At 32.4% G+C, this 144179-nt stretch overlaps 13 protein-coding genes across 22 annotated transcripts; 7 read left to right on the forward strand and 6 right to left on the reverse strand.

Annotated features, from left to right (window-relative positions):
• Positions 1-4747: 4747 nt before the first annotated feature.
• Positions 4748-7847, reverse strand: LOC126671073 (uncharacterized). Of its 2 annotated transcripts, XR_007638913.2 has the most exons (7): positions 7340-7847; positions 7147-7247; positions 6940-7037; positions 6163-6356; positions 5609-5661; positions 4948-5078; positions 4748-4858 (listed from the first exon to the last, which is right to left on the reverse strand). XR_007638913.2 is itself a non-coding variant. In XM_050364772.2 (6 exons), exons 1-6 carry the CDS (start codon positions 7752-7754, stop codon positions 5055-5057), a joined length of 885 nt encoding a protein of 294 aa, XP_050220729.1. In that variant the 5' UTR covers positions 7755-7847; the 3' UTR covers positions 4748-5054. The 2 variants fall into 2 exon arrangements, 1 of the variants encoding a protein (XP_050220729.1); XM_050364772.2 differs by having other exon boundaries at positions 4748-5078.
• Positions 7848-8840: 993 nt separating this feature from the next.
• LOC126671218 (uncharacterized) lies at positions 8841-10683 on the forward strand. The gene is made up of 2 exons (XM_050364954.2): positions 8841-9329; positions 9505-10683. The coding sequence occupies exon 2, from the start codon at positions 9549-9551 to the stop codon at positions 10437-10439; it is 891 nt and encodes a 296-aa protein (XP_050220911.1). The 5' UTR covers positions 8841-9329; positions 9505-9548; the 3' UTR covers positions 10440-10683.
• A 27173-nt stretch (positions 10684-37856) lies between these two features.
• On the forward strand, positions 37857-39486 carry LOC126674557 (dof zinc finger protein DOF5.4). The gene has a single exon (XM_050369026.2). It carries the CDS (start codon positions 38129-38131, stop codon positions 39098-39100), a length of 972 nt encoding a protein of 323 aa, XP_050224983.1. The 5' UTR covers positions 37857-38128; the 3' UTR covers positions 39101-39486.
• A 6538-nt stretch (positions 39487-46024) lies between these two features.
• Positions 46025-49447, reverse strand: LOC126671068 (uncharacterized). 2 transcript variants are annotated; one of them, XM_056105266.1, is made up of 6 exons: positions 49372-49447; positions 48996-49068; positions 48626-48783; positions 47439-48265; positions 46567-46790; positions 46025-46379 (listed from the first exon to the last, which is right to left on the reverse strand). In XM_056105266.1, exons 3-6 carry the CDS (start codon positions 48759-48761, stop codon positions 46229-46231), a joined length of 1338 nt encoding a protein of 445 aa, XP_055961241.1. In that variant the 5' UTR covers positions 48762-48783; positions 48996-49068; positions 49372-49447; the 3' UTR covers positions 46025-46228. The 2 variants fall into 2 exon arrangements, with proteins under 2 accessions (XP_055961241.1, XP_050220725.1); XM_050364768.2 differs by lacking the exon at positions 49372-49447 and adding an exon at positions 49169-49273.
• Positions 49448-56612: 7165 nt separating this feature from the next.
• LOC126671005 (protein MICROTUBULE BINDING PROTEIN 2C) lies at positions 56613-59784 on the forward strand. Its single transcript, XM_050364695.1, has 5 exons — positions 56613-56973; positions 57076-57144; positions 57818-58174; positions 58909-59127; positions 59329-59784. Exons 1-5 carry the CDS (start codon positions 56743-56745, stop codon positions 59560-59562), a joined length of 1110 nt encoding a protein of 369 aa, XP_050220652.1. The 5' UTR covers positions 56613-56742; the 3' UTR covers positions 59563-59784.
• Positions 59785-63708: 3924 nt separating this feature from the next.
• LOC126674206 (protein BREAKING OF ASYMMETRY IN THE STOMATAL LINEAGE) lies at positions 63709-65487 on the reverse strand. Of its 2 annotated transcripts, none has more exons than XM_050368621.1 (5): positions 65192-65487; positions 64883-65100; positions 64667-64783; positions 63997-64157; positions 63709-63904 (listed from the first exon to the last, which is right to left on the reverse strand). In XM_050368621.1, exons 1-5 carry the CDS (start codon positions 65277-65279, stop codon positions 63793-63795), a joined length of 696 nt encoding a protein of 231 aa, XP_050224578.1. In that variant the 5' UTR covers positions 65280-65487; the 3' UTR covers positions 63709-63792. The 2 variants fall into 2 exon arrangements, with proteins under 2 accessions (XP_050224578.1, XP_050224577.1); XM_050368620.1 differs by having other exon boundaries at positions 64667-64786.
• A 101-nt stretch (positions 65488-65588) lies between these two features.
• LOC126674208 (dirigent protein 23-like) lies at positions 65589-67693 on the reverse strand. Of its 2 annotated transcripts, none has more exons than XM_056105169.1 (2): positions 67349-67693; positions 65589-67222 (listed from the first exon to the last, which is right to left on the reverse strand). In XM_056105169.1, exon 2 carries the CDS (start codon positions 66264-66266, stop codon positions 65736-65738), a length of 531 nt encoding a protein of 176 aa, XP_055961144.1. In that variant the 5' UTR covers positions 66267-67222; positions 67349-67693; the 3' UTR covers positions 65589-65735. The 2 variants fall into 2 exon arrangements, with proteins under 2 accessions (XP_055961144.1, XP_055961145.1); XM_056105170.1 differs by lacking the exon at positions 67349-67693 and having other exon boundaries at positions 65589-66170; positions 67153-67222.
• Positions 67694-67808: 115 nt separating this feature from the next.
• Positions 67809-71172, reverse strand: LOC126674205 (D-aminoacyl-tRNA deacylase-like). Of its 2 annotated transcripts, XM_050368618.2 has the most exons (9): positions 71013-71172; positions 70679-70862; positions 70426-70568; positions 70220-70283; positions 69983-70035; positions 69351-69406; positions 69116-69190; positions 68818-69006; positions 67809-68027 (listed from the first exon to the last, which is right to left on the reverse strand). In XM_050368618.2, the coding sequence occupies exons 1-9, from the start codon at positions 71112-71114 to the stop codon at positions 67943-67945; spliced, it is 951 nt and encodes a 316-aa protein (XP_050224575.1). In that variant the 5' UTR covers positions 71115-71172; the 3' UTR covers positions 67809-67942. The 2 variants fall into 2 exon arrangements, with proteins under 2 accessions (XP_050224575.1, XP_050224576.1); XM_050368619.2 differs by lacking the exons at positions 69351-69406; positions 70220-70283.
• Positions 71173-71764: 592 nt separating this feature from the next.
• On the forward strand, positions 71765-83850 carry LOC126673096 (uncharacterized). 5 transcript variants are annotated; one of them, XM_050367077.2, is made up of 28 exons: positions 71765-71976; positions 72050-72742; positions 72881-72989; positions 73101-73198; positions 73731-73874; positions 74436-74504; positions 74711-74833; positions 74913-75062; positions 75183-75314; positions 75397-75476; positions 75780-75874; positions 76026-76093; positions 76560-76646; positions 76725-76768; positions 77102-77209; positions 77359-77434; positions 78743-78879; positions 78982-79141; positions 79245-79424; positions 79518-79634; positions 79750-79905; positions 81218-81385; positions 81533-81642; positions 81883-82006; positions 82393-82488; positions 82576-82638; positions 82719-82839; positions 83282-83850. In XM_050367077.2, the coding sequence occupies exons 1-27, from the start codon at positions 71818-71820 to the stop codon at positions 82806-82808; spliced, it is 3636 nt and encodes a 1211-aa protein (XP_050223034.1). In that variant the 5' UTR covers positions 71765-71817; the 3' UTR covers positions 82809-82839; positions 83282-83850. The 5 variants fall into 5 exon arrangements, with proteins under 5 accessions (XP_050223034.1, XP_050223031.1, XP_050223033.1 ...); XM_050367074.2 differs by having other exon boundaries at positions 76560-76768; XM_050367076.2 differs by having other exon boundaries at positions 76560-76768; positions 82719-82813; positions 83230-83850.
• Positions 83851-84997: 1147 nt separating this feature from the next.
• On the forward strand, positions 84998-86582 carry LOC126671236 (isoaspartyl peptidase/L-asparaginase 1). Its single transcript, XM_050364987.1, has 4 exons — positions 84998-85205; positions 85415-85648; positions 85735-85821; positions 85937-86582. Exons 1-4 carry the CDS (start codon positions 85044-85046, stop codon positions 86417-86419), a joined length of 966 nt encoding a protein of 321 aa, XP_050220944.1. The 5' UTR covers positions 84998-85043; the 3' UTR covers positions 86420-86582.
• Positions 86583-90840: 4258 nt separating this feature from the next.
• On the forward strand, positions 90841-93547 carry LOC126674212 (isoaspartyl peptidase/L-asparaginase 1-like). The gene is made up of 4 exons (XM_050368627.2): positions 90841-91090; positions 91379-91612; positions 92567-92653; positions 92967-93547. The coding sequence occupies exons 1-4, from the start codon at positions 90932-90934 to the stop codon at positions 93429-93431; spliced, it is 945 nt and encodes a 314-aa protein (XP_050224584.1). The 5' UTR covers positions 90841-90931; the 3' UTR covers positions 93432-93547.
• Positions 93548-114364: 20817 nt separating this feature from the next.
• LOC126671754 (cytochrome P450 CYP736A12-like) lies at positions 114365-117416 on the reverse strand. The gene is made up of 2 exons (XM_050365557.1): positions 116680-117416; positions 114365-115412 (listed from the first exon to the last, which is right to left on the reverse strand). Exons 1-2 carry the CDS (start codon positions 117397-117399, stop codon positions 114576-114578), a joined length of 1557 nt encoding a protein of 518 aa, XP_050221514.1. The 5' UTR covers positions 117400-117416; the 3' UTR covers positions 114365-114575.
• An 18398-nt stretch (positions 117417-135814) lies between these two features.
• Positions 135815-137863, forward strand: LOC126670971 (uncharacterized). Its single transcript, XM_050364640.2, has 2 exons — positions 135815-136486; positions 136593-137863. The coding sequence occupies exon 2, from the start codon at positions 136711-136713 to the stop codon at positions 137830-137832; it is 1122 nt and encodes a 373-aa protein (XP_050220597.1). The 5' UTR covers positions 135815-136486; positions 136593-136710; the 3' UTR covers positions 137833-137863.
• Positions 137864-144179: the final 6316 nt, after the last annotated feature.

Raw genomic sequence — 144179 nt, forward strand, 5'->3', positions numbered from 1 at the left:
ATTGATCAGTCAATATATAAATTTTGATTTATAAAGGAACACACCCCATCAATTTAGACATACTATACATAATGAAAACGTCTATAAATATTGCTCTCTATTGGTTTAAAATAATCTTATAGTGCCAAATTAATACTACAAAGCAAAAAAGAATTAATCGAAGGTAGTCATTACAACCTTTTAATAAGAGGATATTAGATTATCTCCTATTATTCGAAGCGTATAACACAGCCGAATCTGTATAACACTCTCGAGCTCGAACTTGTTCTAATCCGAACTCGATTTGTCCTATTTACATTCCTAGAAAGGACACATTCCATCTATCTAGACAAATCACAAGGTCTACAAATGCTTTTTTTTTGCTAAAGTGTGAGCTAACATATATGGATTTCTATTAAAATAAAAATAAAAAGTTATACATTTCGCTCTCCATCAAGGTAAAGCAGCACTGTTCTATCAAATTAATGTCATTACAAAGCTAAAAGACGTTAGAAAATATTCATAACACAATTGAACTAAAGGAAATTAGATTAGTTCTCATTGCTACCATAAAAATATTAGTATAATTTAGTAACCGTAAATTATAGTTTAGATGATCAATTATACAAAGATACTAGTATAATTTAGTAACCGTAAATTGTAGTTTTAGATGACCAATTAGGGCACTATATATATCTAATTGGTGGACTTCCTTGAATGTTGATTCTAAAGAAGGTACGTAACCCTAATTGTACGTGCTACGTATAGAGTCCATACGTCGGTCGACATAATAATAGATGATATATTTTACTAATTTATTATTGTCGTCTAGATGCTTCAGAGCTATGTCCTTTCAATTTAAATGCTATAAGCATATACTTATAATCTATATTTTAGTATATAGATGGATATTTTTTCGATGGAGATTGATGCTGCCCCATTCAAATCTCTTTCCCTAAATTAAATCCTAACCAATGAATCTTGCAAGTGATACATTAGTAGGAATTGATCGAATTATGTATGGTTGAAATTGGTTGTGCCCTACACTAGTCTACATTATTTCAATCACTCGTCTAGCGTTGGAAACAAATGATGCATGGTGAATTGGTTGGTGATAAATGAAAGGCTAAACTCTTCTTTAAATTTTTATACTATTAGTTTTTATTATTTCAGTTGATTCTTAATAAATATTGTATATTTAATTCATCATTTAACTATTTAATTTGTATATACATGGTCATTTTAGACATGAAACTCAAGTATAATATCAACTAAAATAATGGTTTAATTTGTATATACATATTCATCAAAAAAAAAAATTATATACATGGTCATTTTAGACATGAAACTCTATCGTATAATATCAACTAAAATAATGGTGTTTTTCTAAACAAAGATCCTGTTCACAAAAAGACTATGAATATACAAAATAAATAGTTAAAAGACTATTTGAACATAAAATATTTAGCAATAATCAAATTGATGGAGACTGCCTTTTAATCTATTGATTAAACCTGCAAAATAGGGTAGATGGTCATTCAGACTGTGGTTGTCTGATTAACTATCTGTGTCAAAGTCAGCCTTGAGTTTTAGTATATATACGAATGTAATTGTATTTTTAGGCATATTTCAAACTCTTTATATAGTGGTTTGAGGGAATACCTAGTAAAGTTCAAGTAGGAAAGTGATTCCTACTTAGTAGCTTGACTGAATAGGAAATAAATTCCTGATTCATATGAAGTTTTATTTAGAAATATCTTTCTAAATAAACTTATCTTTTTTACATAGGAGTTTGTCTTCTAATAGAATTGTAATTATGCAGGGTGACATGTTAAGATATGGATTCCACTTCGGTTTTCGAGTCCTCTCGAAGTCGGTTTTTATGGACTTTAGGGCGAGTCCCTCGTTAGTCTGTAAGGTTGGCGAGTCTCGTGGACTCAAGTACCCGATGTTTCGTGGCTTCCGCCTTTAGGCGAGTCCTAGAATCTTCCAAAGGGGTAGATCTTGTACGACTCGGTTCCATTACAGTTATGCTGAATTTCGGTTTCCATCGCAAATTATATAAAAAACTAATAGTGTAAACATTTTATGATGAACTTAGCCTAAATAAAATGCGAGCAATTGTAAAAAATAGCTATTAAAATGTATTTAATTAATGTGGCATTAAGTTTTTAGGTATTAAAGTTTTATGTTCACTAAAGTTTCATTTTATTCTATGTTGATCATGAAATTTCAATATGTCTTAGTTTATGTAATGAATTTTAAAATTACAAGCAATGAATTTTTTTAGGAATTTCAAGTCCAAATGAATTTATGTGGCAACCGAATCTTGCTACGTCGCAAAGCAACACTTTTTTTTGTTACACCTAAATGATAATTTAATAACAATAAAAATTAATATCCATTATTGATGTAAGAAAAAAATATAATGCAGCAAGATTTGGTTGTTATGTAACTCAATTTTATCTGAAATCACTAGAGAATTTTCCGTTGCTAATAACTTTGAAATTCACCAACGAGTAATAGCTCAAATGGTGTAAGCGCTAAACGACATTCTACTAGGTCGTGGGTTCAATTTCTCCCACAAACGTTCTCTCTCAGCAATTATACAAAATAGAATTTAGTGATCATAAAATTTAGTGATCATAAGTAGGGGTGAGCATCGGTCGGTTCGGTTCGGTTCGGTTGGAAATTTTTCGGTTTTTTCGGTTTTCGGTTTGGAAAATTCCCAAACCGAACCGAACCGAACTTTTAGTTTGGAGGTGAAAAAACCGAACCGAATCAAACCGAAAATTTCGGTTCGGTACGGTTCGGTTCGGTTAAAACCGAATTTCACCACTTTTTATTTTTTTAAAATTTTTTATATTAAAATTAATTGAAATAATAAATAATTAGAGTATAATAAACTTCCATATATGTTTAAATAACAATTATTAACTTATATATCAACAATAATTAAGATATAAATACAAAAAACAAATAAATATAAGTATATATGTATATTATTTTTAAAAAATATATATATTTTATATTAAAGTTCGGTTAATTTGGTTTTTCGGTCGGTTCGGTTTTCAAAACACCCAAACCAAACCGAACACCGAACACCAAACTTTACCTAGAGTAGAAACCGAACCAAACCGTTTTCACCGAAAAACCGAACCAAACATCAAAATTCGGTTCGGTTCGGTTCGGTTTTTCGGTTTGGTTCGGTTCTTGCTCACCCCTAATCATAAGAACCTACCCTTTGTTTCTCATACACAAAATTTCAAAATTCAATAATATCCATTTAATGAATTCCGTGAACCTTAGGATAAAAACAAAGGAAATGGCAGTTCTTCTACTTTATATCACAGTATTTCCAATGTAAAATCCAAAATGTGCATGTCTTATATGAAATAAATAAATTAGATGTACTTCGTTGGCAATTTGAAGTTTTGGTTTTTGAAATAAATACAAGAGCTGTGGGGTTATAAACTTTAATCTTGAACTCTTATCAGTGAAACAGAGTGCGGTACTTAATTTACCATGTGATTGATTTTCTCATACACCCAAATCAATTTTTGTCGGTGTGTAGGAAAATAGACAAAGATTTGGAGATATTAGATATGGTAAATTGTACAATTAGAATAAAACTGTAATAATTTTTTTACAACTTAGGAACCTTATCAGGATTCAGGGACCATGCCTGCCATAGGCAGTGTTTAATAACTTTAAATCTCATTAAATGAACTTCAACAGTTATTAAATATGCAAGTAAATGAGTTTCCCAGAACACCTATATGTGGCATTTTTCATCCCTTGAAATTGAATCAGATTAATAAGGCACCCACTCGGCATAATTCGCTAGAATGTGCAGTGTCCCACAAATTTAATCCGGTATCAAAAATATATTACTCCCTACAATCAATAATATTTGTCGGTTTAGAGAAATTCTTTTCGTCCATAATACTCGTTGCTTTGGAATATCAAAAGAGCACATACGTGAAATAGTCCAAAGCGACAAGTATCATGAACCGGAGGAAGTATTCAAATCTAATATTGCTTCTGCTATAAAATATTTGTTTATTATTTTATCTACTCTATCAATGAATAAAAGTATTAATTATTCATTGAGTTGTGATAAATAGATAAAATAATTTTATTTTGAAAATAAATAAAATAACAGTTAGCACCCATATTAAGATGTGCAGTCAGCACTCCGAGATGTGCATTCGATAAAAATCAAATCAAATTGAAATAAAGTATCGAAAGGTTTTACATATTTGTCACATAAGTTAGCTTGGACTAACAATCAAAAAGACCATCAAATTCAAAAATTGGAGTTGGTTTTAGTTCAAAAACTCAGTCAGAAACATAATTTGTGTTTATTTTGTAGATAGCAACTTAACCAATATGGGGAAGCTTCTCCATAAATAAGCAACCCTTCCTCATCTGCTAACTAACAAAAATGGAATTTAGACCTCCCAACTAATTTTGTAAATGAGATGACCGTGCAACCCATTCCAAAAGCATGTTTCAACTACATTTCTAAGGCTCATTCAATTCTCATCCAAAATCTGTTCAAATGAGCCTAAAGTACTACAATTTGACCCAACCTTAGCTAATTTATATTTAAAGAATATGTTCAAATACTGGAATACTTACGGATACGCTCTTGCAGTTATTGTGCTTTAGAAATGGTATATAATTCAGAGTCTTAGATTGAAACTTTATCATCCAAGTCGAATTAGTAGCGTATATCAACACAACTTTATGAGAATCTAAGAGTAATGTATAAAAGTTTGTTGGTTATATTATATCTATTTACACTTGAACAAGAACGTGAAAAAGGTAAACCTGTGAGCCTGATGGTAGTGGGAAACTACCAGCCATCTATACACTGCAATAAATGAGAATTACACCCAAAATAAAGATATAAATATTCTTTACAGAGTATGAAAATGATTAAATGAATTACAATAGTCATACCTAAGAAGAATGTTTCGATTGAGTTGATTATTTGATCTTCCAAATGCAGCATTTCCTCTTCTAAAATAAGTAGCAGAGTTCAAGATGTTGCAGCCCGCCTACATATTCTATAGCTTCTCGTTCTCATCATCCTAAATGTTATTCAAGTTACAGAAAAGAAACATAAGAATAGCAATAGTAGAAAACTCGGTCTATCAAAAGAAACACGGGCATCAGATATTCCATTTCTTACTCCAGCTATGTCTCTTTTTAAATCCCATTTTCCCTTTTATTCCTACATGTGACTTAATTCTCTTTCTTTCCACTTTTTCAAAATAGACTGTGGTTTGTGATATAAATTAATGCCCGCTATGTTCTCCTCAGGCAAGGAAAAGGCTCGTAAGTCCAAACAGGGAGCCTCTTCTTCCTTTACCTCAGTAGACGCATGGATGGAGAATCCCCTACCAGCCATTGGTTTTTTTATTAGTTATGAAATTTTCTTGCGGACTCTGATTAATATATTTCTACAAATATTTTACAACATTGAAGTTCCAAAAAAGTTGCATAAAACTCCTACGAATTGACTACAACAGGCACATATCCATATCACACCATTCTGAGGGCATAGGATAGTCCAGAATTCATAGAAAACACACGAACAGAAGTATCAAGTTCTACGTACCGAACTATTCACCATCTTGTCAAAATCACGATCAAAGTTCCCATTAGCATCATCTGTAGGACCAAATAGATCATTAGAATATCCCAAGTTACCAGATAAGCACCATCAACTATGCGTCTTCTAGACTTCTACCAGATGGTGCATATTTACCAAACTTAATAAGATATGAAACTAAACGTTTACCTGGAATCTCTTAAATGTATGACAAGATTAGCAAACAAGAATTGCAAAAAATAGACTTCCAATTTTCTCACTCCTTTAAGATTCATTGATGAAATTTACTTATTTGTTTTCCATGAAAATTACTACAGTATTTAAAAGGAAACTAAGTGAATAATTGGATTCTTTTAGAAATCATTTAAACAGCACTGATTTTAGGTCAATGGCTGAGGCACAAAATTATAGAAAAGACCTGCAATCTTTGCTAAAAATTGATTCAAAATGCGGAATTTTGAAAGTAGGCATGCAGTTGAAGTTAAAAACAGCATAAGGAAAACAGCAATCAACCATTTTACTAAGCACAAACACAATTCAGTAAATAGAAGATGATGTACCTCGACCATCGTCACTGTCTCCACCCAGTAGAAATACGTCCAAGTCTTGCTCAGCTGATATTTTACTTTGCTGGCTCGACTTTTTCGTTTGGGAATTAGAAGTTACTGTGGCTTCAGTAAGTTCCTCTACTTTGTCATCTTTTACTTGCTCCACAGAATTCTGCATTGCCTCCTCCACGTACCGCTTCTCATAGCTAAAACGAATAATAGGATAAGTAATTGCATTGTGTAGCAAAGACACCTCCTAGATAAAAGAAGTACTGGATAAATGAAGAAATATTACACAATCCAGACCACATATAAAAAGTTATAGCAAGCAACATTTACAATTTTAAACATCATTTTCGAGTAGCATAGCAAATCATGATGCTTTGAATTCAAAGTTCAAACATATAGTAATTAAATTTCAAACAGATAATCAGCACAGTGCTGCGCTTTAACTACTCTGCTGTGAGAATATCTAATGTATAATTGCAACAAACTCAGATTTACCGCAGCGTTGATTACTATGAGGCTAAACAGGAAACAAGAATAATTTGGGTCTTACAAAAATACATGCATACTCTTAATTCCCATTCAAGAGCTTTCCATTAATGAACACCGTGTTTTTGTTAAGAAAACATGTACGGGCGCACACCTAGGCTACTGCATTCACTTCAAAATATGACATAATCACACTGCTTTGAAGTTGATTAGCATTCAACTACATGTGTTACTCCATTTAAATAACTCTAAATATAAATGTGCATTGAATTGAAGACAAAATGTAACACTTACGGCGCAACATGACTGTTCACCAGAATAAAATAAATCCTCCAGAATTTTCTTTCTTTCATAATTCGAGGACACAATTCATATCTTAACTTCGATATTTCCTGCAATCACATTATATCTATACAAATCAAAATTACATCCTATAATTTTAAAACAAACAAACAAACAAACAGAGTTCTTAAAATATACTTAAATAAAAATAAAAATAACCTTGACAGTTGATAAAACAAGATTAGCATGCTTTTCTTGCCATTCCGTAAGATCTTGCCTCACATTTGACACTGCTTCCACATTGCTCATCTCCGAATCATCTGCATTATTAATAATAAAAAGCCTAGTCAACGATTCAGTCTCTCCGTCCATTCCGATAATAATAAAAATAATTGATAAAAATTTAAAAAACCTTGCAGTGGAAAATCTTGAAAAGTAGTAAAATTAATATCCTTAACAAACTCTCTCAACTCCTCCGTTATACCGAACCTCTCCGCCTCCGCCTCCTCATCCTCGAGCTTCGGTTCGGCAGCATTATTAGGCTCGGCTCGCGGCGTGATTCCTTCGGCTAGAGACTTGATCTGATCGGCTCCTTTTACGGCGTGAGTTTTGATCTTGATAGAAGCCTCGGCTGCGATTTCTTTGGAGCGCTTGGCGGTTTCCGATACAATGTCGGAGAGCTTGGAGGAACCGATTGTGATGTCTTTAGAGCGTTTGGCGGTTTCTGAAACGAGGTCGGAGAGTTTAGAAGAGGAGGAAATTGTGAGTTCTTGTGATCGCTTTGCCGCTTCTTCGGCGAAATTTCGGGCTTTTTGCCAGAAATCCATTGTTGAAATTTGAAGAAACTGGGACAATAAGGTTATGGATGTCTGTTAAACGTCGCCAGTGACTGAAGAAGAGGAATGCATACGTGGCGAAGCTGACAAGGGAGGAAGGTTAACTTTTGTTAGGCAAACAGTATAAAAAAGCCCTGTAGTTTTCTGAAAAATATAGATCAGTCCTTAAATATTTTTGAGCACACAAAACCCTCATAATTTCTAAATTGAACATAAATCATCTAAAATGTTAAAAATCAGACAAATAAATTTTTTCTGTTAAATAAGACTGTTGACAGAGTCAAATTTGTTAGGAAGAAATTCAAAAAAAAAAACTAATATTTTTGATATTTTCAAATTACTCCTTTAAATATTTTTTATTGAACAAAACTTTTAATCAAGGATTCAATTGATATTTTTCTTCTTTAATTAATTTAAACAAAAAAATACCAGCGGCCGCCATTCTTATAAAAAATTTCGCCGGAGACACCGAGCTTCGTTTGAGACGAAGTTCATCGTCTGAGAAATTTTAACATTTTAAAATATTTTTAAAAATAAATTTTAAAAGACGGTAAATGATGTCATTCTTATTTCATTATTAAATTTTTTTAATAAATAATTTACACTCAGAAGATCATAACAAATCACAATTTATATTTTATTAAAAAAATCAAGTTAAATACATTGGTAGTCATCAAATTATTAAATTATTTTAAAACAAACACTAAATTTAATTCTTTTTAAAGTTATCAAATTTTTATTTTTATTTTAACAAGATTTTTTTGATTTAATTTTTTCGATGTGTCCATCCGAAACAGACTATTTAAAAAAATATTACGTAAACAATTCAATTATACGCCATAAAAATGAGTGTTTATTTTTAAATAAAATATATATTTTAGTAAAATTTGTAGATGTGATAAATATATCAACTTAGATGTCCACATAGGCAAAATAACATTTGAAAATTCTTTATAAAATATAAACTAAAATTTAGCTACTATTTTTTTACTGTGGTAGAATCTAGTTATGTTAGTGGTTAGTAGTTAAACTTTCATTTTTAATTCGGCCTTAAACACTGGCTCTACTAAGACTCGAAACTAAAATTTCAGGAATGTACTGGAACGTATTAGTCATTTGGGCTAGGCCTCACTGGCCTAAAATTTAGTTACTTAAAAGACACAATTTGAAGTTTAGTACACTTTTTAAAATAATTTTAAAAGTATAATTTTATAAAGCATTTGACCCCAAATTATCATTATTTTTCATCTTGTCGTTCTTATCTTATCACACGTGGACTTAAGACACGTTATCTTTATTGTTTTTGCAAGTGATTTGCTCAGCAGGTAGAGATGAAAGAATGAAACTATAAATTTTTTTAAAGAAACTTCATAAATTTTTAAAGAAACTGTCTTTTTCTGTGTCCCATGATGTTACCCAGAGTCAAAGAATAAAGCTTTCTCATGTTTTTCTGCTTTCAATAGAAAACCAATTTCTTTTTCCAACTTCATAAGAAAACAAGGCAGCAAACAGAAGGAGGATCAACATTTCTAATTTGGGAAACTGTTGCTGTTCATCTCTTACAAGGTTCATATCTCCACTTTGCTTCTCATTAGTAATTCAGGTTGCTGTTTATCAATTTCTGATGCTGTTTGTGAACTTATTTTGGTTGGTTTTTGCTGTTTTTTTTAATTGTTTTCTTGATGTATGTTGTTTAATTGGATGATACTGAAATTGAATTTGTTTTTGAGATTTTCTTCAGGTTTTGAGTTGTAGGAATTTGTGTGAATGTAATTAGTACTCAGTATGAATTCAAAACGACAGAGACGCCCAAATGTGAGATTAGGAGAAGTAGGGGATGTTCCGGCAGCTTTTGCCTGTGGATTCTCTCATAAAACTAAGCAAAATTTAGCTCACAGAAATGATGTGCTGAATCCTATTGAGAATGAACACAATCAAATTGCTATGCAAGATGCTCCAGAGTTTCTAGTGTTGGCTCCTAGTCTATCTCCGAGTCCGAGGGTTTCAGCTGACTCGGATCAGAATCGAGAAAATAATGATCCGAATTCTTCAAAATCGGCATTTGAATTGATGAGTTCTGATGAAATTGATATGAGCAAGTTGAACTTTGGCAGTATAACCAGAAAATGTAGGGTCATGAAGCGCCGGGGGCCTAGCATTAAAGGGGTGGATACTAATATGGTTAGCAGTGTTTGGAGTTCTAAAGTTAGCCCGCGTTTTAGTAGTGAAGACGGAAGGGACTGCTCTGTAATGGAGTTTGCAAAGTTTAATAATTCGGATGAATGCGATGATTATTGCCCTCCTACTGTCTTTAAGGACTTGTCGGATCATGAGACACAAGCTACAAGCAAAGAGATTTGCGAGATGGATGAACATGCTTATGACACGAGACAAGGATGGGATAGTAACGATCATCTGCAGGAGGAAATTTGGCATGATCTTGAGTTGGATAAGATAAATTCAGCGAGTTTCGATGTGAATACTGTCACGAGATGGTTGGAGGATCAAGGATTTGGAAAATATGCTGAAATATTTAGGATGCATGAAGTGGATCAAGAAGCTTTGCCTCTTCTTACTCTTGAAGATCTCAAAGAGATGGGTCTATTCGCTGTTGGTTCTCGTAGAAAGCTTTACAATGCAATTGAGCAACTAAGGAGCGGAGGTCTTTCGACTTGAGACCCTCTTTGACTGACGATGAAGGTAATCTTTTTCCTTTATCTCGCTGGCTGTTTTGTGTAGGAAAACTTCACAGGTGTATACGTAACTCTGTTTTTTTGGACTGCTGACATGGCTCCTCTTTTTCACTATAACTGTTAATGAGATAAACTGTCTAGTTCATACTTCATACTTTGTGTTCCCTACTTTCTAATAGACTTTGCTTATGTTCTATATGAATTTGAACTTGCACTATTCCGAATAATTAAGGTCAATTTCAGCTGTAGCCATTCAGTTTTAACTGAAATTCATCTTGGTCACTGACCAGCAATTTGTATCAGTAGAATCTCTCAACTTTGATTTACTTTTTAAAGTTTGTTTTTATTGTTGGTTAAGTGAGACTCAGAGCCTTCTTTTGACTTTAGAATTGTATTTTTATTCATTATCCGGTAGACTTCGTACGGATATGGATATCCTAAGGTTGAGTGACCTCTGATACAAATTGCAACATATTTGAGTTTGTTACTTCTGCAACAAAGTATTATTGGAGTGAAGTTAAGCCATCTTCTTGATAGATGCAAGGTATGCAATGTTGTCAAGCTAACCATATTGGATAACTTTAGATTCTAAACTTCAATTTGTAGTCAAAGATCAATAGATTGGCACCGAGAAAGTTTATTCATTATGTGATATAAAAGCAAAGAGATTTGCGGATAGGAAGCCGCTAGTTTTTGATAGCGATTTAGTCAACTATCCATATGAAACATGTGAATTGATGACTGAAATATGTTCATGATGCCCTGGTTCCAAAAATCTTCATCAATGAGAAGAACCATAACTGTTCATCTGCATTAGAGGTCTTATCTGAAAATCAAGCTGTAGTGATTGGACTGTTCAATGCACATTTCTCCAGTTAATCTACTTCTTGTTTTGCAACTGTGTGTAGTTGCCGTTCAAGGCATTTTCGTGTTCGTGTTGGACCATTTTGCTATCTTGTAAATTTGCTCTATGGTTGATACAGGTCTGAAATTATACTTTATTCGCATGACTAAACCATTTTGCAGCTTGGATAATGTAATGAAAATCTGGATTTAGTATGTTTGTCTAGAATTGTTCATGGGCCGGACTTGGTCAGGTTTAGGTTGTGTCCAACCGGTTCCTACTCTTTTTATATGTAAGATCAAATCCGGTCCAAAATCAGTTCACGCTGATATTTTCGGACCTAGGTTCAAAGTTTAGCTCTATATAAAAGTTCAAGTCCATCCATAAAAATGCAGATCTAACGAGAGGCTGACATTGATAGTAAAATTAAGAGTTTAAATCCATTCAAGTTGGGCGGGCTTGGGTGGATATCCAGGCCCTGCACAAGTCTAAGCATTCGCAATTATATTCTCAAAGCTTGCATGGAAAATCAGCAGTGGTATCAATGTTTGTTATTGGATCAGATAGTAATAATCATTATTTCATCCCATTTTTGATCCAACAACAAATTATTGATTTAACCGAATAACTAAATAAATAATTAAATTAAGGCTGGTTCTTACATTTTATTCGAGTCCAGTTAAACACACAATTAATTTCTTAATGTTGAGTTAATCAACTAACCGCATAATTGGGATGGTAATTTAATGCTGTAATCATCTTGCAAATGGACCTTGAATTGAAATAAGCATTGATACTGAATTAAATTGGTGTAGATAACAGTTCTAATCATATTGAACATGCTAATTAGTTGGCAAGGTCCACATCCCTTCCTGTGCATGTGCACACATTGATGTTTAAACATTTTGAGACTCTGGTCGTGATTATGAACTAGATGTATGTCCTTGATTGTATCATTTTTAATTCGATGAGAACGATATTTCCCAGTTGATTAATCTGGTTTGTGCTATGTGGATACTTATCTTGCACGAAACCTTTTCGAGTCTTATGTTTTGATATTTCGTTTATATTTGCGAAACCTTTCCGAAACTCCAAAATTATATTTATACTTCTATAAAAAAATGTCGCTTCATGTATTTATTTTATGTTTTCTTTTATTTCGGTGTCTATGTTTCCGTACCTGGTTACGTTATTTTTTTTATGGCGGTATGTTATTCGACTGTAGCTAGCTGGCTGTATTAGGAATTATCCCTCTGGCTGTGTTTGTCATTCATTCAAGTAGTTGATGCTTTGAAGATCAAAATATGAGTACAGTACTTATGATTCCAACAAATTACGCGTGTTTACGGACTCATTTTCTTAGAGATTACGCTTGCTCGAGCATATTAATTGCACTACTTAACACCATTAATTCAACTTAGTTGCAAAGCAAATGCTTGTAATTTAATTGGAAACTTCTTCACCAAATAATGTTGCTCTTTACAATTGATCTAATTAAGTTCCAAATTTGGGATGTATTTATGTCATGAAGTGAATCGTTAGGTATGCCAGCCAATTTATAGTATTTGACAAGAGAGGGATAAGACTAGCTGACTAGTTAACTTTTTTCCTTATGTAAAAATGCCTTGCAAGGCATACGAGAATCTTTGAATGAATTGATGATAAGCTATGAATTGCGGGGGATGTGCATCGGTTTCCATTTGTTTTTGAAGGGACATGGAACTAGACATGGAACTAAATTAAAGATGTAAAATTTAGTTTAATTCGGTTTGGTTTTAAGAAATTTTAATTTTAATTTTAAAAAATAAATAAATTAGTCTCGGAATGGTTTCGAACTGGTAACAATAAATCAGTCGTAGATTCAATTTGAGTCCTCTTAGACTAACATATTATTACTTATTAATAATAAAAGATTTTTATACCTTAACAAACAATTAATCTTTTCTTTTAGTTCTGTCATGATACCATGATCTCTTAAACTTGATAGTAGAAAGATTACATTTGAGCTCTAGATGCTCTTAAGGGATATAAGACACAAAACAAAATCAAAAAATATTAAGGATATTTTGGTTCAATACTCTTGTCCTTAGATGACTAGGACAAGCCACTTGATCCAATTTTAGGCAGGACCCATATGCAACAATTATGATCCATCATTATCAAGTAATTTAAGGAGAATCAACAATGACTAATCATGATTAAACTATAAATTAGTAATTTAACTATAAATTAGTTAATTAACTATTAAAAACAGTGTTTAATTAAGCTTGTATTTTAAAGTTAGATGAGAGTGACATGACTTTAGTGTGTTTGAAAGGAGTTGTTGGGACTTATTTGTATATAAGTTGAATAATATCAACAAGATGTGACTCCAAAATCTTAAGGAGTTCTCTATTTTCCATTAAACATCTAAAGCTTACAAGAGGAAAACAACAAAATGTGTCTTGTTCATCATGTGGTGGGGATTTGAATTATATTGTTACAGATTTAAATTCCTGAATTTGTTGAATTTTATTAATTATTTAATTATGATATTTAATTCAAATTTCTGATCAATTAGCATCTTATGATTGATAAATAAATAAATAATTGATCTAGTGGTGCCAGAAAACTAAATTATTTCATTATTAGAAAACTTATTCAAATCTTTTAAAAGTTATAAATAAACAAATTTACCGAAAATCTATCCAATTTGACATAATTGAATTAGTAGTGCCTATGTGACACTGAGGAATTTATATAGCAATTGTTTTGAAAAAAAAATTATCAATTGAAATGTCACATGGTTTGGTTAAATTAATTTTGAAAAAACAAAATAAATTTTAAAAGATTTAATAGATTTTTAACAAATTGATTAAAATGGATAAAATTATAACTTTTGAAAAATTTGAATTGATTTTTAGAAAGTAAAAAAACTTTGGCATTTTAACACCACCATAACTATATAATTTTGGTATTAATTGTACATAATGTGCAAATTTAGGGATGATATTTAAATTTATGAAAATTTGATTTATAAATAAGCTTACTAAAAGCCATTTTAAGTCTATTTTTGAAAAAGAAATTGTTGTTATTATAGATGTTCTTTCCTTGTCTTGCACACAAACAGAAGACACGTGTAGACATATAGTATTTGAATGGTGTTTTCTTTATTAAGTACAAATAATGAATGATCAAGCATTTGTTGTTCTGATTCGACCCTACAGAAATTTCAGTGTTCGTGGCTGCTTCTTGGGTTTTGCTAGAAAGGGCTTTTGTCTTAGAGGTTTGTTTTGGATTAATGGTGGAAAAGAAATAGAATCGTTTTGATTTTTTTTCATTAATTTCGCTAAACAAAAAAAATTATAAATTTATTTTAATTTATTATTTTATTGTAAATTTAATCGATTTTTTCTAATTGATTTAATTATTTAAATTTTTAATTGACTTTTTATACACTATTTTTATATTATAAAAATATCATATTTATACTATATATACTCTATGTTTACACTAAAAAAACACAATAAATATACTATAAATATACTAAAAACCATAAAAATAAAATAAAAAACACCATAAAAATTCTATAAAAAAAATAAATCAATAAAAAGTAAAAAAAAGATATTTGTAAAATTTTAAAAAATATTTTTAGTAAAAAAAAGATAAAAACTGTAACTACTGTGAAAATAATATAAAATTATAAATAATCTAAAATAATATTTCCTCTTATATAAATTATTTATTTATATATGTATTTTTATAATTGATTTTATATTAAAAAAGGCCAAATAACCAAAAAGGCCAAACCTTTTATAAAAGTTTTACAAAAGTCCAAACCTTTCAATTTTATCCAATTTGTCCCAAAATGCATGATTTCGTTTCAATTTTGTCCAATTATGTAATTTTGCTCTATGACGCCTACGTGGCGCTGATGTGGCAATGCCACACATCAGCGCCACATACGAAAAATTGTGTAGTTGGACAAAATTGAAACGAAATCATGTGTTTCAGGACAAATTGGATAAAATTGAAAGGTTTTGACTTTTATGAAAATTTTACGAAAGATTTGGCCTTTTTTGGTCATTTGGCCTACAAAAAATAAATAACTAATGATAATATTTTTGCACTTCATTAAATAAATAATTTATATGATTTATTATCTCATATTTTAACATTTCAACAATAATTTAAAATTTATTTTTAATTATTTTTATTTTTATATTAATTAAATTGTTAAAAATTTTAATTTTGAGATACAGATGAAACATTAAAAAACGAAAATATGGTATAATTGAAATTTTCTTAGATCATGGTATAAATGAAAAAAATTATAAGGTGGGTGGTTTTTAAGTAATTAGGCCATTTATTTTTAAAATCAAAATTTATCTCAAAATGTTAGTCTCACCGTCACCGACCGCCGGCCGGCCACCAAAAAACTCATTTTCTCCATTAATGAAAAAGATTTCATATCAGTCTTCTCTTGGAGAAAACAGATATCTGTTTTCTCCATTAATGGAAAAGAGAAGCTTGGTTCTCCATTAACATAGAAGACATGATGTCTTCTCCATTTATAAGAGAAGACGAGCTCGTCTTCTCCAAGTTGATGAATTCTCCGTTCATGGAAAAGACGAGTTCGTCTTGTCCATGAATGGAGAGGACAACAATGGAGAAGACCGAGCTTGTCTTCTCCATGAACGGAAAGGACATCAAGTCTTCTCCATTCATAGAGAATACATTCTCAGATTTGTCTTCTCTATTATATTTTTTTGTCATGTGATTATGTTAGAAATTTTTTATTTGAGCTTGGTTTGGTCATCATGAGTTTGCTTAAATGAGTGGGCGTTGCCATATCATTAATTTGCTGACTTGGCAATGATGTGCATGCTAAGCTGGAAAAAATCTGGTTAGATTCAAAAAATTGCTATAAAAAGTGCTGAATATGTTAAAATTGGTTAATGTTGCCAATTTTAAAAGATTTGCCTATAACTGATAAAATCTGCGAACTTTTGTTATCATAATAGGATTAACTCTTTTTTTTAATGGGGTAAACTTGCGTTTCCAGGATAGTAGAAGGAGTTGAAAATTATGCTAAAAATTCAGAAGTTGATCATAAAAATTGAGATGACAAACCTAACTGGTAAACAGTGAGGCACAATTTCATTTCCTTTTAAATTCATTCGTTATTTCCTCAGAAATCTACAATTGGCCATTGTTCTTGGAAATTTTAAGAGTTAATAATACTAATAATAACAATAATAAAAAATGTGCCAGATTAATTGAATTTTAAAAGTTCCAGAAATTACCTATCAATGTGGCTCTCTCATGTCCCCAAAGAAATGGGACCACTAATTCTCCAACTAATTTAAAAACCAAAACCATTTATAATTCATTTATTTCCTTTTCTATATTACCAAAGTTTAAAAATATTTCAATGGCAGATAGTAAGTCAAATTCAAAATTATGCACAAATAACTCAAACAAAAACATCATTAGCTCTCATGTAGTCATGTGCTCAATTCCACCAACAAGTTTATGGGTGCATGATCCAATATGAATAACATTATTATAATTAGTATAAGGTTTCTTGATTTAGCTTTATATACATGTGTCATCTCATCTCATGCAGTATTAAGTTTATTTGATAAAATTCATTTTCCTTGAATAGTTGGGACAAGTGAGCAACACATCAGTTACCAGATTAAACCAATTTGCATCTTAAAATGATTTAAATTATTTTAAACTATTTTGAGTCAAGTTGAGTCAACAATTCCATTGATCTTGACAGCACATAATCCTCAGTTATTTGGTCCAATTATTTATGGACTTTTTAACTCAATTATTTAATGGCTAATTGTTGAGTATTTCTTGTTAATATGTGACTTTCTTTTGACTAATTAAAAAAACACATAATGATGATACCTATAAAGAAAAATATGGAGAATTCTAAACTGCATATTTAAATTTTTTAAATGGCGCTCTAATTATATTGTTTTTTCATTGAAAATAAAATAAAAAAAATAAAAATATAGTAATTGATACCATTTATCTAATTAGATATGCACAACAAACACGTCCATACTATAATAAAATGCTAATAAGATAATTTAGCACAAAGTCTTAAAATATGATTTCAACATAGTTCTATATTTTTATGCGGTATAAAAATGCTCTCAAGGAGTTGCATATTCTTCTAGAGGAAGAGGAAGTCTTTTGGAAGCAACGGGTGAAGAAGTTTTGGTTGAAAGAAGGGGACTCCAACACAAAATATTTTCATAACTCAGCTTCAAGAAGGAAGCGCAATAACAGAATTTTGAGGCTTAAAAACGATGAGGGCATTTGGAAAAGTGACGAGCAGGCCATTTCTGATGTTATAAAGGGGTACTTCATTAACCTCTTTACTGCTCCTAACTCCATCTTTCCTGCTGATGATGTGGTTGTTCAGTGCAAGGTAACGAATGAGCATAACGCTGACTTATTAAGGGAAGTTTCTTTGGAGGAAGTTAAGGAAGCGGTTTTCAGTATGCACAACGACAAATCTCCGGGTCCCGATGGACTGAACCCGACTTTTTTCAAACATCATTGGTCTTTGGTGGGAGAGGATCTTCTGGCTATGTGCCGCAATTTTTTTCGCAGTGGCAAATTGGAGGAGGGTTTAAACGATACGATTATTAGTCTTATTCCTAAAAAGAAAGATCCCGAGACTGTTGCGGATTTGCGTCCTATTTCTCTTTGCAATGTTTTGTATAAAATTATTGCTAAAGTCCTTGTTAACAGAATGAAGTTTCTCATGCCTTTGATTATTTCCGAAAATCAAAGTGCCTTTGTCGAAAATAGGCTTATCACTGATAATTTTTTGATTGCTTTTGAAATAGGGCACTACCTGAAGCGTAAGTCTAAAGGCAAGGTTGGTTTCGCTGCCCTCAAAATCGATATGAGCAAGGCTTTTGACAGAGTCGAATGGGTTTTTGTGGAGACTATGATGCTCAGATTGGGTTTTTCGAAAGATTGGGTGAATCTTATCCTGGAGTGCATTTCGACCGTGAAATATACTAGCGTTGGCGATACCTTCGACGATGATCCTATTATTCCTATTCGTGGCCTTCGGCAAGGGGACCCCCTTTCTCCCTTTTTATTCATTATCTGTGCTGAAGGCTTAAGTTGCTTGTTGTCAGAGAAGGAGCGTTCAGGGGATATTCATGGTGTTTCAATTTGTAGGGGTGCTCCTGCGATTACACACCTTTTTTTTGCGGACGACAGTTATCTATTCTTTCAAGCTTCAGATGTGGAGGCAGAAAAGGTGAAATCTACCCTTAGCTTATTTGAGTCTATGTCTGGACAAAAGGTAAACTTTCTTAAGACCAATATCATATTTAGCAATAATGTGGATTTGGATTCTAGAAGCAGACTATGTGATTTACTGTCTGTTGTGGAGGTTAGCGACCAAGGTAAATACCTCGGCTTGCCGTCTTTGGTTGGGAAGAATAAACGACAGATTTTTAATTTTATTCGCGACCGTGTCTGGAATAAAATTAAAGGGTGGAACTCTAAAATTCTCTCCCGAGGTGGTAAAGAAATCCTCATTAAAACGGTGGCTCAATCTCTTCCCAACTACATCATGAATGTTTTTCTTATTCCTCTAGACATCTGTGGTGATATCGAGAGGCTTATGAACGCCTTTTGGTGGGGTAGAAATAGCGAGGCGAAGAAAGGGATTTGCTGGGCGAGGTGGGATAGATTATGTTGGCCTAAAAAATATGGTGGTCTTGGTTTCAGAAACGTTCATGACTTTAACATCGCCATGTTAGCTAAGCAAGCTTGGAGATTACTTAGTAATGGAGACTCCCTTATGGCTAAAGTATTTAAAGCTAAATACTTTCCTAAGTCTAATTTCTTGAAAGCTAAACTTGGTAGTAATCCTAGTTACGTTTGGAGAAGCATCATGGCGGCGCAAGAAGTGATAATTAAAGGTGCTCGGGTCAAAATTGGTGACGGCAAAGATACAGAAGTGTGGGGAGATCCTTGGCTGTTGAACAACAATTCTGGTATTATTTCTTCTCCGGCCAGGCCTGGCCTCGAGGGCTGTAAAGTGTGGCAATTATTCAGAGAAGAGAGCAAGGAGTGGGATGTCGACATCGTGAAGGATATTTTTGACGCATCGGAACATTCTCATATTCTGTCAGTTCCCATTAGTGTGCGTAATATCAAGGATGGCTGGTTGTGGGCTCTCGACAACAAGCATCATTTTTCAGTCAAGAGTACCTATCGTAGTTTAAGAGGAGAGTGCTTCCCGGTTTCTCAGTCTCACCGGTGGGATAGCTGGAACAGACTTTGGAATCTTGCAATTCCAGCGCATATAAAGAATTTCTTATGGAGAATGTGCTCTAATTTCCTCCCAACAACGGTTTCGCTAGCTTCGAAACACGTCTTTGTGGACCAAACTTGCAGGAGCTGTAACTCCTTTTGTGAATCTTCAGAGCACTTGTTCATTGAGTGCGCGTTCGCTAGAAAGTGTTGGGCTGAAGCTAAATTGCCTACCTGCCATGTCTCTTGCATTTCTATCCTTGATTGGTGCGGGTGGTGGCTGAAAGAGTTAGGAAAGGTTGAGTGTGAGTTGTTGGCTGTCATTTGCTGGAGAATTTGGCAAAATAGAAACAACCTGGTTTGGAACAGTAAAGGCATTCCTGAATCTGAAGTTGTGATTTCTGCAAGTCAACAGCTCCTAGTTTGGCAGGGTGCCAGAGGGTTGATTAGAGGAGGAGATAACTTGTCGTTGAGCCCAGATGATGGGGCTACCTCGTGGAGAAATCCGGCAGCGGGATGGATTAAAGCTAATGTTGACGGTGCTATCTTCTCAGCTGAGCAGTGTGCTGCGTCTGGCTGTGTGGTTCGGAACGAGTTGGGTCAGATTCTTTGTGCCAAACAGGTGAATTTTCTAGGAGTTTATAATCCTAGAACAGTGGAGTTGATGGCCATTAGAGAAGCCTTATCTTGGCTTAAAGACTATGATAGACTGATCATTGAATCCGACGCACTGGATGTTATCTCTGATATTAGAAATCAGAATTCCAAGGCGGGTGACGTTCTTTTAGACGATTGTATCTCTTTAGCAAAGCAGTTTTCTAATTTAATTTTTGTTTTTGTAAGGCGATCTGCGAACCAGGCTGCGCATTTGTTAGCGCGCAATGCCCGTTCTATGTCAGGTCATCGGGTTTGGTTGTCAAACTTTCCCGAATTTCTTACATCCGTGTAACTGCTTTGCATTTTTCTTATTGAAGTTGAGTTGATTTTCAAAAAAAAAACATAGTTCTATATTTAATGCTAAATTTAACATATATTATATTTTGTGATAAATTTAACGTCAATTATACAAAATTTTAACATCCAAAAATTCACAATTAATTACAATTTCTCAACTATAATTTATTTTTTTATATTATTTATTTAAATTTAGTTTTAATTTATTTTATCATTTTAAATTTTGTGCTCCTTTTTTATTTTTATGATCTTAATTTATTACTTTTTTAATAATAAACTACATGCCACAATATTAAAATCTTATTTTTATACAACACACTGATTCTTTTAATGATTGTTAATAAGGAGCCCTATATTAGATAAGAAAAAAAATTACATTGAAAAAATACAAAATATATGATTGAAAAAAAATTATAAAACATATAATTGAAAAAAATTAAAACAATAATAATTTAATAAATAATTATTATATTAAATATCAAAACATTTTTACTTTGGAGATAAAATTATAATTCTATTCTAAATACAACATTTCATTATTATTTTCATGCTAAATATAGCATAAGAAATAGCACTGTATTGTGGATACTCTAAAATGTACATATATTATGTTGCGATTCTAATTCTTAAACTTTTTTGTTGCTTTAGATTTACAGAATTGAACTTTCTGGTGTTGTTAGAAACAATAAACACCTCATTTTTCTGATCTTTTTATCTCACCTCTTCCTCAATTCGAAGGTGAGTAATCAAACTTTCTAGTGAGAATTTTTTTGTTATGTGCTTAAAAGAATTCTTAAAATCCTTCCATGAAGGAGGCTGTTTGTTAATCAAAACAGTAATTTGAAATTGTTCATCAATATTTCTTAGATAATCTCATGAGTGATTTTCTGCATCTCATGGGACTGTGCCTCGACAAATTTTTCATTTGTCATATGATATTTGAGGTAGCGGTTGACATCATACTTTTTTGTTCCAGCCTTCTTGGTGTTATATTTTTTCTGCAGCGCCTCCCAAATCTCCTTCTCCATCTTTTCATTATTATAATAGTCATATAGATCATCATAGAATTCATAATGAAAATCATGATGAAATTCTTACACATGTATTGGTCATTTATTTGTTGCAATTCGGCATTATGTTTGTCCCTTTCTTCATCAACAACAGACTCCAACAACAAGCATATCACTAGTGAAATAAGGAAAAATTCAGTTTTTTTTCCTCTAACGCTTGAAGTGAAAATCCTCAGAATGGAAGGGGTTGTTAGCATCAAAAGCATCACCATTCAGACCGGCAACATCAACGGACTCTATGACAGACTTAACATGTTTTAAAATTGTTGAAACAAATTGGTAGAAAGAACCAAACTGATGTCACCAGCTAAGTCGCGTACTAGGTCATTTCCTTAAGACGTTTTGCGGGTTTACCTCTTTGATCTAAGCAGTTTGAATACCACGTCATCGTCAGGATAAAACAACCAAACTCTGTTAACCAATAGATAACACTGAATCAGTCTATTACACTCTTTCAAACTATTCCTCAATTTTCTTTTTTCAATCTTTATAAAATGGTTGTGTAAAATGTAATGTCTAATGAGGAAGACAAAAACTTTATTTATAGTGAAATGAAATTAAAACATAAATTATAAAATTTAATGTTATAATTGAATTACATGGAAAAGCATGGTCTTTATTGAAGAGTTACAGGAGTTACAAAGACTGAAGAGTTTTATAATACAAAAGGATTAAGTTGAGAAAAATAAATAGTGCCCGATCAAATCAAACCAACCCAAACCTAGCCCAACAGGGCAGACGCGCGTGTGCGTGTGGTTAATCGAGAAGGATTTAACTCATCACTTGACAAATCTGATACCCTTTGGAGCTGTTGACAATTTACTGCAAGTGTACAATGTCAACTTATAATATGGAAATGTGATGTCTTGATATCATACCCACAGAGAAGTCTATCACTATCCACCAAATTACAATACTCTGTCTATTTAGCAGTTGATGATTAAAAAAATTACTACTAAACTCCAGAATTAACAAAATCTGAAACTAAAAACTTATGAGATGGGAAATCAGGGATAATTAACTATCCTTATATTATCAATTAGGGATCATTAACTATTCTTGTAAGTCACTCTCGTATAATTATAAACCTAACTAATTAATCAATTGGCATTTATTGAGAAAACTCTAAGAATATATATTTATTAATTCATTCTCGCGTAATTAACTCATGCGTTATTGATTATATTGCTCTATTTGAATTTAGCTCTCTAAAGTCAAAATTAAAACACATGGCAATGAATAAATGGACCAAATAAATTCAAGCATAAATAATAATAATCAATACACAATTTGAACAAAAACTCAATAACCTAATTCAATTAAATAAATAAAATTTCAAATTAATAATTCCCAAGAATGAGTTTAACTTCTCGTGATCAAAGAAAATACAATAATAATAAAGACAGAATTCATAGTTTATAAGTACAAACAATAATTGAATATTGCAGTGTTTTCATCGCTTAATTTCGTCTTCAATCTCAGTGTGCAATCTCAAAAAAATAGGGTAATATAATAACTAAAAGGAGCTGTCTCTCTCTCTCTCTCTTTCTAAAATTTCCTCTCCATTCTCTCTAAACAACTTTCTCTCTACTTCATCTCTTACAGGGTGCGAGGAGGTGATTTACCGATTTCAATAGAAAATCACCCCTAGGGGTGAGCATAAACCAAACCAAACCGAGAAACCGGACCGGACCGAACCGAAATTGACTTTGGTGCTCGGTTGTTTGGTGATTCGGGACTGGTTTGGTTTGAAAATAAGGGAAGTATGGAGTTTGGTTTATGATTTGGTTTGAGGGTTTGTATAACCGAACCGACCGAAAAACCGATTAAACCGAGAAGCCAAAACTACGTCGTTTTAATTTCTCCCTAATCTGCCCTAAAACGACACCGCCTACCCCTGCATATATAAACCACCTTATAATTTTCCCTAACCCTAAAATCATTTACCCTCTCTTTTCAGATTCACTCGCAGCCTCTCTCTCTCGAACTTTCCTCTGAAAACCCTAACCCTAAATCATATTTTCTCTCTGATTCTCTCAGTTTCTCACTGATTCTCTCAGTTTCTCACCCTAATACAGTCTTCGTTTAGCCATAATTTGTGTATTCATCAACTGTTCTGTGCTTTTAATCGAAGAAAATGAAAAGTTTGAACCTTCGATTCGATCCTAAACGAGATTAAACTAATCTCTGAAAGTCTCAGTATCTCACTGAGTTTGTTAAAGATTATGTGAGTATATGATCGATTATCCTCTGTCATAGAGGTTTAGTTTCAATATTTATGTTTTAGGTTTTGATTTCTGCCATATTTGATTATTTTTTTTCCTTTTCATGTGCAAAACGTGGGATTCATGCAATTATCAGGTAATACATCTCTATTTTTTAGTTTGTTCTTGTTCTTATATGGTTGTTTGTTCTGATTTTGTGATTATCTCTGTAACTGATATGATTTATTTCTTTCCTCCATGTTCTGAACTGGGGATTTCTGGAAACTCCTTCGGATTTGGCTTTGATTTTATAAGAACAGGTAATTATATTTTAGGGTTTTTATTTGTGAACTAGTTACTAGTTACTTATTTCTTTGTCTTGATTTAATCTAATGAATTTTGTCTTTTGCTTTGTCTTCATGGCATGTCTGGCTGTCTGCAAAAAATGAAAAGATTCACTCACTAAGTGAATGAGTGAATCTTTTGTGGTGGAAGCCCTTCACTGTTGGATTCGTGGCCCCAAATCTGAGACTCAGTGACTTGAATCACTTGATCTAATACCTAATTTGCTTACCTATTGCTTGGATTGCATCTGCTGCTGGGTATGTGCATTCCTTCTAATGTATTTAATTAGTAGTTATAATTGTATGGTGGATTGGTTTAATGGTTTGTATTCTATGATTTTCTGTGTGTTTGTTGGTTTGTACTTTGTATGATCTTAGCCTGTCATGTTTAAAACATACAAAATGAAAGTGGTTTGGAAGCTATTAAGTGATGCCTCATGCCTCTGTATTGGTTCAATGTTATATTTTGGTCAATTGTTGTCTTCTGTGCCTAAATAAAAGTGATTTTTCAAGAATGAAATGTTTAAAACTTAAAATGAAAAAGTGGTTTGCTATTTATCTAAGTGAATAAGTGGTTGCTTGATGCCTCTGTATTGATTGAATGTGGTTCTTTGCTCACACAGATGTCAAACCTTGACCAACAGCAAGTTGCTCTTGTTGATGTTGAGGGGGTTGATGGCTCATCTCCTGAGTTACCCCCTTCAACTCAGCAGGAGCAACCTGTTGCTGCTGCTGAGGGCTCATCTGAGCCTTCTCAGCAGCAACAAGAAGATGCTAATCCTGCTGCTACTGGAGGTAAACCAGTTGATAAAAAACGTAAGCAAATTCCTGTTAGATCTAAAGTTTGGGAGCATTTTGAGCGCATAGTTGATGAATATGGCAAATTACTTATGGCTAAATGCTTGTATTGTGCAAAAATATATAATTTTGACACTAAAGTGAATGGGACTTCCACACTTAGAGCCCACATTCTTGCATGTCTTAAGAACCCTCATAGTAAAGGTACCAGACAGACCTTGTTAACTCTACAACCTGTTTCTGCTAGTCATGATGAAACTGAGGGGAAGGGAAATTTGGGGGTTTGGAAATTTAATCAAGATGACATTAGGAAAGCATTGTCTTATATGCTCATTGTAGATGAGTTGCCTTTTAAGCATGTAGAAGGTATGGGGTTTAAGAGATTTATGAGTGTTGCATGCCCAAGGTTTCACATTCCTTCTAGATGGACTGTTAATAGGGACTGCTACCAAATGTTTCTTGATGAAAGGTTGAAGTTGAAAAATATTTTGAAAAATGGGAGTCAAAGAGTTAGTATCACAACAGACACATGGACTAGTATTCAACGTGTTAATTATATGTGTGTTACCTGCCATTGGATAGATAATGATTGGATTCTTCATAAAAGAATCATTAATCTTGTACTTGTTTGTGGGCATAAAGGGGACTACATAAGTAAAACACTTGAAAATTGCTTGCTTGGTTGGGGTCTTAAGAATGTTTTCATAGTAACTATGGATAATGCTGGTAATAATAACACTGCTATTGCTGCATTTAAGAAAAAAATGATTTCTTGGGGCACTGATGTTTGTAAATGTGAATATTTGCATATGAGGTGTATAGCACATGTGATCAATTTGGTTGTGTCTGATGGTCTGAAAGAAATGCATGATTCTGTTAAAAAAGTTAGAGATTGTATACGTTACATTAGGAACAGTCCATCTAGACTTAAGAAATTTAAAGACCTTGCTGCTGCTGATGATAAACTTGGCACCAAAAAGTCCTTGTGTCTTGATGTTGCAACTAGGTGGAACTCCACTTATCTTATGCTTGACACTGCTTGCTTGTTTCAATCTGTTTTTGAGAGTTATGAAGAATCTGATGAGAGTTTTAGGTCTGATATGGCTGAATGCATTCCTACTTTTGTTGATTGGGAAAATGTGAAGAAGTTTGCTACTTGCTTGTCATATTTCTATGTCACAACTTTGAGAATATCTGGGTCTTTGTATGTCACATCTAACATGCATTTTCAAGAGATTGTTGACCTTTCTATCATGTTAGATGAAATGCTTAATAGTGAGGACCATCAGATTATTCTAATGAGCAGAAAAATGAGGGAGAAATTTAACAAATATTGGGGTGATCCCCAGAAGATGAATAATCTGATTTTTTTTGCACATGTTTTTGATCCTACCAGTAAAATGAAACATTTGTTGTTTGCTTTGAAAGCTCTATTTGGTCCTGAGCAAGGTCTTAAGTTATTTGACACTGTGAATGATAAGCTGACAATCCTGTTTGCTGAGTATGAAAAGGCTTATGTACATGGTGGTTCATCTGCTTATGTTAGTCTTAGTCAGTCTTCAGAGGCTGTTTCTGCTCAAACACCAATCCTGCCACCACCTGCAAAAAGACATATGTCCCTTATGAAGGCCAAATTTGATGAGCAGAACAAGGGTAGTGATTCTGGTAGTAGGAAATCTGAGCTGGAATTGTACCTGAGTGAGGCTGCGGTTGAGAATGATGATGATTTCAATATTTTGAAGTGGTGGAAGCTAAACTCAGGGAGATTTCCAATCCTTTCGAGGATGTCTCGAGATATTCTTGCTGTCCCTATCTCTACTGTTGCATCTGAATCAGCATTTAGTACTTCTGGAAGATTACTAGACTGCTTTAGGAGTTCTTTAACTCTAAGATTGGTGGAAGCATTGGTGTGCACTCAGGATTGGCTTAGAGCAGAAGCTTGCCCTTTGGTGATTGAAGAGTGCCTCGAAGAATTGGAACCCTTTGAGCAAGGTTATGTCCTTAAACTAACTTTTATTTATTATTTGATTTGTAATTTCTTTTATATTTAGAACTATCTAATAGTTTATGTTCTTGTGTTGTTGGTTCTTAATGCAGGGTTGCCCAACTAAGAAGTTGGACTCTTGCTCATTTTTGCTTTTGTGGCAACTTGGTGTGGAAGCCAATTTTGCTGTTGTTGCCTAATGCTGCCTGTTGCCTAAAGCCTGATGCTGCTTGTTGCCTTGGTTGTCCCTGAAAAGTGGTGGAAGCACTTAACAAGGTTTTGAAAATTGCTTTACTGTTTTGCTTTACTGTCTATTTTAAACTTGTCTATTTGAAAGAGTTTCTCTCAAATTGCTTCATAAGCTTTCTGTTTTGGTTATAACTTATAACCTATGAATCTTCTATTACTTTTAAATTGCTTCAAAGCTTTCTGTTTTGGTTATAACTTATAACCTATGAATCTTCTATTACTTTCAAATTGCTTCAAAGCAATCTGTTTTGGTTATAAGTTATAACCAATGATTCTTTTATTGCTTTCAGATTGCTTCTTAAACTTTCTATTTTGGTTATAACTTATAACCTATGAATCTTTTATTGCTTTGAAATTGCTTTACTGTTTGGTTTTGGGCTATGACGAAGCTTCCACCACTTCAAAAATCTGATAGTATATAAGGCCTTGACATATTTGCATGATGAGGCTTTAATTTAGCCACCATGTGGATTACATCGCCTTATAAAGATGTGAAAACCTTATTCTGAGCCCCTGTTTTTAAAAAAAACATTTCATTTTTCTCTGATTTTAAAGTGTAAATACTTCTTTTTCAGTATAAAATATACTCTTTTCAAGTTTTTCAATTAGTTTTAATTGCCTCAATTCAGGAAATGTTCTTGTTCTGAATTCTGTGATTCTTCATTCCTGAGCTCCTGTTCTGCTTGGGTGCTGGAAATGGCTATTTTTGAATGCTATAGGCCGGCAGTGTGCATAATATACTGCATAGTTCAATTATATTTTTTGATAACTTTCACATATAATTTAATTTTGGATGAATGTAATCTATATAGTTCATTAGTTTTTGCTACTTAAGTTATTTTTGGATGAATGTAATATTTAGCTGTTCATTATTATTTTTGCTACTTCAGCAGTTAATTGGATGAATGTAATATTTAGCTGCTTAGTTTTTACCTTTTGCTAATTCAGTTAAGAGTAGACTTATGAGTTTGTGAATTGTGATGTTATTTTTCATTATTCAATTTTGAACTATTGTTAATTATGTTTCATTATTCAATGTAAATGAATTTTTTTGAAATGAATGAATTTTTCCTTGTATTTTTTAAGGCTTTATTGAATGTGGCCCAAGAAATTAAATGGGCTTTTTAAATGGCCCAAACCGTTTTAAATAACCGATACCGAACCGAACCGACCGAAATTTTCGGTTAAAAAATATTTCGGTGTCTGGTGAAAAAACAAACGGTCCGGTGTCTAAATTAACTAACTTCGGTATGACCGGTTTTGAAGATTCTGGAACCGAACCGGACCGAACCGACCGATGCTCACCCCTAATCACCCCCCTTCGTCCATAAAAATTTAATATTTTATAAACTTAAGCTCTATTTTAATAAATTTACTCGTTTGATAGTTTTTCCGATATGGATTTTAGTGTTTTTTTGCTTGAAAATTTAAGTTTTTATGTTTTTGTAGAGTGTTTTCTTAAATCTCTCAAGAATCTCTAGTGATTGTTCAAACTTCATAATCAATTTCTTGTAGATCTAAGATTTTTGGATGGATATTATTCTATCTTTTTAGAATTTCATTGAAGATGAGGATCGGAAATACTAAGTTTCAACGGATCAAGCGGATTGACGGTTAAATTGGAAGGACAAATCGAAGACCCGCTCCAACGGAACTTCGCTCTTAAGTTCTCGTCTGGTCCTTTTATGCGGAATCGATGTCTAGATTTGCCTAATTTCGATTTATTTTTTGCTTGTATCTTGGGTGGTTTATTAGTATTTTAGATCAATATTGAAAGATCATATATTAACTTTGTTATATGACTTTTCAATTGTAATTTTCTCTTCATCAATGGATTCTATTTTTTAAAAAACAAATAACTAATCTGAGCTAAAAGTAGAATTTAGGTCTAACAATGAATGATCAATCCTTCCTTTGATGTTAAGTGTGTGTGTGTGTGTCTATATATATATATATATATATATATATATATATATATATATATATATATATATATATATATATATGTGTGTGTGTGTGTGCGCGCGCGCGCGCGCGCGTGTGTGCGTGCGCGCGCGTGCGTGCGCGCGTGTACGTGTGTGTGTGTCTTTTAGCTTAAAGAAGGATTTTGGCTCGTATCCATGTGTAGTCTCAAAATTTTCCTCAATTTTAAGTGAATTCGGATGATGAGCAAGATTTAAAAAACCTTTTATGCTTTTTTGGTGTGGTGCGTTCCCACACTTTAAGTTGTGCGTTCGTACACCTCTTATTTTAGCTACTAGAACCAATAAAGCTTGCACATGGTGCAATTTCGGGTGTGCTTCCGTACATAAGATAGTGTTCATCCAGAGACCCTTTCCTTGTTGTGCTCACACAATATTTTCCACAACACAGCTATCAACTTCAAAACTTCATAATTTGATGTAGACAACTCGGAATGAGTTGGTTCTTGATTCTTTGAAAAATTTAGAATGTCTACTTTATTTCTCGTAAAGAATAGAAATTCATAAAAAGTTTTTAAGTACTTCAAAATCTTCAATTAATACAGTAGAGTCAATTTTACAAGTAGACACCTGTGCTTTGGGCGTTTATTTTCATTGGATATGCACTATATTCTAATATACTTCAATTTTGATTTTAAAGGCTTTCAAATGGCTTAAAGATCATTAAACAACGTTGACATGGTACTTGAAATATTCAAATACAAAAATAAATATAAAGAAGTTCAAAACAAACACTATATGCACGATTATGACTCAAAATACACATAAAAGGAAATAGAATAGAAAAGAGAGAGTGAACAAGGATTGGAATGAGCACATGAAAGGTGGGGTAGAATGAGGGATGGGGTCCAAAAACTGAGAGGATGCCTCCACTCCAACCGACTGGGCCTAAGTAACTTAGCCCTAATTTGTTGATGGCCATGGATTGTGACCTCCACTCACCAATACAATTATACAATATATTACCATTTCCCCCGATTCTTATAATTTAATTAAAAATATTTAATTTTATTTAAAACATGTTATGGTTTTTTAATCTATTTAAAAATAAATAAATTGTGTTATAAATAAATTGATCCGCTTATGCTTAAACTAATTTATATGATATCTAACTTTGTTGAATTTTATATTGTATCTTATTATTTAATCATTTTATATTTAAATTTGTCAGGTATACATGTTAATTGAATTTATACATATAAAGATGTATTACAAAATAATCTTTGTTTTTTTAATAAATTAGAATATGAGAATTTTTATTATTTCCTAAAAATGCATTATTTTCTTAAAAATGCATTTTAGTTACAAAAATAATTTAAATGATATAACTATATTTGGTCTTTCTTTAATCATATATGAAGCTCATTTTTAGATGCCTACAATTTATTGGAGTACATAAGTCAAATTCATTTGAATAGATGTTAATGGGGGCTTAAATTTGATCTAGCATGCACATTTTAAAATGGATGTTTGTTTCAATTATTTGTATACCAAATGTGAAATGTTCGACTCTCAATAATTAGTTTGCAGAATTGATAGATTAATGTAATCAACAGTTATTACTATTTTAAAATATTATTTATAATTGATTAAATTTTATTAAAAATTTAAATAAAAATTTTCAAACTAAAATTTATTATTTTTACAATTTATAATATCATTTAAACTATTTTAAAATATTATTCATAAATTATCTAAAAGTAAAATTGCTTGACTATAAGAGCTATAATTTAATTACTCATTAAATTAAATATTTACTATAATTTTTTTTCTTTTTTATTTAAATTTAATGTGTTTCATTTTATTTATATTATAATGAAAAACATACTAAAAATAATATATTTTCATTTAATATATTAATATTAATTTTTGTTTAAATCTTTTCAAACAAGTATTATATTTATGCTTTCTAGTACCACACCATCATTATATAAAACTTGGAAATCTAATGAAAAAATATAGTTGGAGAGAGAGGATGTGGACAAATACCAGAAGACCTAATTTTGGAGCCCCAAAGGCTGTCCCATGTGCATGTGAGCATGTTCCCATCAATTTGTCTCCAATCAAAATCATGTTCTCTAATTTCATTTGCTTTCTGATATTTTTTTTTTTTGATTTTTTAGGAATAATATTAACCCTTAAAATGTAAAAAAATTTCGTATTCAAAAATCTTAATTTTTGTTTGAATTCGAAATTGCGTTCGTACATTACATTAACAATCAATTGCTTTCAAAAAGAAAAACAATCAATTGGCAGTGTCATGCAATCCTTATCAATGATATTTTATAATTACTTTTCTTTTCATTTTTTCTTAAAAAGTTGAAAATATTTTTTAGTATCCTTTCCAAGGTGATGCTCATGCTTATCGAAATATAAAAAATATTAACATTTTTATTGAAAATCGTAATTTAGTTAATTAAATTTGATCACAACTGGAATTCAAAATTTTGCAGTTGGGGAGGTTCAATCCAACTATAAGAAATTCATATTATTTGTAATGTTGACATGAAATTCTTATTATGAAAACATAGACTTATGAATAATTTTACGCAAATTAAAAATATATATTTTGTAGTAATGTAAGTTTTTATTAATATTTTTTATTAATAATAAGTATTTAAAAAAAATTAAAAATATAAAATGTTTATATAATACAAATTTGAAAAAAAAATAAGAATGTAGTATAGAATTAACAAATAGATGATTGAATTATTAAGAAAATTACTTATATTTGTAAACTCAGAAAAAATAATAATAAGCTTTTAAGTAGGGTTTTTTTTTATATTTGCAAACTCAGAAAAAAAAGTAGGGTTTTTTTATATGTATATTTTAAACGATTTAAGTGCGCGTTTTAAAATTTACAACCGGCAATTTCATCTTTTTTTTCTATTAATGATCAAATGAAAACTCCATCTTTTATTTCTTAGCATTTTATGGTCCAACGTCATAATTCACTTGTTTTGTTCATTAAATTCTTTTATCAAAACTGCATCATTTGATAAAAAAAACATTTTAGATTAAAATTTTCAAAAAGTAATATAGGTGTCAATTTTCAAATATCATATTAAATCGCTAAACTGATAAACAATTAAACTTTTAGTTACAAATAAGTAAATAACATTTTGAAATATCTAGGGAGTTTAGTAACCGATTATGTTTGTATCTAATTCCATCGCCGATCTATCGTCGGCAGATTTCTTCCATATCGACGGAAATTTTGTCTCTAAATGACAGTTTTCTAGCTGTGTTTAAGCTTATAATCTCCATTTTTTTTGAACGAAAGGGCCAACGATCCTTATAAATCATACCTTAAATGGAGGTTTTTGTTTAATTTAACTTGGAAATGGTAGTTTATATGATAGCTATCGCATAACAATATAGTCAATGGACGGTTAATAATAGTGATAACAACTTTGGGATGTAGTGCTACGATTCAAGTGGTCACTTATCATGAACAGTCAATGGACGGCCGACTTGCCTTCGATATAGGTTTTAGGTGGCCCAAAATAGCTCTTTGTTTGAAATCTATCATGTACTAATAATTATGCACGAGACACAGAGATGGCGATGGAGATAGGCTACACATACTATGCACATCTATGGGTGAAAAATTGGGGGATTCAAGTTAAAATCGATTAATTTAATAATTTAGTAACTATTTTATAAATATTTACAAAATATATATTTCAACGCTCTCATATTTGCAAGGATATAATATGCATTTTTAGATTTTAATGGACAAAAAAAGAGTATGCATTACACTTACTAATAGTTGAAATATGCAAGTGTATGAAGGTCATAAGTAATAAATGATTAAGTATAGATATTGTTTTTTAAATATTAACTAAATAACTATCTATTACTTTATTTTCGTTTATCTAAAGTTTAGAAATTCAAATAAATATTGTAATAAAAATGATATTGTAATAAAATTAATATTGTGATTAAATAATGTGAATATGAATATGCAATAATAATTAATTGACTCTAATAATGATCTAATCAAGAATTAATACTTTATTGATTGATTGGCAATTATATTTACTATTATTTCTTAAGATCCAAGCCACCCTAAAGTATTAATCATGCTTTCTCGAATTATTAACCAACAAAATCCTAACTCAACCTATTAGAACAAATTAGTTCACTTTCGTACAATTAATTTATCAAACAACTACTCTAATTAGAATTATGAAGAAAACTCTCAACATGTAATTAAACATTAAGCTGATGTTTAGAGGTCTATTAAACTATCATCGCTTAACATATAATCTTAACACAATTCATAATCATGGCGATCAAGTATAATTAAACATTACGAACAATAAACATCACAAAAGCAAATTAATAAACTAATTAAACATTGTAGAATTAAGCTTAATATAAAGTTTAATTGCTTATGTAAATGATAAAAACAAGAAAGAAGCAAGCCTCTCGAGCTTGATCATCTGTCGTCGATTTCGTGCTTCGGTTCTGTCATTCTTCTCGTGTTTGACAAATGAAATATGCAGAATGCTCTATGCTAAATTGCTAATGCAGGAATTATCCAAGGAAAATATGCCCATGTCAATCTCTACCTATATGAAGTTTTGTGATAATCACTATTATTAAGGAGATAAATGTTCGAGGTGGTGGCTAAGTGGGTGCATATACTGCCAAAATCATGCTATATCTATTTAAATTAGGAGCAAATATTTTGACATTTACATATCACGCAATTTATAATTTTGCCTTTCATGTAAAAAATTAAATAAAATCTAAAAATGTTATTGTCCTTTCTACTACAATAATTCCTACTCTTCGCCCCCCACCTCGAACTTAATGTACGAGACAACTATAGCATAGAAAAAACTCCGGACAAAGAAAAATATCCCCTTAAATTTTTAACCTCCTTACAAATGGAGCTCCCAAAGTACAGGTATCATCTGCTTAATATAACATGCCCACCTTCGAAGGAAAAATGGGCCTCCCGGCCTGAACTGCCATTTCTTTTTCTTGGTCAAAAAATATTTCTACTCATAATAAGCACTCTTTCTTACTTGCTACAAAAAAAAAGAGTATATTTTTTATTACGTTTTTGCGTCGGTTGGTCAACTAAGTTAAAAAGACTTAACTAAAAAAATTAAATTTAAATTGAGTTCTTAAGTTTATTTTTAACATAATTATAAATAAAAATTATATTTTTATAAAATATAATAGTTTAATGAATCCATTATATACTCTTTTTATTTTACAAATCAAAAAATTATCTTTTAAAAAATTAATAAATTAATAAATTATTCATAAAAAAAATGAATAAATTAAATTCATTAAATTACTAAATATCATAAAATAAATCATTAAACTTTAAAAATTAAAATTAAATTAGATAAATTAATTAATTCATTTTATTTAATTGACTAACATAAAAAAATGACTTAAATATTAATAAAAATAAAAGTGAAAAATATTATTTAATTTTTAAATTAAGAAAATAAAACTATAAATTATGATATATTAAAAATATAGCAATTTGCTCTGAAATTAGTTATCATCTTTGAAGCAGTGATAGTGGTGGACAAATGGATCTTCTCTATTCCATTGACTAAACTATTGCATCCTTGCCGATTTTATATTACTGTTTTCAAGAGCTGCAAAGCTGAAATGTAAATGTGTTCGGACTCTAAATAAGTCGACACTTATAAGTGGGGTTGGACCAAATTTGACATTCATGATGCAATACTTGTGCCCAATTTTGAACTAGTCATTGTATTTGAAATATTTTTGAGCAAATTACTATAAAACCCCTCACATTTGATATAATTCACACTTTAATCCCTCCTGTTTGAAAATTAAACTATGTGGCCTCTCATTTTTACTTCTGTCAACATTTTAGTCCCTCCATCCATTTTTAGTGTTAGTTAACGAAGTCAAGGGACCTATAGGTAAATTAATTATCAAATCTGAGGGACGAAATCGTTGACAAAAACAAAAGTGAGGGTGAAATAGTTGAAAAAAACAAAAGTGGGGGACTATATAATTTCATTGACTTCGTTGACTAATATCTAAAATGGATGGGAGGACTAAATCGTTGATAAAACCAAAAGTGAAAGACTATATAGTTCAATTTTCAAAAAAGAAGGACTAAACTGTGAATTATGTCAAATATGAGGGGTGTCATAATAATTTTCTCAATATTTTTTCATACCATTAAATTTTATAAAATGTCACTTTATTTTGAAATACAACCATTAAGTTTAAAATCGAATACACTTGGATAACTTTTATCCTGAATTTCTAAATTCATCAAATTTTTAATTAAAATCATTTTATTTTAATTTGTCATAGTAAAATCTTTGACTTTTAAATGGTATAATAAAAAAAATTATCATCAATTTAATAGCTTCTTTACCAACAAATACATACGTAAAATGCCTACAACACAATTGTATGGGTAGGGATGAGTAGAAAACAATTGACAACGATAAATCGGCCTGAATTATAAGTCTGGTTATATTTGATTTGATTTGATATGATAAAAATAATAATTTTTTAGTTTGATTTGGTTTTCGACATAGAATAATATTATTAGTTTAAATTGAACTGACCAGTTTTTCAGTTTAAAAATTTGAACTTTTTTAAATTTTGATTCGGTTTCATTTTAAAAATATAAATGTTTTGGTTTGATTCAGTTTGACAGAATGTACATCTGTAGATATAACTGCGTACAGTAAAAACTGATATGATAAACGAAAGCCGTTAATACAAAAAAAGTAAATTTCAACAATACTGAAAATAATCATTTATTAATATTGCCGGGATGTTATTTTGTCATTGATGTGCATTTCTATTATTTGTCGTTTTAATTTCAAAATCAACTATATTCTAGGCCTTCTTATTAATATCTTCCGACAAAAGGTTTGTGAAAATGGACGGGAAAAGTTATTAAAATTATAATTACATATTAAAATTAAAAAAAATAATGAAAAAAAGACAAAGAAATATAAGGATTGTAGATGAAAATCACCCATTAAAATTGATCTAAATTAATAAATGTAATTAATTTAAAATATCCATATGTTTTTAATTGATAGTTATTTAAAAATAAATAAATGTTTGATTATATTGCTAATTAATGTAGAATCAAAATGCATTAAAAATCACAATTTAAAATTGATTAACAAATTAATATAAGAACTAAATTTGAATCATTATTAGAACGATAAATCATTAACAGGAATAGCATATATTCAAAGACTGACATCTTTTTCGAACACTTTTATCTTCATATTCAATGTGAGATGAAGTAATTTATGCTCGACTCAAAGATAATCATTTTGATTACAATTAGTCATTTTAAAAAAATACATTAATAAATTCTTTTATTTTTCTAAAAATTTCTTTGAAGCAAAATGTAATTTTCTAAATAAATAAATGTTTTTGTTTTTTTTTTTGGTCGGAAAACCGCATTTCATTTTCCTTCTATCTATATCTATATAAGTTTTACTAATTTTATATTTATATAATTGAGAGGACTAATAGAGTTCTCTCATTGATTCTCATCAAATAGAGTATTCTCATTAGTTCTCGTTTTTTTCAAATCATTTATTTACATTATATTTTTCTCAAAAATTCGTAACATTACTATTAAGTACTCCAATATTAATAAGATAAAAAAAAATCAAATTATTTTAAAGCCTTTCATGCTTTTTATAATTCACAGTTTGGTGTCCATTGTTTGAAAATCAAACAATTTGATACTTCAGCTTTAATTTTGTAGACTGTAAGGCTTTTTTTGTTAAATATAGGTACCAAAACGTTAACTAAATAGAATGTGAGATATCAAGTCATTTAAAAATAAAGTACCAAATTGTTAACATAATTAAAATTGAGGTATCAAATCATTTACTTAATTGAAATTGAGGTATCAAATTGTTTGAAAGCAATTTTAATTATTAATGGAACTGAAAAAATGACCTTATACTTTAAAAAATTAAAACTGACATGCTAAATCGTTTGATTTTTAAATAAAAAAATACTCCCTCCGTTCTACTAAGATAGGCCATTTGGACAAACACGGGAATTAAGAAAAAAAATAGTTAGATTAGTTAAAATTAGTTTTTTTTTTCATTTTTAGCTTTACATAATTTTTTAAATAAATAAGTAATATATTGATGACTAATTTTTATATTGGTGTATTTGCATTGGTATTAAAAATCGACATTTACTCCATATTGAAACATGGAGAAATTAATTAAGTTGAAGATAACAATATATATTTATTAGGGGTAACTAATACCTTTATTTTTAAATTTACTAACCAAAAATAGAAAGTGGCCTATAATTTAGGACGCCAAAATAGAAAGGTGGCTTTGTGGGACGGAGGGAGTATTAAACTGTAAATTATAACTAACATAATGGATTTTAGAATAATTTACTCTAAAAAAATAAGCATTTTATGATATTTGAGGACTCACCTATTCAGAAGTGAAACGTGGCAGCTTCTCAACCAAATGTACTGACACCGATTCAAGCAATGAGCAGATAAATCGGGGGTGGCCGACAAGCAGACTACCTGATTTTTGTGGACAGCAACTCCCCCTCTTTCTTCCCCGTCCACGTGTTCCTCATTCAACGGCTCGATCTTATCCCCCGACTCGTACGGTCCAACATCCCCATGCTCTCTAAATCCCAATCCACGCCCCCATATCACGCCTCCTTCCCTCCATCTTCTCATGTCTAATTTCGAGTTTCTACATCTCCAAGGACATTCTTCGTAAATTCAACCACTATCCAGGGGTAGTTTGGGCATTTTAGCCACTTAAAAAAATTAGGCTACTAGAAGATTTTGAAGGGGATATTTGTCAGAGTACAGAATCCTCTTCTTCTCTCTTGCTTTCATACTCTTATCATCTTCTTAAACACGCTTCTGTCAGACATTTTCACAAACACATAGCCGACACCAGAATTTCATATCAGAAATGCAAGATATACACTCTCTTGGAGGCGGTGGTCGGTTATTCGGCGGCGGAGGAGGTGACCGGAGACTAAGGCCACACCATAACCTAAACCACCAAGCAATGAAGTGTCCTAGGTGCGACTCACTCAACACAAAATTCTGCTACTACAACAATTACAATCTCTCGCAGCCACGTCACTTCTGTAAGAGCTGCCGTCGCTACTGGACTAAAGGCGGCGTCCTCCGTAACGTCCCAGTCGGCGGTGGTTGCCGTAAAACAAAACGTTCCAAGCCAAAACAACAAAACGCTACCGCAACAGACACCACCTCCGCCGCCGTCACAACTTCTAATACTACTCCATCTGAAGCTCAACAGCAAGAGAACGAGAGAAAATCGTCGAACTCGCACTCGAGTAGCGAAAGCTCGAGCTTAACGGCGACAAATATTACAACCGCTGCAAATTTAGAAGCAGTATCAGCTCATTCATCAAGCTCGGCTTCCAATACAGTAATGAACGGGCTTGACGAGTCAAAACTGTTCGTCCATCCGAACATGAACACGAGTTTTTCGAGCGGTTTATTAGAGCAAGCATCAGACTGTGGAATATTCTCAGAGATTGGAAATTTCACTAATTTAATCACTTCAACATCTGATCATCATCATGATCAGTTACAGTTCGGATTTAATAACATGATGAGCCACCATCAGAGTCAGAATCTGATGCAGCAGCAAGGTAGTGGAGAGGATATGAAGATGCAGGAGATGAGGATGATGGATGATGATCAGACGGTGCATGTTGAGTTATCAGGTTTGCAGAATAGATCAGGGAATGGAGATGGATTTGGAGCGTTGGATTGGCAAGGGAGTAACGGTGGAGATCAGAGTTTGTTTGATCTTACGAGTGGTTCTGTTGTTGATCAGAATAATTACTGGAGCCAGAGCCAGTGGAGTACTGTTCATGATCAGGATCAACCTGGTTTATATCTCCCGTAATATTCATCTTCTTTTGTTTTTTTTTTTATTCCTGAACTTTTTTAAAAGAGGAATTAATTAGAAGTTTAATAAGAAAAAAACTCTCTTAATTAACTAAATGGATTTAAAAAGAAAATTAAGAGAAAAATTATGAAAGAAATATATAGTATAACGACTTGTTTTCTCATTTATGTAAATTTTTAATTCTTAATATTTGGGGTTTAATTTGTTTGGGTTTGAAGTTTGATATTTTCATGTTTGATCATGTGCAACTAACTTGCATGTTAGTTCTTTGATTTTCTAATTTTTTTTTGAGGAAAATAGGAGAAGTTTCTGATGTATTATTATCCGAAATTTGAACTAAATCAAAATATATAGAGAAGAAATTAGAGTTTTTGTTTGCTTAATTTCTATCTATTTCTAGGTTTCGAATTTTACGGTCAATTTAGACTGATTTAACGTAATATATTTCTAATACTAACAACTAACATAGATTAATTTTTTTTTGAAAAAAAATCGTAAATTTTTAAATATTTTACTAATTTAAACCAAGTTTATAGTTTTTTATTTAGCTACCGAAAACCTAGAACACTTGCTTAAGAGCGTGCCACATCACGAAGATAATGATGCATGTACTGTAGGGGCCTACGTGTGTTCTGTAGAGTGGCATGCGGCCATGCGTGATTATGAATCCACGTGGCGGTTGTGGTGGGGGCCTTAGTGTCAATGTGGGATTACCTAGAGTTACGTTCATTGGGACAGTGAGAGTCGGTTTGTCCTGAGGGGTGGTTTGATGCGAAAAATGATGCTGACGTGTGTGTGAGAATTGTTTGTGGGACCAGGATTAGGTGGTAACTGAGTGCGTAGGGGACCGAGTGAGCATGTGCAGAAGTGGGTCTGCCGTACGAGTCACGCATTTGGTGGATATTTAAAAGAAAAGTTTGATACTCTAGAGTAGACTTAGTCTGACATGTCATCTGTAGACTGAACTAAAGACATTATAAAATACTTTCTCTGTCTTAATAAAGTTATTAATTTTACTTTTATCACACAGTTTAAAAAAAAAAATTATTATTAATGAATTTTATAAAATTTATCTTATTTTTCTTGTTCCTATTTAATATGGAATCTACTTACAATTTACTTTAAATTTACTCATTAGTGTATTTTTAATAGGGATGATATAAGAAAATTGAGTGTAAAAATTAATGATTTTTTAAAAGCGAACAAGAGTTTTGGGACTAAATTTTTTTTAAAGTGGACAATTCTATTGGGACGGAGGGAATATCATTTAAATATTACTATTAAAATATATAGAAGAATAACAAATGAAATTATATTATTATTATTATTTAATGACGTATTATAATATTATTCGCCTAGTTTACAAATAATGTGGTAGATTGAGTATTTAATTTTTTTTCTATTGATATAAAGTTATTACACACCTACATTTTATAGTATTGAAATTATTCAAAAGTGGAAATAAATAAAAATAATTATTTAGATAAATTGTACACATCCTTCTCTGTTTTTAATTTAAAATAAATTATAAATATTCAATTATCATTTAAGTAAATAAATAAAAGATAAATTAAAAAAAATTAATCCTTTTATTTGTTATAGAAAAATTTATTAATTTGAGACGGAAAGTTATTGTTTTAAGATGCCTAATCTTAGAACAAATAGAATATTTATTCAAAAAAAATAGAAAAATTATAATTTAATGATATAAATAAATTGTTTAAATTTGACATTTTTAAATTCAAAATTTTAATATAACTAAAGAAGGCTTAACATTAAAAAATATTTCATCATTTCAATTATTTTCATTATAACACAAACTTTCAAAATCGTAAATTTTACTGTAATTTCAAATTTTCAGTTTTTATTCTATTTGTTTTTTAGATTTAGATTTTTTTTACTTCTAAAAAAATTTCAAATATACTCCTGATATATAACACGTTGTCTGAATAATCCCATGATATTTTAAAAGTATCAATATGTAAGATATATTTAAACTTTTTTTAAGTGGAAAGACTATAATTTAAAAAGATGGGTACAATCAAAAGTAAAAATTATAAAGTAAGATAAAATTATAAAATTGACGATTTTAAAAGTTTAGAGTATAAAAAAGGTAAAATATTTTGGATTATTAAACTTTCGAAAAAATTACAGTGATTATTGAATCTTTGACTTATCTATTTTTGCAATTTGTTGATCAAAGTTTATTGCCTTGTTTTAATGCAGATGAGAATAAGTAGTTGCCCATAATTGAATGAAAATTTATGGGTTTTGTGTATGTTGTTCAGTGTGTACATCATGACTAAACTAATAGGTGTTCCAGTTTGGAAGTCATTATTGGTACGGTGTTTAGAATGCAAATATAGTTGTTTTTCTCATGAGCATTCTGTGGAGGTTAAGTGGAAGTCGGTAGTTGTAGGGTTTCGGATGACTTTCGGATAGAAGTGGTCCATTGTTTTTGAAAATTTGGTACTCAATTTTGAAGTGGGCCTTTTGAACTATGAACTATGTCTATCCTGCTTTGATATTCAAGATTTTTGAGCTCTCGTATCTTCTTGACTAAGAACTCGATGTGCATATATCTGTACGTAGGGTGTACATTCGGACCGGACCTGTTCATGAGTTGTCTGTCCAGACTCGTCCGCTTCATGTCGAGCTTGAACAATGTTTTTCAAATCCGGCCCTAAAACTCGTTTTTTTATGGACGGAGTTAAACTTTAATATTGTTGGCCTTGCTTAAATTCGGTCCGAACCCGTATAAAATTTATGTTTGAGCCAAATTTTAATAGTGAATTTTAAATCCTGAACCAGACTCGGCCCGAGTTTAGACTTGTATTTAAAAAGCCAAGCATGTCCTTATCCGGCCAATGAAGATATCTAATTCGGACCGATTGGTTTGGTTCAGTTTGATAATAAAAAAAATCAAAATTGATTTATTTATTTTAAAATAAAAGTTAAATTGAAATGACGTATAAAATTTAGTTTGATTCGGCTCGATTGCTGTTTTAATCAAAATACAAACAGAAATTTCTGTTTCAAAATTGTAAAAGTTAAATATAAAACAAAAACAAAAAATGTGAAGATATAAAATTTAAAAATCGTCTAAATGAAATTATATATATGTATTATAATTTTTTTTATAAAACTTTACTATACACTTTAAAGTTATATTATATATACGTAGTTTGGTTTTTCAAAACTGAAAATCAAATTAAAATATATTTTTGAAAATGTATAACAAGTGAGCCAAATTGAATATTTTCCATTTTGCTAGATTTCTGTTTTTTTTTGTGTGGTGCACCTTATTTATGCGCATGTTGCTTGATTTTTATTTGGAAGTAAATTTTTTTATATAATTAGGAATTTTAAATTTTTAAACTATAAATTTATAATATATTCAATAAAAAAATTATGTTTAAGTGGTACATATACACTGAGCGGAACAGTTCATTCTATTTTGAATTGAATGATTAGTTCTTGATTCTCATTCAAAAAATTTGTAACTACATATCAATGAAGCAATTTGATTTTTCAACTATATGAAAAACTTTCAAGAATGTTTAAACTTACTCCAAAATGGACGTGTTCTCCTCAATTTCACACGTCAATGTCAAATTTTCTTGACTTCATTGTGATAAATTTAATCACTCAATAAACTAAATTTTATCAAACTTTGTCAACTCGTTACCGTTTAACGAAGATTTTTCAAATTCATAAACTTTACATCCATAGATCTTGAATTTAAGCAATTTGATTTTTCAAATTCATAAAGTTTGAACAGTTCATTCTATATGAAAATTTATTTTATAAATTTGTAATATGTTTATAATAGAATTGTCACTAGTATTTAAGCAAAAATTCTTAAAATACACATTAGATATCAACCCAAATTGAATCTGGATAATAATCCCAAATGAAAACTAAACGTTAAAAAATCGGGTTAATTATGTTTTGCGACCAAACCTACCAACCGAACATTTAGATAAATAAAGCTGTTGATCGAGTTATTTTTTGGCCCGAATTTTGGGGGGGGGGGGGGGGATCTGATTGTGGCTTAAATATGAGCCACTTTCATAATCACTCAATACACATACAAAACAATGCCTAACCGATTATTATAAATGACAATGTGTTATTGGAATATAAATAACTAATTAACTAGTATGCAAAAGATCGTAAAACAAAAACAATTATGATGTTAACCACCTTCAAGTAGGAGCATACAAGTCTTTGTTTTACAAGCTGGTTATCTGATGAAACTCGGAGGAGATGAAGAAGCTTAGAATAATTTTTTAGGTTAATTCATAAAAAAATCACGAACTTTATGTGGAGTTTCATTTTAATCATGACTTTTAAAAATTGTCATTTAAAGGCACAAACTTTCATTTTATTTCAAATCTATCATAAAAGTAAAATTCTGTGTATTTTATTTGACTAAAAATTCCTAATCCTAAATACTCTAACTGAAATATAATAAGATTTGATGTTATTTAATAACATGGGTCTTTAATTAATTGTTTAGTGAAGAATTTAGTTAATAAAAATACACTGAAATGATAAATTTGAAACAATATGAAAGTTCGTGTCTTTAAATGACAACTTTTAAAGATCATGATTAAAATGAAACTTCGTGTAAAGTTCGTGATTTTTGTAGAAATTAACCCTAGTTTTTTTTAGAAACCAAATGACCATCGATCTTGATGTGCTTTGTCCGTTCATATCACACTAGGTTTTGAGCTATATACAGGGCATACTGATTATCACACAACAACGGGGTAGGCTAAGGATAAGTGATACCAAGATCATGAAACAAATTAGTGTATGTTAGATTCAATCTTAAAACCAATTATTGTTAAGTGAAGATGTTCAACCAATATTTAAATACTTGTCTATTTACAAACACAAACAATGTGGAATACTCTCACTTCAACACTTCGCCCTCACTTGTAGTGTTTCCGGGCAGAGTAACCAATCATTCCTCACGCATTATATGTGGGCCGGGTCAAATTCAAATTGTGTGAATGAACAAGACTTTAATATCATGTTAGATTCCATCTTAAAAGCAATTGGTATTAAGTGAAAATGCTCAACCAATATTTAAATACTTTTTCATTCACACATACAATCAATATGAAATACTCCCATTTCAAGAGAGTAAACATAGTATCTCAAATGTAATGATAGTACTCAATCCCATTTCAAGAGAGTAAACATAGTATCTCAATGTAATGATAGTACTCAGTCCCACTTCAAGAGAGTAAACATAATATCTCAATGTAATGATAGTACTTAGTCTCATAGGAGCTCCTAAAAACAACAACTTGTTTCTTATACTTCTAAAAAATCCATAGATGAACCAACAAAAATACAATATCCTGTGACTAAACACCTAATATCTAAGCATGACACCCAATCTGAATAAGAAAAACCCTTAATGACTAGTGTAGTATGATGTAGCATAAATTTACATATCATTTTAGGTATCTTGACAGGAGGAACTTGAGCGGATCACTTCGAAGCCGGAATTCAATCGGAAGCTCGTGTCAACGAATTTGAGAAAGTTATACTTCAAAACTACAAAAACCTATGAAGAATCAGCAAATGTATCCTTTTTCGATTCTCAGATGCTTATTATTAATACTAGATCATTTGATGATCCTAAATGTTTAGGTTGATGTGATTAACATCAAATTGTATATATATTTCAATTTTGAACTTGAAATTGATAAAAATCAGCAAAATTCAATTTGTTTTGGATAAGTATAGCTAATTTCTCTTTTATAAATTTCCATTCTCCTACAAATTTGATGATACAACGACTAGTAACAGTCATAGGCTAAAATAAGAGAGGCATTATTAGATGGTCCAAAGAATAGGGTAGCCATGTAGCCATGGAGATGGCCAGGATGTGACCTGCTGAGGAGGATAGTGCCCTATCACATTCCAATTGCCTCAAATGACCCACCCAACTCAAACTGTTGTGTGACCACACCACGGGCTTGTGTTCTGCTTTGCCTTGGCAACTCCAAGTGACGATGGGTCATGGACCGTCACTAGAACAATACTTGTATTATTTTGCCATAAGATATGCTGGTCCTTTATTAGATTCATGGTCCTAGTTATATATTAGCCCTTAATTTTTTGGGCAACTGATTTTGATGTTGCATTTCCTCAACTTGGTCTTTTTTGTCTACGTTAGCTTAAACCGAATTAACTAATTTAACAGATTATTAGGTGAATTAATAAAAATTAGTAGTATTATGCATATTTTTATAGGTTTAATCGAATTAACTAAATAATCTAATCGGTTCGTCTTACATTAATCAGTTTAATGTTCATCTTATTTTATATACACAATTTATACACCTTACCTCATATACTGATTTAGACAATAAAATGATTTTCAGACTCTGTATTTTGAATCCTTATGATGTTACTTGTTTTGCAGGTTGTTCTTCAACAGATTTGAGTTATCTTTCTGTTAATTCTGACTCCAATTGGCAATCTCCCGCACAGTGGAACGGTCAGAAGGATCCAAACATATATTCTTTGGAAACCACTATGATACTAAAGTCCCATGGGTTTTCTAAAACTGAAATAAGTGAATAATGTATGCTTAAAGTTTAGTGCTTAGAAATGTAACCTTTCATCATTGCTCTGTCTGATAATTATAGTCCTTAGATGAGATAACGCTACGGTTTTGAGTCATACAGGTTCAATGTATTTCTCGATGTGGGGAACCCATGATCAGCGGCGGAACTGCCCTTAGACTAGGATAGGCTCTAGCTCGGACTGAGATCAATTTTTTTATAAAAAAAATAAATTAGAGTAGTATTTGTACTGTATTTAAGACCAGAAAAAGGTTATTTTAAAATGGTGTTTTTTTGGTCATCTAACAAACAATTAAACGTTTACACATGATCAACACAAAGCAATCAGGCTGAAGAAGCTATAAAAGCCTTTTAATGCAAAAATATTATTAAAAAAAGGCTCATTAGTGCAAAATTATATATATCTCCAGTTCTCTGCACTATATCTACAAACTCCACGCTCCAAATGAGGGGAAGAACAATAATTAATTAATTAATTAAAAGGCATTAGAAAAATGAAAAATTATTTAAATTTTCACTCCTCTTTGACGGTTTTACAGCAAGCCAGAACTCGCCACCGCGATTGCCTTCGCACTCGTTTCTTGTTAACAATTGGCGTCGGCTGCCATTGTTTCCGATCAGCATTCACCATTGCTGCAGGGCTTCCAGTCCATTCTGCAACCATTCTGCACATGTTCAACCAACCAAAATAAGTGATCGAGTCCAAAAAAAACTTCAAAAGAATTGAACGAGGAGCCGTATGAGGTGAAAATCTCATGTACGGTTTGTAGAGTGACAGTAAGGGTGACTTATCTGTCAACTTTTCAAACTTGATTTCAAGAATGATTAATAATTAAATGGAATAATTTTTACATTGGGAAAGCGAAAGAATACGCGCTGGCTGTGCTGCTACTTGATTTGAGGCTAATCGGCCCAGAATGAGGATCATCAGCTTCGATTGAACTGGAGTCTCCGTCGTGATCCCGCCTGTTTAAGCTTTGGCTCCTACTTTTTGACCTTTCCGGTGACCGGGAATTTTCAGGTTTATCAGTTTCAAGAACCTGGTCAGAGTCTTCCGCTGGTTCCTTGCTTGGAATCTGTAAGTTCTAAACTAATTAGAAATCAGGCCGCTAAGTGCTATGAGCTAGTTCTAAGTAGCCATTAAGAACGCTGCCGTTTTGATTTTTGGCTAAATGTAAAAGTAAATCAGAATCATATAGCTAATTCAAGAGAAATGTGGTGATTTTTATTTACAAATACTCTTTGTTCATATCTAGGGAAAATTAATATGATTACAAGAAGATTAATTGCAAAATAAATCATAAACTTTTACGTGTTTTGTAACTAAAACACAAATTTTACATATTAACGATTTTTAATAATTTGAAACACCGCATTTCGATACAAAAGATATTGTATATATGTCAAAATATTGTATATTTTAGTGTCTACATCAACAAATTTTTCATCAGAAAATTGGGTCGGTCTTTTTTTATTGAAAAAAAATTTATAGTTTGTGTATAATATCGCCATGATTTAAATTTTGTAATGTAATTTTAAAATATGCTAAAATTGATGATTTATTTTATATTTAAGCCTTAAACTACTTCTTTTCTTAAAAATTATAGTTTCTTTGTACTTAAATACGTAATTATTTAATACCTAAAATTTAAGAGGACCAGCTACTTTTAAAAATTAAAGAGAAATAATAATTAATTATGATAGATGGATTAATGATCTCTTACCTCTTTATAAGCTTGATGATAGCTCCTCAAAATCTTATCAGCAGGATTATCAATCCAATCGTCATCTCCACCATCAAAATCATCTTCATCATCCATTGTTAACCTCTTGTAACCATTCTGTAAAAGCTCATCTTCAGAATTATCAGAATCACTTCCATCAAAATCTCCATCATTTCCATTTATCAACATTTCAGACTGATCTTTATATTCGTATTTAATCAAATGAACTGTATCATCATGATCAATCATCAAAAGATCTTCAACCGCGTCTTCAAAATCTTCTTCGTCTTCAATCGACGAAAATCTTCTCGAAATCCGTTGTTCATTGTTCTGAGCCTCTAATTCTAATTCGTTTGCTATACAGGATAGTCTGGCTAGGGTTTCCGTAGTCGAATCGCTGCTTTCGGAATCATCGTTGTCGTTGTCTAGCATTGATGATAAAATATTAGTACTGTCTAACTCGGAATCCTGATGAGAAGTTGACTCGGATTCCATGAAAATGTCCTTGAATAGATTATAATTGCTGTCTTGGAAAAATGCAACCATTTCTGGCATGTTAAAATCTTCTGCTAGGTCTCTTTTCAGATAAACTTTTCTTCTAGCTCTGCTTCCTTCTGATTCTTGTAATGGATTGTCAGGATTCGGAAAAAGATTAGATTCTGTTTTGTTCTTGACGATTCGATCCTGGTTTTTGTTTCTGTTGAGTTTAAAACTAGTTCTTTCTTTCTCTCGGAATCCTTTCGACTCGTGGGCGTTGTCAATGAACTCGAACGACTTGTAAACAGGCATATCGTGTAGGTTTAAATGTTCGTACAAGGAATCTGAGTCTGTGATCATTGGTTTTTCATTCTCGTTAGAAACCAAAAGATAACAAATAGTTCAAATAGTATAAGCGCTAATCATAATTCTTTACAATTGTTCGAAATTATGAATTTTCTGTTTTTATTTTTTTTACAATTCGAATCAGAAGATTAGAATCCTCTAAAGTGGATTCAAAATCCATCTTACACAAACATTAGCGGTGATTGATCGGATTTCCAATGGACGATTCAAATTGCAAAATTTAAAATTTATGGTGAAATTGCAAAATATGTTATAGTTCATAATTTAATTGTCTAATTACAAATAAAAATCAGTCAAATGCTTAAACATGATAAATTAAAAGAGTGGATATGAAAAGATCTTACCTTTAAATTCATCATCTTTTTCATCAGCATAAATCATATTCAATTCTCTAATGAACCGGAACATTTTTGGTGTTTCAAAATTTGCTTGATTATCATAAGTCAATTTGCTGTATTTCATCCTTCTGGCATCTAACATTAATTAATTCGAAGACATGGTCCTGAACCCAAAAATTAAATAAATAAATTACATTTTGGTAGAATTACAAATGCAGGAATATTTAATGAATTATCATCAAATTAATAGTTTAAGATTAAAAAAAACAAAAATAGCAAACATACGGCCAATTTTTTAAAAAATTGCAGCCTGGTATTGTAATATGGAAATGCTTAACAAAATTAAGAAAATGAGTCGAGAAATCAGAAAACGCACCCGAGCTTCGGAAGTTCCATGTCTATTTGTTCTTTACTTTGGCACCGACCAGCAAACTGCAGATAACAAAAACCTTGCAATGAAAGCAACAGCAGATGTTAGTAGAAGGGCTTAATCTATATAATCATAAAATATATAATCAAAAGATGAAGCAATAATTTAAAAATAATTACCATGAACTTTATAAAAACATTAAAAAATGAAAAGAAAATTAATGAGAAGATGGAATAAAAAAGGAAATTGCGGCAAAATTAGTATGACAGGAAAATGATAAAAGAATGGTATATCTATATAAGAATTAGCTGTAAAAACAATAAAATCAAGAATTAAAAAAAAAAAAAAATTGAAAATGTCAAAGTGTATTATAGGGGCCAACCATTATAGGATTAGGGACATCCAATTATTTTGTCAAAAACAGTTTTTAGCTTATCTGTATATCAATGGATTTTATATTTAATCAACAATTCATTGAAACATATTCAATCTTCTTCTACCCAATTAAAACTGTCCATTACTTCAATAACCTTTTTGCCTTTTCACTCCTTGCATTTCTTAATGGTAAAATCACATATAAAAAATATAGGCTTAATCATTTAAAATTGTCCTGTTTTTTTTATTTTCTTTTATGTCCCAAATTTATAAAATTGTTAATTTTATCTCATTTTTCAATTGTATCCATTTATTTAAAAAAAATGTTTAAATATACTCTTCTTTTTATTTCATGTCGTTCCAATATATATTTCTACCATCAAAAATTCCAAACATGAAGGATATATTTGATTTTTTTTTTAACTCAAATATAAATAAATGGCCACGATTGAATCACAAAATAAAAAATGAATTAAAATTGACAAAAAATCTGGATATAAATAAAAAAATGCATGTGAAAAAATATTTTTTAATAATTAAATCAAAAATAAAATTGGTGATAATATATATTCTTATTCTTCTCTAAAAATAAAATAACACTAAATGTCTCTTTGGAATTCTTGTTTAAGAAAGAATATTATGATGGATAATATTGGTGGTTACCAACTCAGAGGGGGATACTATAATATAATCTTTTTGTTAGTACTAACCTAATATACAAATATTCAATTAATATTCTTCATAAGCACATCAAAACATTAAAATTTTGGAATCAATTTTCCTTTTAAACTTACATTGTTAAATAATGCAAACAATCATATAATCATATATTATGCCAAATATTATTACACTATAAAATTTACAGAAAAAATTAAAGGGTCACGAACGGACCATTTAAATATCAACGTCTTAAAAAAGTTAATTATATATAACTAACCCCATAATAACTTGTCTTCGGCCTTAACTTCGACATTCTTTTTTTCTTGAATAACAACTTGTCCCTTTTTAATGTGAAAGCTCGGATCTCCCTTTGTTGATCTCATTTCCATAATTCTCTTGGCTCGGCGATACCTCCATACCAAAAGATGTTTGCAACACCTCTCATCCTCCTGAGGTTAGTTCACTATTAATTTTATTCAAAATCTAAACCAATCTGTATTGTAAGAGGACAATTTTTGGTATTATTCTCTAGTTATTATTGTGAGTTGTAACACCATATTCAATATGCCTCCAAGCATTATAGTGAGCCGCAACATGGTACTCTATAAGCCTTGAGTTATTATTTTGATCTGCAGCACCGTACTCCATATACCTTGAGTTACAATTGTAAGTTGCAGCACGATACTCCATATGCCTCCAAGCATTGTTGTGAGTTGCAGCACCGTACTCCATACCAAGTCGATTGATTGGCTACGTTTAATCGTCCACCTCTCCCTACGAGTCGATCCACGTTCTTGTTGGTAATCTCAGTCATGTGTTATCGAGTCATGACTCTTGAAACAATTATCGATGGCACTTATCATGTTTTCAATGTCCGACTAAATTTCTCTTTAAATGGTCTTTGCTTCGTCTATTAAGATCTTTAAGGCCCTATTCAATTGATCTCCTGTACCTCTGATCGTCTTTCAAGTCACCGATTTTTGTGCTAACCATGAACTAATTCTTAAGTGGAGTCGCCAAAAAGTATTTGCGTGGAAAATACTTCAAATCTCGTATGTTTTAATTTATAGGTAGGTTGCATTTAGGTCTGATACTTTAATCGGTTCACCTAAATTCAGTTCAAAAAAGTCACGAGGTGTAATTTAGAAGTCACATCTAGGCACAAGTTAATCTGATAACTTAAAGTTCAGGCATGATTTACTCGCAAGTAGATACTAATATGGAAACCTAGAGGTTCAAGCGGGACTTATGTCAAAGATAAAAGTATTAATTCGGAGGTTAAAATATCCAAGCATAATTAACATATATTAATCCGAAAATTAAGATAAAAAAGCCTGAATTTTATTTATTTGATAAATGATGTGTCCTTTGTTGATAAAAAAATCAGTATTTTATAGAGGCACCCTTCAAATAGAAAAATTATTCTAATGAAAATAAAACTCTATAAATAAGAGACAAATAATTAAAAATCTTAATCTACTTGACTACTGGCCAATAAGCCCAGTTTGGTTTATAGTTTTGTCTAGTACTATTATTTTAGATCAGGTTAAACAGTATTATCCCTTAATTGGATTTTAATATGGAATCTTCTCCAAAAATAATTATGCCCGAACTTCATATTAAAAGAAACAAATTTAGTCTTTGAAATTTGGGTTAATTCTATGAAATCGCGGACTTTATATGAAATCTCATTTTAATCACTACATTTAAAAGTTGACATTTAAAGGCACGATTTTTTATTTTGTTTCAAATCTATCACCTAAGTAAAATTCGATATATTATTTCTGAATAAAAATTACCAATTCTACATACTTTAATTAAAAGATAATAATATTTGGTGTTGATTTATAATTTGGATCTTTCATTAATGGTTTAGTGAAGAATCTAATAAAACACAAATACACTGAAATGATAGATTTGAAAGGAAAAAAAATCATGGTTTTATATGTTAACTTTTAAAGGTTGCGATTAAAATAAAATTTCATTTAAAGGTCGTAATATTTTGTGAAATTAACCCTTAACATTTTCCATCAGCAGTACTGATTAGTCTCGAAAAAGTTTTATTTTGATTTAGTACATTTTAAAGATGCTTAATAGTAAGTAAATAAAAATATGAAATAAGACAATAAATATTAGGAACACGTGCATCACAACATTGATCGATTAAGAATATGAGATAATAAAAAAGTGCTTTTCACTCTCTCTCTAAAAAAAAATTTCTCTCCCTTCTCTCTAAACAACTTCCTCTCTACTTCATCTCTTAAAGGGTGGGAGGAGGTGATTTTCCGATCTCAATCGGAAATCGCCTCCTCTCCGCCCATAAAAGTTTAATCTTTTATAAACTTAAGCCTTATTTCAATAAATTTATCCGTTTAATAGCTTTTTCGGTATGGATTTTAGTGTTTTTTTTTGCTTGAAAGTTTATGTTTTTATGTTTTTATGGTGTGTGTTTTTAGATCTATCAAGAATCTCAAGTGATTGTTCAAGCTTCATAGTCAAATTTTTGTAGATCTAAAATTTTTGGATGGGTATTGTTCTAACTTTTTAGAACTTCATTGAAGATGAGGATCGGAAATACTTAGCTTCAACGGATCAAGCGGTTTGCCGGTCAAATCGGAAGGACAAATCAAAGACCCGCTCCAACGGAACTTCACTCTTAAGTTCTTGTTCGGTCCTTTTATGCGAAATCGATGTTTAGATTTGCTTAATTTCGATTTATTTTTTGCTTGTATCTTGGGTTTTTTGTTAGTATTTTAGATCAAAATTGAAAGATCATATATTAACTTTGTTATATGACTTTCCAATGTAATTTACTCTTCATCAATGAATTCTATCTTTGGTAAAAAAAAAAAAGATTAGGAATATGAGCTTCGAGGGACGTATTTTTTTGTCTAAGATATAGATATATAGATAGATAAACGAAATATAAATACAAATTAATGAATTAATATTCATGATACAAAAAATAGCTAAATCTTGCCTTGGCTTCTTGCGCCAAGAGACGCGCCTCCCTATTGAGAGTCCTTCTAATATGCTTAAAAGAAGTGGAGCTAAAAAAGTTCTAAAGTGCTAAAGAGATGCGCCTCAGTTGATTGCCGATGAACAACAGCCCAAATTAATCGCCTGTAAAATTAGAATGGCATCGCCTTCCAATCTAACTGATCTCTAATTCATATTAATATACCAATTCATAACTTCACCGGGAGCTAAAAATTCTAGGATCACCGGCTCCCAAATGTACCTAAAAATTGCCGAGAACTTTCCTAAGATTTGACTTCGAGTGGTGATTGTTATAGCGAAAAGGATGCGCAATTTGGATTTGTCTTACAAACATTTCCCTACTTTGTTAAGATAATTTTACCCACATTAAATTTAAAAATCAGAATAGCATGCCTTTCGGTGTATCACCAGAATATAATCAAGAGTTAGGATGCAAGGTTTCCACAGTTCCGGTTACTGAATAAATCACATACTATTTAATTAGTTTTTTTCATAAAGAAATTCAATCAAACAAAAATTACAGCTCGCTCACAATAAATAAAAATAAAATAAGATAAATATCATCGAAAACATCATTTTATTAGCTATAGAATATTACAGATCGTCATACAAATTAAACTGCACAAAACATCAATTATCGGACACTGAACTTTTATAACACGGCTTAGGAACATTTCGGATATAAAATATATTACGGACACGGTTACCGAACTCTAGATTTTTTATACTTCGATAACTAGTTTATGTTTTGATAAAAAAAATTTCATTACAATAAAAATTGCTCATTCATTTAATATGAAGTTTTACTTATGTAGCAAAAAAATCCAATAGTATTGATCCTTCATTTATCGTGTTTTTTCAATATATGATCCTTCACCCGTCGTTCTTTTCAATGAATAAACCTATGTACATCGATTTTTTTAGTAGTTGATTCTCCATATGTTAATTTTTTATGGTTGATTCTCCGTACATCGTTTTTTATATATAATTTCACTAACGTTCTTACGTGTCAAAAGTTGGATTAAAAAATCATTACTTTGCCACATAAACAAAACTTCACCTGAAATGAATGAGTTACGCCTTGTTGTAATGAAAATAAAAATCAATCTACCAAAATACCGGCTATAAAAATATAAAAAAACCTACAGTTCGGTACCGTAAAATATTTAACGCGTACATTCTGCTAGATATACACGAAGAGCATCAGGTGGACATGGATATGGTTGAGCGTTTGGATCTAAAACGCAACCACAGTGCATACGAACGTTGCAACGGAAACAAAAGTAGTGCCAAGTATTGCAAACGCGCCGACACAACGAACAACTGCTGTTCGATATTGATTTCACCAATAATAAAACGCAAGATGGGTGTTGTGGGTGGCCGGCGTACTGAGGCCATACTAAGCCACGCCCGGAGTAGATGTTTCTACTTTGATACATACTGGTTGCTTATTTCTGTATGGATTATTGGTGTTGATTCAATGTGATTTAGTTGTATTATATAGGCATAAAAGTAAACTATAACCAAACCGGTGACCATAATAGGTCTTTTTTTAATGTTGGCTTAATTACTTAAAAACCACTCACCTTGAACTTTTTTTTCGTTTATACCCTGACCTAGGAAAAAGTTCATTTATACCCTGACGTATGTATATATGTTTCACCTCTACCCCGAGACATTAAATTAACCTCTTTTCATTAAGAAAAAAGTTTAAAATAGTTCTTCATTTTTGACCTAAGCTAATTAGAGATTAATTAGAAATGAATTTTTCTCTAAATGAAGGACTATTTTGAACTTTTTTTAAAATGAAAAGAGGTTAATTTAGTGCCTCGGGGGTAGAGGTGAAACATAAACACATACGTCAGGGTATAAATGAACTTTTTCCTAGGTCATGGTATAAACGAAAAAAAAGTTCAAGGTGGGTGGTTTTTAAGTAATTAAGCCTTTAATGTTTTCACTTATTTTACTTGTTATATCTCTGATTAAGCAAGGATTAATATAATCAAGAGTATTGACTCCCTTTTTTTGTTGATATGAAGTCTTTAAAAATAACAATATACTCTAAATATTAAGTGATTAAGAAAATAAAGAAAATGAAAAACTTAAAAAATTTACAAGTAGAAATATATAACATAATTTAAATAAATAAAATATAAATAAATAAAAAATTTGTTTATACAAATCTGTAAATAAATATTAAGATATTTTCACATTTTCTTTTGATTTTTAATCTTATGAGATCGTTGTATAGTTTTATAGTTAGTTTTGTAAATTTATCTTTTACAATATACTAAAATCAATAATTATTTTGTAGTTCATGTAAGCAAATTATTTTGATGCAAATACAATAATTAGTAAGATCTATAACACAAATAAATTCAACTATAATTACATATCTTGATTACTGCATTTTTAACCTTAATGAATAGAAACAATACAATTTTTAGGCAGAAACCTTTGTTGTATAACCAATCGACGGATTTCTCACGTCTCTTCTTTCAACTTTTCTTACTTCCTTAACGATTAAAAAACTACCGTAATTTTGAATCGTACATGTCGTACATTTTTATTCTTTTAGCAGTTTTTATGAAGGGAGAAGTGAGAGGATTTGAGACTCTAATTCTAATTTATTAACCCAACAATTATCACATTAGGATCGTACTATTAGAATAAACCTTAAGTTGCATTGGTCATATATTGATTTAAGGGCTAATCACATATAAAATCACTAACTTTATACGAAATGTCAAAAATAATACGACTTAAAACGTGTCAATACAGGGCATCAGATTTTAATTCTTTTCAAAACCAACATGGGTACATTTTTAGATAAAATTTCACTGACTTGGATACTCGATGAGAGTGCCATATGTCATATCACGTCACATCAGCAAAAACACCATTAAAAATTGCTAATGTTAAAAAGATAATTAGGGACCTAAAATCTTTATCCTATGTGTTTCCTATGTTGTATTCCAACTTAAGGTAACAGTCTTGATTGGAGAGTGCAGCCATACGGTAAACAGTCCATCCACCTAGGAAATAAAAAAGACGAACAATAAAAGTACACGGGCTAGAAACAGTCAAATATAGAAAATAAGGAGTGCTTTAAGAAATTTTTTATAATTTAAGGGCTTTAGAATGGGTTAATCCATTTTTACATGTTTGTATGTTGCGAGAAAAAGAAAAAAAATCAATATCCAAAATCAAAAAGTCAAATGTTGTTAAAAGGCCAAACCTTTTATAAAAATTTCACAAAAGTCCCGACCTTTCAATTTTGTCGATTTTGACCAAAAATTGATTATTTGATTTCACAAAAGTCATGACTTTTCAATTTTGTCGATTTTGACCAAAAATGGATTATTTGGTTTCACAAAAGTCATGACCTTTCAATATTTGGCATGCCACATAGGCGTCACATAGGCTTCACATAGACAAATTGAAATCAAATTAAGAGTTGGCCACAATTGAAACCAAATAATTTGTTTTTGGCCAAAATCGACAAAATTGAAAAGTCAGGACTTTGGTGAAATTTTTGTGAAAGGTTTGGCTTTTTTAAGACATTTGGCCAAATCAAAATGGAGTAAAAAAGGAGGAAAAGAAACAAGAAATTCAAAATTAAGTCTTTGCCGAAAAAAGCCGTCTACTCCCTCTTTTAAACACTCACTTAACTCTCTAATTTTCTTTTCATTTCCTTCAAAATTCAATCAAAAATAGAATGTATAAACCTAATCATCGTCAACGACAACACCAAAATTTGGTCGTAGAAAATCCAAATTTCAGAGACTCCAACTCATGGCTTTCCGGCGACGACATTATCAACAACAACAACAACAACTCTTCCCCGACGACACTTCGACAAACTCAGTCGAATTCTACATCTGGAAATATGGATCCTGTCCTCTACAACAGCATCGTTGAGATAGTCCCTCTCGTCGAGTCCCTCATCGTAATCTCTCACTTGTCCCCGCTTTAAAATATTTTTACTTTTATTTTGATAATTTGTACGGACCATTATATTAATTCAAGTTTAATTTTTTTTTATTTGTAGCATCGGAAAGACAACAGTTCATTTACTCGGCGTGGTTCTGTGATTTATACGAAGACTCCTTCTAGAAAGGTTTTGTTTTTTTTATTTCATTTTTAATTTTGTGTTTAATATTTGCTTTACTATTTTTTGTATTATTTGTTTGTGGTTTGCAAATTGTTTAATTTCTAGCAACATTTTGTATGATTGATGACGAAATGCGCCATCTTTGAAGTTGTTCTTGAATCCATTGTAGGAAACAAGTTGAAATTGAAATTAGGGGTTGCTTGTAGAAGAGTTTGAACTTTGACCTCATTTTTAAAAATGTTTTAGGCCCCTAGATTGGATATTTGTATCATAAGTTAGATTTCTAGAGTTTAGAAGTACAATCCCGAGTTGTGTTTATGACGTTAGATCGTTGAAAATGAAATGTGCTTTAAATTAGGACTTAAGAGTGATGGGTGTTGAAAATGGTTTGACATTGACATTTCTGTTTATCGTATATTGGTTGATGATGTTTCTGATAAGCTGATTCTAATGTTTAACTGCATATTACCATCGTATTGATTTATGATGATTATGCATATTGGTGTTATTATATCTCATGGTGTTGCTTTAATCTTTTTTATTATGTAATCAACTATTACTACCGTTGTGCATTTCTGATTTTCTGATCTCAGGATGATCTATATCTTCTGCACGCTTACTTGCTATCAATCGATTTTTGTTTTAGTATTTTCTGATTTTGATATTTTTATCATTGAAGTTGAATGATCCTAAAGGGAGGAATGCATCTCAGTCTATCCCGGCAAAAAAGAAGAGAGAACGTGGAGACAAGGACCATAATAAGGATGGAGGTAATAATCAAGATTCTGACAACTTCTCAATCTTTTCCTCGAGGTCTTTGACTTCTGAAAAGGACTTAGAAGAGCTAGTCACATTGAGGGAACAATTGGAGGATTTGCAAATGAAGTTAGCAGAGAAAGATGAACTTCTGAAATCTGCAGAGATTTCAAAGAATCAGATGAACACTGTTCATGGAAAACTCGATGAGCTGAAACACCAGGCTTTAGAAAAGGATTCCGTAATCAAGTCTACTCAATTACAACTTTCTGATGCTAAGGTATTTATCTACTCCTTTACATGCATTGCTTATTTTAGGCTTTAGCTTGAACCTTTGGTCATTCGTAATAATGACGTCTTCCTCTTGCAATTTCAATGATACAACTTGATCCACTTGCCCTGATATGGACCATGATGATGGCTTTAGCTTGAAGATCTATTTGTAGCCTAGGGGCAGAATTAGTTAGGATAACTAACTAAAAGTGGAACAAAACATAGAAAATCTTTTTCCACTGTGCTACAAGAATTTCAACATGCTGTTTTTGTTATGAGTCAAACATGGAGCTCGAGAATATTAATATTCTTTGATTTTAAATTAAATATTCATAATTTTAGAAAATAAAATTAGCATGAATAAACGTATCTATGGTATCTTTTTTCTTTTTTCTTTACCTAGTTTGTTGTCAGTTTGAACAAGTCACTATTAATTGCGATTTCACTTTATTCATCAGTGGCGGTTATTTGCAGTGTAAATTTTAATTTGTAAAAACAGTGCCTTAATTTAATGTTTATCATTATTTTTTATTGTTCCATTCTTTAGAGAATATTAGATCCTTTGACTGTTTTTATCATTCAGATATTGTCCAAGTTATCTTTTCCTAGAAATAAGGTTCAAATAGAGCCACATTCCTAAAATAAAATCTGTTGGAAATCTCTCTTTGTTCTTTCCCCACCACAAAAATCCCTCTATTTGGAAGTCATTTCATTTGTTATTAATAGCTGTAATTTATACAGATTAAGCTTGCGGACAAGCAAGCTTCCCTAGAAAAGTTACAATGGGAAGCAACACAATCCAATTTAAAAGTGGACAAGCTCCAGGAAGAGCTAGAATCTATACAAGGAGACATTTCATCAATGATGGCGTTATTTGAAGAATTAACAAACAATGAATCGATGAAAACTTTGGAAGACTATGATGTCAAACCGCATTATTTAGATTATCTTCCTGATATTGTAAGCTCATAGTCCCTTTTAATTTTGCAAATTCATTATGTTTTCTGTTTTCTTCGTTTTCTTTTTTTTTTTTAAACCAAACTGTCGGTTTGGTTCAGTTATTCAGTTTATAGCATTATGTGGTTAAAACTTCGATGGCTATATAAGTCACACTTGTTGGTTGCATGTGCAAATGAAATATTTATATTTGTTATTCTTTAGGACTATATGGACGACGGGGAAATGCAGAAAATGGAAGAAGCGAGACAAGCTTATGTTGCTGCTATTGCTACCGTAAAGGAAAAGCAAGATGAAGAATCCATTGCTGCTGCAGCCAGGGCAAGACTCCATCTTCATTCTTTTGTTTTGAGACCTGACAGTAAAAATGCTGGCAATGATAATGATATTCAGAGCGGTGCGGTTTCACCAGTTTCATATAGAGCATATGCACATTAGGTCCAACATGTATTATGATTAATAGGCTTCACATTTACTGTAACATATTCTTTTTACTACTCATCTTTTTTTTTTAAATACTGGTTGACCATTGGCCTGCCTATGAATCTTGTTGTCTGATGTTTATATACTTCTATGTTTTCGTTTGAGATATACTTCTAATTTAATGATCTGTAGTTCTGTACTCCGCCTGATTAATGCATGGCCTCGTTAACATTTTTATGTCGAGCTGTAATCTATTCCGAGTCGAAACTTCGTGAAGATTAATTTTGATTCGATTTTAAAATTGAAAATTTTAAACTTGATTTAGACTCATTTATTTTAGGAGGTTGAACTTGGTAAAATAATTGAAAATCAAGCTTGACTCGGGTCTATTCAATTTGATTTTTGTATAAATATTTTAAAATCACCCTTTTTACATAAAAGTTAAGATATTTTTGTAAATGCATATATTTATAAAGAATACCAAAAAAAAATATTTGGGAATTTGTGTAGATCTTGATCATTGAACTTCATATGTCAATTAACTCGAATTTAAAAATATTTTTCAAGTTAATCTCAAATAATTCGACTCATGCATATTCATCTCCTTCCTGCCCTTGATTGATATTTCTTGGTATACCAATAGTTCAAATGGTGTATGCATTAGATAATATTCTGCTAAAGCGTTGGATCAAAGCCCCCCAAACGTCAAGAGTTCATGAACTCGTCAAGAATGGCACTCAATTATATTATACTATACATGAAACCTAAGGAACAAACGACATCAAGGACAAACGGCAAAAAAATAAAAGCAAAATGAACAAACGGCAAAAATAATGAAAGCAAAATGGATATGGTGCACATTTAAAATGGTTGGAAACGACATAGAAATAAGCCATAAAGTCAACATTTCTTTTTCTTTGTCAAAGCTAATAACGGCAAAAAAATAAAAGCAAAATGAACAAACGGCAAAAATAATGAAAGCAAAATGGATATGGTGCACATTTAAAATGGTTGGAAACGACATAGAAATAAGCCATAAAGTCAACATTTCTTTTTCTTTGTCAAAGCTAATGCCTAATAAGCCAAAAAAGAGTGGGAAAGTTAATGTTTTAACTTTTTTAATATAATAAAAGTTACACTTCAGTCTTTAAAATTTATTTTTCAACAAATTAATTATTTTTGGAAAATTTAAAAAAAATTGTAATTTTTGTTTTATGAAATAATATTTTATACAATTTATTTTATTAATTAGGAAAGAAAAAAATACAATAGTGACTATAATTATATTTTAATTATGAAAGTATATATATTTTATTTTGAATTTTATAAAAAAAATTGTTATATATAGATGAATTATGTGTATTTGTAATTTAAAGATATATAGTGTAATAAAATGAATTAAAACTTCATATATGTAAAATTTTAAAAATTAAAAATGATAAAGTGGCTTTATAATTTAAATTTTTTTCTTCACAGTAAAATATAATTATTAACTTAGATATATAAAAAATAAATCAATTTATATGCTACAACTTAAATATAAATATTTTTTTTCTATTGCTAATAGTTTGTCTTATATTACATAAAAAAATTAAATACAATAAAAAATTTGGCTGCTTCGTAACATAAAAACGTTTATAATAAAAGTATCAACATCATTATATAAGTACTACTTAAATTATTTTAAAATAATAATATTTTTTATCCCAAAAAATATATTTTTAATTTTTATATTTAGTAATTTATTTATTTTTTGGAATATAATTATTAAATTTGATCTAGAATTATTTTGGACGAAATTCTTTTAAATTTAAATATTTAATGTAAATAAATAATTTTAAACATGATAACTTTAAATTAAACTTATAATATATATGAATATTCTTAATTTATTTTATATTTTGAACTTTGATAAAATAAATGTTTACTTATATTTATTTTCTTAATAAAATTTCTATTAAGGTACATAATTATAGATTAATTAAGTGATACAATTTATAAAATTAATGTTGTTTAATTATTAAAAAAACTGGAATGCTTTTTATTTTAAATAACATATTGTCCGATTTTGATTATTTAATCGATGATCAAAATTAGAAATTAAAAGCAACGGTTTACCATTTTGGGAATGTCGTGGTCAGACTTCGCATATATATTTATTTTAAAAACTTAGAAGTTGAGGTAATATAAATAAAACAAAATAAAAAAGTAAAGCGAGATTGAAAACAAATATTTGTTCCCACAATGAATTTAAAATTATAATTGAATTTAACTTTACTTTTATTTTTTTATTGGTGTGACGACTTTTTTTTATATAATTTTCATCATGATTCATTATATTTTTCTATCATAAATCTTTTAATTTTAAGTAATTAAATTGTTAAATAGATAAATTATTATATATACTTTATCTACTTTTTTGTTTAGATAATTAATAATATTTTATATATTAAATTAGTTAAGATTAAAAATAACTAGATTATATTAATATTGATATTTTCATAATATGATAAAACATTACTTCCTCCGTTTAAAAGTAATAGTATAATTTTTTTTATGTGATAAAATATTTCTACATCACCATTATTTTTTAAATGGTGTTAAAGAAAACAATCTTTTGCGTTTTTTTATTTTAAGCATAAATTACAATTTGTCTCATCATTTAGCACAACCTTTCTAAACTTTTTATTTTATAGTTTGATATGTATTTTATGCTTTACTTTTTGTAAAATAACATCGTTTTTTGTTGTGTGGATGACCGAAACAAAGTCGTTTTAGACATTTATACTATATATGCCACATAATAAAAAGTTGTGCTATTAGATAAAGATATTTTGTAATTTATGTTTAAATAAAAAAGTGAAAAACACCATATTATATAGTAACATTAATCCATAAAAATATTATTAAATTTATAATAATAATAATAATATAAATTTTAATAAACCGCGGCATCGCGCGGATAATATGCTAGTATGCCATGATCGGAGGGAGTAAATATTTACTTCGAAAGAAAACAACCGGGGCTCAATCTATGGTCCAGCGCTAGAGGACAAAGCTAATAAGATAAACATTTAACTTTTAGAAAAATATGTTTGTAGGTTACAAAACAACTATTACGGGATCCAAATAAAAAGCAATAAAACAAATGTTCCACATTGACTTGCTCCTCATTTATTTATTTATACTAGTTTCGCATTACGTGCTACGCACGTGGCTCGTAACGTAACTCGTCAATGAATATATTAGTAAATTTATTATGATTATATCAATTTTTTATTTCTAATTAATATTAAATTAGTTAAGAATTTTTGTAAAAGTAAATATAATATATTCGGTTATTAATTTTTTTTCATACTGAATCTATTTTTCTTTTGGTTTTATAATAACCATAATTAAATAATTAACTTAATTTGATTAATAATATTTTTAAAAATAATAAAATAGAAATTTAAATAATATTATATTGACCAAATACAGTATTTTAATTCTTAGTTCAATCAAACTAAAAGATAGGTATTCCTACTAATTTGGAGACAATTTAGTTATTTTTTACATACTAAAAACTAAATTGGAGATAATTTAACTACCTATTCTAATTAGGACTTTAATACAATAGTGATTAATTAAATAACTATAGTTAATAACTATAAAACCTTTATTTATTAGTGAACTGAAAAGGATTATTCAGTAAATTTGTCTGTCCCCCCCTCCCATCCGTACTTTTATATATAGTATAATATAATATAATAGTATATATATATAGATAACTAATAGGCTATTTTTTTCTTTTTCCATCGTCACATATATAACTAATTAAACCTAAAATTATTCTTTTAATATTCAACTGTTTAATATAGAGCAATTAAATATGCATAAATTTAATAAAATAAAATAATGGATAATATAAACCAAATAAATTATATTTAAATCTAAATTTAAAATATAATATCATTATTTATATAATAAATTTATTATTTTAATTTAGTATAAATAAATTTTAAAATATAATGTTCAAACGTGTAGCCTATTTTTACTTTAACCAATTCATCAGTTAACAAGTCATTTTTGTCTTATTCAGCTATCACAATACTTGCCTCTCATTGTGTTGGACCGTCTAGTGCTGGACCGTAAATTCTGAATATCGTGATACTTTGTGAATTGAAATGAATAATTATGAAATTGTTATTGTTAATAAATGGCAAGTGAATAACAATATGTTCAACCCAATTTCCTGGACAATTATCAGAATCTACAGCACTGAAATCGAGCGCAAGACACCTTATTATGCTTCCTTGTGCAGATTCTCTCTGTTCTTGGCATTTGTACTGGACTACCCATCAGCTCCCAATGCAATCTGCACACAAAATAAAACACACTACGAGGTTCAGTACTTGAGTTTGAGCTCAACAAGACAAGCTTTTCTTTTTTAATAAACTTTAGACTTACGCAGGAAAGGAAAATGATCCTGTGCTGCTCTCTGATTGGTTAGAATCTGTCGATTCTACGGATAAAGCCCTGCAATTTTCGGTTTCTTCTAGTTGGTAGCTTCTTGTCCTGGTAACAGATGGTGATTTTATATCCAGGTTGTTGCATTGTTCTTCCTCACCCTAAAAAGCAATGAGCTAAAACTTTTCATTTTTTGAGTAAATTAGCTCGAACTAGGATTCACACCTGATCGAACCGATCGAAAAACCAAACCATATCGAATCGAAGATGATTGATCCTGTTTACTTATTATATGTTTTTTTAAAAAATTGATTCATTTTCTTCAGAAGATATATAAGCACATAAAATTACATAGTAAGCGAGCGAGTTAATTTTTTTACGGGTACTAACTATAGGCTTTTCACATTTCGGTTATGCTCGTCTTATATTTAATATTTTGATAACCCTCTTTTCTTAGTGAATTTAGGGGAATTATCGCTTACGTGGTCAACAGAAAATTAGGCGACACCCAATTATTTCGTTACCACATAAGCAATTATTAGCAGAATTACCATAGTAACCTTCCGTTTTTAGAAAAATGAAAATTGTCAAAATGAAAGAACAGTAACCAAATTGTAAAAAACTATAGTCACCTATCAAGAATATAGAGAAGTGGAGAAATTTTGAGTACCTCTTCAACAAGATTAATCCCTTCCCCATTTTTCAAGCAAGAATCAATTCCATATGCAATTGACCTTTTTCCATTGCTGCCATCTCTAACTGTTTCTACAACTTCACCATAATTAAGCTGCTTTTCAACACAAAATAACAAATATCATAAAACCAATCATTATTTTAACTCATTTGCTAAAAAAAAAACAAAATAAATTCAGAAAATTTTACTCACCTTTCTATTAACAGATCTTGAATTTTTATTAGCAGAATCCGACTTGTAATCTTTAACAACATCAAATGCACCATCTTCTCTGAAGCAAAAAACTATAAATTCCTCATCTTGAAAATGAACTGAATCATGTTTTTCTTTTCTGCTTTTATTTTGCGTTGATAATTTTTTGTTTTCATAAACCATGTTCTTGATTGGTAGCTGTTGAGGCTGTTCATTATCTGCAAGAATCATCAACAAAATTTGAACGATCATAAATAAAATTAGCGAATTATTTTATTCTTGATTCTTATAGTTAATTTTATTATGTACCTAGAGGAAACCTGCATGCCAAGAAACAAGAAATCCAATCTTTAATTCTCCATCTAATCAATTTTGTAATTGGCCAATTTGTGGACATTTTTGTTTAATTTTCTTTTCAAGAAATTATAGTAAAAGGTGAGAAATTAAGTAGTGAGAGAATGGAGAAAATTACTAGGAGAGGGAAATGAACATTTTGAATTTGAAAAAAAAAATTTAAGAATGCTTAAATAAGGGAGTTACAGTATCAACCCATGACTGCTTAATAAATCAGTTATGATTCTATACATGGTAAAGGAAAAATAATTACCTTCTTTAGTAATTGTAATTAATTATGTTTTCTAAATTGTTTTGGAGAGGGGAAAAATGTTGAATGTTTGATTTATTGGTATTTTATGAGCCAAGGAAATAAAATGAAAAATCAAATGCTTTATTATTATACGACATCTCGACTATAACTCGGAATTAGTCGGAATTTGAATACCATAATTCTACATATGAAAAACTCGAAAATGAAAAATTGAATAGTATATATATGATTGAAAATGATTCTAACTTAATAATGTAATAAAGTCACGTTGTATCCAATAATTGCATCCATTTGATCCATTGAATGCGTCTTTGCAAAGCAATATCCCTGAGCTAACCGGAATATTCCCGTGCCACCAATGACTGGCATTTCTCTCACCTCACTCATTACTGGATTCCGGCCAACTACGCTAAATGTGCTACCATTGTAACGGCCGGTAATGAACACATACGTTAGTGTCATGAGAAGACTAAACTCATCTTTTTGTGAAGACATAGCATATATCCCTTGTGCACGCCCTACGACGGTAGAATTGGGTTCTGGTGAGACCGTGAGCGGATTGTCTATCACAAAAATGGATCCGAACGAAGCTGCAATTGGGTCTGGGCTCGTGAAGTTGGTCCGTCCTGCGACCCGGACAGCAGTTGGATTCGGTCCACCAACAATATCATGCATGTAAAACTGTATGTTGGTGATCTTGGATTTCAATGCCTCGGTATAGCTCGAGGAAAATACCATAAGTGCAAAGAGAAGCATAATCTTGCTATCTAGTGCCATGGTTAATGCAAGCAAGAAGTGAATTGAGTTTGTTCTAGTTGTGAGAGTATTTAGAGAAGGGGTAGTTCCACAAATATATAGAGCAGTATTTTAAAAATTGAACTGCGGCTGGACCGATGTGGCCATTGGTTAGCAGTTCAACCGGTTTGACCGCCGCCTTAACCAATTAAATAAAAGAGAATATATTTATAAACTATATATCATATGTGCATATATTTCTAGAGTAGGTTAACATTTTTAAAATTTAAACATATATATAGAATTTTAACAAGCAAATAGATTGAGAAAATAGTAAAAATTTAACTAACAAATACAGAACCAGATAGTTGTTGCAGTTCAATTATTTCAATGAATTTTTCAATTTTTGTAATTTTTCCCAGTTCAAAGAGGTTGAACTAAAAATCCAAATTTTGGGGAAGAACTGAACTGGACTGATAGAACCTAAATCGGTTGAACCGGCTGGTTCTTTAAACACTGATATAATAGAGGGTAAGTTTCTTGGGTGGTACATAATCTTTGCAAGATTTTCAAAGGGAAGAAAATTTGTTTTCCCTCAAATACGTTTTTGATTTTTCGGAAACTAAATTTCCACATTCTAACATATTTTTTTCCATCCACATGTTAACAGTTCAATGTTTGAATGTTCATTATGTTGAAGAATCGAACGTAATGCATGCTTCAATATTAGAATAACATAAATGAGAATATTTTTATATTGACTGTGGACAGCAGAAGATTGTTGACTACGGTTTTTATAAGACTATAAGAAAGGATGCTCCTTCTCTGCTATTTTGTCTACATTTCATACTACAAAAGTCTGGAAATAAAAAAGGATGGAAAATATCTAGAAAATTACCAAGTCAATGCAGAATTGTATTTAACTCACCTGTTTTGGACAAAAGCTGTAGAAGTGACATCATGCATTTACGGTCCTAAACGGTTGCAGAATCGGTATTCTGGAGACAAAAACAATTTTAAATACGCATATGATTTACGGAAACATGACAATCAATTGTTCAGTTCATTCAACTGTAGAAAAAGAACAAAAAAAGTATCTCATGCACACTCTTAGATAAGCTCACCTTCAAGGTTCGGCTAAGGCAGTACAGCGTCAGTTTATATTATCTGATAAATCAGCATATCCGTTGGACTATTGAGAATCAACTGCAAAACAGCTTTGAGGAACATAATGCTACTCTAGCCTAGAATCATACTGTTCAACTATATGTTGCATGCAAACAGAGATATTGAAATGGAGAAGTGCTAAAACGGGGAGCAACAAAACAACATTTTTTAAACAAATAGGTAATAAATATAAATTTTCACAGTTTCAGAAGTGTTTCTAAAGATGGAATACCGAAACGTAAGAATCGAGAAGTTTTTCTACAACATAGCCATTCAAGATGCAAATTTACAAAAACATATCATTCATTATTGAAATAGGGGTTTGGTAAGAAAAATAGTAACACTGTTGCACTTCATTCCCCATTCTAAGGAAATTTAATTATTTAATATCTTTGGAATTAAGTAACTAGAATTAGGGAACAACACAAATTAAGTTTGGCTTCCATTAGAAATGAAATAGAATAATTGTCAATTCATTTTGGAATGAAATAGTTATGGACAAGATTGACAAAAGAATTATTTTAAAAACTATACCAACTTTTCTACCAAGATCAAAAGTCACCAGGTTTGCCAATCTTTATGTTCTGCTCCACCAAGAAACTTGTAACTGCATTCCTCTGCCAACTTTTGAAACTCCTGCATTCACAAATAGCATTAGCAAGATGGCGTGTTCTGCAAACAAGAAAAAAGACTACAAACCTTTCGAGTGAAACAAGTAGTATAGTTTTTGAGAACAGGAAACATAAACAAAATGCAACTCCTTGACATCCAATAGAATCGGTTCAAAGAAAGAAGAACACCACCTTTCTCAAATATATTTTGTACCACAACACAATGCATCTTTAATGTACTTCAACCCTAACTTGCATGGTTTGTCGACTGATTATTGTCACATGCACTGCTGTTTATTCCAAGAAACTAAATTGTTTGATATACATGTCTTCGTTTCGCAAAGGCAGGGAATTTGAAGGGGGGAAGTTCTACTGAATTTATGCTAGCCTAGAACTAAAGAAGGATAAATTTTTTGACATGTCGGATTGAACCCCAATTTTTACAGAAATGTTTAGTCAGAAAAGTAGTTCCTACCAAAGAAAATGTTATATACATATTGTTTCATCTTCTAAACTGATGCATCATGGGGGCTTCATTATAAGAAACAAATTGTCGTACCTTTAGATCCCTTTGATTGGTTTCTAAATTGATTTAAGTTCACTGCACATATATATGTATTTTTGTGGTTATGCAGATTTCACAAAAGGATGGGTGTTAGCTTTTGGTTTTCAAAACAAAAGGCATATGGTTCTTTTCTAAGTGGCGATTTTTGATGCCCAAAATACACTTTAAAAAACATAAAACATATTGATTCTAGAGTGAATTTTCAGATTGTGTAAAGCTAATAATGAAAGAAATTAATTCAATGACTAACTTGTGATCAAGATGTGCTATAACTTCTCCTCCTGGAAAAGCCAGCTTGGTAGCTTCAAATGCAACTTTGATCGCTTCCTTCCATGTCATTTTCACAGCATCAGCCTTTGTTAGCGCTTTTAATTGGGCAGGATCTTCCATCAGCAAGGAATATCCAGATAGCAGATGGCCGACCCAAACACCATCTTTCCTGAACAAGTAAAATTTAAATTAAAAGCAAAAAAAATGGCATTTGAATTAACCAAGAAAGTAACAACTCAAGACAGCTTGAATGGCTGATTTCAAAAGTGGAAACTTACAGAACAACATCCATATGCCGTGGCACATAATGGCCACCACCTATTCCTAAAAGGATTTTATTTTTGCTGTCATTCCTGCATACATTACAGCCAAAATAAGAAATGCATCTATGTTAGTTATTATTAAAATCATTATTTCTTTGCGTTGTAAGATAGAAAAGGGCTAAGTTTAATGAAATGCGACAAATATATTCTCCATGTCAAGCAGTTGCTACGGTAAATTTTAGCTATGTACCTAATCCAGTCTCCCACGGCAGTTCCTTCTCCAAGACCTAATCCTTGCCAGACTAACTTCAAAAACCACATGAATAATTTTGTTACACAACTAGCAGCATGGCTCTACCATTGATGAACTTTGAACATGATATTTGTTACATTCCGACTTATATGCATAGAGCAAAAAGCAATGTATTAACCACAGAGAAAAGGGCACAGCTTTCGAAATAAGATGCAAAGAAGTGTTAATTTATCAGGAAAGCAATGTCTTAAAAGTATGAAAAATTAGATGAATAAGCTTAGAGCAGTCAAATAAAGCCGTTCAGCCAACTGTAGGTGAATGTACAGTTGTAATAAGAAGTCACAGTCCAAGGATACTTGTATTTCTGGTTATGCACAATGTGCAGACTACCGTTATGAATACAGTGATGACTAGTTGCAATTACTTTACTTTTTATTTGTGCATAAAGTACCATAGATCCCAAAATTCAAACACTAAAACTGTTCATATTGTACAGACAATCCACTAGGTTCATCCTTGTCTTAAGCTTCTTACTCAACTACGTTTTTCCCACCTTTCATAATCGTTAAAGCAGTCAAACAAGCTATGAATTTTAGTAATTTTACAGCTAGAAACAGATAAATACAAACCAAAGCAATGGCCTGTGCAGCATCCTGCCTCCTCCAGTACTCCTCTGTACTACCTAGAGATATCATAACACAATAATTAATAACCTACACCAGCACAATCATGTCAATCAATATCCAAAAGGAAATGAAATTGAAGGTAGAAACATCAAAATTTTGTTAATTGATCATCCTCTTGAGGGGAAAATGTAACAGTATTTCGACGAGGCAACTTTAAAAAATTGCTAATTAGAAGGTTACCAATCTCTACAAACATGGTTGGTGAATTAGTAACTGGTCCATGATGAGTAGCTTCCAATGTAACCTAGCATATCATAAACCATATCAAAAGAAGCCAGTATGTTTCATTTAGTTCAATTCCAAAACATGTTATGCCATTTCCTAACTGCATCACATGCATTAAAAATAACAAAAGCGCAAAATGCATGTCAACAAGAAATCACCACCTCGAATTCCGGAGAGAGATTATGTGACGCAGCAATGCATCTTAATAGTCTTAACCACGGCCCAATTCTAGGATTCGGAGGTGCTGCCCATCTAGGCTTTCCACCAGCAACCAGAACCTCGCCTTCGGTTACATGCGGAGTACCTGAACCCGCCAAAGCAACAACTAAGATCAATCTTAACAATCATATCATTAGATTAATCACATTCATCAATTATATATAAGTTGATGTATAAGTGTATTAATATTATTACCAATAGGATGGATAGTGAGAGCAGGCCGATTCGAAGCGGCGACATGCTTACTGAGAAAGATGATCTCATCCACAGACTCACCAGTTGCCTCCTCCCATCTTTTATCTAAATCATCTTCTTTCACTAATTTGGTTTCTAATTTTATTAGCCTCACATTCTTATTTACGAAACTCTGTGCATCCTCCTGCAATAATCACAATACCCACCAACCAAAATTTGATAAAGTTTAATTCTTGACAACTTTATTGATCAGAATTTAATCTTTTCTTTCTAATAAATCAAACAAATTTAATTTACAATAAACAAACTCAAATTAATGGGTTGGTTGACTGACCTGCCAGGTAGGACCAGGGTGCCAGCCTGGCATGGCTAAGAGGGCCGATGCCGGTCCGATGGAGGCCGGGTCCACGGCGGTCGCCACCACCAGAGTCACCATTTTCTTCAGCTTCTCTGCACTCCGCAGAGTGGCTGAATTAAAATTATAAACAAAGAGTCAATTAGGCCCTTGAATTTATATCTTGGAGTCAAACAATGAAACAAATCATTTTTAATTTATATAAATTTAAATTCCCAAATTTGTAGTTCAAAATCAAATAGATCACTATAGTTATTAGCTCCCTAATTTTGTGTCTAGTGGATCAAATAAATTTATGTCTCACGTATAACATGTTAAAATGGGATTGAGATTTTCTCAAGTTCAATGAACTTGACGGGGTCATGTTCATAATATACACCGTTCATTGTAAAATGAACGATGTAGATTAATTTGATTAAAATTATACCTTTTTGATTTATACTGTTCATCAATGAAAGGTGTAGATTGCAAATATGACCTCCTCAATTTCATTTTGAATTTGAAGGAATCCCAATCCGTTGAAATGACTTACTTGATTTCGAAACACAAATTTTTAAATATAATGACAAAAACAGTTAAAAATAAATAAATTTGACTCGATGCATGAGTCTGAGGACCGGAGTGACCTTTTATTCATTTAAAACAAGAAAAAGGAGGACACGTGCGTGAAGAGAGTCACACGTGACTGAGAGATTACAGTTTCCGCGCCAAAGAGAAAAAAGCCTATAAAAAAGAAACCAAAAATTCGCTTCGTTTCGTCGCCTTTGCTCACACTGACCGAGAAATGGAGAAAGAGGAGAGAAAAATCGAAGTCCGTACTCTATCCGGCGAATCAACGACGGTATCTATGGCGACAAGCGGAAGCATTAGCGACCTCAAGCTTCTACTAACACTCATATTCCCTCCCGCCTCTTCTTCTCCTAATTTCCACCTCTTCTTCAAGGTAACCCTTAATTGAATTGAATCGAATTTAAATTAAACTCATTTAACCTAAATTTCGCTAAATTTATGTATAGGGAGTTAAATTAAGCGTGCAGACTCGCATTGCCACTCTTACTGTTGATCCTGGTGAATTTTTAGTGTTAATTCCATTTATTAAGAAAGATCGCCCTAATATGATGCCTGATTATTTTTCATCCAATTTACCGAAAGAAATGTCAAGCACAAGCGCTAGCTATTCCGATTCGGTTTATTCCGATATGATGCAAGAATTCTCGTCTTTTTTAAATGAACCAAGCGAGTTAAGTGCGCCTGATGATACTAGTTTCGTAACACATAAAAGAAAAAGGGATAAGGAAGAAGAAGAAAAAGAAGAAAGAGGAAAAGCCCCATTTACGTTCTTATGGAGTGTGATGCAGTCTTCTAGTAGGAATATTATGGAGGATTCGCATTGTGAGAAGTTTGTTGAGGTTTTGAGTTCTTTGAATTGCTTGAGTAGTCCGCGTTCCAGGACTTGCGTGTTGTTAGGTAGTCAGAAAAATGGTGATATGGAATTGCGAGGAGAAAATGAGGTTTTGTGCTTGTGTCCGTCTTGGTTGAAAAGAATTATGCAGGCATTTGCTTTCTTGAATATTTGTTCTGCTTTTTTACATATGAAGAAGGAGGGGATTACCTCATCTAGGTTGAAGGAGGTACTTAAGAAGCTTAGTGGATTTGGATGTGGAGTAGGATTTGAGGATATTGAGCATATTTCTATTATTTGTCCCAAGGTAGTGTGTTGTTTTTTTTCCTTGCGGAACACTTTCTATCGTAAACTAAATTTGTTACTTAGGATAGCACCGTAAGCTGTTTCCTTTTACTTCAAGTATGTTTGAGATCACGGTGTAAGTACATTTTCTCTATCTCAGGTTGTGTCCTTCAGTGACAGTGATGCAAAGCTTCTTAGTTCTGCTGATGCGCTTGTTATTATCAATTCTGAAATGGAAGAACGAGATGATTTTGTAAAATCCACAAATGGTATATGGAAATATATGCTCTTTTTGCTTTTTATATTTTAGTTCCATTACTGCTCTTAAATTTTTATTGGATTTCAAATAAATTGAAAGAGTAGGATTTCCTATTTCACAGGACAAAAAGCCATACCTTTATCCAAGATATTTAACATGATGAAAAAACGGGAAAGTTCTTTTAAAACTCACTTGTCGGAAGCTGCTAAATTTCTAGTGGTATGCTTGTTTGATATTGACATTTTCTCGTACTCAGACATACACTTCACAATTTTTATTATTTATCATGAAAGGAAGTAAATTATTAACCCATTAGCAACATGTATCATTTTATTTCTTAATGAATGGAAGTAAATTGTTAAGCCATTATCGACTACATGTGCATTTGGATGATTGTAATGTTCCACAACTTTCTGTTTGTTTCTTGCATTTCGTTAAATTTTGCGTTATAATTATAATGTTCATTACTTCTTTCTTAAATGGAAACTTGCATTTGAAATAAGTGCTTACCATCGAAGCTGCTAAGCATTTTAGAGGTCATTTTACCTTCTACGTGGCAACAACAAAATCAAGGTTTTGAGCTTGTATTTAATAATGGAACACTAAGGTTGGGAAGCTTTTTGGAATCAGTAAATTTTCAGCATGATGAATGATATGGTGTCACTGAAAAATTTAATTTTTTCTGAGTACTACTTAAATATGTGTGATTATTTGGATGCACAGAAATTGATACTTCTCTTTTATCATATAGAGAAAAAGTAAAAAAGCAACTGAAACGCTCTTTTCCTTGGAAGATTTACTTAACTTTGTGAAGGGAGTCGATGTTCCTGAAAAGGAAAATGAAGCAAATTGGGGAAATGGAAGACGGTCCTGCCATCAGCGCTCATGTTGTCATGTGGGTTATATCAACATATTTACCTTTTAACTGATACTAGTGTAATTAGTGTGTGTCTCTAAAAGTGAATATATCATGTCCTTGCAACATTTAAATGAGATGTAAACTATGTTATAACTAGCTGGTTTTGTGACAATGATCTGATATTTTAGTGTTTAACTGTCATCTAGAATTTAATTCAGAGACACGTAGCTTTTTTGTTTTGTTTTTATTGACATAAATAAAGAAAAAATGTTTAGTTGCTTTTCTGGGCTAATATGGTATCCTGAATTATAATTTCTCTCTTTTGCTATGGGTGATCATTAAAATGAAAGGTTAGCTAGTTGCTCGACATTATAGGTGTTAGAATGGTTTCTTAATATTGCAATCCTTTTGTTCCTAATGCAATCTGGTGTTAGTAGTATTTTTCATAATTCATAATTGGAGTGTTTTTGGTCATACAGAGTCTTACCAGAGTACTTTATTGAATCTTTAACTAAGTAATAAAATGCGGTATTTCCTAACCTTTCAAGTGAAAAACTACTGCTCTGTACTCAGCTGACTTCTTCTCATGAAAAGCAGGAAACTAATCAATTGCTGCCAGTGGAAATGGTTCAACATCTTAGAGAGGGCCCTGGATCAAATGGACATGTAAGTTGTGAGTTGGTATATGAGTTACAGGCCTAGAAATTGGAATGTATTCTTCTCACTAGATTCAGGAATATGATAGCCTGACTGAGAAAAGGGCTCTAACATGATTATGCAAGTCATGACTGGATTGAATAGGTGACAGATTTTGAAATATCTTCAATGAAGTATCAGGTTAGAGTTAAAACCTTCAAGATCATTTGGTGCAGATGGTACACCTTGAAGACATTGATGCTAGAAATGCCATTTTCACAGAAATACCACATGAGCTTTCTGATAACACAAAGTTGGCCCTGAGATGTATGGGGATCACTAAATTATATAGCCACCAGGCATGATGCTTTTGCTTCAGAAAAGTCTTTCGATACCACTATTTTTCTGAATATGTTGTAACTCGTGCTATATTCGCAGGCAGAGTCTATCATGGCCTCCCTTGCTGGAAAGAATGTCGTAGTTTCAACAATGACATCTAGTGGGAAGTCCCTTTGCTATAATGTCCCTGTTCTGGAAGTATTGTCCCAAAACTTGTCATCATGTGCTTTATATTTGTTTCCAACTAAGGTGCAGATTTTTAAGCTCTTATATGCTTTGGGTTATCTATCCCTGAAAATCAGTTGCAACCTGTTATTTTGCTTATATTTCATTTATATTATATGTATATATATATATATTTTCAAATAGGCTTTGGCTCAAGATCAACTTAGGGTGTTGTTGACTATGACAAAAGAATTTGATACAAACATAAGTATTGGCATATATGATGGTGATACTTCTCAAACGCAAAGGTCATGGCTGCGTGATAATGCTAGACTGGTAACTTAGTAGGGTATAGCTTTCTTAAATATATCAATGAAAGAAAAACTTGAGCTTACAATTTTCATACTTTGGCTGGCAGCTGATCACAAATCCAGATATGTTACACATGTCAATTTTACCATTTCATAGACAATTCAGTCAACTTTTATCAAATCTAAGGTAATTTTTGTTTTCTTTTGTATGATTGCTGTTCCTTCATAGATTAAATATAGTGTAATATACTAGAGTCAAAGTCCAATTAATTCATGGTTAACAAGTCAAGGTGAGAATTTTATATAATGTGATGGATTTGTAATATTTACTAATATATAATAAGGTATTTTGATAATTTTGCATTTAATTAACACTAATCAACAACCCAAAAGAGAAAATTTTCTATCCTTTTGATATTGTTTGGAATTTAGTTCCTGCTTATGTTAATAATATGCTGAATTATCAAGAGGTTCGCTCTATTTATATTAGGTTTGTGGTGATTGATGAAGCTCACTATTACAAAGGAGCATTTGGATGCCATACTGCTCTAATCCTGAGAAGACTCCGCAGAATCTGCTCTCATGGTAGTTGGGCTTCCCCTTGTTATTAAACAAATTAGAAGTTGGTCCTTTCTTTTACTTTTTTTTTTTCAGCCATATTGATGGCCCCTCCCCTTGGACATGGAAAATACATATTATTGTTATTGATCAAGGTGCATTCTGATTTCAAATGCAGTATATGGCAGTGACCCTTTATTTGTATTCTCAACTGCGACGTCTGCCAATCCCCGTGAGCATTGTATGGTGAGATGACAGACTGGTCAAATATTAGAATTGTATTCATGCTAATCAATATTCTATGTTACCCTCTTTGATGTGCTGATAGATAACTTAAATTCTTTTAGTTGTTCCATTTTCCTTTTGATTTCGTCTCTTCTTTTAATGAAAGCTCTTCATAGTTGTATGCAGATGACCATGTATTCTATTTTGGAAAGCTATTAGATTCATTATTTGTGGTTTAAGTATTAAATTGGCTGGTTTTCCTATGTGGGAACTTAGTTATATTGACCAAAGCTTTGTTGTCTGCTTTATGTGGCTTACCTCATCAGTTTGCATGTTAGTTTGAAGGCCATCATGCTCAACATACCCTTCAGGGTTTTTAAGGAGAATATCTTCATTCTTTTCATGTATTCTTCAGAAATTTCATATATGAAATTCTTCTCCCAACTATCTTTATGAATCTATTAATTGTTAACTGGTTGATGCTCAGGAACTCGCAAATCTTTCAACATTGGAGCTCATTGACAATGATGGAAGTCCCTCTGCAAGAAAATTATTTGCTTTGTGGAATCCTAGCGTATGTGTATTGCTACTACCTTTAAAAGTACATCAAGAATTAATTAAGTTAATACTCGCTAAATCTGATGCATTACAGATCTCGAATAAAGATGCTATTGACTCTGCGAACAACAATACAAGGTGGTAGTTTGCTGTATCTATATGCATTTAAAATTTTGCAATTGTTTTTTCCCCCGTTGTCGACATGATGTTAGAGACAACTTTACCTACTGGTTCTCTTTTTCTAATGACCGGTTTGAGTTAAAAGATGATATTGTAGAAGAAAATGAACTGTAATTTATTGCATTAATTATGATTTAGGATTTTAGCTTCATGCATATGCTACTGATCTTAAAGTTTTGTTAAAGCATATGGTTTTGTCTCATGTGCAATTACAAATATAATTTTTTTTTTGTGTGGATAAAAGAATGTGGATTGGAAGTATAATATCTAATGCTCTGTGTATTTTTCCAGCCCAATTTTGGAAGTTTCTTACTTATTTGCAGAAATGGTTCAGCACGGACTTCGTTGCATAGCTTTTTGCAAGTCACGCAAACTCACCGAGCTTGTTTTGTCCTATACGTATGTCCCATTGATTTCATGAACCTGTAATCAAATCTTAAAGCATCTATTTTGTTCAGACACGTCTTATTGGGCTTTATTGTTTTTTGTTTTACGTCTACACATCAGATTTTGCAAAATGAATTTTCTATGTTTTATGACTTTGATAGGAGGGAGATACTTCAGAAGTCATCCCCCCATCTTGTAGATTTAATATGTGCTTATCGTGGTGGCTATACTTCTGAGGTCAGTATGATTATTTCACCTTTTCTCTCTAACATATGTTTATGGCTGCAGTGATGGTATATTTACATTCTCTTGAATAAAGTTGTTTTTCTTATTCTTTGTGGCCAAACCAACATTTGGGCAGAATTTTGTGTTCTCTTGAATGAAATTCAGGTTACATCACAGTATGTGTTGATAATATCTTATCAGCCACTTAAATAGCAGGAATTGTAAAGTGATGCCATATAGTATGGTAGCTGTAGTGACTTTTAAATGACCCCAAATGTTGGTCTTATAAATTTGAAACTGTTATTTATATTCTTATATCCATTTATCCTTAAACTGCTTGATATCATCATCATAAGTTGTGCTATTTTTTCACTTTAAGACCTTAAGTCCCCGCGCTTCTTGCAATTATTTTGAATCATTATTGCTATTATGCTAGCTATAACATCGACGTCTATATCTGCTGTCTATAAAACCAAAAAGCATGGAGAGGGTCTACCTTCTGTGACTGTTTCACCGCTCATAAGTCTTACTATCTACAGTTACCATAGTTTCCAATTTAAAGTTTGTTTCAATTCTATGAAATTTTCCTTCTTCAATCCTGATAGTTTACAATCATATGCCAAACAAATCCTGTTGCCAGTGTTAAATGTTGCCTTCAGAATGAGCTCCTGAATAAATTAATAAATTTGAAAAGCTTCAGATAATTATGTTTGGTTATTACAAGAGAAAGGAAGTCTATGAAAAATTGGTTACTGTTTTTCAAGAATATTCTTTTTCTTTTGAGTAAGAGGTTTGAGATGCAATAGCTAAAATATGGATTCATTTTCTATGAGACTGGAAATCTCAGTGGTTTTGTGCATCACTTATGCAATAAGCATAAATGCTTAACAAATTCTAACTTGTATTTTGAGGAGATGAAGTTAATTATCTTCGAAATCTGGAATCTTCTCGATGAGACTTTCTTTCAGTATTGGGCATTCAACTGTAAGAGTGCTTCTAATGTTGTTACCAACCTCATTTGTTGATGTGAAATTGCCCTTTTCAATCCCAGTTTCCTTTTAGTTGTCTTGTTTAAATACTGCATGAACCCAACTATTGCAGTCGGCCATGTGGTTGAACCATGACTTTTGCAAGATCGAAAGCGTTGGCAATAATACCACCAATACTCAACTTGTACATTTCAGACGTTGGTCTCAGTTGTTATTCCCTGTTTTAGTGGTTTACCTTTATTTGCTTTTGACTCATCAACTGATAATATGTATTTTTTTCCGGAGAAAATGAGCTCACTGTGTTTGTTATTATTGGATATTGATAATGCAGGAACGAAGAAAAATAGAGAGGGATTTCTTTAATGGGACACTTTGTGGTATTGCTGCTACAAATGCCCTTGAGTTGGGAATAGATGTTGGCCACATTGATGCAACATTGCATTTAGGCTTCCCTGGTAGTATTGCTAGGTAAACTGCTCAATATCTTATGCTTTTGTCAGGAAAATGAAATGCTGAGCTCAATTTGTTTATATTGGTGATGTTTCTCTTTTTATTTTCTCTTCCACTCAGCCTGTGGCAACAAGCTGGAAGGTCTGGAAGAAGAGAAAAGGCATCTCTTGCTGTGTATGTTGCTTTTGAAAGCCCCCTTGACCAGTATTTTATGAGATTTCCCAAGAAACTCTTCGATAGTCCAATTGAATGTTGCCATGTTGATGCTCTAAATGAGCAGGTGTGTAGATTTCCGTAGGACAACAATTTTCCCTTGAGTTCTAGTAAGGTTCTAGTAACTTGTTAATTCTGTGATAATTTATTTTAATGCTCTACTCTTGTAGGTGGTTGAGCAGCATTTGGTCTGTGCTGCTCTTGAGCATCCATTGAGTTTTCTTCATGATGAGAGATATTTCGGCTCTAGTTTGAGCAAGTTGGTAATGTCCCTTAAAAATAGAGGATATCTGAGCTGTGATCCCTCACGTGAATCTTCTGCTAGAATATGGAGCTACATCGGGCGTGAGGTGTGGAATGTATTTGCAGATATTAGGCATAAATGTCAATGTTTCCCTTTTCTTATTTTTATCTCTTTTTTTCTTTATTATTTATATTTTTAGAGAACACCTTCACATGAAATCAGTATTCGAGCAATTGAGGCTGTAAGGTACAGGGTAATAGACGTTAAACGGAATGAAGTCCTGGAAGAGATAGAAGAAAGCAAGGCTTTTTTTCAGGTTGCAAACTTGTAGCTCTCCTTTATATAGCATACATCATTCTTCTTACACTTATAAGCAATGCGGATTTATCTCTTAATTCATTCATTCACACCTTTTTTAATGTTACCTTTAGGTATATGAAGGTGCAGTCTATATGCACCAAGGGAATACCTATCTGGTTGAGAATTTGAGTATAGCGGAGAAGACTGCTTTGTGCCGAAGAGCGGATCTGAAATATTACACAAAAGTTCGTGATTATACAGATATTCATGTTCTTGGTGGTGGTGTTGTAAGTCTCACTTTTCAGCTATTTTCTTTTTGTTATTATTCCATATCTTCAAATATAAACTTTTTGACTAAGGTGATACTTTCCCACTGGCTTATTCTGTTCAAACTGATTGGACCTAAAGTCTATAGGGATAGGGAGAACAGGGGCTGCATCATCTTCTCATATGCATGTGCATATTTCCTTTAGTTCCTTTCGTTTTTAGTCAGTTGCGAGGTTCAGAAAAGCTTTATAGGGTGTTCAATCCTGAAGTGTGCACAAGTCCTAGGGGTGTTCAAATTCAGTTTGGTTGGGTTATGAGCTTATAACCACCCAAACTGAATTTCTAATATTATCTTGGGTTATAACCCAAATAATTTGGGTTATGTTAGTTTAGTTATTCAAAACCAACATGGGTTATATGGGTTATTTAACGTACTTTTCTTTGCTTTTTATCACTTTAGATGAAAAATCTAAAACCCAAATTTCAATCTGACTCTTTTTTAAATAATAAAAAAAAATATTTTTCCAGGAAAAAAATATTTTCAGAAAAAATTTAAATTTTTTTTAAAAAAAAAAAATTCCAGAATAAATATATTTTGATAAAAAAAATAATTGTTTTTTTAATTTCCCAGAAATTTTTTTTAAGCAAAAAGAATATTGTTCAAAAAAAAAATTTCCAAAAAAATATTAAATTTTTTTTTTTTTGAAAAAACTTGGTGAATCAATCAACAAATGCATATGCACTTTAAATAATATATAACCTAAACAAACCCAAATAAACCAAGAAACTCTTTTAGTTGGGTTATAAAATTTCAATAACCCAATGGTTTATTAAAATGAATATAGTGGTTTGGGTTGGTTTCACATGGTTGGTTTGGGTGGGTTACGTAAATTTTGTACACCCCTATGCACAACACGATACTCAAAGTGAGCTTTTAGCTGGGGTTGAGAGTCTTGAGGAGCATTACCAGTAATGCTTGTTTGAGCCAATTGCACAAGTAAATTTAAATTTGTAATGCTTGCAATAGATGTAGGGTTTGATGGAATTACCTTATAATCTCTCTATGGTGTTAGTTCTTGACATCGGAACTGTACTTATTGCATTCCTGGTTTCTTGTTCAACTTTATTTTGGTAAGAAAAAGGACTTTTTGGTTAAGGACTGAATAAAAATTGCACAAACGAATTGAATTCCCTCATAAGCAACATGATATTCAGAATTATTGCAACATGCGCTTACTGGAATCTGTAAGCATTTTGCACTTGCACCTGGCAACCTGTATATTGGATAGTGCAATATGTGGCTGACAAACTGTTTTTCCTGCATTTGATTAGGCCTATCCAGTAAGGATTATCAAGAAACAGCCATTGAAAACAACAGCTCAAGCAAGTTCTTGCAAAGTGACAACTACTTGGTTTGGCTTCTATTGCATAGAGAGAAGGACTAAAAAAATTCTGGATAAACATGATCTTTCGCTGCCTAAGTACACGTATGAATCACAGGTGCATTTACAGGTTTTACTGCTTCATTTCTTACTTCTGACATTTCATGACATAGTTGTTTCTAATGGTGCAAATATGATTTATTTATTCATTCACTTAATTTTTTTTTTTTTACTTTATCTATGTTGTATATATTATTGCATACAGGCAGTTTGGATTCCAGTTCCTCAATCAGTAAAAATCTCGGTGCAGAAATGTTTCCCATTCCGTGAGGGTCTGCATGCTGCATCTCATGCTATTCTTAAAGTAGCGCATTTGTAAGTCTTTTATGATTAATATTTTTAGAATGAAGCTATGCTCTGTAGTTTTTTTGTGTCAGTGGATGCATGATGCTGAAATTGTTTTATAAGAAGTTTTTTTGGCAATGTAAATTCTGAATAGTATACTTAACATTTCATTGAAGTATCATATCCTTGGTTGAAACTGTTAAGTCATACTAATTATATTGCTCTCAAGTGGCTGTGGTCTTGACTGATTTCTGATGCTTTGATATCCAGGTATGTAAGATGCAACTCTTCTGACTTGGCTCCGGAGTGCCCAAACCCTCACGACACCCGCTATTTTCCTGAAAGAATTCTAATATATGATCAGCATCCTGGCGGGATTGGCCTCTCAGTGCAGGTGACTGACGCTTTAAAAATTATCTGTATGCTTAAAGAATGCAAGGCTTCAACTAATTTTCAGAATTCGTAATTAGTGTCAGTTTTTGTGGGAATTGAGCCCGTGAAAATAAAGCCCCAGGCTGTGGATTTTATTCACGTGCTGATTTGAGTTGCTGCAAGTTTGGCTTTAAAGAATTAGCATCATGTTCTATTCTGGCTATTTTACCCTTAATTTCTAGAATTTTAGCTTGAGATTTTCCTTTTGCTTCACTGTCCATGGAATATGAGAACATTATAAATTATTGAAGAGGAGACTGCTTTCTGTATATAACTTGCTAAGCAATAGAGATGATTGTTGCATCTTCCTCTTGGTCCTAATTCCTTTATATTTTGTATGTGCAACAGATTCAACCCTATTTCACAGAGCTCCTGAATGCTGCTTTGCAACTTCTCACATCATGCCACTGCTCTGGAATTACCGGCTGTCCGCATTGTGCTCAAGTATGGCTAGCAGCTTCTTTTTTCTTTTGCTATTATGTTCAATTTCAAAGTGAGAGGACATTCAATGTTTACTTATTTATATTGCAGAGTATGGTTTGTCACGAGTACAATGAGGTGTTGCACAAGAATGCAGCCATTATGATCATTAAGGTTTTTCAGAAAATGACAGAACTTAAAACGCCTTTGCTATTTTCATATTTGCAACAGCCATTGATCCATTTGTTCTGCAGGGTGTCTTGGAGGCAGAGGATTCTTACTTCACAGAAATCAATGACTTATCTGAGAGCAATACAGGGGAATGTTCTAAACCCTCCAATTGATCAATGTTATACTTAGTACTTCGTCGCCAGGGTAAGGGTTGTCATGTTATAATTTTTGAAAGGTGGCATAGAAGCTTTCTTTCATCATTTCTTCATGGATTATTGGATTGGATATGCTGGTTCCTTAACTTTATTGTAGTTTCTTTGCGTGAGCGACTTTTGCAAATTTGAATTATTAATTGGTTGTCGAATTGGTTTCTAATACACCAAAGATCCATTGCTGATTGGGAAAGACATTGAATTTATTTTCAACTCGTTGAAGCATTTTGTGCTTGCGAATGTTACACAAAAATTTCTCTAGTCATACATTTCAGCATTTTGTTTTGTTTTTGAAACTACTTATGAAACTCCGAAACTCTATTTACATAACGTTTCTCATAAAAAATGACGTTTTCACTATTCCTATTTTGTTCCATTTCAGCAATTCCATTTTCGTGCAACTGGCTGCTAACTATGCCTTTCATTGTCTTCAGGTATCCATCCTAAGCCTTTCCTCATCGTGGGGGCCGACCCTTCTCGCCGGAGAAAATTTAACAAAATACAGATATAGGGGTGATTTTTATCTGGTAGGGGCGGACCTACAAGTGATAGGGGCGTTTTTTTTCTTTTAGGGCTGCCCCTACAAGTGCTAGTTGCGTTGTTTACTGTGTTTGATATTTCTTAATTGCCAAATGCGAAAATTTCGACCCTCCTTAGTTGGCATCCTAGTTTCGCCCCTGTTCCACATTCGCTATGCCCAAGGAATGCGGAAAATTCAATCGAGTGTATTTCCAGAAGTGAACATAGAGATATTGGCTATTTGGGATTTGCAATGCCTCTTGATGGAAAATCCTTAACAGATGCTTATGCTATGTTGGCGTGCTCATTAAGGTGTTCTCAAGTTCTTGAAGCATAGATGCTATTCTTTGGCATACAGAAGCACGTGAAGATGTTATTTTTCTTTTATTTTTTATTCTCATTGTGTGAGATATTTGTAGCATTTAATGTTATTCTTATTAGTACATTGCATTAATAATTATTTAAGTAATTATTTTAAACAAAATATTTTTTTTTCTTGAAATTGGGTCTATGATATACTGCATAATCTCGAAACTCTTGACGAATTATGATAAAAAGAAATTATATAGATTTGGCCTAGTTTGTATAAATTGTTACCAACTACATAGATTATAGTAAAATATATTATCCATTATAATATATAGCATATTATAAATTATACAACTTGCTATTCAGTCTGACAGATATGTTTAACAAATTTCTGGGAAAAAAATTCCAAACGAAAAGAACGGAGATGATGCTATTGCAGTTACGCATGTTTGTCAGATTAGACCATATTGTTTGTGCCTTAAGTTTTAGCCAAAAGAGAAGAATCGAAGCAATTAAAGCTGTTAAAAATAAATAAAATTGATGTAGTAACAAAGCTAGCGGTAAGATTATTATATATGGTTTTTTTAGTGTTATTTTATTTTTAGCTTAATTTGTATATTTTATTTTTACCGCATGAAAGTGATAATAACTTATCCAATGATGAAAATCGAATAAAGCATGCCATACTTTGAAAAAAAAAAAACAAAGTAAACAAATTCCACTGTATACATATTTAAACTAATCAATATTAAACGTATAATTTTTATAATTTTTTTATTTAAGCTATATCAGGCTGCAAACATAAAAATGTGTTTCTACTAATTTGACGAGATGTCTGACAAAGACAAAATAAACTTTTATTAAGAAAGATAAAATAAAAACTTTTGATACTTAATCAAAATAGAAATAAAAATATAAAACTATTACAAAAATAAATGTATCTTGATCAACTGATTTTATTTTTATTGTTGAAATGTTTTGATCTAGTCTTTGATATTGAACTCCGTATCTAAAGGTATAGCTAATTTAGATTTTATTAAGATTGAAAAAAATAACGGTAAAAAAATACTATATAAAAATATTATTAGTTATTTATTTTTATTGTTGATGGTAAAAATTATTTTCTTTTTAAACAAGTCCAAAAATAATTTTCATAAAAAAAATTCAACTAAAAATAACTAAAATATTACTCTAAAATAATATAAAATCTTAAGAGATTATACAAAATTTCTCTTATAAAATTTAGAGAACACTATTAAAAATAAAAATAAAGCACTAAAAAAAATTGTTTGTTGTTACATATAAAAACAGAAAGTCCTTAGTTCCCTCCAATACTCAATTATAACAGCAGGTAGTAGAACAGAGAAAATGGGGTGGGCAATCGCTCTACACGGTGGTGCCGGTGACATACCACTCAACCTACCACCAGAGCGCCGCCTTCCTCGCGAGGCTGCACTCCGCCACTGCCTCGAGATCGGCGTAGCTGCTCTCAAAGCTCAAAAACATCCACTTGACGTTGTCGAACTCGTGGTAGGTGACATCGTTTCATCATCAACAAATGCTCTTAAATTTCATCATACGCATTCAATTAAGACTAAAATCATTAGGGTTGATCTGCTGATTATCAAAAGCAAGTTTATTTCCTTAAATTTGACAAAGATCACTTACTTTTGTTGAAGTCCTTGTGATTCCTGTCTAGTTTTGAAGGATTTGTAGCTAATTTTTCTGTGTGTGTACAGGTGCGTGAACTAGAGAATCACCCAAACTTTAATGCGGGTAAAGGATCGGTTTTGACCTCGGCGGGGACGGTGGAGATGGAAGCTTGTATTATGGATGGCAAAACTAAAAAATGTGGAGCTGTGTCTGGTCTCACAACTGTTGTGAATGCAATTTCTTTAGCACGGTTAGTCATGGAGAAGACTCCTCATATCTATCTTGCATTTGATGGAGCTGAGGCTTTTGCTAGGGAACAAGTGAGCAGCAGTCTTACTCAGTTCGAAAAAAAAAACTTACTTGATAATCCCAATTATTTCTTACATCTAACTGTCTTTGTTATCAGGGTGTTGAGACAATTGATGCAAGTCAATTTGTAACTGCAGAGAACATTGAGAGACTGAAGCAGGCAAAAGAAGCTAACAGAGTTCAGGTATGATTCATTGTTGGGGATGTACAGTGTTTGGTTCTGAATGTGCACATACTGATTTTGAACTTTCAGTTTCGGTTTTTCATTTTTGTTTGTTTTCGTTCTGCTAAATGTACAGATTGACTACACACAACCTGTTCGAAACAATGAGGAAGTCCAAATTCCAATTGCTGATGGGGACAGCCAAATTGGAACTGTTGGATGTGTGGCTGTTGATAATAATGGGAACTTAGCATCTGCTACTTCGACTGGTGGATTGGTGAACAAAATGGTGGGTAGGATTGGGGACACGCCTATAATCGGTGCAGGAACATATGCCAACAGTCTCTGTGCAGTTTCTGCTACAGGCAAAGGGGAATCTATAATACGCGGTACAGTGGCTAGGGATGTGGCTGCTCTCATGGAGTTCAAAGGTCTTTCGCTTAAGGAAGCAGCAGCTTATGTCGTGGAGGAGTGTGTTCCTGTAGCAACAGTCGGATTGGTTGCTGTGTCGGCAACTGGAGAAGTCACAATGCCATTTAATACAACTGGAATGTTTCGAGCTTGTGCTACGGAAGATGGTTATTCAGAAATTGCAATATGGCCTCCTCTGCGAGATTGATTGATATTGGTAAATTCAACTGCTTTAATTTATTATTAAAGCATGTACCCTAGCTGAAAAATGAGTGATGAATTATGTTAGAGTGCTATGAACTCTATTGCTTTCTGTTTTTTAAATTATGAAACTTAAATTCAAATATCAATCTTCCTAGGATTAAGGAAAATTCTTGCCTAAACCGGGTTTACGGTGGATCACTTTCACATGAGTGAACTCCACCATTCAAGGATATTGGAGTTTTTATGAGAAGGTTCCATGAAGATCCAGTTTAAGGGACCCATTTCAAACGATCAAATAGCAAATAGTTTAAGATAACAAAAACATTGCTGAAAACTCAGTTCCCATGCCTACCTGACAAGTTGGCCATCATTTCTAATGACCCTTGATTTGTAGGAGGGTGATACAAAAGTATAGGTTAGTTTGTTCTTATTCCATCTCTTCACTATTTCCTAATCTGTTTCATTCACTTCCTTTCTTAACCTGTATCAATTTTTTCTATTGTGCTGTATCCTTGTAGGGCTGGCCAGGGGCCGGTATAGGCTCGGACATAGTCTAAATCAGCCTGAAACTGTGATCGAACCGGCTTGAAACAGTGGGGGAATCAGTTTCGGGCTGATTCCCCATTTTATAGAACTGTAAACGCCCAACACTCGGACTGCCTATGCTCAACCTCACCAAACCCAAAGCATTTAATACCACAACCGGTGGTTCTAGTGGGCTGGTTAGAGTTATTCGTGTAAAATAACCAATTCACTCAAAAGCTCAAGTCGTTAGGTAAGGCTCCAATAATAATATTACCTTAACACCCTCTGCATGCTAATGTCCATCGAATTTGAAGCGTGAACAAACAAGCACACAAGACTAAACTTACCTTGTGCTCAATGTTTTTAATTAACCAATACAAATTGTCAAGAATTAAACTCTAGACCTTATCATTATAGAAGCTTTGTTACTGTGTCAAATTATCAATTCACCTAAAAGGTCAAGTTACGGGGCGAGACTTCAACAATAGTATTATCTTAAAAAGTCGTAATTCCTGCAGTATCCTTCATCTGATGCATGATTCTCAATACTACTAAATTTTCAAAACCACTCGTGCACCATATTCGCTTCTCAATCTGTTTGAGCTTTTGATTAGCAGTTGAGTTAGAGATATGATCAAACATATTAACAATATCTTAAATTTGAATTTGCAAACCCCCTAATCAAAACCTGCATCACAAACACTGCTTAACTAATATGATGCTTTAATTTAAATCATCACTGCACAATTTCCCAAATTTAATACTATCATAAATTATGCAACTTTCAGACCAATCTATGAGTCTTTAGATATGTTATCCATCAGATATATATCATATGATAAATTCTACAAGTTGTCTAACATATTGTTTTTAAAAAGCAAGTTGTCTAGAGAATCAAAACAAATCCAAACAAACAAATGTAGCCATGGGGATGATGCTATTACCGATATGTCATTTTGCCATATGAGTTATGTGTTGTAACCAATAAAACAAAACAACCCAACCAATTTTTTTAAAAAAACATTACTAATTATTTTATTTTATCAAAATGTTTTCGCCACTTCAAAATTATTTTAATTTAGAAAAATTCATTAGATTTTCGAATTTGAATATTCATATAACTAATTTTTATATATATATATATATATATATATATATACACACACGAATATAAAAACAAATTATTTATTCTTATGTAGTTTTTTTTTATAATTGGTTATCATTATGTAGTTTAAATTTAATGCACATTTGATCAACATATAAAAAATATATTCACGAAATTGACATCATATAGAGATAATAAAATCACATAAAAATAATTTACTAATTTTACATTAGTTTGTCTTTTACACAACTCTTTCTTATCTTATTAATTTGACTTTTTGTTTTTTTAATAATTTTATACTGTTAAATGTCTAATTAATTTTTTAATATCCATAATTTTTTTTAATGTAAACTAATTTTACATTAGTCTATATTTGCCTTAAAAATGATAAACTCTTACTTAATTAGACGAATATAGTATGGTTGAATATAAATATCCGAAAAAATTCAATAAATGAAAATACTAATTATATTGTTCTTTTTTTTATGAAATATGAAACCGCCATATAAATTACATAAAAGAAAAAAAGCAATGTTAAATAGACTCTGAAACTTCTCTCTATCAAAAATATTAAAAGCCTTCATTTACAGCAGAGTTAATTAATTATTTTTTGAATAAATCAACATGCTATAGATGATCACGAATTTTTCAATAGTTAATTTGCTGGCTAATGCTTTAATTAGAAACACATCAATTAATCTTTTTTTTTAGCAACCTAACTATCATTTGGACTGATTTGATACCAGCTGTTAATTAACTTAAAATTGAAAATCAAAGGATTTGTTTTTTGTTTTTTTTAAATTAGAGCACTAGCGACTGCCCAATGTTCGTTTTATGTGTATACTTATATATTTGAATTAATTGTGCTAAAATGTTAATTTCTTTTGACTTTTTATAAATTAATCCAAAATATTTAAAGTTTGTTTATCATAATTTGATAACTTTGTTAAAATTCTATTAAATTTTTCTAATAAATATAGTTATCTCAATATTTCTTGTTAAATTTCTATACTAACTCCTTAGTGAGCAAAATTAATTTTTCATAATTGTAAAGTTTGACTCCTAATCCAATAAAAGTTAAAAATAACGTTGAAATCTAATATAAAATTCTGTAACTTTCGGTGGTTGAAGGAAAAAAAAGTTAAAAATGAATATAAAAAAATAAGACGAAAACATATTATATCAAGACGAAAAATTGATAAATTAAATTGATTTGTTTTAGATAAAATTGAATTGAAATTGTTAATTTGATACAAATTTATAAATTTTAAATATTTTTAATAAATTTATAAAAAGTTAAAATTATTTGAAAATTCATGGCACCATTATATTACGGCCTTATACTTTTGTCTATTATAATGGGTAGAAGTGTCTTCATAGTACACTATTTAATGAATTTTTCTTATTTAATCTGAAATTGTATGACCTCTTTCATATGAGAATAAACAAAGAGATGCCAGAATCCATCAATGAGAATTTATTTTGAGTTCAGAAAAACTCCTTCGAATTTTGAAATTTTCAAGCTTTTCCCACAGACGGCGCCAATTGATGGATTCTGGCATCTCGACGGCATTAATCCTGCAAAACAGTGTGGATGATTAATCGGACGGTTTGTCCGATTAGCTCTCCGATGCTTAAGTCAGTTTAGGCTTAAGGGAGAATAATTGTATTTGTGAATAATGTTCTGTGTTTAGGCATACCTCAAACTCCTTTTATAGTAGATGGTATACCTTTTAGAGTTGTAGTAGGAAAGTGATTCCTATTTTGTAGGGACTGCCCTTATTAGGAGTGTACTTCCTTATTCAGACAAGAGTCCTATTTAGAAAGATATTCCTAAATAGTCTCGTTTTCCTAAGTTGGAGGCTATCTTTCTAAGTTGGAATTTGTATCCAAATAGGACAGATACTCCGAATATGCGTAGATCTTGGTGATCTTATCTGAATCCCGGGGTCGACGTGCTTTGTCCGAGTCCTCAGGGATTCGGTCTTTATGATGTCGAATGATGTATTCCAGTCCAAGCGGATCCGGTGAATTCAGCCGCTGGTTTATCTTGATTCGGCCCTTTGGGCGGGAGTCTGGTGTCGTCTGCAAATAGATCTCCTGCGACTCGGCTTCATTATAAGTAAAATAGGATTCGGTATCCATCAATTATTAAACTATATAAATTAGTTTTATAAGACCGAATAAAGTAAAAACTAATAAATTTTTCTTATTTAATCTGAAATTGTATGACCTCTCTCATATATTATTAAACTATGTAAATCAGTTTTATAAGACCGAATAAAGTAAGAACTAATGAATATTTCTTATTTAATCTGAAATTGTATGACCTTTTTCATATATTATTAAACTATCTAAATTAGTTCTATAAGACCGAATAAAGTAAGAACTACATTTAATTAAAAAGGTTTAATTTGATAGGTTGATATTTTATATTCCTTCCGTCCCAAAAGAATAGTTAATTTTTTTTTTCTAAATATTTGTCTACGTATTCCTAATTGATTATAATTTAGAGTGTTAATTTTTTCTATATTGTCATTATTTAAAGATTACAATATAACGATATTAGCTTGAAAAATAAATTAGTCATAGTAATATAGGTATGATAAGAAAAATAAAAATAAAATTGATAACTAGTGGACTATATATTATTTTTGGGCGGAAGGAAGAATAATTTTTATATAAGTTAATTTCATAATTACAAAATTAAGAATTTAATGTAAGATGATGAAAGTGAAATCGGCCACAGCCAATAAATTCTCATACTTTTTTGCTAAATTAAATTCTCATACTTGTTCATTATATAAACAGAGAAAGCCCTTCATAGTTCCCACCAAATCTTACTAAGTTCCAAATAACAGTAGGTGGTTTCTACAACTAGAGAAAATGGGGTGGGCAATCGCACTACACGGTGGAGCCGGAGTCCCAGTCAATCTTCCGCCGGAGCGCCGCCTTCCTCGTGAGGCTGCACTCCGCCACTGCCTCGAGATCGGTGTAGCCGCCCTCGAAGCTCAAAAACACCCACTTGACGTTGTGGAACTTGTAGTATGTGGATGTCATTTTGAAAGTTTTCTTGAAATTATATAATATATAAAAATAAAGTTTCTTGATTTCTTTTGCTTTCATAAGGATCTTTGATTTTTGATTTGTAGCTAATTTTTCTTTGAACGACTATTATATGCAACGGTTATGTCACGTCATTTTTTATAACAAGTCAATGGGAATATTTGTTGAATTTTTATTGGTAAATAACGTAACATTGCTAACTTATTATTTCTTTGTTTCACGAATGAATGACGGGTCACGCCAATTATTATTTTTGCTTTTTTATAGGTTCGTGAACTAGAGAATGACCCGAACTTTAATGCCGGTAAAGGATCCGTTTTGACCTCGGCGGGGACGGTGGAGATGGAAGCTAGTATTATGGATGGCAAAACTAAAAAATGTGGAGCTGTTTCTGGTGTGACGACCGTTGTGAATGCAATTTCTTTAGCACGATTGGTGATGGAAAAAACTCCTCATGTCTATCTTGCGTGTGATGGAGCTGAGGCTTTTGCTAGGGAACAGGTGACTAACTATCTTTCATCCCACGATATTAGTAAAATGTTATCCGGTGCATATTATTTGAGCTATAGCTTATTATCACATTATCGTAATTCTGATGAACTTTTGCAAATTTTGCATTTTTTTTTGTATTCCAACTATATCCCTATGTTTGGACCTCGAAAATTACATTTCCTGTATTCTTGATATTACTTTTTAATTAATACTACTTCCATCTCAAGAAAAAAATAGTACTATAAAGTTTAGTTCACAAGAATTCAAAATTTATTATTAAATATGTTATTCTTTATTAACTTTTCATTAGAGGCGAGCAGAATTCAGTACTAACCGTTTTAACGGACCAAACGGATGATTTTCGGTCGGATTTCCGGTTCGATTAAAATTTAGGTCATTTTGGTTTCAGTTTTATTTTTTAGTTTTTCGATCGGTTTTGGTTTTGACTTTAGAAAATCAAAATTAACCGAACTGATCGAATAACCAAATATTTGAATTTTCTAATTATATTTTATATTAAGTTCACTGTTTGGTTCGGTTTTGATTTTTTCAATGGTCCGTTCGGTTTCGGTTAAAGAATAACTTCAGTCGGTATTAGTTTCGAGCTGGAAGGTTTTCGACTTGGTCGGTTTGGAGGATTATGGTTTGGTTTTAACTGAATCGACCAAATGCTCAACCTACTTTCCATTGTATCTCTAATTTCTGTATTCTTACCTAGTTTCATATGGAGTATATTGTTTTAATCATTATATTATTATATGTTGTTACATGTCATTCCTGCACGAGTCATAAATCAATTGATTTATCAAGTTTCTGCTGGGTTAACTTTCTTCTTGGTTTTTAATAATATAATTACAAGACCCGAGAGACAACTATAGATTATGTGATTAATAATTTAAGTTTTAAGTATTCTTAAATTCACAACTTCAGTCAATTTTCTGGTGTGTCTTAATTTGTTATCAGGGTGTTGAGACAGTTGATCCAAGTCAATTTGTAACTGTAGAAAACATTGAGAGGCTGAAGCAGGCAAAACAAGCCAACAAAGTCCAGGTATGATTCATGGATTATATATTTTTGCAGTTGTTAAATTATAAACTTTTTACGTAAACAATCCGTCAGCTATATAGACAATTTTTGACGAAATTTATTGGATAACCTTCTGCTGTTGGAAAAATAAAAATACGGTTATTAAAATAATACAAATGAAACATCAATAACTATTCTGTAATAAGTGTACAGTTCAGTGGTGCAATTTTTTTTATTCAATATGATTCATTGTTCCAATATTTTTTCTCTAAAATGTGCACAAACTGATATTTTGTACAATTATTTACCATGCTCTATCTGCTATATATATCCACAGCTTGACTATACACAACCCAAAACCCCAATTCCAACTGCTGACGATCAGGACGGCCAAACTGGAACTGTTGGATGTGTGGCTGTTGATAGGAACGGGAACCTGGCGTCTGCTACGTCGACTGGCGGATTAGTGAACAAAATGGTGGGTAGGATCGGTGACTCGCCTATAATAGGTGCAGGAACATATGCAAATAGTCTATGTGCAGTTTCAGCTACAGGCGTAGGGGAGTCTATAATACGCGCTACAGTAGCTCGGGATGTGGCTGCCCTGATGGAGTACAAAGGCCTTTCGCTTAAGGAAGCAGCAGCTTATGTTGTCGAGGAGTGTGTTCCGACAGCAACAGTCGGATTGGTCGCTGTGTCGGCTACTGGAGAAGTCACAATGCCGTTTAATACAGTTGGAATGTTTCGAGCTTGCGCTACTGAAGATGGTTATTCAGAAATTGCAATATGGCCTACTGTGTAGGATTGGTATGTGCATAATAAAATTGGTATTGGTTACTATTAAAATTGTATTTTCCATGATATAAACTGAAAATGAGGGCAGCGCAAATCAATGCACAATATCCATTGATTCTTGAATCTTTCTAGGTCAATTAAGTTGTCAACCATCATCTTGCCATAAGTTATTGATCGCGATTGAATTACTCGGTAATGGATATCCATTAAATTGATAGGAAGATGTTATTAAACCCATCTTCTTGACAGTACTATGTGACGTGATAATTTTTAATTTGTTCAATTTCTTTCTAAAAGCATATACTCAAAATCAGTGTTTTAAAACCGAATTGGTGAGGCCGCCGGTTCTCGGTTCAACTAACTGAACCGGTTTAATAAATTTAAAAAAATTTAAAAAAATTCTGGTTCGCCGGTTTTTACCGATTCAACCTCTGATTCACCAGTTTAAGATCCGGTTTTTACCAATTCAACCTCCGGTTCATCGGTTCAACACCCAATTTTTACCGGTTTGATCCGGTTCAATCCGCTCCAACCTGGCTCAACCAAAAAAATTTATTTTTTAAAGTTTTAGAACGGACCACTGGCCGGTTCTTAGTTTAACCGGTTCGACCGGTCGGTCTGGTAAGGTTTTTAAAACACTCCTCAAAATAACTAATTAAATTTAGAGTTAATGTCACCATATAGCACAACCTTTTGTGTTTTTTTTCTTAGATTTAAGTACAAATTAAAGTTTCTCATCCATTAGCACAACATTTCCAAAAAAATTTATCCTATAGCATGATATACATTTTATGGTTTGTTTTTTTTTTTTGTTAAAAGGACGTCGCTATATTTGATTGTACTGACGAATAAAACGACGTCGTTTTAGATATTTATGTTATATATGTCACATATATAATGAAATATTGTGCTATTAGTTGAGACGTTTTATAATTTGTGCTTAAATCGAATAAAATGCTAAAAGTTGTGCTACCAAGTGACATTAATCCTTCGAATGTTTTTTTTCCTTTTGCATCAAGGCTTTACTTGGAGGGGATAAGGACTTAAATAGCAATTTTCCCCCTCAACTTATAAGTAATGAGAAATTAATATATAAATTAATTTTGTGAGTAAATTAGTCACGAACTTGGTGATTATGGATAATTAACCCCATTTTGATAAATTAGCTTACAAATTGAGGGGCAAATTGCCAATTTAAGGGATAATTAGCTTGCAAGTTGAGGAGGCAAATAATCAAAATGGGGTTAATTTTAGAAAAAATTACGTTGAGGTCCTTGAGATATATCATAATCAACAATTTGGTATTTCTTATTTCAAAGTCTACTTAATGGTCTCTCAGTTTTAATTCCTTTAACTAGAGACTCTTCCGTTAATTTGAGAGATTACATCGTTCAACATAACTAAAACTGAAGTACAAAATCGTTTAAAAATGAGGTAACAAATTGATTAATAAAATTAAAAGTGAGGGACCAAACTGTTCACGAAATTAAAGGTGGGGTACCAAATCGTTTGAAAGTAAAAGTCGAAACTAACAGAGGGGCCTAACAGTTAACGGAATTGAAATTGAGGGACCATTAAGTAGACTTTTGAAACAAGAGGTATTAAACTGTTAATTATGATATACCTTAGGGACCGTAAAGTAATTTGCTCTTAATTTTAAGGGGTAATGTCAAAACAAATTTCAACTTTATACATATTCTCATTTTAATCACGCCGTTTAAAAATCATTATTTTCATACACCAACTATTATTTTTTTCTCAAATTCATACACAGTTCAAAAATCCGATAAAAATTACTGACGTGTCACCAAATACACCCAAAAAAGATCGTTGACGGAAACAAAAATAAAAGATTAAATTGTTTGATTTTCAAAGAAGATGGACAAAAGTTTGAATTATGAAATATGTGGGAGATTTTAGAGTAAATTTCTTTTTTAAAAACTATTTTAAATTATTTGCGTTTTAGCAAATATTTTTGAAAATTATTTTTAGAAACTGTTTGTTATTTTTTAAGAAATGTTGGAAATTATTTTCGAAACTGTATTTATAAAATGGTGAAAAATATTTGTAAAAACCACTAAAGATTATTCTTTAAAACTATTTAAGATTAAAAAAGCTTTTTTAACATGGCTTTTACACACTGATGTACAATTTTTTTAAATGTTGAAAAGTATTCTAGAAACTGATGAAAATATTTTTAACAATCACAAAAAATTATATTTTAAAAGCCGTTTGAAATTATTTTAGATACTATTTTAAAAAAAAGTTTCTAGAAATAACTATAGATTATTTTTGGAATTGTTGAAAACATTTTTAGAAATGTTTGAATTTATTTTATAAAATTATTGAGAATTAAATTTAAAAAAGCATTTAAAATATTATTAATGACTGTTGCACTTTTAAAAATCCTTTTTAAAAAAAAAATTATTTTTATAAATAGTTATCAAATGTGTTTTTAAAAACAGTTTGAAATTATTTTATAGTAAAACACGTTGGAATGAGATCTAGCTAGAGTATGAAATAAATGCGCAAGAATGAAATCTAAACTTTGATGGGTACTAAAATAGGATTTCCAAATTATAAAATGAGAATTGATAACGTATGGATAATATACGATCAGAGGGGCGAAGCAACCTCGACAAAATGAGAGGACACTAAGTCCAACTAATCGAGCTTTTAGATATGCCAGATCGGTAACCGAGATACCATTGGACGAGATACACAAACATGTACCTTACAGAGATCCTAAATTCCGAGATACCAATATCGAACTATGAATAAACTGTACCTAGCATCACCATGATGATAACATGACTTACTCTCCGGCGTTCGCACCTGAATCCCGAGATGCAAGTACCGAGATATAACGCGGGACCTACTTAATAGGGTAACACCGAGATTCCGAGATACAAAATACCAGGATATAACACGGACTTACGTAACAGGGGGAAAAGAACCACGAGACATGGTCTATATAAGTCAAACTATGGGGAAACCCTAAGGTACTTCTTTCTACTCACTCAATATTACTCTTTCTTTTCTTCTTCTTTCCCCTACTACAAAGTTTGACTTGAGCGTCGGAGCGAACGCCCGGAGACCCCCCTCCGGCGTTCTTTCTGACCTCTGTTTATTGGTGTTTGCAGGCTTTAGCGGATCAGATCCATTTTGGTGATTTATCACTTGGCGCCGTCTGTGGGAAATCGATTTGATTCCCTTTTTTGGTCACTGTCAAGAGAAACGGATCATCGACTCAGAAACGGATCTAAATGGCTAAGAGGTGTATTGAAATGGAGGGAATGATTCAAGCTTGTTTCTGAAAAAATGATAAACATGATCTATCAGAGATCTTTTTCGATCATGGTATCATTGGTGAGCAGATATTCATCTTGTTCTCAATCCTCCATTCTTCGGTGGCGGCAGTTGACGAAACAACAGCCACAAAGAAAGTTAGAAAAATTTCAGAAAGAATTCTAAAGGAGCACTTGAGAGACCTGGGTGGTGCTAATTTCCACATCAGCTATGCTTAGGAAAGAGATCTGGAATGCCGTTAATGGGTATCGCTGGAAAAGGGAAGGTCCGACAATGGGTGTTACCTGACATGAAAACATGTCTCTGATTTCAACTTCAACATCGAATAAGCTAAGTCTTCGTTTCTTGAACATTTTCTCTCCGTGAACTATGAAAAAAAAATATATCTAATGGATCTAAGGTTTTTGACATGAAAACAAAGACGAAGGCCCTGTTTCCTCGCTAGTGACATCTTCGCCAACAATAAATCGAAACAAGGAACTCCCACCGATATAATCGCGTGCGAAGATGGAAATCCCTAAAGTCGTGATTCAATGCATAAATGAGGAGAAAGATTTCGACATTCTGTTGGGTTTTGCTCAACTGGAGTAGAGTCAACTGGGAGCTCGATGATGCATGTTAAAAAAATTTGACACCGTTGATCGACCATGAGGGATCTAGCAACCTGTATTTCAAAGGTTAGCTTTTTCTACTTGGGTTATTTATTGGCACTTGTGGAAAATTTAGTGAAATTAAAGGAATCCAGTGTGGAGAATTGTGAGGAGTGGGCAACGTCCCTTATTATGCGACATGTTTGTGAGATTTAGAATAGTGCAATTCACTTGTTCGATGAAATGTCTCAAAGAAAAATAAATAGTACAATCAGCATCACAATGCCTACAGAGCTCCTGAGAGAAAAAGAACAATCAAGTACGAGGAGGTCGATGCAGGAATCAGAGAACCGGAGCAATTCGATAATGAACCGAGAAGATCCTAGGTCACCTGGGAGTCCTTGAATGGCGGCAGTTGTCCCAAAGTTACTGCTCTGTGTACTTGTCATAGCTAAAAACTTAAAAGAAAAAGCGAGGAATCGAGCCAAAGAAGACGAGGGACATGGCGACATGGATTACACTGCACACAAACTGAGAATTGAAATACAACATTTCAAACAATTTTGCAGGTGTTATTAATCATCATAGAGAGAGCCCGGAATGAACACCTCAATCAAACGATGGAAAGCACAAAAGATGAGTATTTAATCTCTTCTTTTGCAATTCGATTTCAATGGAAGATATAGATTTAACGATTTACACTACCACCATTTGGCGTACACTTTGAAATTATCTTTATCATTGCTAGACTGTGCCTTTAAGATATATACAAGTCCAATATTTGAACAGTGATCAGTAGAGAAATAATGCTCTCATCTTTAATCTGTGAACGAAAATCTTTGTGTTTTCTATAGTTGTACTCGCCTGATTGTTCTAATTTTGCATTGAAAACTCCGACAAAACTCTATCTAGTTCTATATGAGCTAATAACTATCTGCATATATTCCTTTTTGTCAGTTTTATCTCAACTGTCTTTGGCCTCAAAAGAAGCATCAAGTTCATTAGACATCTTGAATATGGCGGGTCAAACAATCTGGTACATGTTCGCTAATCGTTTCAAAAAGAAAGCGAACATCCTACGCAAAACAATGGAAATACTCACTTACGTGCATAGCAAAAAGCGACCAAGGTCTAACTCGCGGCACCTGATCTCCGGCAAAAAAGAATCTGAGCTATAGTCTTTAAACATGAAAATCAATTGATGGCACAGAGGTTTGCAAGTCGGGGGTCGAATCAGACCCTTTCATCCCTAGCCCATCTTGATCTGCAATGGTACCTGAGATAAGGGAATTTTCATTAAAAGAAAAATTGAGGAATACTTCAAAGGCGGAAATCAGTAGAAGAGACTCAAGCTCCTTTGATCAGTCATTTTCACTAGAGCCCAAGCTGCTCCTCAGAAGGATAAATGAAAAATAGCTGAAAATTGTTCTTGCTAATGGAAAAACAGCTTCTGTACATGTTTTATTTTCCTAAGATTTAATAACAGTGGACCTTGGAATGGAAGTTTACCCGAGTTACAAGCGTCGATGGGAATACATGTTTCGCTGTTTTGTTTACAAGATCTTTGAGAGCACATATGAAGAGCAACTGATTAAGAGGGCTAAGTAAGGAAAATAAAACGTTTGCAGGCATATACGTCCATGGGGTTACAAGGCTTGATTTTTCATGATCCTTCGGTAAGCCAATTGTGCATGTGTGCCTTCAAATTTCAGGTTTTACTATTCTACTTGCCCATGTGTTAACTTAGGCAAGAAAGGTTTAGCAGAATGGATCGCAAATTGGTTGATCAGTTAAATAGTCGGTGATGACATTTAGAGACAAGGATCGGTCAATTGAATTATTTGGCCACTAGCCAACCAAATTGTTATCATGTTGTGGTTGTACTTTACTAGTGTTGTGGTGAATCTATCGTGGAACTGGAACTATACTGAAATTCTAAGGCTAGCATATAACTAGAGCTACATCCGGAAAAGGTGGTAAAAAGCAACAAGCTCAGAAGAAACACAAAGGTATGTTTCCTTAGATTGTAATTGCTGCAAGGTTTTTAACATTTGAGAATGACTTTTAAGAGATGCCTACAAGGTTTTGGATTAAAATCCACAATGGAAACAATGAAATTCTGCTTGTGGCCTAATCTCTCATGCCAAAATGTTTTAAACTTGACTTTGATTATGCAATGACTGAATAATCTCTTTGCAACAACTATAAATTTAACATTTTAGGAATCATCCTAGCATTGGCTCTTACATTCAGTTGTTGGTACCTGTGGCTTGATTTTTGTTTGACATGCTAGAGTAATGCAAGTATGTTTTACTTCAATGCACTCAGAAATCAGAATTATGTTTTACGCCAATACAAACATGTCTTAGAACATGTGCTCAATCGAGCTACTCAATGCATGCAACATGTCACCGATTCGCTGTTTTGTCGGCATATTCTGGGTTATTTCGTGGCTATTAAAGTGATTTTGAAGTAAAAGTTTCTCAAGACCTTTGATGATTGTTAAAAGAAATTTCAGGGCTTCGAGTGAAAAATGATGAAATCCTCAAACAGTATGGGACTTGTCTTTGATTTTCAGAATAGATTAAGTTTTGAAAGTCAAGGCTTAGATTTCCATTTTCAATCAAAAACAATAAACATGAAACTTGAATATAAAAGAAACTTGGAGTGAAACACTTGGCTCATAAATGCTACTTGGCATCTAAATCAGGGACCCGACTATTACAAAAGGTAAAATGATTCCAAGTATGATTTAACTCTGACTCTATGTATTAATTGTCAAGCTGTTGTTTTTTTCTCATAATACACTAAGATGTTTGGTGACGAGTAGAGAGCTTGGCCTGTTGAAAAATCAGGTGTCCATGTTGCCGTCACAACAATTCAAGAGCATGAATTTATACTTATGTGCATTTGAATTTCCATGCTGTGATTGCTAGCCATAACTGATAGTGCAAGTTTGAAAAAAAAGTCTCAGATTTCCACGAGGTTCGTAACTGATAAATGAGAAATTGAAGAGTCCCAGGTTATAGATTTGTGCATTTACACCTTCTGGCTCTATCTTTGAAACATTTGTGGAAGGACGAAACAACGCTTAGAGGTCAATTAAGAACTCCACGTGGCCTAGTTATACCTTGAATTTTTGCATGAATTTTGTTTAGATTTTCAAAAACGATAACTGTTGGGAAATTATCCATGCCATGAAACTACATCTTTTACTCTCCCATGACATCATCGAATGTGATAGAGCACATGTATGTTCATTTCCCAAATTGTTACATAGTCAAATGATTGTCCACGTTTGAACATGGGAAAGTTGCTCTGATTATAAAGGGTATAGCAAATTCGAAAATTATTAAAATATAATGTTGTATCAATCTTACTTGCCATGCGGATTGATTCTGAGTACATTGTTCAAAAAATTGTAACTACAAATGATTTAAATGGTACATGATTAGAATAATACTATGAATATTTGCTTTGACTTAACTCTTCTACAGCGTATAATCACAAGGGCGAAGTAACATCTATATAAGATCAAGACCTCGGTATAAAGGTACGGCATGAGAGTAAGACCAAGACCTAAGGGTACGGCATCGATATAAGACCAAGACCTCGGGCGACGGGCTATGTGCCAATATACGGCCTATGCGCCAATATTACGGCCTATGTGCCAAATCCACGGGCTATGTGCCAAATCCACGGGCTATGTGCCATCCACGGGCTATGTGCCAAATCCACGGGCTATGTGCCATCCACGGGCTATGTGCCAAATCCACGGGCTATGTGCCAAATCCACGGGCTATGTGCCATCCACGGACTATGTGCCAAATTCACGGGCTATGTGCCAAATTCACGGGTTATGTGCCAAATCCACGGACTATGCGCCAATCCACGGGCTAAGCTAAACAAACAAGAAAAATTGATAGAACAAACGAACAAAGTCAAATAAAAGGGCAAAATAAACCAGCAAACCGACTACATCACCGAGAACTAGATACCGCGATAATGCCGAGATAAGATCAACACGGACATAAATGCCCGATACACAGGAGGGGGACTAGTGGCAACGTATCATCATAGGGGCGAAGCAACCTCGACAAGATGAAAGGTCACTAAATCCAACAAACACAACTCCGAGAAAACGAGAAAAAATTGTCAAAAATGAAAAAACAAAGTGACCCGGTTGTATCACCGAGGGAGAGGGGGCATTATAACTAGAAAACTGATCATTAGCAGAGGAACCAGACATTGTTAGCCTTGAATCTTGAAAGAAACTTTGTTAACAATTGAAGCTGAGAGATGGGCTTAATGCCGAGATACAATGTAACTCCGAGATACAATGTAACTTTGAGATACAATGTAACTCCGAGATACAATGTAACGCCGAGCTACCGGCTTATGCCGACATACAACACAACGCTGAGATACAAGGTAACAGCGAGATACAACGTAGCGCCAAGATACAATGTAACTCCGAGATACAATGTAACGTCTAGCTACCGGCTTAATGCCGAGATACAATGTAACTCTGAGATACCAGAGTAACACTGAGACACAGGTTTGATGCCAAGATACAAAGAAATGCTGAGACACTGGCTTAACGCCACCACGAGTGAGACCCCGAGCTACCGATTTAACGCCTTGATACAAGGTCACACCGAGCTACCGGCTTAACGCCGAAATCCGAGTATAATACCTAGACGCCAACATAGCGCCGAGCTACGAACTTAACACCGAGATACATATTAAACGTTGAGCTAACAGCTCCACGCTTAGATATTGGCATAACCTCAACAATGGCAACACGGACATAAATATCCGATACACAGGAGGGGGACTAGTGATAACATATAGATAATATACGATCAGAGGGGCGAAGCAACCTCGACAAAATGAGAGGACACTAAGTCCAGCTAACCGAGCTTTTAGATATGCCAGATCGGTAACCGAGATACCATTAGACGAGATACACAAACATGTAACTTACAGAGATCCTAAATTCTGAGATACCAATATCGAACTATGAATAAACTGTACCTAGCATCACCATGATGATAACATGACTTACTCTCTGGCGTTCGCACCTAAATCCCGAGATGCAAGTACCAAGATATAACGCGGGACCTACTTAATAGGGTAACACCGAGATTCCGAGAAACAAAATTCCAGGATATAACACGGACTTACGTAACAGGGGAAAAAGAACCACGAGACATGGTCTATATAAGTCACACTATGGGGAAACCCAAGGTACTTCTTTCTACTCACTCAATATTACTCTTTCTTTTCTTCTTCTTTCCCCTACTACAAAGTTTGACTTGAGCGTCGGAGCGAACGCCCGGAGACCCTCCTCCGGCGTTCTTTCTGACCTCTGTTTATTGGTGTTTGCAGGCTTTAGCGGATCAGATCCATTTTGGTGATTTATCAATTATGACTAGAAACAGGGCGGTGCTGGATATGAGATATCGCTCGGTAAGACCCTGGTTTCTAAGAATTGTGCTGCGAACGTTTTCAGGAAAGGAATGCGATATTTTGATATTTCAATTATGTTACTTAAGAAAGATTTCTGAAAACGTATTATATATAATAATATGTTTTATTCGCTAATAACTTATAGTGGTTTTAGGCTTGCTACGGGTTCCGGAGCTACCACTCCCGTTCTCTAGCGCCGGTCACGGCTCAATAATTTGGGTCGTGACAATTGTGGTATCAGAGCAGTTGGTCCAGTTACCTCTGCTAATATGTGTTTTGTCGGTTAACTGACCTAGGAACTACTGCAGCCATAGAGTTGAGTCTGTCTGATCCAAGTCTTTTACGTTGTTTGCTTTGTGATACGTGAAATTGACTAGTTTATGAAACACTTGTTTGTTTCATCGTGACACGCTTAGGCGAGGTACATATGCGTGTTTTGTTTTCGATAAGATATGCTTTCATGATGAGATTGATTTGTGTAAGTTGAATAAGATACATCGGTTGGCTTCGCTATCGATGTCAAGCAGATAACGTGAGAAAGGTTATAGGATTCGATCGATCGAAATTTCAGAAAGAGTGAGAAGAAAGTATGAAAAGTTACAGAAGTTAAAGGATTTGTCAGGTACAGAGTTTGAAGGTCTAGAGAACTTACAAAACTTGAAGTTTATAACTTTTAAAAGTTATTTGTTTAATAATTTTGAAAGCATAATTGTGCCTAGACCCGATATAGAAATACATGATTGCCGCGACATTGCTAGAAATGCATCACTACATACATCAATACATGCATTAATAGGACATGCATCATATGCATTATGTTCAGAAAAGGAGGTGAGATGTGGCAACTCTTTGGGGATGAGAGACGTCATCACCCTAGTGCACAATTTTGCTAAGATTTAAATGAAAGTTTCAAATGAGTCGTTTTATTTCAAAGAAGTTTTGTTTTTATGTAAGTATACCTAGACCAGAACTCTGTCACAGAAGTGAAGTGCTCGCGAGCAAGCTGTGATCAAGGTTATGAGACGAATGAATATGTATAATTGAAAGACATAGGATTTGTGCCTCTAGTTATTGAACTTAGCCTTGATTGAACAAACTAGTACACAATTAGAATAGTATATGTGTTCGGATAATAATTTATATCCGATTAATAATGTATAGAGCATGTATGATATGTTTTGATACTCATGATGTTTGATCAAGTCCATGTGAGTGGAATGCTCGCAAGACTTAAGATGCGATACGTAATCAAGAAAATCTAGGGGACACTGATTTTCTTGAATCCGGTCAACATAGATGTTTATAGTTGCGATAGTAATATGCGTTTAACATATACAATGCGAGTATATGTTTTGGCAATTGGCTAGTCTATGACGAGTCAGAACTCTCAGAAGACTTCCAATAAGAGACGTAATCATAGAAGGCTTAAAGGAAGGAGACGTCCTTAGAGTTCAACAAACGTGGACATCAATTAGACATGATGATTAGTAAAGATTACATTTCAGTATTCCTTTATATAATCGCTATACTAGGAACGAAGAATTGCGCGAACACGTGCTGTTGTACAGCAAGTATGTGAGACGTGAGAGGAAGGTCGAGGTGACGAAGGCGAGTGCAACCTAGTCCAAGTGGCCGGCAAAGGCCAGAAATGTGATGAAGGTCAATGGGAATGTACAGGCATCGGGAGTGCCGTAGTAACTCAACGTCATTATAAATCAGTTAGCCGTAAATGCGACTGATATAAGGAATTGTGTGTCAATGATAAGACGATTGAATACAAAGACAAGAATTAACATGAAAAAAGGAGCACCTATAGAGATTTAATGTTAGTATACTTAAGTTAAGACTAAAAGAGTTTATTGGATCAAGCGGTATGTTAGATCCTCTAAGAAAAGTAAAGTAAGATGTTCGTGTACATCGAGCGAAGGAAAGACAAATAGTATTGTTGATCAAGATGTCGATGAAAGGTTCAACCTATGATTAGTTCCGACATGCAATTAGAGCGGTGAAAGACCGAATAACATGAACTAAGTTTGTGACCCGATTTGGGAAATTCTTTCGACTATTAGTTCCGGTTAAAGATAATCGGGAAAGATCAAGGTACTTAGATCAAGAGATAAACAACAAGAACTGCAATCGGCGGATTGAGAGATGAAACTTCCACCTCAAGGTATTGATTATGAAGCGAAATAATAGGTTGAAAAAGGTACAAATGCAATGGATGCTTGTGAAGTGCTAAACCTTAAACTTCAAGTTAGATCAAATAAAGAATAGTGAGATCAATATAAGAGATTAATTATGATCCTTAAAGGATTAAGATGTGTTAGATACGATCAAACTTGTTTGATATATTTCCAGAAGAAGATCCTAGGGAAGAGGACTTCAAGGAAGAAGAATTATTAGACGAGTCCGATGTCGAGAAGTACCGAAGCGAGTATTTCTGGTCCAATGTACGGAAATGTCACAATTTGAGGAAGAATGCAGAGATAGCCAACGGTTGGGCATAAGTGACTCTAGATTAGATAATGCGCTCCTTATTACAAGGAACACTACCTGTGGGACAGTACTCCACTGACTTTCTATGTATGGCCAAGGAAGTGCCAAAGATACATGACGTGTATGATAAAGTATAAGGATGCAAAAGTAGATTATGAATAATAAGAAATCGGTTAAAGTAATCAGAGTTAAGGAAAGTACGGATAACCTGCATATGTCGCAAGGAACTTAATAAGAGTTATTGAGAAATGAAAAAGAGGAAGTCACGTGGAAAGATGATGAGAGGATCAAATGGATGAAATTCTATGTAGTTGTCAACGCATAGAAACAAAAAGAAATAAAGATGATAGAGTCATATGAATGAATTCACTGACAGTTAAGATATCAGTAAGGGTACAATAGGACGATAGATAAGTAATGGAGAATGCACTACGTCGATAATTCAGATAAAAGAATTGTGACCCATTATTTAATTGGTAACCGACGTTCAGAGTGCCGAAACAAGGAATATCAGGAATACGAGATGCGATAGAAGTGATACCCGCATATGATCGGCTTTACAGACGGCCATGTTAATATATATACGATTGAGAATGCACTACATCGAGAGATTCAGATGAAGAAGGCCACAACTCTCAATTAATGATTGATGTTGTGGATACTAAAAGCAAGTAATACACGATATATAAGATACGTTGGAGAGGAAAGTAAAGAATGTAAGGGAAGATAATCAAGAAACACGATAAGAGCATGAGTAGAGAATGCAAGAAGAATACCATAGGATCATAGCATCTAGACTATTAATCCTATTGGTTAACAAAGGACAAGAAGTCAAAGAAAGTTACGGAGAAGTACGTCTGCAGTATGAAGTATGAACAAAAGTAGGAATAACAAGTGAAGTAACAAGATCATGAATAGTAATGAGAAGTAAGCTTAACGCTACATGATAGTAAAGGGAAATGATTTGAAAGCTAAGAGCTAATTAAGATTAAGAATTGGAAGGAAGGAATAGATAAGAAAGAGTTAAATTATGTTGAATAAAAAGATTAAATATGGAGCAAGTAACGATGTCATTAGAGGACATTCTGATGCAAGTATACAATTAGAAAAGGATTAAGATCCTCATTTAGGGATTATAAGCAAAGAAAGCTTACCAAAGCATTGGTCATACGCTGTCTTATTAAAATAAGAATTCAGCGACCTATATGATAATCCTATCTGGTTGAAAACCAGATTGATGAAACAGATCGATGTGGGATAAGAAGAGACGAGGAATTTCAAAGAAGTATACGTCATGCTTAAAGGTAATAGATCAGTGGATATGCAAACGAATAGAGAGATATATGAAATATCAAGATACAAGAAGAAGGTTAAGTAAGCTTTACAAGGAAAGTAAACAAAGACCTTATAAGGATACGTCATAAGAATTCACCTCATGGATAATCACGATAAGCGGTGATAACAAAGGAAATTTCGTACGAAAAGTGAAGTGACGAGGCCAAAGAGGATAACGAGTAATGGGATGAAGATCCCAGTGCAATGATAAACAAAGATCAAACCGTGATGACGGCCATATGGAAGAGATTACAAGAGTAAAGAATTAAGAACGGCGAATCGTAGATACATATGAATACGACTAATGTCGTTATAAAAGGGAGATGTTGAATGACAAAGAGTATAGTTAGGGGTGAGCATCGGTCGGTTCGGTTCGGTTCGGTTGGAAATTTTTCGGTTTTTTCGGTTTTCGGTTTGGAAAATTCCCAAACCGAACCGAACCGAACTTTTAGTTTGGAGGTGAAAAAACCGAACCGAATCAAACCGAAAATTTCGGTTCGGTACGGTTCGGTTCGGTTAAAACCGAATTTCACCACTTTTTATTTTTTTAAAATTTTTTATATTAAAATTAATTGAAATAATAAATAATTAGAGTATAATAAACTTCCGTATATGTTTAAATAACAATTATTAACTTATATATCAACAATAATTAAGATATAAATACAAAAAACAAATAAATATAAGTATATATGTATATTATTTTTAAAAAATATATATATTTTATATTAAAGTTCGGTTAATTCGGTTTTTCGGTCGGTTCGGTTTTCAAAACACCCAAACCAAACCGAACACCGAACACCAAACTTTACCTAGAGTAGAAACCGAACCAAACCGTTTTCACCGAAAAACCGAACCAAACATCAAAATTCGGTTCGGTTCGGTTCGGTTTTTCGGTTTGGTTCGGTTCTTGCTCACCCCTAAGTATAGTATTGAATGTCAAACAAAGGACAAACACAAGGATTATGTTGTAGAATAAAGAAGAAAAGATCAAAGATAAGGTTGTCAGTGATAACTGACGTTAAAATGTAAGAAGTACAGAAATTGAAATGATGATTTCATGTGTCGACCGGTGTTGTAAGATGAACACGGTATCCCTACTAAGTTCTAGATGTAAAAGAGATTAAGGTAAGAAGAGAATAAGAAAATTCGAGGACGAATTTTTATAAGGGGGGAAGAATGTAATACCCCAAAATGTTTAATTATCCAATTGGACCATGTGTCCAGTTTCGAGTCGCCAGAGTGGCAATATCGGAAAGTCTTCCGATAAAAGTAAGGTAAAATAAGTTTTAGTAGATCAGTTTTGAAAGAGATTATAGCAAAGAATTTGACATTATATTTCAGTTCTAAAGTTGGACTTGGAATTAGAAAGGAAGAATGCTAAGAAAGTTGCAAGATAAAGCACAGGGACTAAAGTGGTAATTTAGCCATATAAATTCCGAAGGGAAATTATTTCGCCAAGGTCCGCGAAATGTTTTATAGAATATGTGGTAAAAGTTTCAGGTCAATCGGAGACCTTTTAAAATTTGGACGCGGATGTGTTTTGGGCTAAATTGCAACTTTTGAAAAGTTCAAGGGCCAAAACGTAAATTAGCCAAGTAAGTCTCGAGAATAGCAATTCTAAGATTATTGACGGAAAATAATAATTTTGGGTTAGTATTATTTATTTGAATATAAATAATACATAAGTAATTAAGTTAAAAGGATAATTTAACCGTTAGGTTAAATTAGAAAGTTTAAAAGAGAATTGGTTTGAGTTAAAGAAATGAAGGATCAAAGTGGCTAATTAGCCATGATATATTAAGGAAACCAAATTGATGGATACACCACCAGAATTGTACACAAGACCCACACAGGTGGCGTTGGTCACTGACTCAGAGACAAGCCCGAAGTCACTGACTCAGAGACAAGTCCGAAGTCACTGACTCAGTACGCAGTGTTACCAGAAGACAAGATAACGCCCTTATCCCGTGAAATCAGGGATAAGGACGGATTTTACCTAATCTTAACAAGAAGATGAACTCAAATCAGTAACAAGACTCATACTACAATGCAATGACTATCTATTATATATTAATGGACTTAAGTCAGGTAAAAGACACTTTTTATTACTCATATTCACTCTAAACTCTTATCGATTCAGTCCATCTGACTTAGGCATCGGAGGGTGTTCGAGCCAACACCGGCTCGAATCCTTCTAACCTATCTTTTCTGTGTAGATTGAAGATCACACTCAGACCGGCCACATCAAGACCGGATCCAGCATCACCGGAACCATCACAAATGAATTAAGAAAGGAAGAAGAAGGGGCATAAGGTTACAGAAGAAGGAAAAATGGCGATCGATACGTTCCGCCGCCGTTTCGCCGTTTCTCGCTTCTTTATATCGATTCGTTCAGAATTCGATTCTCTATCATTGCTAAGCTTCAAATCGAGGTAAGCTTGACGTTTTTATTATGAGAATTGATAAATAAGGGTTATTTCGTTTTAACGAATTAAACAAATCGTAATCGCGTTTCTATTGACGTTTTTGATGAAATTTGAAGTGGTTATTAATGGAAATCATGTTAGAATCGACTTTGGACGTTTAAGCACGTGGAAATGGCCCGGGGAGTGAACCCCGGGGCTGCACGTCGGGTTCGTGCAGCACACGTTCGTGCAGCATGAACGTGCAGCACACGATCGTGCAGCGTACTGCACGAACGTGCAGCACAAGATCGCCGAGTGAGGATTCCTGATTTGGGCTTTCTGGGCCCTGACGCGACGGAGAAACTCGATTTCAAACAATTTCAAGTCGTGTAATCAATCGTGATTCGATTGAATATCAAAACGTAAACTAGGACGTTTAAAAGAGAAGTGTGATTAAGAGATTATCAAAGTTAAGAATCGTATTTGAAATACGATTATGTTAACCTAAGTTAATAACTTAGGATTTTGATACTAAGTCAACGTTTATGAATTAAACGTACAGATTATTCGGATAAGTAACTGACTTATTGACGAGCTACTAGACGGACGAGCTACAATAACTAATGGATCAAATGATGCATGGGGCTCGTGTTCATGGGATCTTTATAATGTTATTATTTGGATAGCGGTCACGGTGAGTGGCAAATTTACTTTCGCATATTATTAGTATAAAAGTTACTTTCATATATATGTATATTGTTTATACGCATCGCATTACATATGATTGATTGAGATGTTATATGTTTTATTAAAATTTATATACGAGAACTAATATGTGATCCGAAGAAACTAGCTACCTATTGGGTGTCAATAGACTGTGTGATCACTAGTATTGAGTCAGTCTAGTATGTTTGCAATTCAGAAATGTCATAATACAGCTGGGAGCTGATAATGATTATGAAATTTACGTGACTGGGCCATCAGCGAGTTGAACTCGCAATTGATATTTACGATTGGGTTTTTGATACGAGTGAGTACTCGGCTACGGTGTAGTCCGGAGTCCCCGTATCTAGTGGCTGGGCCACCAGCGAGTTGGACTCGCGATTGATATTTACGATTGGGTTGAATGATATATGATTATCCAAGAGATGTGTCGCATGTTAGAATATTAGTTTCGTACGGATCAAATACCTGTTTATATATTTTATATTATTGTGTTCTTGAAATGCGATGTTATATTTTTATATTGATATCGTTAGTAACTTGCAAGCTCACTCAGTATTTCCCAAAATACTGACCCCCTCACAGTGTTTCCTTTCAGGTGACCGGAGTCGGATCAGACAGACCATCTCCTTTGTGTCGGCAGCCTTTTGGCTTACACAAAGTGCGAGTTTTTATAGAGCTGCAGTAGTCAGTAGGTGTCAGTATAAGGTTTATGATTTGATTTCAAACGGTATTTGAAAAGTAAACTCTGATATAATTTTATAAATAAGTTGTTTATAAAGATGACGTTTTATCCGTTTGAATTTTATACCAATTGCCCTGAGAGGAATTGGTTATGATTATGACTAAAAACAGGGCGGTGCTGGATATGAGATATCGCTCGGTAAGACCCTGGTTTCTAAAAATTGTGCTGCGAAAGTTTTCAGGAAAGGAATGCGATATTTTGATATTTGAATTATGTTACTTAAGAAAGAAATCTGAAAACGTATTATATATAATAGGGTTAATTACATATAAAATCACTAACTTTACACAAAATTGTAAAAATAACACGACCTTTGAAACGTGGCAATTCAGGGCACCACCTTTTATTTCTTTTCAAAAACAACATGAGCACATTTTTAGTGGCATTTTTGCTGACGTGGCATAACACGTGGCACTCCTATTGGGAGTCCAAGTCAGCAAAATTTTATATAAAAACGTGCCCATGTTGTTTTTGTAAATAAATGAAAGGTGATGCCCTGAATTGACACGTTTTAAAGGTCGTGTTATTTTTGAGAATTCGTGTAAATGTGGTGATTTTATATGTAATTAACCCTATATAATAATATGTTTTATTCGCGAAAATTTATAGTGGTTTTAGGCTTACTACGGGTTCCGGAGCTACCACTCCCGTTCTCTAGCGCCGGTCACGGCTCAATAATTTGGGTCGTGACATTAATATCCGTGTTTTGACTGTTTTATATTTTCAATGTAAAAACTTAAACTATATTATTACATAAAAATGATTTATCAAGATATTTAATACTATTTTTCATGTACTGAGCGTATTTGTTTTTTCCAAAATATAATTTTAGATCATAACTCAACAACCAAAAGACATAATCAAAGGTATAAAATAAAATATGTAATTTTTTTTTAATATGTGTGAAAATAAAAATTAAATAAATAAAATAGGACAAAAAAATAATAATAATTTTGACCATTTTTAAAAATTCATTGAAAATGCTCTAATCTGTTTTCTCCTTTGTTTTCCGGCCACCATCTTCGAAGACCATTACTCTAGCAGCCTAAATTATTGACATTTATTGCCCTTTTAATTATCGACATTTATTGCACTTTCTATTAATTATTGACATTGAGTCGAGCTTCTATTGTTCTTTTGCTTGCCATTCCTGACATCATAATTTGAAGAAATTTTAGATAAATCGAGTATATCACGTCATTTGTATATTAAACTAATAATATTATAATATTTTAGTAAAATAATAGTAAAATTACTCTTAAATTTCAATAATTATTATAATTTTATTATTATTTTAATAAAATATTATAATACTCCCTCCGTCCCACTCTAATTGACAAAATATGGAGTTTTTGGTGTCCCATTCTAATTGACAAAACTAACATAACTATAATTTTATTTTTTAATTTTCCATCTTTACCCTCATTTAAAACCATGTCTTTTATGGAAAATGGTGAGTATCTAATGAAAATTTGACTAATATATACTAATAGCATTAATTAGCTCCATTATCAATAGAAGGGTATATAAATAATTTTCTATGTCATTTATTAACTTGTCTTGGTTATTGAAATATAGTTATTTTGTCAATTAGAGTGGAACGGAGGGAGTATAATTAACTTAATGTACGGATGGCGTAGCAGATTCAATCTATTTAAAAGAATTTCCAAATTAAGTACTTATAATAAAAATTGTATCTTTAAGACATAAGACTAGGTTGTTGATTTTTGCAATCTGTAATACTATTCAATCCACTAATTTTTCTAAAAAAAAGCCTACTTTATTTTTCTAAAAAAAGTTTATTTTATAGTAACACTTCACCGTGACAGAAGAAATTGGAGAAAAATTGGAACATACATTTTTTTAAAAGAAATTAGACAAATAAAAAAATTATCACGTTAGTTATTATAACAATATCTATATCTATACTATATATAAAAGCACGGATGGGGGGGACATGCAAATTTACTGAATAATCCTTTTCAGTTTACTACTAAATAAAGGTTTTATAGTCATTAACTAATTAGTTATTTAATTAATCACTATTGTAATTAAAGTTCTAATTAGAATAGGTAGCTAAATTATCTCCAATTTAATTTTTAGTATGTAAAAAATAATTAAATAGTCTTCAAATTAGTAGGAATGTCTATCTTTTAGTTTGATTGAACTACAAAATTAAAATATTGTATTTGATCAATATTTTTAAAAATATTATTAATAAAATAAAATTAATTATTTTTAAAGTAATCACATCGTTATCCTAATTTAGATAAATTAAAATTCGACTATGTTATGTGATCAAACTAAAAGTTTGCTAACCTAATAATATGAAGGTGCTTAACTATTTTTTCGATAATAATTTCAACGAAAAAAGAGAATGGCTATTCATGTTCGTAATATTGGCTCTAAGAATTAATGATTTTTTCTTTTATGAATTATTATAATTATTAGTTAATCTATGATCTATCCATAAATAAAACTAAGAATATTCTTTGCCAAACTTGCATGCACATGGCTCTAACAAAATAATTATTTAACTTATATACGTATTAAAAATAACTCTATTAATAAATAAATATTATATACTATTAGTGTATTTTTATATTTTATAGTACGTGTTTCATAATCGAATAAAAACCCTCATTAATTTAATATCAATTATGCAGAAATTCATTTAAAAATTATACTAAATTTAAATTGTAAATAAATGTTATTAACTTTAATTAAATTTAAACAATAATTAAATTAAAATATTAAATTTATTTAATCTAAAAATTATATTTAATTTTAAATAAAATATATTGGTATAATTATGATGAATTTAATTAATATAATAAATTGACAAGTTATATTACGAGCCACGTGCGTAGCACGTAATGCGAAACTAGTTATATATAAAAGCACATATGTGGGAACAATCACATTTATGATAATATCCTCAATAATAGTTAAATTTTATTGGTATAATTGGTATTATCATCTCCTATAATATTGCAATGTTCTTTTAATAAATAAATTTTGTATTGATTTCAAAAAGTAATATAATTGGTATTTGATTGGAAAAGAAATTTGATTTTAATAGAATTAGTAAAACTAATCCGATTAAAAAATTTAAAAAATAATACTATAATATTAGAATCCTAATTATAGTAAAATAGCACCACATATTATACGGACTGAAATATTGTAATTACTAATTAGCATAAGCAAAACAAGTGGGACTGTTTGGTTGGAATGCAAATTGGCTAAACCAAAATATTTTATTTTTTATCAATTGAAATTATAATTTTATTTGTCTGTTTATCGTTTTAAAATAATCAAATTCTTTTAAAAACTCTAATATCATAATGTAATTACCATTGTACTATTTTTTTTTTTGAGGAAAACTAATATTTTAATATGTTGGCCAAATTGATGATATTATTCAACGTATTAAATACAAATTAAAAACTGAATTGATATTATACCAATTTTTGTAGTTTAAAAACATATTGTAAGTTTTTATAGGAGTTATTAATCATCGAATTATTTCATACTTATATTTAAATTGACAAATGTATAAAAGTTTTAGTACAAATAATTATTATTTATTATTTCTATATTAATTAGAAATCTTAGATATCTTTTCACCCACAAAAAATAGACAATATTGATTAATTAATATATAAACTACGAGTCACGTGCGTAGCACGTAGTACGAAACTAGTATATTAAAATAAATGGGTCTGTTAAATTATATTTTTCTTAATTATATTACTCATTTTACATTTTCCCTCCTTCTATTTATCCCAGCAGCACTAGTTCAACTTTATTTTTTAAATTCAACACATTATGTTTACCATATTCTTTTTGAAATAAAAAATTGATAATTGAAGGGACACGTCCCAAAATTAGTTAATTTCTCCTGTTTTTCTTAGTGATCGAATTACACAATTTTTTTTGTATAGAAGTGATGAATGCTTCTTCCTTTCTTTGCACAGGGAATTATTATAAACGTATAACATGTACAAATTCTTTAATAACCAAACAACACAACTTAATTATAGTTCATGATCAATCTATCTTAACACTTATCATTTAACATTTAATCTATAAGTTGGCATTGCAAATATATGAGTAGCTCTGGGCAACGTGAGTCCATATTTCTCAGTCATATCTACTTCACTCGGCAACACACCAACTGGAAGCTTCCAGTTAAAGCAATGAGCTAGTTGCGCAATGACAAGCCGTATATTCTTTAACCCTAAATTAATCCCCGGGCAGCTTCTCCGGCCAGAACCAAACGGTATTAACTTAAAATGATGACCGCGAAGATCTACACATTCGTCCTCGAATCTTTCCGGATAAAATTCTAACGCATTATCGGACCATACATTACTATCTCGTCCTATCGCCCAAGCATTTACAAGAACTCTTGAACGACTCGGTATATGATACCCATTAACCGTAATATCCTCTACGCATTTTCTCGGAATCAAAGGCAATGTCGGATAAAGCCGTAGGCTTTCTTTAATCACCATTTCTAAGTAAGTTAGCTTAGGCAAATCTTCTTCTTCAACCATTCGATCTAACCCGATTGCAGATTCCAACTCTTCTTGAAGGCGTTTCATTACTCTCGGATGCCTTAAGATTTCCGAAAATGTCCATTCGATTGAAGAAGCTGATGTTTCGAAGCCACCTACGATTATGTCTTGTATTATAGCCTTAATGCATGTTCGATCAATAACGTAGGATTGGTCGTCGTTGGAATTAATTATTGGCGATGAATTATTCATTATTGCAAGTAAGACATCAATAAAATCTTTTTGCTCTTTTGTCTTCCATCGATCATCTTTTTCATGGCTATCAATAATGTTTTCTAGAACTCGGTCCATGCCTTTCCTGTATGCCTTTGTTCTTCGTGTTAATCCCTGTGAAATGTGGAATATCTCATCAAATCAATATTAAATTAAACATGATTGATTACGTATATACCGGTTCATTAATTAATGAACTGTTGGTCCAATAATAGATAATTCAACGTTCATTAATGGAGTGCAATATATACATAAATTGAAAACCAGTTTATTGATGGATTTGTCTATGGTGCTCTTGTTGAGATACAAACCATAAATGCATAACCACTTCAATTACTGTTTTCTTTTGTTTGTCCATTTTTAACAAAACACATTAAAAAAGTCATTAAAATTTTATATAAATTTAAAATAACTAAATATCCTTATATTGATATACTAAAGTCCATATTTAATAAATATTATCTCTACTCCACTAACAAAAATGAAGGATAACAATAAAAAAAAAGATAAAATTTGTCATTAAAACTTGTAATGCACAAATATTTTGAAATAAAAAAACTTTAGAAAAGGACAAAAAAAAAAAAGAGAACAGAGGAGTATTAATAATAGGTCTACTAAAGGTAAGGTAGCAGAATTTTATTACTTCCTCGGTCGTCTTTGAAAAGAGACACATCTTATTTTTATATAATTTTTTAAATATTCATATTATATATTAATTGTCATTTTATTTTTTTAATAATTAGAAAGGGAAAACGTTTATGGGAGAATTGATGAACACACGACCTTAACATGCAGTTTGTTGTTGAGCGCTTATACTTTTTGAGTCAGAACTTGTTGGTAATTGTTATTTTATATATAAATAAAAAATAGTGAATAAAAATAAAATATAAATTTTAAAAAATATTTATTTAATTTTATGAAAATTTATATACAATAATATTATAAAAAAAACTCCTAAATAAAGAGTAATTTATTAAAAATATTTTAAATTATTACACTATATTTTATTTTTATTAATTTAACTATAATTGTGAATATATAAATTTATTTTGCATAACCAAAATTTAAGTCATAACAGTAAAATCTTTGGCCACCGAACGCCAAAATTCTTAGTTTCAATCACTATAATGACAATAACGTCACTACTTCAATGTTTTTCTTTTGTCTACAAAATCACATGCCTCGTCAACTATGCTAATGGCAGGACCTAATGCTTTTCATTCTTCAATTAATTTTATTTATTTTTGATAATTAGAAAAAGAGAACGTTTGTGGAAGGAATCGAACTCACGACCTAACAGTTTACTGCCAGCGCTTGTATTATTTGAACTAATTAATTCAATTATAGCAAAAAACAACGAAAACCAAAATGAAAATCATACCTGAAGATCAAGTGCACCAATATAAGGAACATAATCTGCAATATTAATAGCTCCGACCAATTCCAAAGACTCTTTAATGAGATGCCTTAAATTAGAGTCATCATCATTACAAGGTTGTCCGAATATCATCCTGCAAATCAAGTTCAAACTAAAATCACCAACTCTGCCACTAACATCCACCACCTCCTTCAACTCCGCCGCCTTCTTTATTTTCGCCACCATTAATTCAACTTCTTGTTTTCTCAAAGGTGCGAATGACTCAATTTTTGATGAACTTAGAAGCTGTAATGTACAAACTTTTCTAACGTTTCTCCAATACGGACCATAATCGTCGAAAATCATGCCTCGAGAACCATACGACAAGAAATCGGAGATTAAAACTTTCGGGCGGTTGGCGAAAGCAGCGTCGTGTGTTTTCAAGAAAAGCTCGGCGGATTCAGCTGATGAAACCACGACAGTTTCGACGAACCCTAATTTCAAGAACATGATCGGACCGTATTGTTTGGCTAGATGGTAAAGACTTTGATGTGGGAGTATGCCTAGTAACTGGAGGTTTCCGATGAGCGGTAATGGTCGGGGACCTGGAGGTAATATTTTCAGTTCATTTTTATGGTGTTTAGGTGGCTTTGGGGGAAATAGAGTCATGCAATAAAGAAGGAAAATAAATGGCAAAAGAGAAGGAAGTATGGGCAAGAGTATGGTTATTATTGCAATAGCCATTTTTGCTTTTATGTGTAATAAAATTAAATTTGGTTAGGGTTGGAGGATGGGTATTTATAATAGTTATTGATGGTATAGATATCGTTTGGAAAATAATTTAAATTTCATATGTTATGTATTATAAATTGTATCGACAAGTCAAAAAAATAAAGATTAATCATTGAACATTATCCAATTAGTTTTTTTTAAAAGTTTCTTGTTTATGACCGAAACTTTTATAGTCATTATTTTTGACCGTTTTTAAATTTTAAATTTAAAATGAAGTGAAAGAATTTTAAATTTGTCTTCTATATTTGAATTTTTTATTGTTATAGATAAATTGAAAAAATATAAAGTATCTGTAAAAAAAACAATATAAAACAATATAAATGATATTTTTAAACTTTTATACGTTCTAATTTGAATAATAGCTAAAACTGAAATTTAAAATAAAAGAAATAAAATTAACGATTATAAAAATTTAGATCATAAACGAACACAAAATAAAGATAGAATATCCTTCTGCAATCTTATTCTTCAAAAGTAATATAGGAAGGGAAATAGATTAATTTACACATCCAACACGCATAGTGATAATTAAAGTCTTTTTAAAAATATTAAATAAATTAGTTATTTTTTATTTGTTAAATCTGTACTAACTCAAAAAGAAGTTATTGTGCTTTAAAAAAAAAACAAGCTAGCTTATAAAGACTGATCTTTAATAAATTAAAGGATCAAACTAGTGTTATAAGCTATAATAAACGAGTTTGAAACACGATGAGAAAATTTAAAGTAATTATCTTTTAAATTTCTTTTTGGATAAATAATTATCTTTTAAATTCTTTTATCTTTTATCAAGAGTAAATCATTTTGTATACTTTGACATAAAAGTAAGATATATAAATAAAGTTTAGTGCATAATCGAAACAGTACGACATGACTTAGAGTAGTTCGACTAGTAGTTTTTTTTGATGAATAGTTCGACTAGTAGTTTACTTTGACTTTTCGTAAAATTCTCCAGTTGGCATCATTTACATCTAGGGCTGCCAAGTTTTTACATACAGGACCCGTTTATACTACACAATACGAAATTAAGCGGGTTCGGATTAAATTTATGTGAATTCGGTCATAATAAATCAACTCGTTTATAACACGGTTAAATAGGTTAAATCCGCCTAATCCATTTAAAACACGTTAAGATATATTTAAGCCTATTTATTAATTAAATGATTATGTGTGACCATATATATATATTTCCTTTTGAGTTAATTCCTAAAAAAATCACGAACTTTACACGAAGTTTCATTTTAATCATGAACTTTAAAAGTTGTCATTTAAAGGCACGAACTTTCATTTTATTTCAAATCTATCGCCAAAGTAAAATCCGGTGTATTTTATCGAACTAAAAATTCCTAATCCTATATACTCTAACTAAAAGATAATAAGATTTAATGTCGATTTATAATTTGGGTCTTTCATTAATGGTTTATCGAAGAATTTAGTCAACAAAAATACATTGAAATGATAGATTTGAAACAAAATGAAAGTTCGTGCCTTTAAATGGCAACTTTTAAAGGTCATGATTAAAATGAAACTTCGTGTAAAGTTCGTGATTTTTTTAGGAATTAACCCTTTCCTTTTAATGCATATAACTTACCAATTGTTGCTTTTTTAATTAAATTTTATGATTATTTGAAGGTTTGTTATTTTATTATACTTATTTAATTAAAAAATATGTTAAATAGGTTAAACAAGTCAGTAATAAACGTGTTAAATAAGTTGAATATCTGATATGTTATAACTTGTTATAATAAACAGGTTACACAGTTCGACACGTTGTTAAAGATAATCCCACATTGCTTAGAAGAACAAATATAAATGAGTTTATAAGTGTAAAGGTTCAACCACCTATTAACTAGTTCTAGTTATTAGGTCATGATTGAACCTAAAAACTTTCATAAGCATGTGGGTGAATTGTCACATTCTCACTAATTTATAATCAATTACTCCTACTAATATTTTTAATACACGTGTTAAACCGTTTAATAAATGGGTCGTGTTCGGGTTTGACATTTTAACAAGTATTTTCTAAATTAGTACATGATACATTTATAAGCCGATGATACGAATTGTCAGCCCTATTTACATCTCTATTTCTACAAAACGCTATATAGTCATACATAAACTAAACCTATAATCCGAGTTTATTTTTTAATACGTTAATAGGCTGAAAAACTACCAATATTTATTTTTTCTTTAATAGCACCCCGACCTTATAAAAAGGACAATTTTACCTTATTTTGTATTTTTGACTTTCAATAGCACCCCGACCTTATAAAACGGTCAATTTTACCCTATTTCGTATTTTTAACTTTCATTATCACCCTAAATCATCAAATTGAACTCTTTCATTTAGGACTTATTTGAATTTTTGTTTAAGTTAAATAACTTGTTTGAATTTGTCCAAGTAAAAAAAAGTATGATATAACCTTTAAATTTAGTTGTTTTGAATATTTTTATTCTTATAGTAATAAAATTATTTATTTATTTAAGGTCCGATTGAAAATTAAAAATACAAGATAGAATAAAATTGACTATTTTATAAGGTTGGAGTGCTATTAAAAAAATAAAGGTTAATAGTTTTTCAGTTTATTAGTTTTTTTTAATATCTGCAATTATTCATACAGTTTCTCTCACTAAATATTTGTAGCACTCCCTTAAAATATAGTAAAATAAAATTTCCTTACAATATTTGCGAATATCTATATGCATTTAGAAAGAAATGACAATATTTGAAGTTCCATCTAAAGAGAAGTAATGATATAATAACTCCTATTAATTAACTGTCTTTTTTATAGTGTTTGTGAAAGAGAGATTTTTAGGTAGACTCAGTCTACCACGTCAATCGTAAACTAGCCTATTATATTATGACACGTCATTAAAATAATGGCACTATCGTAATATTGTTTATTACTTATATACACTTTTGAATTGTAATATTACGATAGTGCCATTATTTTAATGACGTGTCATAATATGATAGGTTTAGTCTACGGATGACGTGGTGGACTGAGTCTACCTAAGAATTTTTCTCGTAGAAAATATACAAAATTAAGACTGGCTCTCTTTATCCTAATCCATACAGAATAGTCGAGTTAAAAATCAATAGATAGCCTTTGGAAGGACTGTTTATCTCCTGCGTTATTTGTGTCATGTCAATATTTATAACAAGTTAATAAGTATTTGTAATAGAAAATTTTTTAATTATCACCTAATTATTTTATTATTAATTTTTCTACATGACTAACACATTATTTATTTGTTCCACGAATGACACGGCGCAACAAACAATTGTCCTTAATAGTGTGTCACGTAGTGGCAGAATAACTTTTACGGTTAAAAATTCTCAAATATGGCTAACTTTTTAAAACTGTTTGAAAATATTGTATTCTTATTTGTGTATAGTTCATTTGTAAATTTCTATTCCTAAATTTTTTCATCAAATATCTAAAATTTTAAGACTAAACTATTTTTGTGGCTTGACTTGCTCACCAAAATAGAATTCTTATCAAAGCTTCTAGTAAAATGAAAATTTTCTATTTTTAGCATAACAAAGCACTAAGCGGGTCATCAAGATGCTTAGAGCTAGATCCATTGAGGATATATCCAACACTATTGTACTCTTATATTAATTAATTTATTTTAGTCCGAGTAGAAATATAAATATTTTTACACAAATATGATTTTAGAGATGAAAGCTATAATTTATCAACTTTGAATATTAATAAAAATATTATAACAAAAATAAAAAGCATAGTCTAAACTGACTTATACTTGAGTCTTTAGGTTTACAAAGAGAATAAAAAATCTAACCTTATGTCAATGCATGACAATAACATGTCGAACAATCCCACCTTCCAAGTGCTATCTTTACCTTTACGTATGTTCTAATGCATATACTTCTAAGTGCTGTGTTTACCTATTGGTAGAAATTCTGAGAAGAAGCAGTCCACCCCGTCCTTTTAGTGATTTCGACTTCTTCAAAATTAGAAAAACACTATATTTGTAATGATGTTATTAAGAAAAGTTATAGAAAATTTAAAAGTTGAGGCAACTGAGGTGCGGAGTAAGGTGTGCAAATATTTTTTGAAAAAACAAACCGGATCGAAAATTTCGTTTAATTCGGTTCATGTTCAGTTTGGTTTCGGTTTATGTATTAAAAACCTTGAACCGAACAGACCGAAATTATATTAAATACTTTATATTTATTACGGAATCTTATAGTAGCATATGGTACAAGGCCTTAAAAATCTCTTTTAAGGTCCCAGTTTCCATTCCCTTCCTTCTCATACTTTGCTTTTTTCTCTGTATTTCCTATTTAACTTAAAAAAGGATAGGCAATTACAAGTGTTGGGTTTAAACCTAGATCATTTTTACTACTTCAACATGCTGCTTCACTGTGTTAATTGTAATAACTTAATGAAAAATTTATGTCAATTGCCGACCGAACATAGCCAAAATATTTCATTCGGTTATGCTCGGTTTGGTTTTAAATCAGCCAGAAAATTGACTGGTTTTGATTTTTTGATCAGTTCAATTCCACTATGCTAAAAAAGATAATTGTAATAACTTAACGAATTTAATTTATATTGGTTAAATACCTAACATAACAAAAAAATTATGTTGCTTTGGTTCGGCTGAGTTTAATTCATAAAATAAATTTAGCACTTAAATCAAGTTTTATTTTTTATAATCAATTTATATTTTAAAAATTAAACTGATGAAAAGTGAATATATTGAAAAAATAATACATAAAATTGAATAGTAGAGAGAGTACAGTTGCTGATTAAGAGTTGATTATAATGATAATTATTTTTAGAAAAATTCATAATCCAATTACAGAATTCTTTTTACTCACAGGAATTTTATTTGCAAACGAATTTCGCTGTTTGGAATGAAAAACTATAAACTATAGAATTAAAATAAATTCTGCATATTTATGTTTGAAATGAATTTTAAAATTCAATTTTTTTTAATCTATTACTAAATTAACCTTACAACCATTTCAGTAAACAATAAAAATTAACTAAAATAAATTTATTATATGCTAAAAATAACTAACTATATTTGCTCTATAATATAAATTTAGTATATACTATATTACATAAAAACAATTAAAATTAATAATATTAAAAATTAACATATATATAAAGTAATGTATTTTTAATAATAACAAGTATAACATAAAATACTAAATTACTAGCATAAATTGTTAATTTAAATAATTACTAAAATATATAATTTATATTTTAAATTTCAAAAAATTAAAACATAACAACATAAACCACAAAATTAGTATTTATGGAAAATACCGTGGGCACGCTTTAACAAAAGAGATCTTCTGTTTTTTTTTTTCAAAAAATTTCCGAAACACCAATTTTTATAAATTCAAAATATAACAATATAAATCACCAAATTAAGCATAAGCTACTAACTTAAACAAAGATCAAAATACATAACTTGTTCTTCAAGTTTTACAAATCCAAAATATAACATATACTTTGTTAGAAGTATATGCTATATCAACAAATTTGCCATACACATTATTGAATATATTCATAAGCAACAAAATAACAACTAATATAAAAAATTTAAACTATTCAAAAATTACACAAATATAATTAAAATTAAATACAGAATATATAACAAGAAAAAAATAAAAAAATTACCCACTAGTTTATTTAATTAATTATAAAAATCTGAAAAATATTAATAAACTAATTGAAATAGTTAATTAAAAAAAATAAAGATAAGTTGATAAAACTAAACTTTTTGGTTTGAGATTTGTTGTAGTAGGTATTATAATGATTGATTGTGTAATATGGAGTAGAGAATTTAAAAAAAAAAATGAGAAGGAAAATTGAAATCAAAGTGGAAAAAAATAAAATGAGAAGAAAATTGAATGAAAATGGAAAGAAATAAAATGAGAAGATAAATTGAAATGAAAGTGACAGCAAATAATGTCAAAAGAAAAAAGAAAATCTTTAAAAAGTTGAGGGTATTATTGTCAAAAAAGAATTGTCCTTTTATCATCTGCTATGAAGTACGGAAACTTCGACAAAGTTGCGTGTCCTGTTTCGGAAACGTTTCAGAAACCGGAAACTCTCAGAAACTTATAAGGAAACGTTTCGGGCCGTTTCTATAAATAAAAAAAAATATATAATTATTAAAAAAACCTAAAAAATCCTTAATAAATAATTTTTATGAATCAATTACCTACAATTTTTATTATTTACTTTATCTATAATATAGCTTATTTTCTTATTTTTGTTGGATTTAATTATGTTTGATTTATTTTATTAATTGGCATAAATATATAAATAAAATTTTATATATATAGAATTTTATAATTTCCAATATTATAAATATATCCTTATATTTTTATTATTTACACGTTTCCCCCACGTTTCGTATCCTTTATTTTAAAAATTCGCCGTTTCTCCGTGTCCGTTTCGTGTCGTTTCCGTTTCCGTGCTACATAGATCATCTGTTGTTTATTTGCAAATTTTATATATTTTGCTTGAATTTATAAATTCACAAATTATAACTAACATTAATTTCCTGATTTTAATTCCAAAAATTGTGTTTGTCCATTCATTCATACTAAACATAAAAAATTAGAATTATAAATGAATTCCAACTTTTTGTAAGGAATTCATTTATTTCAAAGGGGCCCTAAACAGATAGATAATTAATGTTAGTCGCCAAGGTCCATATCATACCCCATTCCTGATTCCTGCATTATTGTGCTTCTTGAAAATATTAGACGTTCCACCAGACTGCCACTCCATCCATTTATCCTCCATTAATGGTGGCTGCCGCCATCAGGTTTTGAGCCAAACTCTCACCGGTCAAAAATAATTAAAATTAGAAAACAATTCCACCAATAGTGTCCAAATATTTTAAAATTGTCTATTTTAATGTATGTACTTATTTAATGTTTATTTAAATGTCTAGATTTGTTTGTTTATAGTATTGATTGAGTGTTTGTGACTTGTTATTATATTTAATCTCCTCAATAAGTGAAAACTAGTTTACATATTCTTTAAAATTATTCTGTATAATTTACAATTAGATTCTAATATTTATTAATACACTCTTTTTAATTTTTTAATTAACTTTTTGTAATTATTAATAATAAAATTTAAACTCAAGATGGTCAAAAGTTTTATTCACATTAAATTAAAATGAATTTATTTTAAATATATAAATTAATAAATAAAAATAAAACATTTTTTTAAACCAGTGATATAAAAACATATCAGATCGCCCTGTTAACTGGTTTATCCGATCTGATTTGATCAGGGGTCAAAATTTTAAAACTCGACTACACTAACTTTTGATCGGTTTCTACCAATTCTATTGTCAATTTGATCTAAATAAATCTAAAATAAAAAAATCTATTAAATTGATATCTTGGAGGTCGGTCCAACCAACCGTTTGATATTTGTACATTTATGTAGTTTACATAATATTTTTTTAAATTTAAGTTTAATCTTTGAGCTTATAAAATTACTTTATAATTTTATTTAAAAATGAAAAAATAAACATATAATTAAACACATATATAAATTTAATGTAAATATAATTTGATTAATTTTAAAAGAATGATTTATAAAAGCTGAAAAAGACTTGTATAAATATATTTTTGTTTATCCTACTGAACCTGCTATAATATGTTACAATACTAGTATGATACAAGATAAAGAAGTTTAAATACTTTAATGAACAAAATAAAAATATAAACATAAAAATTAAAAAAAATTAAAAAAAATCTAACATCACTAGTATAATTTTTCTGAAAATTAAGAGGATGGATTTCCTGATGTTGAAACTTATTCACTCATCTCATATCTTTTTTATTTATTAAAATAACTTTATTTAATTTTTAATTTCAATTTTTTTTACGTTTTATGTCTTTCTTTTATATTTTTTTGTATTTTCTGGTGGTGTTTATTATAGTGGTTTTATGGTGGTTTTGTATGGTTTTTTTAAGAGTATACACTCTAAAAACATAAGTCAATTTATTGTGTACAAAATCAGCGGCAAAGACATCATAAAAACATCACCAAAACACCGTAAAAACATAAATCAATTCGTTGTGTACGAAATCAGTAGCATCAAAATAAGAAAACAATTATATGAACAAGAGAAATTATATTAACAAGCAGTGGCGTAGCCAGAAATCAAAATTAAGGGGGGTAAAATAGAATTTTTTATATATCATATACAAAATTTTAAAATTTGTTAAAATTAGGGGGATCAATATGTAGTAATTATCTAAATAACATGATAAATGTTTTAAAAAATTACTTGAGAAATTTGTGTTTTTGGAAAAATAAGAGGGGCAAATGCTCCTCTTATTTTCTATGTGGCCCCGCCACTGTTAACAAGACATCAATATATCTATAATAATTTGTATACAAATAAAAATTTAAAATATTTAATAAATCCAAAAAATCTAAAAGATCTAAACAATCACAAAAAATTTAAAGGCTGACGAACGACGAAGATGAAACCACCGAAAAAAAAATGACAATAACGAAGAAACTATCAAAAGAAAGACGGCGACGATGAAACCACGAGAAGAAAGATGACCACAACGATAAAACCACTGGAAAAAAGACCACAACGCCGAAATAACCGGAAAAAAGACGATGACGTTGTACTCATAGATCTGAGAGGCGGCGGCTTTTTGTGTTTGTAGATTTGAGAGAAAGAGAAGAAGAGAGGAAGAGAGATAAGAGAAATTTGATAGGAAAAGAAGAAGAGAGGAAGAGAGAGATTTGAGTGGATATAAACGCGGCTGTGATGTTGAAAGAATGAGAGAAAATAAAAAGATGGAAGGCCCTAATTTAAAAAATGATTATTTTTAAAATTATTTTACAAATAATATTTTAGTTAGGGTGATTTTGTCAAACTAATAAAACAGTTACCAGCTGTTGGCAAAAAGCACAAAATGAAATTTTTCAAACATCAGCTGTTGGAGGTTCAAAAAGCTCCCAAAAACTTTTAAAAAAAGTTCATCAAACGTTTAAGTAGAGATTTTTAAAAAGTAAAAGTTAATAGATCCACTGAAAAATTAAACCAAACACCCTATTTGTCTCTTATATTTTTAGTTATTTTCTCATTTTGTTTTCAAAGGTGGAATTTATTTGTACCATTTTAAAATGTTGGAAATTTAAATGGTTGAGAAAAAATTAAAAAAATTTATGTATTCTTTTTAATAATTTGAAGGTTTTTTTTTTTGTATTTTTGTTAAAAATATATTTATTAATTATAGTATAGCTGTTAATATATTAGTTTTTTACAATTCTATTAAATTTTGTTATTCTTTTTCTTTCACATACTTAACACGTTAAAGTTATTTGACTATGCTATACGACTGCTAAATGTAATCCTTAATTCTCGGTCGGTCATAATTATTTTTTTAGCATTAACTCTCCATTACTTTATTTTCTTTTTTAATTTTATGGTACACACATGGTAGTACAAATTGCAAGGGAAAAAAACGTTTCTTACGGGATCCGCATCAAATGGGAGGAATTTATGTATAGCTGACGGTGCAATTAGCAGCTTTCAAAAGGAAATTAATTTAATTGTTTTTTTTTTGACATAAATTTACATATATTTAAAAATAGGCAAAAGGCTCACTTTACCCCCTAAAGTCGGAACGAAAGAATTAATAAGACCCTAAAGTCGAGGTTGGCTCACTTTGACCCCTAACGTTGTCCAAAACGGCTCACATCACACCGAAAATTTAACTCCGTCAGTTTTTATGTCAAGTGATGACGTGGCACATAAAAACAATGTTCAAAAAAATCCTTAATGTTTAAAATACTTACCAATCATATACTTACAATTTGTTTTAACAATTTTCACCCCTTCTTCATTTAAATATCAATAATTAAAAAAAATTAAAATTTAAATAGTTATCAAAACAATTGAAACACAATTAAACATTTCGAAATAAAATTAAACGCTTTAAAATCCAGTTGAACGCTTCAAAATCTAACATCCGGCAAAAAAATATTTCAACTAATTTTTTTTAAAAATAAAACGATTAAAAATAAATCTTCACTGGAGAAGACGAACGGGACGAACCCGTTCGTCTTCTCCGTTGCTGTTCTTCCTCAAGGAAGAGCAGCCACAGAGGCTGTTCTAACAATGGCTGTTCTTCCTCGAGGAAGAACAGCCACAGCGGAAGAACAGCCGATCTGTTCTTCCCCATGGAAGAACAGATCTGTTCTTCCATGGGGAAGAACAGCTCTATGGAAGAACAGCGGATCTGTTCTTCCCCATGGAAGAACAGACCGAGAAGACGAACGTGTTCGCCCGTTCGTCTTCTCCGGTAAATTATTTTTAATTTTTAAATTTTTTAAGTTTAAATATTTAATTTTTCATTTAATTAAGTTTAAATTTATTTTTAATTAGGTTAATTAAATTCCGATTTATTTAATTGTATTTTGAAGCGTTTAATTAGGTTTCAAAGTATTTAATTGTGTTATAATTGTTTTAATAAATATTAATTTTAATTATTGATATTTAATTGAAGAAGAGGGTGAAAATAGTTAAAGAAATTTATAAATATAAAATTGGTAAATATTTTTAATATTAGGGATGTTTTTGAACTTTTCCCATATATGCCACGTCATCACTTGACAGAAAAACTGACGGAGTTAAATTTTTGGTGTGATATGAGCCATTTTGGACGACGTCAGGGGTCAAAGTGAGCAGACTTCGACCTTAAAGTCTTATTAATTCTTTTGGTCCGACCTCAGAGGCTAAAGTGAGCCTTTTGCCTTATTAAAAATATTAGGGTTGCATTTAGTTTGAATGGAGCTGAATCGAGCCGAACTAAATCTTATTAAATTTTTTATCTCTTATCTGAATCAAATTTATAAAAACATTAAATTTTTCAAGTCTATCAAATTTAATGATTTGATTTATTTAGTTTTTTTTTTTAAATTTATCAGATCTCATTAAATTGAATATGAAACAGTTACATTTGTAAGAAACTCGAGATAATTTGAAAACTAAACTCGATGACCTGACATGGAACAGACAACATGCTGTCTGATTCGCAGACCTTACTTACGAAAATAAAAATAAATTACTAACTGTTTCGCGAATTAATGCAGTCTTCAATCACTCTTCGTTCAAACTTCTCAAAACACCCGCAAACTCATAGCATCTGATTCAATTGACACTTGATATAACTCCTTTTAAAAAAGAGACAACAACTCCTTCTAAAAAAGAGACAACAAACCTTTCACAGAGAAAGGATAATAAACCGTTTATAAACAAAGGACAAAGTAAAACATTCATAAAAAAGCAAACAATACAAAATAAAATAAAACTAGTATAGCTCATAGACGAATCCATTTTGTTACTGAAAGATCTTCAATCTATCGTCGCTTCTTGATAATTGAATTGCGCTTCGTGATAAATTTTAATCCGCCAGAAAAATGAAAAAAAATTGGCTATTTATTATATTTTATGAAATTAAAAGAACATAAATAAAAAGGGTGGCTACCGTGAATAGAAAAATTAAGCCATTGACGGCTGCCGAAGAAAAAAATAAAAAAAAAAGTTTTAGGCGGCTAGGGTTTGTTAGAGAGAAAAGAGAAGAGAAAGCTAGGGTTTTTTGTGCCAACTTTTATTTGATTTATTTAGTTGGTTTTGTTTTTAGTTCTATTTGTATTAAAATTTAATTGGTTATTTTATGTTTAAAATCAATCTTTTTATAATATCAAATCAAATGATACATTATCGTCTGGGAGCTTTGGCCTGGTTGGCAAAACTCCTAAGACATCCTTCTGAGGTTCTGGGTTCGACCCAGGCCTCAGCAGCCAGTGGGCTGATTTAAAAGGAATTGTATATAATCACAATTAACTCCCGCTAAATGTTAAAGATAATCCCACATTGCTTAGGAGAACAAATATAAATGAGTTTATAAGTGTAAAGGTTCAACCACCTATTAACTAGTTCTAGTTATTAGGTCATGGTTGAACCTAAACACTCTCATAAGCATGTGGGTGAATTATCACATTCTCACCAATTTATAATTAATTACTCCCGCCAATATTTCTAATATGGTATCAGAGCGGGTCTGGCTCGGGTTCTTAATTTGCCGGTTGTCCGTCTGGATGTCCAGTCCCAGCGGTCCGGTCGGTATTGCCGCTGCGTATTAAATCAAAAATTTCAGTGGGTCTGGCCCGGATTCTTAATTTGCCGGTTGTCCGTCTGGATGTTCATTCCCAGCGGCCCGGTCCGGTGTTGCCGCTGCTTGTTAAATCAAAAAGTTTCAGTTTCAGGGGGAGTCAATTTCAAGTGACAACCGGATGTCCAGTCCCGGTTGCACTTGAGGGGGAGTGTTAAAGATAATCCCACATTGCTTAGGAGAACAAATATAAATGAGTTTATAAGTGTAAAGGTTCAACCACCTATTAACTAGTTCTAGTTATTAGGTCATGGTTGAACCTAAACACTCTCATAAGCATGTGGGTGAATTATCACATTCTCACCAATTTATAATTAATTACTCCCGCCAATATTTCTAATACTAAACCCCGCTAACAAGTAGAATAGGTCTATCTTTGACAAAAAAAAAAATGATACATCATCTTTTTATTATTTGTCAAAGTCAAAGTCTTTTGGATTTGACTTTGAGTGAATGAACCTGTAAAAATGCGAAAGAGTCTTCGGGTCTTTCCACTCATTGAAAAAACTTGGAGGGTTCAATTTCTGTGGTTAATTTCACATCCATCCAAGTCAGTGGCTTGCAAGACCAAATACATCACTTTAAAATCAACACACGAAACATATAACTACACTGTACACGTCTATGTTTTTTCTGACTAACCATTTGCGGTTCAAAATTTGTCATTAGTAAAAGATGTCGTAATAAAGTCCTCTAGCTAGTAAAAGTCATCTCTTTTTCTTTTTCTTTTTCTTTTTTAACAAAGATAGCTTACTCTAATTATTAGCAGAGGTTAGCGAGAATTAATGTTAGACCTATTTTAAATAGGTGTTAAGGATCGAATTCCCAACCTCATACACATATTATTAGAGTTTGGCCAATTGAGCCAAGTTTTCAAGTGTGTCATCTCTTTCATTATAGCAAAAAAAGTATCCATTTTCGGCTAAATTTCATTTAATTAAAAAGAAAATAATTAGTATTTATCAACATTTTGAAATAGATAAATTAATTGAAAAAAGAGAACAACTCAATATATACAAATGAAAACATCAAATAATATTTATTGGAAAAGTAATCATTCTTAAGAGTTTTGTGTTAGTGAATGAGCCATCCAATTAGAACAGATGGTCTTTTTGGCCAAGGTGACAACTGCTTTTTTTTTTTCTTTTAACAAATTACAACTCTTTTTATTCTATTTTATTTTAAATTTATTAATCTTTTTTATACAATTTTTTTTTGAGGGAATTTTTTTTATACAATTAGTCTCATCAATTTATTTTACAAACCAGCTTCCATGCTCAATTCCTATTTTCGTCACAATACGTGATTATATAGCTAGGTAAAATCTTCATACCTACCATAATTTTAGCATGTTTGATAAATGTACCATGTTTTTGAAATAGTGTGCCAACTATAGTAATTAGTTTGGATCTAGTATGGCGCGACACATCTATGTATATAAAGTTAGACTTACATAGCGTATATAATTCCAAATCGATTGAGAATATATTTCACAAAGATCGTAAAGATGATGATATATATCTAACACGACTTCTAAAATATATTTGATAAAATAGTTAAAATTATGGTTAGTTATGAATATTGTTTTGACCGTTGTCGGCTGGTTTATACAAAAAAACTAGCAATTATTCCCGGTCGAATTAACCTTATTAAAAAATTTGATTAGTTTAAACTAGTTAGAACATAAACATTATAATTTAAAATACCGAAACTAGTTTATATCGTGGTTGCACTCTTATCATTATAAACTCTTTATCTTTTTATTATTTTAGCAAATGTAATAGAGGCTGAACATTCGGTTGTCATTTAAAATTAAAACTTTCTATGAAATTGAAATATGATTTATACGTAGTAGCAACATCTGTCCGCTAAAGTTGGAGTTCTGAATGGACAATCGAAAAAGAAATTAAAATAGCAGGTCAGACCTCTCACACAGGCTATAATAATAAGGCTTATTCACCAAAAATGCCAAATCTTTACGATTTGGGTCAGATTTAGCCAAACCTTTAAAAACCACCAAATTTAGCCAAACTTTATATGTTGTGTTTTTTTTCTAGCCATTTTCGAATCAAATCGGATTTATTACCTATGTGTCATCCATGTCACCTCCAACTCAGCAAGTTGACATGGCAATATTCAAAGCACTGACCCAACCAAATCAAACCAAATAGTAAACTATACAAACTAAATCAAATCAATTTAATAACTAATTGATTTTTAAAATAACTAATTGATTTTTAAAATTAAGACTAAACTACTAATCTACCTAATTAACCCTAATCTATTAAATAAACCCATCACAACCACCCACTGCCGCCGATAGCTACTTCCACCGTCACCCACTTCCGACGATAGCTCCTTCCCACCGCCGACGACAGCCACCGACAACCACCTCGAAAGCAACTAGCAACCACCCACAACTACCTCGACAAACAACCAGAAACCACCCACGCCACCCACAGCCACCACAAACCAAAATTAAAACCACAACCACCTCTCACCGGCATTGATACCATTAGCAGCCACCATAAAACAACCAGCAATAACCATAATCAAAAGCAATAAATCAAAACTGAAAGCAACAAACCACCACAAAAGCAGCAACCACCGCGACATAAACAAAAAAATAGAGAAGAGAATCCAGCAACCACCCCGACAGAAACCCACGACCAAAATTAAAACGAAAAAATAACAAACTAATTCTGATGTCCGCTCGGTTCTTCTCCATCTGCAGGTGATGGCGTCGCTGTTGCACTTCAGACCATTTGATGTTCATCGGCGAGGAGCTTCATGTATGTGGCAGATGGTAGCTGGGTTCGTCGACGAGGGACTGATGTGGGTCGATTAATTGCGGGACATGGTGGTGGAGGCAGAGATCTAATCGGAAACAATTTGAAGGTAAAGGTGAGTTTGAAATGAAGCAGCACATGGTGGTGGTAGGGCTGATGGGACAAACGTTGAAGGTGGGTGAGTGTTTGAATGATAGATAATTAGGGTTTGAAAAAATTAATTTTAGAATTAGGAATATAAAAAGTATAAAAAAAGTCCTTAAATTTATAAATAAAAATTTACACAATATATGAACTTTAAAAATTTTAAGGATTAAATTAATATTTAAAAATCATTATTATTTGGTTTGATTTGGTTGGGTTAGTGGTTTGAAATATTGCCATGTCAACTAATTTTGCTGAGTTGGAGGTGACATGGATGACACATAGGTAATAAATCCGGTTCGATTCGAAAATGGCTAGAAAAAAAACACAACATATAAGGTTTGGCTAAATTTGGTGGTTTTTAAAGGTTTGGCTAAATCTGACCCAAATCGTAAATGTTTGGCATTTTTTGGTGAATAAGCCTAATAATAATGTAAACTAATTATCATGCGGGATTATTTAAGAGAAGATTAGGATAATACTCTATTTTTAAAAATAATTTGATTTCCTACCTCAATAAGGAAAAGATAGAGAAAATACCTCATCATTTTAATGCTTTTATTTTTTTACTCTAAAGCATGTTTATATTATAATAATACCTATTTTTCTTTAATCTTTTACTCTAATTATAATTTCTCTTATCATGTTACAGCTGTCATATTTTTATATGTCTCTCTCTTTCTCTTTCTCTCTCCTCTCTCCTCTCTCTTCTTCTTCTTCTTCTTCTTCTTCTCTGTTTTTTTTTTCTTCTTCAATTTTCTTCTTCTTCTTTATTTCTTCTTTTCTTCTCCATTTTCTTTCTTTCTTCTTCGTTCCTTCATCGCTCCACCGCCGTTTCTTCATTTTTCCATCGTCGCTGCATTGTTCTTTCATATTTTATTTTAGCAAATTTCTCTTTAATTTATGGTGATTATTGTGATTTTTATAACATTCAGATCTAAATAAATTACTTTTGATTTGTTTTTCAATTTTAGATCTAAAAATCTGCATGAAAAACGATGTTATTATGAAAAAACGATTTTCTGCACAAAAAACGATTTTCTGCACAAAAAACGATTTTCTGCAAAAAAAAAACAGTATCTGATTATCATATGATTATCATAACACTGCAGAAAAAAATAATTTTTTATAAAAAAAAAAACAGTCTCTGATTATCATATAAGTATCACTGTATTATCATGTTGTTATCATAACACTGTATAAAGACAGATTTTCTACAAAAAAATTGATTATCATATTGTTATCACTGTATTATCATCTCGTTATCTTAATATAATCATATGATACCGAGATGATAATGTATTATTGTACCTAAATAATAATGTTATGACAACGACATAATAGTAAAATTATGATAACAGTATGATAATATGATACCTATATGAAAATAATTACATAAAAATTATGATAACGAGATGATAATGTGAAGAAAATAGTATGATAATGAAGTATAATAAGGTCATATTATCATTCTATTATCTTCACTTTATCATCTTATTATTATAATTTTTTTGTAATTGTTTTTTTCATACATGTATCATATAATCATACTATTATCTTCACATTATCATCTCGTTATCATAATCTTTTTGTAATTATTTTTTTCATACAGGTATCATATTATCATCTCATTATCATAATTTTTCTGTAATATTTTTACATACATGTATCATATTATCATACTATTATCATAATTTTATTATTTTATTATCATCTGATTATCATATTGGTGTCATGAATCTTTTTGTAATTCTATTTTCACGTACGTTATCATCCAGTTATCATAACCTTATCATAATTCATTATCATCTAATTATCATACTCCAGTGTTATGATAACGACATGATAATCAGACACTATTTTATCATACATTATCATAGATATTATCATATATGTACCATAAATATTATCATCTCGTTATCATATGATAAAATATTATCATATGACACTATTTTGTAAAAAATTTTTCCATGTAAGTATCATATTATCATACTGTTATAAGCTTATCATTATATTATCATAAATACATTATCATACTATTATCATTATCGTACATTTGTATTATCATAACCTTATCATAAATCATATAATTAATGTTATGCGACATGATAATAACATGATAATCAGACGCTGTTTTCTAATAAAAAAATTGATTTTTTATGCAGTGTTATGATACTTGCATGATAATGCAGTGATGATACTCATATGATAATCAGAAGCAGTTTTTTATCAAAAAATCATTTTTTGTGTATAAAAATGTTTTTAATGCAGATTTTTAGATCTAAAATTGAGAAAATTCAAGAGTAATTTATTTAGATCTGAAAATTAAACAAATCGTATTAATCACCACGAGTCAAGGAAAAAACGCTAAAATTGTATATGAAAAACGGATGAGCAGCGGCGGAATGATGGCGGAGCGACAGCGGAATGATGAATTAACGATGAAGAAGAAACAAAAATAAAAAATGAATGAAGAAGAAGAAGAAGAAGAAAATGAAGAAAAAGAATGGTGGAAAAAAAAGTACAGAGAATGAGAACAAAAGGAATGAAGAAGAAAGAGAAAAGGAGAGAGAGAAAAAGAAAATAAATGACAGTTGTCAAATATGGCCAGAGTAAAATAACAATAAAAAGTAGATATAATTATAATATAAATAGGTGTTAGAGTAAAAAAATAAAAACATTAAAATAGTGAGGTATTTTCTTTATCTTTTCCTTATTGAGGTAGGAAGTCATATTATTTTCAAAAAGAGAGTATTTTTCCTAATTTTCTCATTATTTAATTATAAATAGATTAGTGGGTAAAAGCTTATATCATTATATGCATATGAAATATGTATGGGTCCGACCATTACCATAACCAGAATTAGTTAATAAGATAGTTCGACCATAATTATTATAAACTCTTTATATTTTAATTATATTTAGCAGTATGAGATTTCCTAACAAAAAATCAGTAGATCAATACGCGGGACCAGAATCAACAACATCATCAAAAATCACTCTATGAAATTATTAAGTTGAAGTATTTTTAGTTTCATTAATTGTTGAAATTGTTTAAATAATTAATAAGTTGTTCAAATAATATATATAAAGTTTGAATGAATTATCAATGAAAATAAGCTGGTCAAGTCGCGGACTAGATCACGCTTTTTAAGACGTTTTGCGGTTCTATCCGGATGTGCAAGACAACTATCAATCACACCGCCTTTAGGATTGATACAGGTCGATCTTCCAAGGGTCGCCTGTACTGCTTTTCCTGCACAAGTAACAAATATAAGCTCAAAGGACCTCAGGCTTGCTCAGCCTGAAAGCCACTCCGATGCTTAAGTCAGAGAGGGTTTTTTGGTAGGTAAATGAGTGTAAGAGTATTTAAGTCTGATTTGTGCTTACCCTTCTCGGCATTCAGTGGCTTCCTTTTATAATGATTTTAAGGCGGTGGTTATCTGGTAAATCGTGGGTTTGTCCCACGATTATTGATAATGGTGAAGGCACGTTCCCGATTATCCCGGGTAGTGGGTGTCAGGAAACAGAGTGGATGAGGTCGCCTGGATGGCAGACCTGGAGGAGTCCGCCCGAGACAGACATGGGCGATGGGAGATTTGGAGACCCGTTGGGCGAGCATAGCATTTGTTAGGCGATGCCTGGAGTTCGAATATTATTAGGTCGGTATCAGATGTCCCCCCCTTGTAATCTTGCTAAGTCAAAGACTTGAAGCGCCAATTTTTCAAAATTCGAATTTCCGAAATTTTCGAAACAATTTTGAATTTCAAACGTTTCTTTCAACGGTTACGAATCTGAAGCGTTTTCTGACTATAAAAGAACGCGACTTTTGGTTTTTCATTGATTGTTTCGAGGAGTTTCCTGCTGTCAGGCATTCGAGTGTATAAAAGAGGTATATATTCTTTAATTAAAAGTTTTTTACTCTTAACTTTTCTCTCTGATTCCCTGTTAATTTTTATCTCTGATTCTCTTCTTCTGTTGATTTATTTCTCAACCAGGCTTTCTTCGAGTTACATAGCACCGGACTTTCTCTCTCAATCAGTAAGTGGCTTAGCTATTTTTGTTTGTCTTCTTGCTTCCTTCTTCTTGTTTGCTTTCAGATAGTATATTTTTAGGATGTCTACTTTAGGGGTTTCGGTGTCTTCCCCTTCTTCTTCCTCTTCCTCTGAGAGTTCTGCCAGTGACCCAACCTACCCTGTTCCTCTTGCTACCCTCGTTGAGTTGTCATCTGACGAGGAAGGGTTGTCTCAGAAGGTGATCCCTGACAGTGAAGAGGGTGTTGATGACAGGGAGCCAGAGGGCGAGGCTCCCCTTGAGGATGCTGGTGAAGATGAGGTCGGAGATGGTGGACTGGGTGATGATGAAGGAGATGAGGAGGATTTTGTTTTTAAGAGACGTAAAGGGACTTCTGGGACATCTTCTAGTAATAAAAAACCCTTGTCTGAGTGGACCATCAGTCTGGGTCAAGAAGCCCTTGTTTGGATTAGGGCGAGGTACGAAATTCCCCCCTTCATTAGCCTTCGGATTCCATCTGAGGGCTCGGCTGTTAGCCAGGTCTTAAAGGATGATGAACAGTTGCTATTCGTTGAAGATTTTGAGGCGGGTTTGAGGCTACCACTCGATCTCTTCACCCAAGAAGTGTTCGATAATTTTAAGATCCCCTTGGGTCAACTCCATCCTAATGCCCACCGTCACTTGACCGGAGTTTTTATTCGTGGTCTCCAACTGAAGAGACAGGTGGGCTATGAGATTGTTAGGGCGATCTATTCTCTGGGAAGGAAGAAAAGCGATGAGTTCTTCTACTTGCAACCTGGAAGATCTCCCTTCACTGGCCTTCCCAATTCTTTGAAGCGGTGGAAAGGTAACTTCGTCATCGCCAAAAAGGAAGGTGGTTGGGGCTCCATTCCGAATGTATTTGTGGAAGGGCCCCTTAAGCTGGAAAAGGCGAACCTGAGCGAGGTTGATAAAGAGACGTTGCGTCTGCTTCGAGGTGGCGCTAAGGTGCATGTAGTGAATCTGATAGATTCCTACTTCGGGTGGGACCAAAGTGTTGCCTCCAAGAGAAATAAGAGAGCGCAGGGTGAAAAAAGGGGGAAGAGGAAGAAGAGTGAGGACAAGAGGGAGACATCGCCTGATAATGGAGATGAGTTCCCTGATATGGGCGAACCACTGCTTTCTTCCCCTCTTAATATTTCTTCTATGCCTCTTAGTCCTTCTGGTATCTTGTTTGTACCATGAAGTTTTTATTCCCTTTTAATTTTTGTGAATCGTTTTCTGAATCTTCTTTCCTTTGACTTTTCAGTGCCGAACTTCAAGGAACTTCAGCAGAAGGTCATGGAGGACAGGAGAGCTCGTCGAGAGGCTCGAGAGAGGGAGGCCCTTCCCCAAGCTGATCCCAAGCCGTCTTCTGAGGCTAAGAAGGCGCCTGCTAAGAAAGGAGGCGATGTTTCTTCCACGGCTGGAGGCAAGCCACCTTCTTCTCAGAAGGGTGATGATTCTGCTCCCACTCCTAGAGTGGTGCTGCCGGGTTTCCAGATAAAGGAACCTGTCACTGGCCCTCCTCCTCCTGCTGTTCCCTCTTACACTGGTAAGGGGAAGGATAAGATGGAGGTTCCTGCGAAGGAGAAGCTTTCCCGACCCCTTCCTCCGGCTCCCCAAACTGCCCCGGCTGCTTCGACCGGCAGCAAAAGGCGAGCTCCTTCTTCAGGGGGCGAAGATACTGAGGGGGAGGGACCTTCGATGAAAAGGCCTAAGAGGGATGTGATGGTGACTCAGGTCGACCTGCTCCTTCAGAAGTACGGGGCCGATGCCACTGTACGTTGTCCTGCCGTTGCCCACGACATCTTCCGGGGTTCCTGCTGCCCTTCGGACGTTGACTACTATTTGAAGAGGCCGGACCACGTACTGATGGACGATTGTTTTTCCAACCTGGCAAAGGTGATAATTTTCTATCTTTAGCATTTTGCCTTCTTCTTCCCGTGATGGTTATTTTCTAACTCAGTTTTATTTTATGTTTAGGTTGCCTATGCCATCCGTCAATACCGCTCCAACCGTCTTAACGACGATGAGATGCAGGTGAAGTTGAAGACGGAGTACAAGCTGCTGAAGGGAAAGTATGACTCCCTTCGCAGCGAACATGGCGGGTGCACTCAGAAGCTGGACTCTCTTCGTGCTGATGTTGATAGATTATCCAGGGAGAGGGAGAGTGCTGTGAAGCAGCAGCGTGTGCTGTCTGAGGAGGTCGCCCGCCTTAAGAAGGAAAATAAAAATCTGGCGGCAGAGGTGGTGTTGAAAAGCACTGATTATGACGATCTCAAGAAGGAGTTCGACACCACCGTCACGGCCCTTAACGATAAAGTCTCAGTTGCTGAGAAGAGGCTTTATTTGAAGCGAGGCAGGCTGATTCGTGAGAAGGAGAGGCGTCGCCGTAACACCGCCCAGCTAGCCAATGATCTGACTGACTTCACTGAAGCCATCGTGGGTACCTACTTGGAGCGTCATCCTGATGGGGACGTTGAATTCTTATATGGCTTTCCCGAGGGGGTTAACAGTGAGAGTGAGCCAGATTCTCCCCAGGACTTGTTTGTCTCCATCAAGTCTGAAAATGGTGGAGGTGCTGCTGAGGTTGCCGAACAGCCTGTCCAAGGGGTCCAGGAACCTGCCAAGGCTGGCGAGAAGCCTCTTGTTCCCGGTTTGGGGGGTAGTCCTGAGGAGAAGGACTTCGGCTTGCTTATATCTTCGGAGCGACCTTTTGCTGCTCTGGACTTATTGGATCGGCCTTCTGACCTGGAGTCTATCCTTCCAGGGTCCGATCCTCTTAGCCTTGCCGATGTCCCTTCTCCCACCCGTTCTGGCAACATTCATGTCGATGCTTCTTCTTCAGCCAGGCGGGATTCGCAGGAGGGGCTATCTGTCCCCAATATTTTGGATGGGAACAAGGAGGCTGCCCCGGAGAAGGTTGAGCCAGAGATCATCAAGCTTTAGATTCCTTTTTTTTTTTGTTATGTACTTTGTACATTTGTATATTTTCTTTTGTTAGGAATTTTATTTTCCTTTGTAATTTTTGTGAGGCATTCGTCCTCTTTTAAATATATATCTTTTCTTTTGTTAGGAATTTTATTTTCCTTTGTAATTTCTGTGGGGCATTTGCCTTCTTTTTAATATATATCTCTTTTGCCTTCTTTATTTTTGAGACAGTTAGCTTCTATGTTCTCTTTATTTTAGGCGATATATATATTTGGACTGTGTATTTTCCTTTTTTGGAATGAACTCGTCAGTTCTCCTCTTTGGAAATATTTTAAGTAATCAGCAACTATGGTAAAGAGATGATATCTGTGGAAATTCCTTGTCCGAGCAAGGGTAAATTAAAATACTTGCATAAATTCAAATACATTAATGTGATGAAATATCACTTGTAGAAATTGAAATAATGCTGTGATTAAACATCACTTGGAGGAATTGAAATACAATATTGAAACTGAACACTGCTTGACTAATTATACTACTTCTTAAAGTAACTAATCATGTTTGATGGCGACCCATTGTGACTAAATTTTCCTCAAGTTGTTGGCGTTCCATGTCCTTGGTATGATTCTTCCCATGGAGTTGGTGAGTTTAAATGTTCCTTCTTTGATGACCTCGCTGATGGTGTAAGGTCCTTCCCAGTTTGGCTGCAGTTTTCCACTTCCTGCTTCTCCTTTTTTGACTTCGGTTTTTCGCATGACTAGGTCGCCTAGTTTGAATTTTCTTTTCTTTACATGGCTGTTGAAATGTTTGGCCATCTTTTGTCTGTAGGCTTCCATCCTGATGTCTGATCTGTTGATTTTTTCAACCAGGAGATCTAGATTGTTCCTGAGCTCTTCTTCGTTTTCTTCTAGGTTTAGCTGGTTGTCTTCTGTCCTTGGCGTGGGTGCGCCGATCTCTACAGGGATTACAGCCTCCGTTCCATAGGCTAGGGCGAAAGGAGTTTCGCCCGTTGATTCTCTAGGGGTGGTACGGTAATTCCATAGGACACTGTAGAGTTCTTCTACCCATCTTCCTTTGCACTCGTCTAGTCTTCTTTTTAGTCCGGCCAGTAGGATTCTGTTGGCCACTTCGGTTTGCCCATTCGATTGTGGATGGTAAACCGAAGTGAACCTTAGGTCGATCTGATACTCGGCACAAAACTTTCTAAACTTTGCTGAGTCGAACTGCTTTCCGTTGTCTGTGATCAGCACCTTCGGTATTCCAAACCTGCACAAGATAGATCTAAAGAAAAAGTTAGTTATGCGTTGTTGTGTGATTTTTGCCAGTGGTTCCGCTTCTATCCACTTGGTGAAGTGGTCGATTGCCACTACTAGGAACTTCCGTTGTCCTGTGGCCAAAGGGAGAGGTCCCAGGATGTCCATACCCCACTGGGCGAACGGCCATGCACTGCCGATGGGTTTCATTTCTGAAGCTTGCTTTCTTGGTACCAAGGCATGTTGCTGGCAAGGCCAGCATCCCCTTACTAGCGTTGTAGCTTGTTCTTTCATCGTGGGCCAATAATAGCCTTGTAGCAGTGCTTTCCTGACCAGTGTTGATGCTCCGTCATGTGCTCCGCAGGTCCCCTCATGTAATTCTTTCATGATGTACTCCCCTTCTTCTTTGTTCACACATCTTAGCCAGGGATGGGTGAATGACCGTTTGTACAGCTGGCCGTTGTATATTCCGAACTTTGATGAAAGTATCACTATCCTTTTGGCTTCCTTCTTATCCTCGGGGAGTATTCCATTAGCCAGATATGCTGTGAGGGGGGACATCCAGGTTTCTTCCCCTTCTACCATCAGTACTTCGCCTTCCTCAATTTCTTCTTGAAAGCTAGGCTGTCGTTTGATTTCATGAGGAATGTTTCTCATTGAGTCGTAATTCTTTGTTGCTGCCCACTTTGCCAATTCGTCTGATCTTCCATTCATTGCTCTGGGTATTTGCTGTAGCGACCAGGATCGCCCATTATTGGCAAAGAAGGTTTTGGCCTGCTTGGCGTACTTCTTCAACGTAGCTTCCTTTACTTCGAAGTTCCCCGAGACTTGGTTCACGACCAGTTGTGAATCACTGCAGATCTGGACTTCGGAGATGTTGAGCTCTTCGCATAGTTGCAACCCTGTTATCAGCGCCTCATATTCCGCAACATTGTTGGAGGCTGGAAACTCGAGTCTTGCTGAGTATTCCATTTGGATTCTTCCTGGTCCTTTGAGCACGACTCCGATGCCTGCTCCTTCTCCGCAAACTGCTCCATCGACGTGCATCTCCCAGGGAGTCGTTTTGTCCTCCATGGGTTCTTTGAATGTTAGTTCAGCGAAGAAGTCGGCTAGTGCTTGTGCTTTCAGTGCTTTCCGAGCTTCATAGATAACGCCCAGACTTCCTATTTTGACGGCCCATTCTGCTATGCGTCCACTTGTCTCTGCCTTCTGGAGGATTTTTCGTAGTGGTTGGTCGGTCCGTACAATGACTTGGTGCCCTTCGAAGTAATGTCGGAGCTTGATGGTGGCGGTGTATACGCATAGCGCCAGCTTCTCCAACTTCGGGTATCTCAGCTCCGCATCTCTGAGTACTTTGCTGATGTAATAGATCGGGTATTGTTCGCCTCCTTTTTCTGACACCAATACTCCTGCTATTGTTTCGTCAGAGCAAGAGATGTATAAATATAACACGTCGCCCGGATCCGGTCTCGCCAACAGTGGGGGCGAGGATAGGAAGCTTTTCAATTCTTCAAACGCCTGCTGGCATTCTGCGGTCCATGTGAAGTTCTTGATCTGTTTCAGGGTTTTGAAGAAAGGCAGGCATCGTTTTGCCGAGCAGGACATGAACCGTCCTAGAGCCGTGATCCGGCCGTTGAGCTTCTGGACTTCATGTATGCTCCGTGGCGGTGTCATCTTTAAGACCGCTTCAATTTTATCTGGGTTAGCCTCGATACCCCTCTGAGAGACCATGTACCCCAAGAACTTGCCTGCCGGTACTCCGAATACGCACTTTTCCGGATTGAGTTTTAGCTGGTATCTCTTTAGCGTCTCCAGGACTATCTTCACATCTGTTGGGTGGTCTTCAGCTCGGATGCTCTTGATAATCATGTCATCCACATAAACTTCCATGTGTTTTCCTATCTGATCTCTGAATATTGAGTTCACCAGCCGCTGATATGTGGCTCCTGCGTTCTTCAGACCGAAGGGCATCATCTTGTAACAAAATAATCCCTGGTCTGTTATGAAGGCCGTCTTCTCCTGATCTTCAGGTGCCATGGGTATCTGGTGATATCCCGCCTTGGCATCTAGGAATGTATAGAGGGCGTGACCTGCTGTGGAGTCCACTAACTGATCAATGTGTGGAAGTGGGAAACTATCTTTGGGACATGCTTTATTCAGATCTGTGAAGTCCACGCACATTCGGTAAGTGCCATTGGACTTTTTTACCATCACCACATTTGCTACCCACTTGGGGTAATAGGCGTCTTTGATCACGTTTGCTGCTTTTAACCGGGCGATCTCTTCTGCGATGGTGAGTTGTTTTTCGGGCGAGTGCCTTCTCTTCTTTTGTATTACTGCCTTCGCGTCGGTCGCTATGTTTAACCGATGACATATGACGTCCGGGTCTACTCCGATCAATTCGTCTGTTGTCCAGGCAAAGGAGTCTCCAAGCGATCTGAGGTTTTCGGTCAGAGATCGTCTGATTTCTTCTTCTAGCTCATCTCCCACTTCTATCTCCTTTCCTGGGGATAATTCGATTTTCTCAGTTCGCCCATAATGCTCCGCCCTTTCCTTCTTCTCTGGAGGTTCCATTGTTAGTACTGGCAAGGTTATATGTACTTTCCTGAGAGCTGTAAAGTATGCTTCTCTGGCTGACTTTTGGCATCCTCTGACTTCGGCATCGCCTTCTCTGGTTGGGATTTTCATTAGTAGGTACCTCATGCAAATGGATGCGCATGTATCGTGCAAGAGTGGCCTTCCGAGAATTGCATTGTATGCGAAATCCATATTGACCACCATGAATTCTGCTCGGATCTCTTTGTAGATCTCTCCATCCCCCAGTTGGATGTTTATCTCCAGTGATCCTTCCACCTGTACAGATTTGCCTCCTAGTCCCACTAGTGGAGTAGTGACATGTGTCAAATTTTCTTTCTTGAGTCCAATTCTGCCGAACACCTCCATCGTGATCATGTTTACCGAACTTCCCGTGTCTACGAGCATCCGAGATACCTCGAAATTGTTGAGTCGCCCCTTGACGACTAGGGCGTCCTCATGAGGGACTGATAAGCCGTGACTATCGACCTCCGAAAAAGATACGCTTCTGAATTTCTTAGCATTCGGTGCACCTGGGCTAACCGAGTAGACTGTTCTTGCAGCTTTCTTCCTTGTAGTATTGCTGTCTCCTCCGGTCGATCCGCCCATTATTACATTAACCACGCCTGCTGGCTCTGGTCTGGGTCTTCTGGCGATTTCTTCTTTCCGCTCTTTCTTTCTTTCTGATTCCGTCTCTCTGGCTTCGGTGTCCCTTTTTACGAACTGGGAAAGGGATCCCCTTTCTATCAATTTCTCTATCTCCTCCTTCAGGTGCCAGCATTCATCTGTGGT

Source organism: Mercurialis annua, linkage group LG3 (genome assembly GCF_937616625.2).
Source record: "Mercurialis annua linkage group LG3, ddMerAnnu1.2, whole genome shotgun sequence".
NCBI lineage: Eukaryota > Viridiplantae > Streptophyta > Magnoliopsida > Malpighiales > Euphorbiaceae > Mercurialis > Mercurialis annua.

What these genes read in the sequence shown, in the direction of transcription:
- LOC126671073 (XM_050364772.2), bottom strand. Translation starts at nt 7,754, where the DNA reads ATGGATTTCTGGCAAAAAGCCCGAAATTTCGCCGAAGAAGCGGCAAAG. An exon ending in TCAAGATTTTCCACTGCAAG is followed by an intron (nt 7,248 to 7,339) that starts GTTTTTTAAATT and finishes TTAATAATGCAG; the next exon opens with ATGATTCGGAGATGAGCAAT. An exon ending in ACAAGATGGTGAATAGTTCG is followed by an intron (nt 5,079 to 5,608) that starts GTACGTAGAACT and finishes AATAACATTTAG; the next exon opens with GATGATGAGAACGAGAAGCT.
- LOC126671218 (XM_050364954.2), top strand. Translation starts at nt 9,549, where the DNA reads ATGAATTCAAAACGACAGAGACGCCCAAATGTGAGATTAGGAGAAGTA.
- LOC126674557 (XM_050369026.2), top strand. Translation starts at nt 38,129, where the DNA reads ATGCAAGATATACACTCTCTTGGAGGCGGTGGTCGGTTATTCGGCGGC.
- LOC126671068 (XM_056105266.1), bottom strand. Translation starts at nt 48,761, where the DNA reads ATGTTAGATGCCAGAAGGATGAAATACAGCAAATTGACTTATGATAAT. An exon ending in ATCATCAAGCTTATAAAGAG is followed by an intron (nt 46,791 to 47,438) that starts GTAAGAGATCAT and finishes TAGAACTTACAG; the next exon opens with ATTCCAAGCAAGGAACCAGC. An exon ending in TATTCTTTCGCTTTCCCAAT is followed by an intron (nt 46,380 to 46,566) that starts GTAAAAATTATT and finishes GAACATGTGCAG; the next exon opens with AATGGTTGCAGAATGGACTG.
- LOC126671005 (XM_050364695.1), top strand. Translation starts at nt 56,743, where the DNA reads ATGTATAAACCTAATCATCGTCAACGACAACACCAAAATTTGGTCGTA. An exon ending in CGAAGACTCCTTCTAGAAAG is followed by an intron (nt 57,145 to 57,817) that starts GTTTTGTTTTTT and finishes TTATCATTGAAG; the next exon opens with TTGAATGATCCTAAAGGGAG. An exon ending in TACAACTTTCTGATGCTAAG is followed by an intron (nt 58,175 to 58,908) that starts GTATTTATCTAC and finishes TAATTTATACAG; the next exon opens with ATTAAGCTTGCGGACAAGCA.
- LOC126674206 (XM_050368620.1), bottom strand. Translation starts at nt 65,279, where the DNA reads ATGTCCACAAATTGGCCAATTACAAAATTGATTAGATGGAGAATTAAA. An exon ending in CAAGATCTGTTAATAGAAAG is followed by an intron (nt 64,787 to 64,882) that starts GTGAGTAAAATT and finishes TGTGTTGAAAAG; the next exon opens with CAGCTTAATTATGGTGAAGT. An exon ending in GGATTAATCTTGTTGAAGAG is followed by an intron (nt 64,158 to 64,666) that starts GTACTCAAAATT and finishes ATTGCTTTTTAG; the next exon opens with GGTGAGGAAGAACAATGCAA.
- LOC126674208 (XM_056105169.1), bottom strand. Translation starts at nt 66,266, where the DNA reads ATGGCACTAGATAGCAAGATTATGCTTCTCTTTGCACTTATGGTATTT.
- LOC126674205 (XM_050368618.2), bottom strand. Translation starts at nt 71,114, where the DNA reads ATGGTGACTCTGGTGGTGGCGACCGCCGTGGACCCGGCCTCCATCGGA. An exon ending in ATCTCTCTCCGGAATTCGAG is followed by an intron (nt 70,284 to 70,425) that starts GTGGTGATTTCT and finishes ATGATATGCTAG; the next exon opens with GTTACATTGGAAGCTACTCA. An exon ending in CGGCATATGGATGTTGTTCT is followed by an intron (nt 69,007 to 69,115) that starts GTAAGTTTCCAC and finishes TTACTTGTTCAG; the next exon opens with GAAAGATGGTGTTTGGGTCG.
- LOC126673096 (XM_050367074.2), top strand. Translation starts at nt 71,818, where the DNA reads ATGGAGAAAGAGGAGAGAAAAATCGAAGTCCGTACTCTATCCGGCGAA. An exon ending in AAGCTGCTAAATTTCTAGTG is followed by an intron (nt 73,199 to 73,730) that starts GTATGCTTGTTT and finishes TTTATCATATAG; the next exon opens with AGAAAAAGTAAAAAAGCAAC. An exon ending in TCTGCGAACAACAATACAAG is followed by an intron (nt 76,769 to 77,101) that starts GTGGTAGTTTGC and finishes GTATTTTTCCAG; the next exon opens with CCCAATTTTGGAAGTTTCTT.
- LOC126671236 (XM_050364987.1), top strand. Translation starts at nt 85,044, where the DNA reads ATGGGGTGGGCAATCGCTCTACACGGTGGTGCCGGTGACATACCACTC. An exon ending in TTGACGTTGTCGAACTCGTG is followed by an intron (nt 85,206 to 85,414) that starts GTAGGTGACATC and finishes GTGTGTGTACAG; the next exon opens with GTGCGTGAACTAGAGAATCA. An exon ending in AAGAAGCTAACAGAGTTCAG is followed by an intron (nt 85,822 to 85,936) that starts GTATGATTCATT and finishes CTAAATGTACAG; the next exon opens with ATTGACTACACACAACCTGT.
- LOC126674212 (XM_050368627.2), top strand. Translation starts at nt 90,932, where the DNA reads ATGGGGTGGGCAATCGCACTACACGGTGGAGCCGGAGTCCCAGTCAAT. An exon ending in TTGACGTTGTGGAACTTGTA is followed by an intron (nt 91,091 to 91,378) that starts GTATGTGGATGT and finishes GCTTTTTTATAG; the next exon opens with GTTCGTGAACTAGAGAATGA. An exon ending in AGGCTTTTGCTAGGGAACAG is followed by an intron (nt 91,613 to 92,566) that starts GTGACTAACTAT and finishes ATTTGTTATCAG; the next exon opens with GGTGTTGAGACAGTTGATCC.
- LOC126671754 (XM_050365557.1), bottom strand. Translation starts at nt 117,399, where the DNA reads ATGGCTATTGCAATAATAACCATACTCTTGCCCATACTTCCTTCTCTT. An exon ending in TTGGTGCACTTGATCTTCAG is followed by an intron (nt 115,413 to 116,679) that starts GTATGATTTTCA and finishes CACATTTCACAG; the next exon opens with GGATTAACACGAAGAACAAA.
- LOC126670971 (XM_050364640.2), top strand. Translation starts at nt 136,711, where the DNA reads ATGTCTACTTTAGGGGTTTCGGTGTCTTCCCCTTCTTCTTCCTCTTCC.